Source organism: Pollachius pollachius (genome assembly GCF_949987615.1).
Source record: "Pollachius pollachius genome assembly, chromosome: 16".
In the NCBI taxonomy this organism is placed as follows: domain Eukaryota; kingdom Metazoa; phylum Chordata; class Actinopteri; order Gadiformes; family Gadidae; genus Pollachius; species Pollachius pollachius.
This window is the reverse complement of record NC_136949.1, coordinates 15,757,054-15,900,704: the sequence shown is the minus strand read 5'-3', so window position 1 is coordinate 15,900,704 and position 143,651 is coordinate 15,757,054. Positions and strand designations below refer to the sequence as shown.

The window sequence follows — 143,651 nt, the reverse complement described above, 5'->3', positions numbered from 1 at the left end:
AGATGCTGTGCAGGTGATCATGTGACACCCAGTGATGACTTAACTCGATGTAAAAAAAACTGCATAGCAGCAGAACATCTCAATCGATCTGCAACGGCTAAATGGTTGATTTCTTGCTCCAGATTTGGAATGCACTAACAAGAAAAAAGTAAAAATAAATCAGGGTGTGCCATTTTACCGTTAATGTTGGCCAACTGCTGAGAACTGTTTGTTTACACTGTCTGTCCAGTGTGCTGATGGAATCAATGGGATGACGTGACAGAACGCCCTCTATAGAGGACGGTTCCCCTCTATAGAGGACGGTTCCCCTCTATAGAGGACGGTTCCTGACTGCCGCAGCCAGGGGTAACTGGCCCCAGAACCTGTTTAGAACTCAGGGCTCAGAACAGCAGCACAACACACCGGGCCTGCCAAACCACCGCCATTCAGAACCTCTCCTTCCTGCCCTGGTCACACACACACAGACACACTAACAGACACACACACAGACACACAGACACAGACACACTAAGCCCCTCCCCAAGTCTCATTCACCCAAAGCCTCATTTGCATATGAAGCCCATTTATTAATGAAACACAAGACGCTGTTGTTGACCGGAGAAACTCTCACGGTCTCTTTTTCTCTCTCTCTCTCTCTCTCTCTCTCTCTCTCGCTCTCTCTCTCTCTCTCTCTCTCTGTCTCTTCCTCAGAGAGATGACCACTGTAATAGACAAATTAATACAACTGTTTGATTCCCTCATATTTTATTAATGTTACTGGTGTTAGTAATATTTATGTATATCGATCGACCTTCACATTGTTTTATGCCAATCAATGTTTGCTTTGGCAATAGAAAGAGTTGTAGTCATGCCAATAATTCAGCCAAATGAAGAGCATCCACTCTGCTACAGTAAGCTGATTGTTTGATGGCCAAACACCGTCATGTATTTAGCCCTGTGTTAGTTTGGTCCAGACTAATTGTGCAGATCTCTGTCTTCTGGGCCTGATGCTGTGATGAGACTAAACCCGGGAATGTCTTCTTGGTTGACATGCTCTTTTGGCTCTGCAGGCTGTCACATTGATATGTGAATTGGTCGCTGTTTTTTAGGTGGTTGCATAAAAACAAGAATCATATTTTTTTGATTTAATGATCAGTGGGTTTCTAATTTCACCCTGCAGGCATTGTCTGTGGCTCTCCTCAGGACTCGTAAGAGGATCTGCCAGAACGCTGCATGAAGGGATTCACTTGGATGCTTGTCCGATGGCCTGCAAGCGTTCTCTGTAAGTTCATTCACAGCAACATTTATATTTGCAGTGGAAGTAATCTACCTTTTGGCAAACTAGTTGTAATGGGTGGGGTTGGATGTGTCTATGTGTGTAGTAGCCTATTTGTGTTTAACTAATGTTTGCTTGATTCCCTGAGAATATTTTAGTCTTTTTAATGTTTCCTGCCATGGTCCAGGTCTTTCTAGATCTGCTTTCATAGGTCTGGTAGTACTGCTCCAGTAGGTCTAGTACTGCTTTAGAAGGTCTAGTAGTACTGCTCCTGTAGGTCTAGTAGTCAGCTAGTAGGTCTGGTTGTACTGCTCTAGTAGGTCTGGCGATAAGTCCCTAGTAGGTACGGGTCTTTATGTTGACCCGGTAGGATGGGGGACGGCAGAATCAGGTCATCTGCATAGAGTAGGTGTTTAATCTCTCGTGTACAGGGTAGGCCAGCAGCTGTTGGCTCTTCTTAGTGCGGTTGCCAGTTCATAAATATACATTCGAACAACCTTCCTCCCCTCCTCTCCTCTCCTTTCCTCTCATCTCTTCCTCTTTTCCTTTCCTCTTCTGCAGGATGGATTTGTCATTGCCGTGCTCTCTTGGTTTCCGTGGTAACCACAGCCCGCTGTGACTGCTGAGTGCTGCAGCCAGTTTGGACCGGTCGGTGGCTGTGGGGGGAAGGGGGAGGGGAGGGCGAGCGAGTGAGAGTCACCGTATAGTGGCTCTGAGAGGTGCTCAGGGCTCGCAAGCATTTTATTGTCTGATGTTATATAATATTACATAACCCGACGCCCGGAGCCAAGAAGACACTCATATAGGGGGAAGTGCCTCGGAGAATGGCACTGGGCCCCCGGGGGTGGGGCATGTCTTTAACGGAAGAATATTGTGGTGTCTGTGTTAGTGTGTGTATGTATCTTACAGTAGAAGACTGTATGTGTGTGTTGTGTGCATGTCTGTGTTTCCATAGAAGACTGTGGTGTCTGATCACAGACCTGATCCTAAAACCTATCCCGAAACCTAATCATAGATGCCCCAGCATGCACACAAAAACAAAGTTGCACTCATGTACGTGCACACGAGCACACACACACACACACACACACACACACACACACACACACACACACACACCGACACACACCGACACACACACACACACACGACACACACACACACACACACACACACACACACACACACACACACACACACACACACACACACATGCACCAGCCACATCGAGCGTCAAGCATTTATACCACCTCTGATTTATTCATCAAGCCCCTCCCCTCACACATTACCCCCCCCCCCCCGTCTCGCCCCTGCGCCAGCCTCCTCCTGCTCCCATTGGCCTAGAGATATCAACAGGGCTCAGCAGGTCTGCAGCCTCACTGAGCGCGCTCACATGGAGCCACACGCATCGCTAACCCTAGCTGCTAACCTAGCCGCTAGTAAGCAGTCAGGCGGACACTCAGTCATGCTGGGGGGGGGGGGGGGGGAGTGAGGCTAAACATGGAATGCTAAAAGCCAACCCTTGTTGTTTAACAAATACTACTGTGTGCTACAAAATTTAAAAAAATGCTTAAATTGCCACAGGGTAGGGAAATCTCAAAGACATCTCGAGGATCCCTTCATTATTTCCCCTACATGTGTAATCTCAGAAAGAGTTAAAGTAACTGAAGTACTGTTAATAGTTGAGTAATATTTGTTATGCCGGTAGTGTTAGTAGCTAGCAACTGCAGTAAGCTTTAGGGTATCAATGGGCCTTGGTCACCTAGCGTCTATCTTAGATTTTTGCATTTGATTCACCCAACAAGCTAGCATTTAGAGCCAAGATGGCCGCTAGGTGAATATAAAATCCCATGCTAACAATGCTAGCTAGCATAGAGATTAGTGGCACTGAGCCAGGGGACACTGATCGTCGATACCCTCTGCTGTCTGGGAGCGTCCGGGAAGGGCTCAACCAAACAGGAAGAGTGGGATTGGCCAGGTAGAAGGTGCAGAGCTTAAACAGTCGGGAATGGTGGACCTTAACACAGGAAGGGCTGAGCTTAAAGAGTCACGCACAGTGTTGTTGAGGTTGTTGTAAACGGGCGTGGCTAGCAGCAATAGGAAATAGGAGGGGCGTAATGCAATAGGTAGATTTGAAATAAATGCAACCTGAAACAACAAAAGTCTGAAAGAAATATTAATCATGTTATTTAACCGAGGAATAGTGGATAGGGGAATGTAAGGAGGAGAGGTCGGAAGGCAGAGAGGATACATAAGAGAGAGAGGGAGACAAGATGAAAGGAGAGGAGAGAGGCAGAGTAGGAGAGGTGAAGAAAGGAGGATAGAGGAGGTGAGGAGAGAGACTGTGTCAGCAAGAACTGTAAGAAGCTGACTTTTTGTGTGGGTGTGTGTGTGTGTGTCTATGTAAGTGATGAGCATGTGCGTGTGCATGTGTGTTTTTGTGCTCATGTGAGTATGTGTGTGTGTGATTGTTCTGAATGTCCTCAGCATCATTAGCATATTTGGAACAGAGCCATTCCCTGGTCTCCATGACGACAAGGTCATCACTTCTGCGGTGAAATGCATGTTGTAATGACCTTTAACCTACGGTCCTACCTAAGCACAGGATGCAGTGAACCTGTTTTCTCCAAGAGCCATTGTGACCTTGCAGCCAATCAAATGAAGGAGGCAGACCCAGTCACGGAGGTTACAGGGGTACCAAGATTACCCAAGGTACCATTCAGCATACTTATTTATTGTGTGTCTTTTGTTTGTGTGTGCCTGTGTGTGTGTTGGCTTGCGCGTGTGTGTGTGTGTGTGTGTGTGTGTGTGTGTGTGTCTGTGTGTGTGTGTGTGTGGTTGGCTGTGTCATGCACCTAATTACGTAACTGTTCACAGAAGAGAGAGAGAGAGAGGGGGGGGAGAAAGAGAGAAAGGGAGACAGAGAGAGAGATAGAGGGAGAAGGATTAACTATCATATCCTGACCATTTCCACTAGCAATTATTTTTTACTATACATTATATCTATATATAATATACATTCTATATTCAACAACTTATACATTTATTAATTTAAATTAATATTTTTTTCCTCTATATAGTGAACAATTTTCCACTTATTTATTTATTTACTTACTTATTTGAAATGCCGAAAACGCTCCTCTAAATTTGAATTGGAAATAAGAGAGAGAGGTGAGAGATATAGCGGAGGGTGGGAGGGGGTGGGGGGAGTGACAGGGAGAAGAGAGAGTGTGACATGCACACATGCACAAAAAACTGTTTAGCTGATGTGTTTACCAAGCATTCCACTGGTGCCGCCTATTGAGTTGCTATGGTGACAGAGGCATGAAGATGATTTGACCTGACAGTACATCTCCAGCTGGTCACCCCCTGGTGGTGGTGAGGAAGACGATGATGGTGGTGATGAATATGATCATGTTGAAGGTGGCGGTGCTGGCGATGATGCTGACGATGATGATAAAATTGATGAAGGTGATGATGATTATAATAACACTAGTGTGTGCTATTGCAAACAGGATGCTCTATGCTGTCCCCATCGTTTATGTTACATTGTTATATATATGCCCTCATATGCCAATAAATAGAGTTGGATTACATTGAGAGCCGGAGAAAAACAGAAACATAGACAGATGGAGAAAAAGAGCGAGAGACTGCCAGAAACAGATGGAGAGAGAGAGAGAGAGAGAGAGAGAGAGAGAGAGAGAGAGAGAGAAATAGAGGTTAGTGTCTCCTTGCTGTATAAATGGAGGCCTTCTGTCCTTGAACAGGATTTTTCTGCTCAGCCACGCCAATGCTGTGTGTGTGAGTGTGTGTGTGAGTGTGTGTGTGTGTGTGTGTGTGTGTGTGTGTGTGTGTGTGTGTGTGTGTGTGTGTGTGTGTGTGTGTGTGTGTCTGTGTGTGTGTATAATTGTATAGATCATATATTAATAACTGACGGGAAGGGTTCCAATTGGCTGTTTCCTATCCATCCCTGGTTGGCTGCAGTCTGTATAGGAGGCGGGGTATATGTTTGTTACGTAACTGTTTTATGTTTTAAAACAGCTCCGTAACGCTATGCTTTGTGGTTAACGCTAGGCTTTCAATTGAAAAAAGGGGGTGGGGGAGTGAGGGATGAGGGGTAAACTAGGACATAGAAAACCACGTGATGGTAACTATGACAACAGCCTTAGGCAGAGAGAAGAGGAGAAGTGGTGTGTGAGGTGTGTGTTAATGCCCCCCTCTCTCTCATCCCCAGACGCTGCCGCTTCAAGCTCTCCAGTACCTCTCGCTGCCACTAGAGGGAGACAAAGGCTTCCAGTCGAAATAGAACCTGAGACAATGGAGACGTTTGGAGGCTTTATGTTTTCTTTAGGACCAAACCTGAGTCTACGTCAGTGCTGCAGTCGGAGCTATTCATCATCTCTTCTGTGTTTATGTTGCCATGTTAAAACATCACATTAGGACCAATTACAGACAAGTAGACCCAGTACAAACCACCACAGAGCCAGTATAAACCAGTACAGACCCAGTACAAACCACTACAGAGCCAGTACAAATTGTTACAGACCCAGTATGAACCATTATAGACCCCCTAAACAGCCAGTCCAAGCAGTTTTACAAGCAGAGTGTTTTTATTAAGGAAGCCCTTGGCATCTTGTTGTGGGCAGAGGCACAAGACAGACCAGACAGAAGGCGAACAGAGAAGAGGAGGCGGCTGGCGCCCTGATCTCTGAAAATAGAAACCAGAGAATATGTTCTTAATCTCCACCTACAAATATAAACGGCAGAAGATCCCAGCTCAGTTCAGTGTGGATCTTAACGAAAGAGACATGACACAAAACACTAACAAGGTTGTTTTCCGAGGCCCTCCTGTCGAACCATACGATCACCGTACAACCTGATGACAACGGTCATGTGGTCACGGTGTCTGAGGCCACGCCCCCTTGGGTCTGATGCTATCAACAGCACCTGGACACCCCCTGCTCTTCCTGTGGTCTAGCCGTCGGCCATACTGTAGTTCTTCACTTAGCCAGGCCAAGGAGCACCGCACTGGGCTTTGATGCTCAAGGGCACTTGAGTTCAAGTCGGTTTCAACCAGAGACCTCATGATGTGAGGTAATGGTGTACATAAAGGTGTGTTTGAGACAGGAAGTCACATAGTGGGGACCTCCTGACTCACGGGCACCGTTTGCATTGTTGTAATGCTGCTGTTCGTTATGAGTGTGTGCACATGTGTGATCAGAGAGGGAGGTGCTGAGTCTGGTCCTTCCTCCTCACAGTGACCTCCGACGTCATGGGCTCCTCCTGGTTCTCCTGCGACCTGGGGACGTTGATGTTGGGGTCCTCGTCGTCGTCCACGTTGTAGCACTTGCCCAGGTTCTTGATGATGTTGAGGTTCCAGCGGGCTGTCTCAGCCAGGCTGTTCTCCAGGATCCAGCCGTCTGACTCTGAGTCCAGATCCCCAAGGAGGAGCAGGTTCTCCATCGCCGTCTGGAGGTACCGCACGCCCGTCAGGACCAGCAGCTGTACGGAACAGAACCCACTGTTGCACGAGGGATAGGGCCTCTATGCACTTTCCCGGCAAGGGATACATGGTGACACAATCCTCAGATACAACCCCCAGATATAGTCCTCAATGTCAGCAGTCTACCCTGAGGCATCCTTGTGCAAGATGCATCCTAACCCCTACCTGCTCCTCAATAGAGATAGGTCATAAATGAACAGGTAGGGTTAGGGCATCTTGCTCAAAGCATGCCTGAGCATGGACAGTGGCCATCGGGGTTCAAACACAGAACCATCTTTCCCCTATATAAATATAGCAATACATTAATACTAATACAGATACACATTACTTCATTGATCCCGGAGGGAATTGCATAAAAAGACGGATGGACAGGTGTATAGCTATAGAGAGACCAAGAGACAGTCGGGTACCTCAAACAGCCATATGAGGAGGACTATGAGGCCGGTGGACTGCAGGATGCCAGCGTAGTGCTCCAGCAGCACCTGTCTGCAGCCCCGCGTCCACAGGTTGAGGCGGTCCGTCTGGTGGCGGTAGCTGAAGTGGGCCGAGTTGTTGGTGAGCTGGTGCTGGATGCAGGGCCGCGGCGAAAAGGTGTTACAGCAGCTGAAAGGAACGCCGTCCATCAGGTACTTGCCCTCCACGTTGCTCCTCAAGCGACTGCAATGAACCCAAAACACAGCAACCACTGTGTATGTTATGTACTATTTGGTCATTAAGCAGACCCTTTAAAATCGAGTCGTGACCCTCTAACCCCACTGATACCCAGTTTAACCAAGTTATGTCGAATAAAACCTAATAGATTCTAGACTGACTAAAACCGTAATAGAACCCAGTAGAGTCTCGACCACTAGCAACCCAGTGGAACCAAAACACTTTGAAACACCACTGATCCCACTGGTACTAATAGAACCCAGTAAAGTCCAGTAGAACCTGGTAGACTCCAGACTACTGCTACCAAGTGGCACCAAGTACAGTCCATATCCGACCCGACACTTACTCCAGGACGCGGGGGCTGGTCATGTCCAGGTATCGATTACTGACCCACTGGACAGCGAACCAGTCTTTGTACCCGGCGTTCCCGCAGCACTCGAACTGGATCTGGAGCAGGTCCAGCGTGCGCTTCAGGTAGCACCGTCCAGGTGTGTCCGTGTCCTTGTAGTATCGCATTGCACTGCGCAGGCCCAGCTGCAGTGAGTCCTCCAGCTGGCTGCACATGCTGTAGCACAGGAGCGCCCCCACCAGCACGCAGAAGGTGAAGCAGAAGGTGCAGACGATGTAGGGCAGCATCACCAGCTTCCAGCGGGTGAACTTGGCCCCGTCCACGCAGTCGTAGCAGATCTTCCCGCCCAGGAAGTTAATGCAGCAGGCGACCAGGCCCGTGGCGATGAGCATGTGAGGCACGTACAGGATGTCCTGGTCTGACATCACTTCCCTTTGCTTCTGGATCTCCACCTTGATGAACAGGCCCAGGCTGAAGATGATGACGCCCGTCACCACGGAGATCCAGTTCAGCATCCATAGCACCTTGGCCAGCTTGTCCCTCTCTTCCCTCGTGAAGGTCACCTTGCCGACGGCCATGATGTTGTGTGGTTGCTATGGTGTTATGGTGTTGCTATGTTGTTCTGGGGTCAATCGGGTGTTGTTCTGTGGTTACTATGGTGTTATGGTGGTTTGCCTGATGTTTTATAGTTGCTATGTGGTTTTGCTGTAGCTATGGTGTTGTATGGTTACAATTTAGTTTATCGGTTGCTATGTTTCAGTGCAGTTGCTATGTCACAGTTTGGTTTCTTTGTAATAGTGTTGTTTTGTGGTTGTTTTGGGGTTGCTATGTTTTTTATCAGTTCCTGTTTTGTGGTTGATATGTTGATGTATGGTTGCTAAAGGATGGTGTGGTTGCTAGGTTACAGTGCAGCACCAATGTTACAGTGTGGTAGATGTGTAACGGTCTGGTTGCTATGTTACAGTTCGGTTGATGTGTTATGGTGTGGTTGCTATGTTACAGTGTGTTCGCTATGTTACAGTCTGGTTGCTAAGTTACAGACTGGTCGCTATTTCAATGTGTGGTTGCTATGTTACAGTCTGGTTGCTAAGTTACAGTCTGGTCGCTATTTCACTGTGAGATTGCTATGTTAGAGTCTGGTTGCTATGTTGCGGTGTGGTTGCTATGTTACAATGCGGTTGCTATGTTACAGTGTGTTTGCTATGCTGCGGTGTTGGAGTCCTCTCATTCGGGGCTGCTCCTCATGCTCCTCCAGGAGTTCATCCTGGGGCCAGAGGGAGCTATAGCGAGCTACAGTGGCGGCTAAAGATGTAGGGCCTCTTGCTTTCTCCTTAAGGAGCTTATACACCGAGGGTTATTCCTGGCTCCTCTCCTGCCTCCTTTCCTCCAGCAGAGAGGCTAACCTGTAGGCATCGGCAAACAACACACAACCAACAAAATCACTTCTTGGAAAACCAACAGACTCACTCATGAGCAAACATGATGAAGACGTGCTTGACCTTGTACTCATACGTGGAATGATTATTGTAGGTCGGACGTTGCATGGCAACATAAACACAATTGAAAATAGGAACTATTTGCAAGATATAGTATCCACTAGTAAGGGTGTTGGACTCCCAGCCCAAAAGGACCGGGTTTGAACCCCACGTCCGCAATCTGCCTGAAACTTCCTTGAATGAGATGCCCCTAACCTTAACTAATGTCTCAATAGTAGTCGTTTCTGTACCGATCAAAGAATCATTCTCTGCATGACCGGGTTAGGGATGAGGTTGTGTTGGGTTGGGGTATATCATAACCCTATAGGATGGGGGTAAGGGGAGTCATGAGGTCAGGGTTGAGCCTCAGGGTAAAGGGTTAGGTTAGGGTTAGCAGGATAAACTGCTCTATTCGACCTGTGCGGTGTGGTTCAGGTCAGGGTGGGGTCATGGGGAGCGGGTTGGGGTGTAGGGCAGGGGAATTGGGGCTAGGGGCTTTGGTAAAAGGCTATACCTGCGTGGCGCGTCTCCTCATGCTGCCATCTCCTCCTGGTGGTCCGTACTCCTCCGACGAGCGTGTCGTGTTAAAACTTAAGAGAGACATTTAGCTGCAGCTCTCCACCCCGGCTGTAATCTGTTTAGCTTAATGATAAACCCCAAACCACTAATCTGGAGTCTTCTGCTGCCACTGGCTGCCCAACTAGAACCTCTTACTTTCTCTCTTGAATTAAATTGTATTTTATCTTATTTTATTCAATTCTAAGGGCTGTATTGTCATGGGGTAATGTACATTTACATTGCCCAAGCACAGCAAAATGTAAAATAAGATACAGAAATAAAACACATACAATTTCTCTCTCTCTCAGTTGATACTATTCTTTTGTAGGCTTACTCACTTTAATTAACTCGTATTGAAGTTTGTCTTCACCTTTCGTCCTACGTTTTTATTTTTTGTTTCCATAAATTGAAGATAAGACTTCCAACTCATCATCAGCAGTGCATTTTGAGACTGAGGCACATGGAAGTGGCCTGTGTTTGGGTCATTAAATCAACAATTCCCAGGGGCCCTATAACACCTTCCTGGCCCTGCTGTTCCTGCACATCGGTGCTACCTCCTCATCCCACCGGTGGTACCTCCTCATCCCACTGGAGGAACCACGAACCACGCAGACCTCTGCCTTGCCTTCTTGTGGAAGCCCTCAGTGCGCAGCCGCAGTGCGACCCGCGCGTCTTTTAGTCAAGGTTTGGAGGGAGCCATGGCCCTGGATAATTTCCTTTTTGGCCAATGCATCCTGTATTTCCTTGCGTTTCTGTTCGGCTTCATCTCGGTTGTGCCGCTGTCGGAAAACAGCGACGACTTCCAGGGGAGATGTCTTCTTTTCACGGAGGGGAGGTGGCGCAAGGAGAACGCGACCGGTAGAGGAGGAGGAAAGGAGAGCTTTGTGGTGGAGGAGTGGGCTCCCGAGTCCTCCTGCCGCTTCGTCACTTTCGTGGGCATCGCATCCCTCATCGTGTCCGCGGTGCAGGCTTGGCGGACCTTCTACTATCTCTGCAAGGGACACGACGAGTGAGAGATATTCTGTCATGGATAACTTCACCGGCAGACATGCCTGTCTGTCAGTCAAGATGTACATCATCAGTTCAGTGACGAATTTATGACGTCTCGTGTGAGAAAAAATAAAAATAAAGATAAAAATAGAAGCATCAATATGAATTACATGAAGAAAGAGAGACATGTAGATAGACCGTTTTTTTGTATGTGGGTTATGGAAGGTTTATTTCAGTATTTAAGAAATTGTAACTTGTAGAATAAAAGAGACCAGGCAATAATAGATGGGATTTGTAGTTACTTTGGTGATACTTAACCGTTATTTCACTTTTCAATTCATGCTTGATTCAACAGTTGCCTGTAGTTCTTGCTGTATCCTAACAGTTTCCTGTAGTCCTTGCTGTATTAACAGTTGCCTGTAGTTCTTGCTGTATTAACAGTTGCCTGTAGTTCTTGCTGTATTAACAGTTGCCTGTAGTTCTTGCTGTATTCTAACGGTTTCCTGTGGTCCTTGCTGTATTAACAGTTGCCTGTAGTTCTTGCTGTATTCACACAGTATTCTGAAGTTCTCCCCTGTGTCCTGTCTCCTGTAGGAACCGTGTGCGTGTGCTGCTCAGCCTGCTGGTCAGCTCCGCCCTGCTCTGCCTGCTGTTTGTGGCCGGGACCCTCAGCACGCTGGGCTTCAGCAGCTGGTGCACGGCGCTGCGGGCCCACCGGCCCCACAGGTAACGGCCCCCCGCCCAGCCCCTCAGGAGCACCTCCTTAGGCATGGCCGTCAGTATTATCAGTGGAGAGCCTGCTGTGTACACCGGTACACCCCCCCCAATGTATGGTGGGTATCTCAGCCTACCAGCCTGCCCAGTAGACTGTACCGACTGGTGCGCTGGAAGGTTGGCTGGCTGGCTGTCACTACCGTCGATTACCTAACAGAATTGGCTATAAATGGCTAATGAACTGGTGGTCAAACGTTGGATATGTAAGGTTTTTATCTGTTTTCTGTTACTTACTTTCCTATATTGTTGTGTTTATGTGTGTGTGTGTGTGTGTGTGTGTGTTTGTGTGTGTGTGTGTGCGTGCATATTTCTGTTTCTGTGTGTGTGTGTGTGTGTGTGTGTGCGTGCGTGTTTGTTTGTGTCCCTGTGCGTGTGCATGTGTGTGTGCAGTTGTGAAGAGCTCCAGCAGACCGACCTAGAGCTGGGTCTGGATAACTCCTCTTTCTACGACCAGTTTGCCATCGCTCAGGTAAACATCAGCAACCATCCTTCATTTGAATTATGTCTCTATTGAATGGTAGACTTGTGTTTGGCTCCTGGTTAACTTGTAAAGCTCCACAAGCACACTAGGGCTGTATCGGGAATGGGTCTTCACCTTCATTTCCTCATATTGAGGGTTTTTGAGAATGTAATTATGGTTTAGAAACAGCTATTTACAGCTGGCATCACAAACGGCATTAGCCTGGTCCTACCAGACTCTCGTACTTCATTTCATTTGTACAGAGAGTCTGGACCTACTTAATTGACTAATGTTAACTCACTTGAAGGCGGGTGTCTGTTGAAGTTTAAAACTATTGGATCTGCCCAGTGCCACTCTGGATCTGCCACAACCAATCGCTATTGTTTGGCCGGGAATCACGTGGCGCGCAGGCTGTAAACAAACCAATCACTGTGCGTCAACGTGGGCTTTTGGGCTGGCTGATCTGTGAGACTAGGGGGTCCCTGACGTGTGCACCCCCTCCCAGGTGGGTCTGTGGTGCTCCTGGTTGTCCTGGCTGGTCCTGGTTCTCCTGGAGCTCCTCAGGGTCTCCTGGGGCCCCCACCGGGGGGAGAAGCTGGGGCTCCTCCTGGTGCAGGAGAAGGAGCCGCTCCTCAGCCTCTGAGGGCCCGAGGAAGAGGGCCTCCAACACACACATACACACATATATACATACATACTTTAATATACACACATGCATACACACACACACACACACACACGCACACATTAATACCTACAAACACAAACAATAATAAACACACAGACATGCTTCCAAAAATACACACACACACTCAAATACACGTGTGTATCCACACATACCTACACCTAGATACATAAATAGACACCCACTCACACATACACATGCAAACATACATACATACATACACACGCGTACATAAGTATGTACATACATATATGTACATTAATACACACACATACGCATGCATGCGCGTGCACACACACACACACAAACAGACACACACTGAAAAAATAGTGTGTGTCTGCACGCTACAAAATACACTTTAAGATGACATCACATCCTATCCTTACTGTACTGTTTAATAACGGCCAGGTCCTACCAAAATGGCTCTTTATATTCAGGGCTGTTTGACCACAACTCACTGATCAACTGTGCCAAACTATGTCTGTTATAGAAAGATTCCTGCTATAGTTGCTATTCAAACTATAGTATAATAATTGTTTCTATAGTTACTATTCCATTTTAGGAATGATATAGTTCTACTCTAAGTGATTGTATAACTATTGTATAGAATTGTTTACGACTTATATAACTGTTAGGCCTAATAGCTGTACCGCCCAACCCACGGTAGAGGATGTTTCAGTCCCACAGCACCACCTGCTGGTTGAGAATGCATGTGTTGCTCGGAGGTTAGCTGAGTTCTGTTTAGCATCATTTCAAAGAATGAGGCTAATTCCTCTATTATTTAGTATCTGTATTATTTAACGGTCTGTATCATTTTTCTTTTTAATAAAGGTAATGAAACTACAGAGGAGTGCCTCAGAATTTCTTCATGAGTATAAACAAGATGCAATGGAACACCTAAAATATACATTTTTATTTTGACGTTGTTCTTTGTGGCCCTCTGTTGTAATTACAGGGGCCTCATATCGGAGAATGAGATAAACAGGAAGAGAGGGAAGGAGAGAAAAAGAAAATAGTAAATAGTCTCCATGCAAGATTAGAACTTGAATCACAAGATAAAGGATCTCTAAAGTTTTAACTACATCAATATGACGGGATCAATCAGAAATATCTATATAAATAGTCTCCAGTTGACAGTTTGATCACAGTTCATTCATCTCCACAATGATGCTTTAATTTTAAACCACCAATGATGGTTTCAAATCAATAATTCATATTGACATGACCCACAACAAAGAATATACATCATTTCATAGCTTTCAGCCCACTCACCAGGTTGTGGAGCTACTGGTTCTTCTAAGGATGTCTGGATATGGTGACAGCATGAATCACGAGTTGCTGAAGGATCCACATCATTCTGTAATTGTTTTGAATTCTTCCCCGTTCCAGATGTCATGTCCTATTGGAGCTGGGTGGGGACACATGCCTCCCCAGGAAAATATCTCCATAGTAGTGCCTGCAGCAACCCCCAGTGAATCTTGCAGTTGATAAAATCATACTCACCGATTCGATTTGATTTGTCAATGTTTACTTTCTTTCTGCCTTCTGATAGTCTATCGTCCACAAGATTACATGCAAACCTCTCCTTCTGTTACAACAAGACTGTGATACAGTACTTACTCACTACTCGTTGTGACCGGAGATTACATTGGTCTGGGATACGCTTGCCATTACTGCACCCTTAGCGCCCTGAAAGGCAACACACTTAGGGTTCCACCTTGGTGTTCAACTCCATCCGTACCCCCTCACACTACGCACTTCTCCACCCTGAACGCTGTCTGACCAAACAGTCATTCATTCGTCTCAAAGCGCTTCTGTCACTGAATACCTGGCATTATTTGAAGAACAGAAAGAGATTGTGTCATGCGGCCTCGGGAACCGTGGTAGCATGCAGGGACGCAGGAAGTCAGTCCGAGTTGGGGGTGATGAGAAAAAGTCTATTTAATGCCGTTATAAAATGCTGCACAACATTAATTGTTTCTAGTCACACGGACACGCACACAAACACACATTTCCCGTGCCTGAAACATTTCCCGTGCCTGAAAGAAAGTTTTAACAGGTAGGTTTAAAAACAAATCTGCGCAAATCCCAGTGGCGTTTTCTCCCGGAGGCCAAGGGAAGCCAGGCTTCCCTGTTTTTTAGACATCCAATAAAAACATTTATATTAACAGTCTGGCAACACTGCTGAACGTCATCAGGCTCCAGCGTCATCGTAAATCAATAAGACCAACTGAAAACGAAGCCGGTATGAAACTAAAACTGTGATTCTGAACAAAGTTTAAATGATATCGAAATTCCGTTTGGATATTATTGAAGATACAAGTGTACAGACTGTTAAATGGTTTGAACGAAGATAAACGAAAATTGATTTAGTTACGTCCATAGGCGTCAATTATGCCGGGGACGCTGGGGACGCGTCCCCACCAGATTTAGTTAGGAATAATTTTGTACCCACCAAAAAGTCGAGTTGAATTATTATGGATTATTAGACGGGTCTTCTCAATGCCGTGGAACGCTTCATTCACTTGCATGGGCTCTTCACAACTTCCGGCGGTGAATTATATTTGATAATTCACCGTTGCTAAGTATAATTGACCGCTGTCAAGGAAAACAAAGGACTTTTTGCCTATAATGACGTCCTTGGTATCACTCCTCAAGTAGTCCGGTAACTTTTCAACCCCAGCGTCTTCGGTTGCTAAGCGACGTCAACGTCTTTGGCAGACTATTTCTCTGCTGATCAACACTACGAATGCTGGTAACAAATAAATTGTAAAAAGACACACCATGTGAAGTTATTTTTTCGTTTTGGCATGTAGCCATGTAATAAGCGGGATAATGTATAGAACGTCGCCGGTCATTATCGAAATTAAGCCCCTTCAGAGCGAAGCAAGACACCTTTGCTGCGCATCGGTGTCCTGTTTGCCCTGTCGGGGCTTATTTTCCCGATAATGACCGGCGTTCTATACATTATCCCTTACTTATTATACGGCTCTTCTCGATGCTGTAGACTGCTCCATTCACTTGCATGGGCCTTCCTAACATTCAGCAGGCAATTATTTTTGTTTATTACACGGCTCTTATCAATGCAGTGGAATGCGCACGTCCACCGTATTTGACCGCTGTCAAGGAAATTGTTTTTTTTTGCCTCTGATTCACGTCATCTGTATCACTCCGCAGTCCGGTAATTTATCACCCCAGCGTATTCGGTTGCTAAGCGACGTCAATGACTGGCGAATTATTTCTCTGCTGATCAACGCTACGAATGATAACAAATACATTGGAAAAAGACACACTGTGTGAAGTTATTTTTTCGATTTGGCAAGTAGCCATTACTAATAATACCAATAGTCTTTTGCTGGGATGATGAGGCATCAGACAATCAAGTAATTTTTGAACTTAAACACACAGTTAATTTCCTTTCCTAGCTCCTCTTGTTTATGTTGTTAGCTTAGCCATGTCATGTCACGTTGTCAACATTGGATACATGGAGCAGAACATAGTGGATCATATGTCCAATGCTTTTTGGAAACATTTTCTTCATAAAACGTGCCAGACAGATTTTCTATACATTTTATTCCTTAGTAATGAGCTACATGGGTATGCCGTCTTTCAGAACCTTTCATTACCGTCACTAAAGAGGGAAAAAAGAGTGCATCTTCATTGTACCCAGCACTTCTGAAAATGCACTTCCCAATGCGTCTCTGTCCCCAGCACATTTCAAACCAAACTGACGCTACGTCTTAAACAGTTGAAGTACCAGAGGGCGGTTCTGCCGTCCCCCCATTGACTCCCATGTTAAAAAAAGATAATATTTTAAAAGTAGAATATCTTAAAAAGTATAAAATATTTATGAAATCTGAAAAGAAGCGCGCAATTCCAAGCCATTCTGAATATTTTAAAATTTGAATGGAGTCTCCGAAGAATTGAGGAAGGAGATAGGTCCCAAAGTTTGTAGAGAATAATAAAGAAAGAAATAAAGAAAGAAGGAAAGAAAGAAAGAAAGAAAGAAAGAAAGAAAGAAAGAATAAAACTTATGAAGAACAATAGTTGAGCGCTGCATGCAGCACTCACCTAATTAAATCTGACGGCAGGCCAATGCCGAAGCTTCAGCTGCGTGTGGAGAGAAAGAAGGGTGGTTATCGCACTTTCAATGAGGAGAAATATGTCCGCACCGAGTGGCTAGCTGGTAGCTCTAAACTTCAGCTTCTATTTTGCTGGCCATGTTTTCTTTTTGACAAAGTTTCATGCTCCCTGAACAATCCCTGGGTCTCTTATAATGAAGGTATTATTGTAGTCTTTAGCATGCGTAAACTAAAGTCACAAATGTGTAACAGTAAATTTGAAGTCGTAAATATTTTTTCTACCAGTGTAAACACAAAATAGGGGCTACGAGTTCACAAGTCCTTTGTTACAGATGCACAAATCCTATTCTGTGCATCACAACTTCAAATAGTCATGCACTTATGGGGTCAGAACAATGTGAAATTTACTGTTACACATTTGTGACTTTAATGTACACATGCAAAATAAATATTTACGACTTCAAATTTACTGTTACCCATTTGTGACTTTAGTTTACTCATGCTAAAGTCTTTTGCTACAATAATACTTTCATATCTCATTGACCTCTTCGCCACCATGAAAGACAGGAGAATGGCCTTTCTCTACAAATATCTGAGTAAAATACACACCTCCCGGTGCAGCATTACTGTTCCCTGAGCTGTCCATTTATCATCTGAACAGATGCGGCTGTGGTTGTTTATAGCCGCTTGTTCTGGGTTGTCTTGTGTTGTCTTTTAAGTAGTGTTGTATAAGGAACATTGTTTAGGAGGACTGTGTGTGTGTGTGTGTGTGTGTGTGTGTGTGTGTGTGTGTGTGTGTGTGTGTGCGTGTGTGTGTGTGTGTGTGAGCGAGAGTGAGAGAGAGCGAGCGAGCGCGTGTGACGTGTCGGTCAGATTACAGGCGTGAGTAAATCCTGGTCAAATTACCAGGCGCTCAAATAGCTCTTGTAGTTACATTTAATACATACAGTGGGGCAAAAAAGTATTTAGTCAGCCACCAATTGTGCAAGTTCTCCCACTTAAAAAGACGAGAGAGGCCTGTAATTTTCATCATTGGTAAACCTCAGCTATGAAAGACAAAATGAAAAAAAAGATTGAGAAAATCACATTGTCTGATTTTTTATGTGAATGACCTCCACAGAGCTGGGACCAAAGTAACAAAGGCTACCATCACTAACACACTACGCTGCCAGGGACTCAAATCCTGCAGTGCCAGACGTGTCCCCATGCTAAATCCAGTGCATGTCCGGGCCCGTTTGAAGTTTGCTAGAGAGCATTTGGATGATCCAGAACAGGATTGGGAGAATGTCATATGGTCAGATGAAACCAAAATAGAACTTTTTGGTAAAAACTCAACTCGTCGTGTTTGGAGGAGAAAGAATGCTGAGTTGCATCCAAAGAACACCATACCTACAGTGAAGCATGGGGGTGGAAACATCATGCTTTGGGGCTGTTTTTCTGCCAAGGGACCAGGACGTCTGATCCGTGTGACGGAAAGAATGAATGGGGCCATGTATCGTGAGATTTTGAGTGAAAACCTCCTTCCATCAGCAAGGGCACTGAAGATGAAACGTGGCTGGGTCTTTCAGCATGACAATGACCCTAAACACACCGCCCGGGCAACGAAGGAGTGGCTTCGTAAGAAGCATTTCAAGGTCCTGGAGGGGCCTAGCCAGTCTCCAGATCTCAACCCCATAGAAAATCTTTGGAGGGAGTTGAAAGTCTGTGTTGCCCAGCAAAGGCCCAAAAACATCACTGCTCTAGAGGAGATCTGCATGGAGGAATGGGCCAAAATACCAGCAGCAGTGTGTGAAAACCTTGTAAAGACTTACAGAAAACGTTTGACCTCTGTCATTGCCAACAAAGGGCATGTAACAAAGTATTGAGATGACCTTTTGTTATTGACCAAATACTTATTTTCCACCATAATTTGCAAATAAATTCTTTAAAAATCAGACAATGTGATTTTCTAGATTTTTTATTTTTATTTTGTCTCATAGCTGAGGTTTACCTATGATGAAAATTACAGGCCTCTCTCATCTTTTTAAGTGGGAGAACTTGCACAATTGGTGGCTGACTAAATACTTTTTTGCCCCACTGTACAAGCTGACGTACTCTTTTCTGTCCCCCACCTTCAAAATAACATGTTGATTAAAGGGTTTGTCTCATTTGGCTTCCTGCAAAAATCCCCCACCCCACTTTTTTTCATAAAGAAACTGAAACAATTCTGAGAAGTGGTTTATGGGAACTCTATTGGAAATATATCTATGAGTGAAAGTACTTCGTGTCCATTACATATGTTGTTTCGATGCAGTAGACTAGCTAACTGCTGTCTCAACTTAATCTCACTTTTTTAATCACTTTGCGAAGAAAGGGATTTTAGCTTGACCTGAAACTGCGCAAAGCTCTTGATTTTTTTGGATTGACCTGAACAACAGATAAACGGCGATAGAAAAAATAAATATTGAGAAAGAAATACTCAATACGGAGTCAGGTAAGGTGGATCTATCTTCAGAAGCTCAGTAACTAATGAATCGTACATTGTTGCTGACATGAACAGGGCGTATTCACACCTGCCTTGTTTGGTTTGTACCAAACCAAAAAAAATCGCTTTTGGGCTGGTGTGAATACAAACCATCGAACTCTGGTGCGGACCAAACAGCCGGTCCGAGACCCAGCCGGAGAGGTGGTCTCGGTTCGATTCCTAACGAACCCTGGTGCGGTTCGCTTGAGATGTGAAAGCGACCGCGCTCGGTCAGACCCAGTTCTAAAAATAATATGCCTTTTTGGACGCAATTTTATTTATATTGTTTGATTAGCGCGGTGAATTCAAAGATCAACGTCACGTTAACAGACCGGCATCACGTTATCAGACCCGTTAAAAATGTGCCGTGGCTCAACAAGTTGCGAAGAGGAGACGAAATGTCTTTTGGATATTTGGGCGGACACCAACATATAAAGTATGTCGGAGAACACTTATAATAATTCGGATGCATTTAATACATTCAGTACAAGGATGGGGGAGAAGGCGATCGAGCGGTCAGCGGATAGCACCATCATAAAATCGATGTTGTGCCAAACGCCTCTGATGCGCCAAAAGTACTGCAAATGTTTGTAACTGTATGAAACCAATCAGTATAAGCACAACGAGGGCAGCACGCTGAATCTCCATAATCTCCATAGTTTGTCGACTTTGTTTTCTTTGTTTACTTTTTTTATGCGTTACCCCGCCCCCGACCGTGTTGTCCAATGATTGAACGATCTATGCACAAACGTGCGTTTGTGCATAGATCGGAACCGAACCAAACCAACCAAACCAAAATCTATAGGAACCGAACCAAACCAAAAAATAAACATTGCGTCCAAAAAAATCGAACTAAGGACTTTCCTGGTATGAATACGCCCGATAAGGTTCCGTAGGTTGGGGTCTATTTCCTTCCACCCACCCCCTCTCTCTCTCTCTCTCTCTCTCTCTCTCTCTCTCTCTCTCTCTCTCTCTCTCTCTCTCTCTCTCTCGCTCGCTCTCTCTCATAACCTTTATGCCTCTTTTCCTTGACCTTTGTGGAAAACGTGATCAGGTCCTCTACGTATTGTCAAATCTCCTAACCTTTATGCCTCCTTTCCTTAACCTTTGTAGAAAACGTCATTGGGTCAAGGAAAGGTGAAAATGTGCCTCCATTCATTCGTGCCTCCTTTTCGAACGGAAAAGACAGCACCGTTTAAAATGAATTCTATTCCGTTTTTCGTAACCGACGTCGTTGCGCGACGGCGAGTATTGTTAACTTCTAGCGTCTAGAGTGAAAATAAAATTTTCCGAAGATGAACTAAAAAAACGCTCTTTCGATCCATGCGCGGGCTTCCTTTCAAACATAGGAAAACACAGTCCTGTTTAAATTGAATTCGAACCACCTTTCCTCCAAGTAGGCTACTATAATATATATATATATATATATATATATATATATATATATATATATATATATATAGGTTGCCCAAATAAGGTTGTCTGGTCATGTAAACTACCTGCTACAGCTCCGACTGGATTACATTTCTGCTGGGCACATTCACTAAAATGTCAATATGAGAGGCAGGTACACATTTAAAAAGAAAAGGTCTGTGCTCACAATATAATGTAGTACAAATTAAGTAAATATTATTAAGTACTATTACAGTTAACTTAAAGTATCAGTATTTACAATAGTATATTTACAATAATAATAATAATAATAATAATAATAATATACTGTATTTGTCCAATATAGCCCATTTAATAAGTAGGCCTGCATTGAGTGCAAAAGTAGGCGTAATCCATAGATGCTGGAACTGAAAGAATGGGCATTGTTCAAGCAATATTGTATTGAGATTAATTGATAGGGATGTATTTACAGACACTGATTTGGTGGAATGACGGCAGTTCAGCCAGTTGGAGGGCTAAGAGATTCTCTCCCCATCTAACTTCAGACGTTAACTGTAAAGAAAGTTACAGACCGGAGAAGGCGTTTCGGTTGAGAGGAAAAACGATCAATTCAGGATCCTCTCCCACCATTGCCCATTGAGTCTCTATTTCGGGAGTCAGCACAACTGTGCAGGCGGGGTTTTCTCCGCTCGCCAAGAATTCAGAAAAAGTCTCTTCCCCTCTCAAAAAAATTTAAACTGATGGTCGCACTAACGCTTGGAATTGAAAGAGTTCCAATAACGGTCAGCCGCAAGGCGTCACCTTTAACGGTTAGTGAAGCCAACAACATTACCTTTTGCAGATCAGATCAAATGTACGGGCTGGCCATCCCCTCAAACTTTTGAGTGGGAAATGTGTTAATTTATTTAGATCTTTAGACAGATTACATCGACTCCCTGTGGTGGAGGAGAAGGAAGAGGAGGAGTGAGTCTGGCTGGCTCCTGGTACCAAACAGCCCGGAGCTGCCTCTTAAAACCACAGCAGCGATTTGCTCAACAGTCACATGAAACATGATCAATTTAAAACTGTGGGTAAAGGTTATCTTATATAATCTATTATAAAAAATGTTTTGATTTATGAATGTAAATTATTTTCCTATTCTCCTAAACCAGCTTCTCTGACCATTAACCGACCATAACGTTTACATGACATTTACATTGTTGCTATAGAAACGACCGCTTGTTACGCCGCCTCCTGCTACACGGTCCAACAACCCCATCTAGTGGTTGCTTGACGCCACTGGTCCTTAGTCTCCCGACACACCTGTCTTCAATCTGTAATCTCCACTCCCTACTTCAGCCGGCGATCTCCAATCAGCAGGCGCAAGTTCGTCGTTTACTACACCTCATTCAGTATCAGTCATACCAGCGTTAATCCAAGATCAGCCTGATTTTTCCCCGTTCCCCCAGTAACCCTCTTCCCTCTCCTTTAGTTCTCCGTCCATCACTCTGCCTACCTGTTGCCGAACCCCTGCCTGCCTGAATACCCGTCTGCCGCTGAATCCTCGCCTGCCTGACTGTTGCCGAGCCCTTGCCTGCCTGACTGCCTGCCTGTTACCGAACCCTCGCCTGCCTGACTACCGCTTGCCTAGCCCGACTTGTCGTTTACTCCTTGTCCCAATAAATCCCACTTCCTTCACTCCGTCTCTGCCTCCCTGTGTCAAGCGTTTGGGTCCCCTCGTCCTGTTCCTTAACACCGCTGGTATGAATTCTCTAACACTAATTAATGTGCGGTGAAAGAATATATCCTCCCTATTCTCCTCTTTCCACCCCCCTCTGCTCCTTTCCTCATTTCCTCTCACCTCCCTACTGACCTCATCTCTCCTATTTTCCTTTCTCTCCTCTTTCCACTTCTCTTCCGACTCTCCGCTCCCCTCTTCTCTCCTCATGTACTCTCCTCTTCTCCTGGCTCCTTTCCTCTCATCTCCCAAATCCCATCTGTTTTTGTCCATGCATGATGCATGTGTGTGTGTATGGTTCCAGGAAACAATGGCAGTCAATCTAAAGACTGTGTGTGTGTGTGTCTAACTCTGTCCGAGCAATATAAGCACTTCTTCTATGAAACATGTTCATATATACAGTCATGCAGTGTCCTTATTTGTGTCTTGTATCCATGGTAATATCAGTTATGCTTATCCGCTAGTGCAGGGGTTTTCAAAGTATGAGAGAGTGAGCCCCCCCTCAGAGAACAAATTTCAGCTGAGCTACCCCCCCAAATATTTTTTTTCCAAAACCCTGTGTTTTGAAAGATCTAATTATTGGTGGGGGGGGGGGGTGGACGAGCGAGCGATAGCGTACGTGTCAGTTTAGTGAAGTAGAACGAGTTCGGTTGTGTGTAAGAATAAAGTACCCAGCCTGTCAAGAATCGGTGGCCGCTTCATTCCAACCGTATTCCGACCTATAAGCAGACCCACCGTCGGTAAAAGTGAAGGGTGTTGCCCCCGAGAGAGCATCGGCCCTGGAGGGAACGTCTCCCCTGTGCTCCTCGGTCTGGGAGCCGACAGCAGGAAAGTGTAACTAACCATCTCGTAGTTGGAGGCGGAGCGCAAGAGAGTATACGTGATCCAACAATTTGAGATAAAAATAAAGCACATTAATTTGAATGATTTTAGCTTGTGTGTGATTTATCGCGGGCACGGGCACACACAAGCTAAAATCATTCAAATGAATGTGCTATATTTTTATCTCGCACTATTGGAGCGCGTATACTCTCTTGCCTCCAACTACGAGATGGTTAGTGTGACTTATAGGTCGGAATATGGTCGGAATGAGGCGGCCACCGATTCTTGACAGGCTGGGTAATTTATTCCATGGGCGTAAATTTGGTCTCAGCTTTGGTAGGGACACTTCACAGACGTAACCCCATATCACTAGACTGCATCATGCTGAACAATAAATACTCTATTAAAATAAAATCTAGATTAACATGTGCGCTTATTCAAATTTAAAGTACACACACACACACACACACACACACACACACACACACACACACACACACACACACACACACACACACACGCACTGCCAGTGATATGTACACGATACTTTCTTGTTTCTCCCAAAATCACTAGACTGCATCATGCTGAACAATCAATACTTTATTTAAATAAACAAGATTTACATTTGCACTTATTCACATTTAAAATACACACCCACCCACCCACCCACACACTGCCAGTGATATGCGTACGATACTTTCTCGTGCTCACGTGCTTAATTTTCTTTTTTTATCCCATGTCCCTTTACGGGTTCCGTATGTTCCGTACCCAGCCATGGTTCCAGAAAATGGACAACAAAATAAAGCGCGCAGGTCGCTTGTTATTTTTGTAATCGGCAGAGCACTGTCAATCACGCACAGCCCGGTCAACAACACATGTGATTGGAAGGTACGTCAGCAGAGAGCAACCAATAGGTTTAGAGCCAAATGGTCTCGCCCCCAGGAACGTTTTTTTTTTCCTTTCTGCAGATCAACGATTTCAGACCTTTGACTGTCGGAGTTTCAAAACGAATGCGCGACAGAACACTGCCAATAATCACGTGACTCAAAGCTTGCGCCTGTGCGGTCAAATCCCTGAAAAGTCAGTGCTGAAAAGTTAGTTCTGAAAAAATACATTGCAATGGTGTAAATTTACACCTTTACAAGTTTTTAAAAATAAATTTTCAACCTTTCAAAACTTATTTCTCAATATATGAACACCTGTTTGCATAATCCCATTTACAAGTTTTCAAAACCGGGAAGCAATGAAATACACTGTTAGAACAGTGCCAGATTTGAAACTCTGCAAATGCGCTGGTGACATTTTTTAAACTTTGAATATGTGTTGGTGAAAATGATGAAGAAGATAAAATAGAACACAAAATCATGTTTGCAGATGTTTTAATTCTTTTTTCAGGCTTTCAAAACCTTTTTTACAAGGTGTTGAGTTTTCAAACCCAGATTTACAAGCCTTTGAAACTTTTTTTTTCAGGTTTGAATTATGGCAGGATACTGGCTCCATAGTTTATGATATAGTTAACTATATAGGGAACGAACAAACGAGAATTCGGACACTACGCTAAATATTTCAAAACGTAATTTGCATCATTAAATTAAGTTTAGAAAACACGACCGCATTGCATTGTGGTATACGGGAGTTACATGTAGGGAACATCGTATGTTCACTCAAATTTGGGTTATTTTATTGTCCAATAGATAGTGAATGAAATTAACCACTGACAATTCGAACACTATTACAAAATGGCGAGCACCTTATATCGTGCACTATATCCGTGATAGGGAACGATTTCGAACAGAGTGTCTGCCTGTGTCTCAGACTCCAGTACCGGCAGGTACATGGCCGCCAGGGCTAAATGGGGGGCGTCGAAGGATCTGGTGACCAGCAGCGGTCCAGACGCCGACGCCCACCTGGACGCCAACCTGGAGGGTGCCGACCCAGAGCTCTGCATCCGACTGCTCCAGGTAACCTCCCCAACAACCCCCCTCCTTCCCCTTCTTTCATTTGAAACTATAGCGGAAAAATAGTGAATGCTTGATTTTCCATTCTGTCAAAAATACACCTGCTCCTCTTTCTGTTTCCATGAGAGTGGCGTGGGGTGTGCAATCAAATGTCCCAATGGGACTCAACTCTTTAACCAGACATTCAAGAGGCTAAATGAGTGCAGATCTTCACACACACCCCAACACCCACACATATACACATACTTCATATGTAAACCACTTTGGGTACCTAGAAAAGCACTATATAAATGCAATATAAATGCAATCAATTATTAATATAACGTTTTTTCGGCAAGTTACTTAATTTCAACCATATTGTCCCTGGGAAGGGGTGTATATGCTGAGGAAATATATATTGAGAGATCGCTATTTGTAAAGTACGTTTGTGTCTAGGATGCTTTCAAAAAGGCCCGGCCATGTCCTGTGAATCATTGTAAAACAGCTTCCCGGAGATCTATTTAATTTCGCCGACATAGTTCCAGTGAATCCATTTACATGCTGTCACCACATCCTGGCACAGACGCATGGCTGTCTTCTCCATTCACCTCTTGCCAGAGACTGTCCATCATGTTTCTCGCTGGGTCTTTAATGGCATCATGAAAACATTGGCGCATACCTCTTTATCTTGACTTCTGCACTGTGTTCAGCACACTCCAGCAGGAAGCCATAGAAGAAGGGCACTTCTTTCCTATCTATTCATTAGCCATAAGTATTGTTTTAACCCAGCAAGACTTTGAGACACAGCACTGCAGACGAGACAATGTCATGCATCCTACAATGCCTTCTATCACCAGCAGCTCAGCTTTCACAGAAATACCATCAATAACCCGTAAAATGTCAGGAATGAAGGTATGAAAGATTTGAAACTATCACAAGCCTTTTCTCCTGGGTGGAATAAAACGTCCTTTGGAGATATGCTGACTCTGTTGTGCCGTTTCCTCATCTATTTACAACAATAGCCAGATAGCTCTTTTGCCTTTGTTATTAGACATTTTGTGAAGTCCTCGATTACTGTTTTGTTGTCATGCTACAATGCACTTTATAATAACATGCTGCAATGAACTTTATGATTGAAGCACTTCACAAAGAACTTAGAATTATTATTTGTGTGTTGAAAATTGTCGTTGCATTGTTGATTATACAGTGTGTGCGTTGCTTATCTTTTTTGCCTGTGTCTTGTGTTTTTTAAGCTACTGTCATGTGCCCCCTTTAAATTGCCCCTCGGGGAGGAATAAAGTGATTTGAATTGAATTGAATTGAACAGTCTTTACTACTACCAAGCACATTTCCAAAAGACCAAAGTGCTATATTTCCCTTTTTTAAAAGATCCCATGTCAAGAAAATTTCACTTTCTGAGGTTTTCTAACATTAATATGAATTCCCCTAGCCTACCGATGCTCCCCCAGTAGCTAGAAATTTAGTTGGGTGTAAAACGAGCACTAGGCATTCTGCTCCGCCTTTGAAAAAACGAAGCTGAGACGCTTCGTTTTGGAATTTTCCCCGAATGTCGTCATAAGGGGAGATGCCACCTCCCCTTTCTCTGCCTTGCCAGCCAAGAGAATTTGGCCCGCCAATGAGATACGACTGTGCGAGCAACACGTGTGTGTGTGTGTGTGTGTGTGTGTGTGTGTGTGTGTGTGTGTTTGTGAGTGTATGTGTGTGTGTGTGTGTGTGTGTGTGTGTGTGTGATTACACACAATGTAACGCAAGTGTTGTACACTTTTTTGTTATTTGGATAACCGTTCTGCTGTTGGTGTTATGGCGCATAACACTTCGGACTCTCGTCTCTGGTATTTCCACAACAAGACTCGTAGTGGGGGTTATCTCAGCCATGGTTGAGAAGGTATTGGGGGAAAGGAACTTTGGCTTTGACTCCCTGAAGTACATGAACCACGAGATGGAGGAGAATGGGATTGTTGCCCGCGAATGTCTCCCGCTTGAGCCCCGCTTCCCGCTGCCGAGGGACCACCGCCTCGGCGCTGCAGGAGGAGGTGGTGCCTAAGCACTGACCGCTGCCGAGGCGGTGGTCCCTCGGCGGCCAGGCTCTGGCGGGAGACAACCGCGGTAAGCAATCCCTTTCTCCTCCATGTCGTGGTTCAGTCTACTTCAGATTGATCTGGACGTGGAAGAACCAGAGACGTCGGAGATCCCGACGCAGTCGTTTGAGATTCACAATATCGTCTGGAGGCTCACACAGCTTTTGGCCGTGATAATATATATTATATGATATAGATATCTATGTATAATATGATATTAGTTATATATAGAGCTCCAGGAATCACGCCGGAGCACCCGGAGTGTTCTAGAATATTTACAGAACACGGCAAAAGGCTGTGTCCGCCTCGATATTGCGATACATCCACTGTAAACAGAGCGCATGGTACCGTGGCTGCAAGCTGCTCAGTGCCACACCCCCACCCTCCTCCTTGACCCGCCTCTCTCCTCCTCATTTGCATTAAAGCTGCAGACACCGAAACGGCTAGTTTTGGGAAAGCTCAATGTGCAACTGGCTCGTAGTGGCTGTAATTCTGCACCACGGCTGAATTTTGGGAACGTCTTCAAATACTGTGTTTGGGGCCCACTAATATTTATATTAAAGCATCCATAAAGTAGCATGCCATGGGACCTTTAATTCACATGTCATCGCATTTCATTGGAACAAGGAAGTAATGTTGCCAAACTATATTGGCAACGGATGTTTTAGTGAAACCATTAGAGGCTGTTACAATGGTTCAATCAAAGTACCAGGAAAAATCCCTTTAAATCTGACCTCTTAAAACCAGAAGCAGAACCAGGCTCAGTGACCTTTCAACCTTTGACCTGAGGTCCTGACGGTGACCAACTACTCAGGACTACTGAGGCGCCTGCAGTCCAGCACCACGGCCTGGAAGGTGCAGTTCCTGGAGCTCCGGGGGCTGGACCTGCTGCTGGAGGCCTTGGAGCGCGTGTCCGGGCGGGGGTGCCTGCACATCACCGACGCCCTGCTCCAGCTGAAGTGCGTGGCTTGCGTGCGCGCCGTCATGAATTCCAAGACTGGCCTCGACTTCATGCTGGACAACCAGGGATACGTTCGGACGCTAGCCCAGGGTGAGGGGGTCACCGCCTGGGGTGGAAGATATCAAATATAGGATATATTTGTGTTGTATATTATCAGCCAATGATCTTTGTAGCAGGTACTTTGCTTGAAAGAAGCAGAATATGTTTTGTTCTTCTCCTGGTCTGTCTGTTGGTGTCTGTCTGCCTGTCTCTCCGTCTCCCTGACCTGTCTGTCTATCTTACCTGCTGCGTCAATGTGTCTCTCTGTCAGCTCTGGACACGTCTAACATGATGGTGAAGATGGAGGTGTTTAGGCTGCTGTCGTGCATCACCCTGTATAGACTCAGTGGACACCAGCAGACCATCGATGCCCTGGAGCACTACAAGGTGACTCACTGCCTTACTGTCTCAATGTGTCGTACTGCTCTTCACTTCTGGCAGATGTTCATTCCATTAAAACAATGTGAGGGGAAGCACATGCATAACATTAGACCCAGCTGGTTGTGGGGTCTAGACCCTGGTGGTTGTAGGCTCTAGACCTTTGTGGATGTGGGGTCGTGACCCTGGTGGTTGTTGGGTCTCTAGTCCCTGTGGTTGTCGGGTCTAGAACTTTGTGGATGTGGTGTCTAGACCTATGTGATTGTTGGATCTAGACCCTGATTGTTGTGGGGTCTAGACCCTGTGGTTGTAGGGGCTTGACCCAAGGTGGTTGTGGGGTAAAGACTTTGATGGTTGCCGGATCTAGACCCTAGTTTCAGTAAGGTCTTGACCCTGTTGTTGTGGGGTCTACACCCTGGTGGTTGTAGTGTATAAACCCTGGTGGTTTTAGGGTTGAAACCCTGGTGGTTGTGGGGTCTAGACCGTGGTGGTTGTGGGGTTCAGATCCTGGTTGTTGTGGGGTCTAGACCCTTGTGGTTGTGGGGTCTAGACCCTGGTGGTTGTGGGGTCTAGACCCTGGTGGTTGTGGGGTCCAGACCCTCGTGGCTTTGGGGTTTAGACCCTTTTGGTTGTAGGGTCTAGACCTTTGTGATTGTTGGGTCTAGATCCTGGTGGTTGTGGGGTCCAGACCCTGGTGGTTGTTGGGTCTCGACCCTGGTGATCATGGGGTTCAGACCCTCGTGGCTTTGGGGTTTACACCCTTTTGGTTGTAGGGTCCTAGACCTAGACCTTTGTGATTGTTGGGTCTAGATCCTGGTGGTTGTCGGGTCTAGATATCTGTGGCTGTGGGGTCTAGTCCCTGGTGGTGGTGGGGTCTAGACCCTTTGTGGTTTTTGGGTCTAGACCCTTGTGGTTGTGGGGTCTAGACCTTTGTGGTTGTGGGTTCTGGACCCTTGTGTTTGTGGGATCTAGACCAAGGTGGTTGCGGGGTTCAGACCATGGTGGTTTTGGGATCTAAACCCTGTGTTTGTGGGGGTTGGACCCAAGGTGGTTGTGGGGTTAAGACGTTGATGGTTGGCAGGTCTAGACCCTGGTTTCAGTCAGGTCTTGCCAACCCTGGTGGTTATGGTGTCTAGGCCCTGGTGGTTGTTGGGTCTAGACTCTGGTGGTTGTAGGGTTAAGATCCTGGTGGTTGTGGGTCTAGACCCTGGTGGTTGTTGGGTCTAGACCATTGTGGTTGTAGGGTTGAGATCCTGCTGGTTGTTGGTCTAGACCCTGGTAGTTGTTGGTTTTGACCCCAGCTTGTGTCTCCCTCCCAGAGCCTGAAGAAGCAGCAGTATCGGTTCAGCGTGATCATGAACGAGCTCCACGCCACGGAAAACATGGACTACTTGGTGACCCTCATGGGCATGGTGAATACGCTGCTTCACGGCCAGGACGACCTCCGCAAGAGAGACAAGCTGCGCAAGGAGTTCATAGGTCACTATCAATATTATTGATCACAATGGATGTAGCCCATACTCAGCAATGGTTGTGTATTATCTTTTACGTTGTTGTTACTTCTCTTCCAGGTCTGCAGCTGCTCGACCTACTGCCCAGACTAAGGTACAGAACACGCCCAACTGGACCAGAAAAATGAGACCCCTGCAGATAAGTTGTCTGTCTGTCACTGTTTAACCTCATTCTAACTGTGTATCTTTCTCTTTGTCTGCCTATCCCATTATCTGTCCGTTTTTGCTATTGTCTGTCTGTCTGTCTGTCTTTTTGTCCTATCCTCTGTCTGTCACTCTGCCTGCCTGTGTCCCCTGCAGGGATATGGATGACATGAATCTGAACCACCAGTGCAAAACATTTGAGAACTCGCTGGCAGAGGATGAGGATGACATGATGGAGATGTATGGTGGCATCGACCTGAGCAGCCACCAAGACGTCTTCACCAGCCTGTTTACCAGAGTATGCTCTTCCTCTTCCTCCTCATCCTCCCCCTATCACCTCTCCATCATTCTTTTTATTTTATTTTTTTTATTTATTTTTTATTTTTTATTTTCTTGAACATGTTGACATTAACAAAAAAAACATTTAATAATCCACATAAACATATATAAAAAAATTAGTTTTAACCATAACCAGTGCCCCCATCGTTCCAAGTTCATAGCGTTTTGATAGAATCGGCTAAAAACAGCCAACTGAAGAAAGCGTCTATATGCGGTTTTTGTGCTCCAAAACGAACGTTTCAACTCGTTATCGTACAAAACATATCCCAAATCCATTTTAAACTGGAATTACCCTTTAACCTTTCATAAATATAATTGCATATTGTATTTAAAAATAAGTATGATCAAAACTTATAATCCAACTGATATGATCCAACGTTGTCTATTATAATTACATCAACTGGCTGGTGATATAATAGATTACTAGGTTATACACATGTGTTCATGTATACATACATAAATGCATTACATAGTCCTTAATGAGTACAATATAAGATAATACATTACTTGTCATTTCCATCTATAGATTATCAGAAATCTCATATTTTCCTAGTGTGTATATTATAAGCTGCTTTTTAAATTGTGCAATGTGTTCAACTGTTTAAGACGTAACTATCAATTTTCAACCGTTTATCTTTGTTCTAACCATTTAACCAATCTACACACTTGTATCTTCAATGATATCCAAACAGAATTTCGGTATCAGTTGAAATCTCTTTAGAATCACAGTTTTAGTTTCATACCGGTGTGGGTACCAGATTGACTCGGCTGCCAGATCGACTCTGGGTCCTAGATGCGCAATAATGACGCACTTCCTGTAAACGCTGTCTTTTAAATGCGCATGTGTGTTTCATTCATTCCCATGTTATTCCCAAGTATTAACGATCTCCTTTTGTTATCTAATCTATGAATAATAATCTAATGTACAAAGATTGATCAGATAATATTTATGGCTTTAGATTGATGGCTAACGTGAGCTAGTAAATGTTAGAAGGGGGGGGGCTTTCATCTAGGGCTGCAACAACGAATCGATATAATCGATAAAAATCGATTACTAAAAGCGTTGGCACCGAATTTGGTCATTGATTCGTTGAGTCGCGCGATTAATACGTCACTTGTAGGCGCGGCACTGTTTACAGCCAGCCGCCGACAGGTTGGTTCATGGTTCATGCACGCCCACAGCGAGCTTTAGTGTGAGCATCCACAGCTTGTATTTTGGTCTTATCTTAACACTGGACTGTAGGCCTATATAAAAGTGTTGTACCTTCACTGTCTTTGGGTTAAGAAAACCTCCTTCAACTCAGTATCCGTCTAGTCCAACCGAAAACTCTGTCAGCTGCTGCTGCTGCAGACGGTGTGCAGATGGCCTCAGAGTCGGCACCGCGTGCATCAACTGTCATTCAAAGCAGCGGTAGTAATCACACAACCGGACGGTGTAGAAAGTCCCGTCAGTTAAAAATAGTAATCCAGTTTTTAAATCCATGTTAAAATCGGCAGGATATTGAGCTAGTTAGCTTAAAAAAAGTAGCAAACAGTGTCAAATGTGATGTGTTCAGGTCGGCTCAGTAATGATTGATGTGTTCAAATGCAACAAAAAAAGAAAAAGAAATCTGAGATTTTGGTGAAAACCTGTTTTCCCAGCAATATAAAATAGAAAGTAAAGATGGAATTATGACCTGTTTAACATCCTATCTTGAACTGTGATCATCTTATCAGCAATTAAAGCAATAATACAAGCTATATTTCAAGGAGTCTCGAAAATGGTATCAATATCAATAAAAATTAACGATCTCCTGCCATCTGAGAGAAATTAAGATGATTTAATTTATTTTTAACCGTTAGTATTTACCGGTTAAACATGGATTTCCCTTATATACTGTATATATAAATGTATATCATACATTGTATGTTTTTTTTGTGTTATCCCAGTTATGTTTTTTTATTTTTTTATCATTTAATATTACTTTTAATAGTTCCGGGACGTTGGAGCAATAACCTGTGTTTTTACACTTCAGTGTGCACTGTGAATTTGAAGTAATGTTCAGTTTTTGAATAAAGATGCAGCAATTACAAATGTTTCTTTTTTTTATCCGATTCATCGATTAATCGAAAAAATAATCGACCAATTAATCGATTATTAAAATAATTGTTAGTTGCAGCCCTACTTTCATCAATAAAGGATTAGTTTTGAAGGTGATAATTACTTTAACATATGTGAAAACGTGTTTCCAATGGCTTTGTTTGTGCGAAAGAACGGGCTGCGTTCAATGAAATTAAAACCAAAACGGATTGAGCCTTCTTTTTATGTCCATGATTGAGCCCCGTTTATAAACAACGCTTCCGGGTTTTGTCCTTTGGCTTGTGTCGATACGTCATCTGTAAGCGCAGGACCCCGAGTCATCGGGCAGCCGAGTCAATCTGGTACCCACACTGGCTTCGTTTTCATTGATTTACGTTGACGCTGGAGTGTGAGGATGTTCAGAAGTGTTGCCAGATTGAGCGTTTTTTCCCGCTCTTTTGGGCTACTTTTAATCACGCACCGGCTCGCTATTCTCTTAAAGACACACACACACACACACACACACACACACACACACACACACACACACACACACACACACACACACACACACACACATACCAGCAGTGTAGGGCAATACATTTGACCTTTCAGATTATTCAGTTCAATTCATTTTACATTTCTTCATTTTTAGCAATGCTTTGCGCTTTTCATTCAGCTGTCACTTTATTTGTTTCCAACCATTTACATTTTCTTAAATGGTGTGCATTTTTACATTGTTTACTCCATTTAGATTCTTGAACTTTTGTTTAAATCCCTTCACTTGATTTAAGCCATTTAACGTTTCTTTATGTCTTAATTTATGTGGCTTTATTAAAAAATATTTTCAATCTCACTTTGCGCTACAGCACTCACCGCATTTTTTGCAGGATATGCATTTTCTAGTTAACTATCCTTATTGCTTTTTTTTTAATTGTGCATATTGTCTGTAGGGTGCTTTTGTAGGTATAACCCCACGTTTCCACACAGTAACTCAAGTAAGGGGAAAACAGTGTACAGTACAGTGTATGTAGTGATTTTGTATTCATTATGTGTCTTACTTTGACTAGTATCCCTACACATCGTGCCAATTTTGAATGTACACAGTTGACCTGAGGTTTCCAGCTGAGCTTGTGGTCTATTAATACACCCAGAAAGGAGTTCTCAAACACCCTTTCTATTTTTATGTTATCAATCAGTTCAATGTGTGTGTTTGCTTGTGTGTTACGTTTACCAAAAAACATGAATTTGGTTTTCTTTACATTGATCGATAATTTATTTATATCAAACCACAATTTCGACTTGGTTAGCTCAGTAGAGACTACCTCCAACAACTGTTTGAGGTTCCCTCCTACACAGAATACATTTGTGTCATCAGCAAAAATCAAGTTTTTCAGGATCATAGAAGCATTACTTATATCATTTATATATATAATAAATAGTTTTGGTCCCAATATTGACCCTTGCGGCACACCGCAAGTAATATTCCTTTGGGTGAAACTGTTATCCCCCATCTGCACAAACTGTTTTCTTTGTTCTATGTAGCTTTTTAGCCAATTAAGTCCAACCCCTCTGATCCCATATCTTTCCAGTTTTTGTTGCAATATATCATGGTTTATTGTGTCAAATGCCTTCTTCAGATTTATGAAGACCCCTATTGCAAACTTTTTGTTATCGATTGTGCTTGTCAGTTCTTCTACTAAGTCCATGAGTGCCAATGATGTAGATCGGTTTGTCCTACAACCATATTGACTATCTATGAGTAATTCATGTTTGTCTATGAAACTATCCAAGCTGGAAGCAAATATTTTTTCCAAAATATTGGAAAACTGGGAGAGCAGGGAAATTGGTCTGTATTGAAGAGATTTTTTTCACCTTCTTTGAAGCTCGGAATTACCTTAGCAGTTTTCATTTTGATTGGAAAGGAGCCCAGTTTAAGTGAAAGGTTACAGATATGTGCTAAGGGGTCTGCTATATTAATAATAAATTGTTTTACTATTGTCATATCAATACCATTCCATTCTGTTGATGTTTTATTTTTAAACTTGTTAAAGACTTCGTCCGTCACTTACTGTTACTGGCTGTTCCCAAAACTAAACACAAATGCAGAGGAGATAGGGCATTTGCTGCTGTTGCCCCTAAACTATGGAACAGCTTGCCACTGCATATTGTCCCTCTCTGTAGCTACTTTTGAATCAAATCTTAAAACTCTACTCTATTGCCTTCAATTCAGTATAACGTTTCTTTTACCTCATCTTTATCTCATCTTTTAGTCTTTTGATCCTGATTGCGCATTGATTCATTGCATTGTGGCAACGTCTAGCCAACATTATCATTGTTATTACTGTCATTATTATTATTACTATTGTTACTGTTATTATCGTCGTCTCAAACGTATGATTGTTACTTTATTTTATAGTTGTTTGTTTTTTGTTTCATCTTTGTTTGTTGTTTTTTTCTTGTTTTTTAGCACTTTGGTCAAATGTTGTTGTTTTTTAAATGTGCTTTACAAATAAATTTACATTTACATTTACAATATCAATAATTTCATTTTTATCTGTATCCTTCAGAAATATAGTATCTGGTTTTCTCTCACCCAAATAATGTGAGACACTCTCCCCTTGTGGAGGGTTTAAATCCACCCCTTTCTCCAGTCTAATCCAGGTCTCTGAGATGGCGATTAGGCTGAACGGTGAGGTGAACTGGTCTAAATAGTCTTTGATCTTGTGAAAGTTAGCGAAAAGGCTTCTACTATTGAAGTGTATGGTCTTTACACTGTGTTCTGATCTAAACTTTTTGTTAAACTGGTTTTCCGTGTAGTAGCCACAATTTCTCACATTGTCGAAGAAGTTACTCTCTGGATCTATATCTGAATCTAAGTCAAACATATTGTCGGTTGTAGATTTGCGCACCCATTTATTGTAACCTCACATATGTTATATGAACACTCCCCCTCAGTCATACACGCTGTCATCCATCCTTTCACGTGCATCTATATTATCAGTTTTATGCTTGCGCACCGATTTCTTGTAACATCAAATATGTCATAGGAACTCTCACCCTTTCATGGCTAGACCCAAGCGGGGCCGGGCGGGCTAAAGAGGGCCACGTCAAGTGATCCTCTAGCACGTTACAAGTACACAGTTCACGACTGTTCCACGGTGACCCACCCAGGCCCTCTTCGCGTCCCTCCCATAGCAGGAGAGACTGCCAGACTGCTTCATTAGTTGAGTGCTGCATGCAGCGCTCAACTATTGTTCTTCTTAAAGGAATACTTCACCGGTGGAGATATGAAGGTTATATGGAGTAAATAATTCTATGTATTATAAATGTGCAAACATTTTTGAAATCGTTTCATCCTAGCCTGAGAAAAGGCAGAAAGTGGTCTCTCTGGCTCAAAAGTAAGAACTACCACAGTGCATTGCGCTCGCTGCATCGCCCGCCTGTTTCCGTTTGGAGGGGGAAGGACCCATTATACTAGTGTGCGTGGTAGCGGAAGCAAACTTTGTGTAAACATATCCCTGTGATACGTTGACTAGTTTAGACTTCTGCTCTCGTTTTTTCAAACGCATCATTTGTATATTACTGGACAGCATAAAAACATTTGCTAATTACAGTAGCTCAGCATATCAAGTATTTGTTCTCAACCTTTTCTCCCCAGTTGAAATAGATCTTTATTTTATACAATAGGCCTACTTTAGTATAACAGCACTTGGGTTAGTAAACAAACCACAACAACCAACATGAATTTGAAGTTTTATTCATGAAAAAATATGCACTATTTACAAAAATAAAACGTGTAGGGTGCGTTTGCTATAGTCAAAATAGTCACAGCTCATCTTGAGCATCTACTGTCTCCTGGTAGCCACGGTACTGCCCATTAGTGATGGGTCGTTCGCGAACAAATCAGTTTGAATGAACAAATCTTTAACATGAACGAACCAAACTGATTCCTCTCTCTCTTTCGCCTTGTTCGTCTCGTTCCTTCTCAGACTCGACTCCTCCCAGACCCACTAGTCGCTGACTCGCTGACAGTTCACTCACTGTGTGAGTGGTGAAGAGGGGCTGACTGAGAGACGTCACGACTCACGAGAGCCTTCCAATCGTGTGCCGTTCTAGGACTGAGTCTAGGACACTCTCGTCGAATTTAAGCCAATGAGAGACAGAAATCAACCGATTTTTTGGAAAAAATAAACAACTGGGCTTAGTGAGCGAGCGTACGGTAACACGATTAAATATCAGTGAAATGGTAAATGCATGTTGTCTTTGTATTTTCTGTGTCATGCCAGATTAATGAAATATTTGAATGTCTCGTCAATCTGTCTCGTTCTTTCACGGTTCGTTCTGCCGCAATCGACCCGGGACCCCCACCTTGGGGGAACTTGATGGATCCTTGAGTGGGGGTGGCCATCTTCACAATAGGGTTAAGTTACTGTTAACCCAAGAAAAATCAAATACGCCCAGAATAAATACAACAGTACATAAATTACTTTTAAACTCCATCATTGCTAAATCAAGTCTATTATCTTGCTGATATGTTAAACATATCAGCAAGATCCACTGCGTTTGGTTTGTCTAAGTCAAACTTCACCTTGAATTGGGGGAAGGGGGCATTTTGATCCTTAGCCTATTAATTTAAGGACATGTCATTATGCATAGATTAAATAAAGCTGTTGAATAACTCAAAGGCCATTAAATACAGGTGTTAACATATTTAACCAGACACAATGTTGTATTTGCTAGTTTCATTTATTAACACCAATCTACCCCCCACCCCCACCAGCTGGTTTCTGAGTTGAACTGTAACTTGATCTCTGAACTGTAACTTGCTCTCGAGTGGGTACAGGGCGCATCTTATTCTTGACCTTCACCTGCAATTAGATATAGAAAGATAGCAGATCAACTAACAATGACAGGACGAAAAAATGACTTTTTTTTTACAACAACTGAGGGTTCAATAGGTACCTGTAATATTTGCAAGTCAAATATTTAGTTTAAAGGAGGGTCCACTGCCAATTTGCATCGGCAAATCGGGGGGGGGGGTAAAAATAAGGGCTGTGTAAAAATATCGATTCATCAATGCACTGCAATTTATTTGTTCTCGATGCAATTTCGATTCAGAACTTTTTTTGAAATCGATTATTTCCATTAAAAAAAAAAAAAAAGAAGAAGCATACTCAGTCATTGTAATCTAGAAGCGAGTATTCCTAAATGTACATGCCCTTTTACATTTGTCCATGTTATGATTATTACTTTTATGCTGCAAGTTTAGCTCAGGAACAATACTATACAATGGTGTATTCCCTTTTTGCTAGTTAAAGCACAATGAAATGGTTAATTCATTTTGAAATGATTAATTCTAAATAATGTTTAGGTATTTTCGTCATCTGCACGCATTATTGAATCGATATCGAAGCAATTGGATCAATATCGAATCGAATCAAATCGATATCGAATCAAATTAAGACCTAAATAATCGAATTTAATTGAATTGTGAGGTACCTGGCAATACCCAGCCCTAAAAAATGCTGGCAGAAACAGTGGAAAAGGTCAAACATATAGTGGACCACTTCCATCAAAGCTCCTTATCGGCAGAGAAGCTAAGGGCCACCCCCCTACTAATGGGTCTGCCAGACCAGAAGGTTCTGCAGGATTGCCCCACCCGGTGAAACTCAACCTTCTACATGCTGAAGCGTTTTGTTAAGCTGAGGGATGCAATCATCACCACCCTAGCTTTGGTGAATCCAGCAGTGACCACCTTGACACATGAGGAGTGGGAGGCCATTGAAGAGACATGCAAGGTGCTGCAGCCATATGAAGAGGTGACAGTGGAGATCAGTGGAGAAGGGTATGTAATATATAATTAAATTCATTGGGGCATAATAAATGACACAACATATATGACTTGACAATACATGGTAAATAAATAGATAAATGCATTTCAATAAATAGATAAATACATGGTCAATAGATAAAACATAGTCAATAAATACATTAAAACGTGGTCAATAAATAGATAAAAACATGGTCAATAAATAGATAATAACATGGTCAATAAATAGATATACATAGAATTTAAATAAATAGATAAATACATGCTATATAAATTCATAAATATTTTATTTAAAAACACATTTTAAAAAGGTTCCACATAACATTACTTTTGAGCACAATCAACATTTTATTGTCAGAATCACATTTTATGTCAAAAAGTAAATCTCTGAAAAGCATTTTGCACACATAAAAATAAGAAAAGTTTATATATCTGTTCCTTTCAATGCAAACGTGTTACTAAGCTTACAAAAGGGTTTTATATACCACCATTTGGAAAATAAGTCCATTAGTATCAGCAACCTACATTTGGAAGTGAAGTCCATTAGTTTTGAGCACAATCAACATTTTAAGGTCAGAAACACAGTTGGTCAAAAAGTGATTATCTCGCTCTGAAAAGCATTTTGCACACATAAAAACTAGAAACGTTGATATTTCTGTTCCTTTCAATGCAAACGTGTAACCAGGCTTACAAAAGGGTTATGTAAGCATACACCACCATTTGGAAGTGAATTTTATTAGTGCATCCAAAAATACACACACACACACACACACACACGCACACACACACACACACACACACACACACACAAATACACGTGTATGTACACACATACCTCATCTAGATACATAAATAGACACTCACTCACACATACACATGCAAACCTACATGCATACATATGTACATAGATATATATACATAAACACACACAGACACACACTGAATACAAAATAAATTTATAAGATGACATCACATACTAACTGTACTGTTTAATAACGGCCAGGTCCTACTATAATGGCTCTTTATATTCAGGGCTGTTTGACCACAACTCACTGATCAACTGTGCCAAACTGTGTCTGTTATAGAAATCTTCCTGCTATAGTTACTATTCATATAGTTATTGTTTCTAAAGTAACTATTCCATTTTAGGAATTATATAGTTCTACTCTAAATGATTGTGTAGGAGCCATTTTAGCCACTTATTTATTTGTTTAACTTTGATTATAATGCATGCCTCTTCTGTATTTCTTTCTTGAGATTTTGTGCCCTCTGCAGGTCAAAAGGCCATAAATAGGAAAGACACCGGAAAGGAGGCGTGGCCGACTGAGAGCGCACAGCTTTTAGACCTTGTCTCGGCTTGCTTGTTTGTTGCGCATGCTGCTCTTTGTAAATTCTTTAGTTAATATATCCAGTCTGCCTTAGTATTTATTGAACAAGATAAAGGATCTGTAAAACCATATTTTTGGTAATTAAAACCCATCTATGTTTGGAACACTGGGTTTTTTGTGGATCTTCATTTTTTGGTTTATTGCAAGCAATACAATCGTCAAGGATTCCCTCAGTCGTCACCGAGTGACAAGGAAAAACACAGGACCAATCAGTCACTACACTAGTCAAAAAACTAGCTTTGGACCTTGGAAAACCTAATGGATCACTTGGATTGGAATCCCAAAGTCGCTCCAGGAACGGGCCGCAAAGGAACAAAGCAACGTTGAAACCAAACAAACTCCGACGCAGCTGGTAGGCCTCTTCTAATTTGAAATAATTAAGAAGGACTTCTATAGTGCTCTAGGAGCCGAAGTTTGGAGGATTTCGTTAGAAAACAGTTTAATTTGAATTATGGACTGACTTTGAATCAAGTTTTGCGGACTTTAAGTTGTTAGAAGACATTTTGAAGACGCAGTAGCCTGATGCACGCAGTTATGCCCAGCGCGAGTAATTCAAGTAGGGAGAAATACTATTTGTTGGAAAGATTTGATTTTTTAAGAAGATTGTAGTTCATGGAATTGATATGGCTGATGGCGCAGAAAATGCCGAAGATCCCGTTGTGCAAACCAATACTGAAGATATGGAAAATGTTCCTGAAAACGCGGGTGCTTTACGCAATGCCAGAAAGACTGAGCTTGGCTGGGTTACGCGCCGAATGAACTTTATTGAGGACTTGATGAGTGATAAATCAAACGTTAAAAAGTTATTGACAATTGTAATAAGTTTGGGGTATTGTTGAAGGAGTTAGAAGCTATTCATAAGGAATATCAAAATACATTGAGGGAAGAGGATCGCGAATTTGATAATAACTCGTGGTTTAAACCCAAGAGAGTTAGCCACAGGATATTTATGGAGGGCGTGGATGATTGGCTACATGCATGCGAGAAGAATGGCGAGGAAGGTGAAATAGGCCCAGAGGACAGCATTTCAGTAACTCATTCTAAAAACGCGTCAGACGCAGGATCAAAGGCCTCACTAACCTCCTCTGCTGTAGGCCGTGCGGCAGCGGAGAGGGCTGTGCTAGAAGTCAAATTGGAGGCTCTTAAAGAAAAGCATGCTATAGAGGCCGAAGAAGCAGAACTGTCTAAGGGACAAGAACATTTGAGGAAACAAAAGGAAATGTTAATCCTCAGATATGAATTGGATGCTGCTAATGCCAAACTCAATATATTGAGTAAAAGTAAAAGACATGTCTCAATAGGAGATGGAATGAACGAGTATTTAAAGAAAACACTCAAAACAAAGGAACTTGGAAAGGAATATGAACCAAAATTGGAAAATGTTCATACTAAAGGAATCCAAGATGCAAGTGTCAGACTTAAAGCTACCAGTGCAGCTTCACGCCCCATTTTCTCGGTACAGTGCGGTCACCCATCTGGCCAGATCAGTCAAAGTATATGTCCTATGACCAACCTATGCATTCTCATCCACAACCCCTTAACAGGACTTATTATGAGCCTTTACAACCCTGCGTCCCCTCCAGCCAAACAAGGCCCTCACAAACCACTGAACAAACCCAGGGGCCTCCATCACGGCCTCACTCAGGACGACGCCACACAAGTGATGCACCAATGGCTCCTCCTGAACCTCCTATTGGAAACCCACAGGATACTGCTCACCTCTACGGCATTCTACAGAGGCAAAGTTATATCACAGCTTCACTGATAAGGCAACAGGACAAATCATTTTTGCCACGAAAAGAGATTAAGGTATTTAATAATGATCCAATTGAATACATCTCGTTTGTCACTTCATTTGAGCATATCATTGAGAGAAAAATTGAATATGCAAAGGATAAATTGTATTATTTAGAGAAATATACATCCAGTCAGTCTAGAGAGCTGGTTAAATCGTTTCTTTTCTTAGACCCATACAAAGGCTTTGCAAAGGCCAAAGAATTGATCCACGAGCACTTTGGAAATGACTACCAAATATCCAGTGCATACATCAAGAAAGTATTGTCGTGGTCCCCCATTAGAGCTGAAGATTCCCAGACACTAAAGTCCTTTGGTCTGTATCTCTGTGGTTGTTTAAATGCCATTAATGAAATAGCCTACATGGACGAATTGAATCTGGCTTCTAATTTGAAATTATTGGTCGGCAAATTGCCTTACAAATTAAGAGAAAGATGGAGAGCTGAAGTGTATCGTTTTCAAGAATCAACCAATCGCAGAGCAACATTGAAGATCTTAGTAGTTTTTGAAAGACAGAGTTCATTGAAAGACAAGTCAAAATTTTGATGGATCCTGTCTTTGGTGATATACAAGACCCCTCACCAAGAGCTGTAAGGCCCACACACTCAAGCCAAACTGTAAGGCCGACACACTAAAGTGTTGTGAAATCCAAATTCACAGACAAAAGCTTCACAGCCAATGCAGCAACCATTGATGTCAATCCCAATACTCCCCAACAGAGGAGCAATGCTGCAACAGTCCAACAGAGGCCATTCTGTCTGTTCTGCTCAGGAGAACATCCGCTCAGAAGCTGTTCATGGTTTAAAAAGAAACACACTGACAAGATTTCATTTTTGAAAGAAAGAGGGATTTGCTTTGCACGTCTTCTTACAGGTCATAAGAGCAAAGACTGCACACAGAGTCTCACCTGCATCATTTGCAATAGGTCGCATCCTACAGCACTGTACATAGGAAAAGTGGAGCAGAACAAAGGAGTGGGAAAGCAGAAAACACCTAAGGAAACAAACAAGGATGAACCTAAAAAGGTGAACACAGGACAGATCTCTCTCAAAGCATGCAACCATACTGGGGCCGGTGAAGATCAGTGTCTGATGTAAATTGTACCTGTGAAGGTAAAATCTAACAAAGGCAGAGCAGTGATACAAACATATGCATTTCTTGACCCTGGCAGTTCTGCCACATTTTGTACGGATAAATTAATGCAGCAGTTAAATGTACAAGGGAAAAGAACAAACATTCTGCTATGTACAATGGGCCAGGAGAGAACTGTGGCTACCAATGTCATCACTGGCTTGGAAGTTAGTGGACTTCAGGACAATGCGATTATAGCTTTGCCAGAGACATACACACAATAAAGGATTCCCATTCCCGAGCTTTGTCAAAGTGGCCTTACCTTAGAAATGTCCAAATTTCCACAATTAATGCAGGCATTTACTTGCTGATTGGCACAAATGCACCCAAAGCAATAGAGCCCTGGCAAATTATAAACAGTGAAGGAGACGGCCCATATGCTATAAAAACATTGCGTTGATGGTTAGTGAATGGTCCATTAGGGGCAGGAACGAGCAATGTCATGCCCTCTCACACAGTCAATAGGATATCAGTGCATAATCTTCATGAAATGCTGATTGCTCAGTACAACGCTGATTTCAGTGAAAAGTTGTGTGAGGAAGTAAAGGAAATGTCCGTTGAGGACAGGCGCTTTCTGAAAATTGCAGATGATTTGGCCGAAATTCTGGATGGACATTATAGTCTTAAATTACATTTCAGAAAGGATGACACAACATTGCCTAGCAATCGATACCTTGTTGAGCAACGTCTACAAAGCCTGAAACGGAAATTGAACAAGAACCCATCATTTAAAGGAAAATACCTCACATTCATAACCGACATGATCAGTAAAGGATATGCTGAAAAGGTGCAAGAGGGGCAGCTAGCAATACCAAAGGGAAGAGGTGTGGTATCTGCCACACCATGGGGTATACCACCCACAGAAAAGAAAGTTACAAGTATTTTTAGATTGTGGAGCATCCTTTGGTGGAAAGGCACTGAATGCAGAATTGCTGAAAGGGCCCGACTTAACCAACAGTCTCATAGATGTGCTCAACAGGTTCCGCCAGGAACCACTAGGACTGATGGCAGATATCACTGCCATGTTCCACCAAGTGAAGGTCTCCAATAGCCATGCTGACTTCCTGAGGTTCCTCTGGTGGCCAAAGGGAGACGTGGACCATAGAATGACCGTTCAACTCTTTGGGGCAACATCGTCCCCAAACTGCACAAGCTATGCTCTTAGGAGATCAGCCAAGGACAACAAAAAGCACTTTAGGCCAGAGGTAACTGATACAATACTACACAACTTCTACGTAGACGACCTGCTCAAATCGATACCCACTGTACAGGAGGCAGTACAGCTCATGGCTGACGTCCCAGCCGTCTGCCAAAAAGGAGGATTTCATCTTTTAAAATGGGCCACAAACAGCAGGGAAGTGTTGACTCTCATTCCTGTTGAAGAAAGAGCCAAAGAGATGATGGATCTCGATCTTGACAAAGACCAACTCCCCACAGAAAGGGCCTTAGGTTTACAATGGTGTACAGAGAGTGACAACTTCACCTTTAATGTACAGCCAAAATCACAGCCACTTACCAGAAGAGAAATGTTGTCAATGGTCTGTTCAATCTACGACCCCCTCGGCTTCTTAACTCCCTTCACACTGACAGCAAAGTTCTTGCTGCAGGAGCTCTGTAAGAGGAACCTAGGCTGGGATGAGGAAGTACCCCTCAGCATCCGTGAGCAATGGACGAAGTGGACAGCTGGCTTGAGTCAAATCTCTGAATTCAAAGTGCAACGCTGCTTCAAGGATAAAGGATTTGGACAAATGATGCATGCACAGTTACATAATCTTGCTGAGGCAAGTGACCACAGCTATGGAACAGTAAATTACATGAGACTTGTGAATACCAACAACAATGTCCATGTCACCTTTGTCATGGGAAAAGAGCGGGTAACGCCTATCAAAGGAATGACCATCCCAAGGCTAGAACTTGCTGCTGCAGTTTTAGCTGTAAAAGTGAACAAGCTGCTGAGATCCAGCTTACAGCTGCACCTAGATCAATCAATGTTCTGGACAGACAGCCAATCCGTACTAATGTACATAGCCAATGAGCACTCAAGATATAAAACATTTGTGGCAAATAGAGTTGCAACAATAAGAGACGCCACCAAGTTATCCTTGTGGAACTACATTCATTCAAGATCCAACCCTGCGGATGATGCAACAAGAGATCAAAATGCAAACAAATTCATAAACAACAGGCGATGGCTCAGTGGTCCGGACATTCTATGGAAAGGGAAAGAAGAACAACAAAAATGCCTTGTCAACTTTAAAGAAACCATTCCAATCTCACAGGATGACCCTGAGGTAAAAAGAACACATACAGTGAATACGATCTGCACAAAGGAAGAAAACGCAACACAGAAACGGATGACACATTTTTCTGAATGGACAAAACTCCAAATTGCAGTTGCATGGTACCTGAAACTCAAGGAAAGTTTAAAAACAGTGGTGCTTAAAAGGAAACTGAGTGAAAATAAAATGATCACAAGAAGTAAAATAAAGGACTTACCTGACGTTACACTGGGTGGACAGCAAATAAGACTTTAAGACCTAAAGAGAGCTGAAATGGCCATTGTTCATTACACTCAACTTCAGTTCTTTCCGAGTGAAATGGAAATGCTCACCACAAAGACTCCTGAGGTGAAGAAAAAAAGTGTCCTGTACAAGCTTGACCCACAGGTGAAGGATGGCCTACTCAGAGTAGGAGGCAGGAGACAGAGGCAGAGTAAAACGACCATAGGAGAAGAAAGAAAATTTCCAGCCATAATCCCCAAACACTCACACCTATCTACACTAATCCTGCAGCATGTTCACAAGACCACAGGTCATGGTGGGAGGAATCCTATGCTTTCTGAACTCCGCAAAAAATATTGGATAGTAAATGCAAATTCAGCAGCCAGAAAGATTCTCACCAAATGTGTTGTGTGCAGGTGACACAGAGCCAGAGTTGAAGAGCAAAAGATGTCCGACTTACCACAGGAAAGACTACTGCCTGACTTACCCCCATTCACCAACACCAGTGTGGACTACTTTGGTCCTCTTGAAATTAAGCGAGGAAGAGCAGTAGTGAAAAGATGGGGCGTAATATTCACATGCATGACCAGCAGAGCTGTTGATATTGAAGTCGCCAACAGTTGAAGTAGCCAACTCCTTGGACACAAGTTCCTGTATCAATGCTCTCAGACACTTCATCTCTAGGAGAGGACAAGTGAAGCGCCTGCGTTCAGACAACGGCACCAACTTTGTTGGTGCGAAGAGAGAACTGCAAAAGGCATTCTCTGCAGTAAAACAGGACCAGATACAAAAGAACACTCCGAGAACAGGGCATAGAGTGGACGTTTAACCCACCAGGCGCATCACACCACGGAGGCATATGGGAAAGGATGATCAGATCAATAAGACAAGTCCTCTGTTCTGTCTTGAAAGAGCAAACCGTAGATGACGAGGGGCTTCAGACAATCCTATGTGAAGTAGAGGCAATTTTAAACAGTCACCCTTTAACAACTGTCACTTCTGACCCTCAAGACTTACGTCCACTCACACCGAATGATCTCCTGTTACTCAAAGCAGAGCCAACTCTCCCACCAGGCCTATTTGAGAAAAGCGACTAGTACACCAGACGCCGCTGGAGGCAGATTCAATACTTGGCCAAACTTTTTTGGAGACGCTGGATGCTTGAATACTTTCCACTGCTCCAAGAGCGCCAAAAGTGGAACAACAAAAGGAGAAACTTTCAGTGTGGCGATGTTGTGTTGGTGGTGTATCTAACTGCACCAAGAGGCTCCTGGAATCTGGGCAGGATAATTGAAGTTTTTCCCGATCTAAAAGGACTTGTGCGTTCTGTGAAAATCAAGACCCAGAACAACATCCTAGCAAGGCCAAACACGATGTCTGATGTTAGAATGTGATGAAGATACCTAGAAAATGAAGATGACAATGGTCTGGTATTATTTAGTCTTTATATTTATACCTGATATGAAAGTAATGAGTTTCAAAGCTCCTATTCTGATTTGATTAGTAATTGTTTTGATTTCCAAATACAATTAGGGGCCGGTTATGTAGGAGCCATTTTAGCCACTTATTTATTTGTTTAACTTTGATTATAATGCATGCCTCTCCTGTATTTCTTTCTTGAGATTTTGTGCCCTCTGCAGGTCAAAAGGCCATAAATAGGAAAGACACCGGGAAGGTGTGGAACACTGGGTTTTTTGTGGATCTTAATTTTTTGGTTTATTGCAAGCAATACAAGCGTCAAGGATTCCCTCAGTCGTCACCGAGTGACAGGAAAAACTCAGGACCAATCAGTCACTACAGATTGTATAACTATTGTATGGTTTACGATTTATAAACTGTTAGGCCTAATAGCTGTACTGTCCAACCCACCGTAGAGGATGTTTCAGTCCAACAGCACCACCTGCTGGTTGAGAATGCATGTGTTGCTCGGAGGTTAACCGAGTTCCGTTTAGCATCATTTCAAAGAATGAGGCTAATTCCTCCTATTATTTAGTAGGCCTATCTGTATTATTTAACGGTCTGTAAAAAAAATTCCTGAATAAAGGTAATGAAACTACAGAGGAGGGTCTCACAATTTCTTAATGAGTATAAACAAGATTCCTAAATCTCAGGTTGTGACATTGTGACTCATAAAATGAATGAATATCATATTTTAACTCAAACAAAACTACATCTAGAAGACAAACTAAACAAAATAAAACATCAACGGAACACCTAAAATATACTTTTTTATTTTTACGTTCTTTGTGGCCCTCTTATGTAATTACCTCATCTGAGAATGAGATAAACAGGAAGAGGGGGAAGGAGAGAAAAAGAAAATAGTAAATAGCCTCTTAAGTTTTAACGACATCAATATGACCTAAGATCAGAAATATCTATTTAGTCTCCAGTGGACAGTTTGATCACAGTTCATTCATCTCCGCAATGATGGTTTAATAATCAAGAGATTTAATCAAGTAATTCATATTGACAAGACACACAACAAAGAAAAGCCATCATTCCACAGCTTTTCAGCCCACTCACCAGGTTGTTGAGCTACGGGTTCTTCTAAAGATGTCTAGATATGGTGACGGCATGTCTGAATCACGAGGTTGTTTTGAATTCTTCCCCGTTCCAGATTTCATGTCCTATTGGAGCTGGGTGGGGACACATGCCTCCCCAGGAAAATATCTCCATACTAGTACCTGCAGCAACCCCCAGTGAATCTTGCAGTTGATAAAATCATACTCACTGATTCGATTTGATTTGTAAATGTTTACTCGGTATCTGCCTTCTGATAGTCTATCGTCCACAAGATTAAATGCCAACCCCTCCTTCTGTTCCAACAAGACTGTGATACAGTACTTACTCACTAATCGTTCTGACCGGAGATAACATTGCTCTGGGATATGCTTGCTATTACTGCACCCTTAGCGCCCTGAAAGGCAACACACTTAGGGTTCCACCTTGGTGCTCAACTCCAACCGTACCCCCTCACACTACGCACTTCTCCACCCTGAACACTGTCTGACTAAACAGTCATTCATTTGTCTCAAAGCGCTTATGTCACTGAATACCCGGCATTATTTGAGGAACAGAAAGAGATTGTGTCATGCGCCCTCGGGAACCTTGGTAGCACTGAAGGAATGCTGAAGGGTCATGCCAGAAATTGCAGGGTGAGGCCCAAATAAAGTTGTCTGGTCATGTAAACTACCTGCTACAGCTCCTACTGGAATACATTTCTGCTGGGCAAATTCATTAAAATATCAATATGAGAGGCAGGTACTAATTTAAAAAGAAATAGTCTCACAATATAATGAAGTACAATTTATTAAGAACAATTACAATTAACGTAAAGTATCAGTATTAACAATAATATATGTATAATAATAATAATAATAATAATAATAATAATAATAATAATAATATACTGTATTAGACCAATATAGCCTATTTAATAAATAGGCCTGCAGTGAAAAGTGCAAAAGTAGCCTTAATCCATAGACGCTGGATCTGAAAGAATGGGCATTGTTCAAGCATTATTGTATTGAGATTAATTGATAGGGATGTATGTACAGTATGTTTGATGATTTAGTGGAATGAAGGCCGTTCAGCCAGTTGGAGGGCTTAGATAAGAGTTTCTCTCCCCATCTAACTTCAGACGTTAACTGTAAGAAAGTTACAGACCGGAAAAGGCGTTTCGGTTGACAGGAATACCGGTAAATTCAGGATCCTCTCCCACCATTGCCCAGTGAGTCTCTATTTGGGGAGTGAGTGACCCTCCCTGTTTGACTCAGCACAACTGTGCAGGCGGGGTTTTCTCCGTTTGCCAAGAATTCAGAAAAAGTCTCTTACCCTCTCAAAAAGTTTTAAACTGATGGTCGCACTAACGCTTGGAATTGAAAGAGTTCCAATAACGTGTCAGCCGCAACGCGTCACCTTTAACGGTAAGTGAAGCAAACAAAATAACCTTTCTAGATCAGATCAGCTGTTCGGGCTGGCCTTCCCCTCAAACTTTTGAGTGGGAAATGTGTTCATTTATTTAGATCTTTAGACAGATTACATCGACTCCCTGTGGTGGAGGAGAAGGAAGAGGAGGAGTGAGTCTGGCTGGCTCCTGGTACCAAACAGCCCGGAGCTGCCTCTTAAAACCACAGCAGCGATTTGCTTAGCAGTCACATAAAACACGATCAATTTAAAAGTGTGGGTAAAGGTTATCTTATATAATCTATTAATTCTTAAGAAAAATGATTTGATTTATGAATGTAAATTATTTTCCTATTCTCCTAAACCAGCTTCTCTGACCATTAACCGACCATAACTTTTACATGACATTTACATTGTTGCTATAGAAACGACCGCTGGTATGAATTCACTGACGCTAATTAATTTGCGTTGAAAGAATATATCCTCCCTCTTCTCCTCTTTCCTCCCCCCTCTGCTCCTCTCCTCATTTCCTCTCACCTCCCTACTGACCTAATCTCTCCTATTTTCCTTTCTCTCCTCTTTCCACTTCGCTCCCTGCTCTCCGCTCCCCCCTTCTCTCCTCATGTACTCTCCTCTTCTCCTGACTCCTTTCCTCTCCTCATCTCCCAAATCCCATCTGTTTTTGTCCGTGCATGATGTGTGTGTGCACGTGTGAGTGCCGTTAGTGGGACTTCAGGCGGTCTTTGAACATCTCATATACCTTTTGATCTCCCTCCTTCCCCGACCTGGTCCACCTACCTCTGTTCTGTCCCCAGCGCGCTCTCTCTCTCTCTCTCTCTGTCTCTGTCTCTGTCTCTGTCTCTCTGTCTGTGTCTCAGACTCCAGTACCGATGGCCGCCAGGGCTAAATGGGGGGCGGCGAAGGATCTGGTGGCCAGCAGCGGTCCAGACGCCGACACCCAGCTGGACGCCAACCTGGAGGATGCCGACCCAGAGCTCTGCATCCGACTGCTCCAGGTAACCTCCCCACCAACCCCCCTCCTTCCCCTTCTTTCATTTGAAACTATAGCGGAAAAAGAGTGAATGCTTGATTTTCCATTCTGTCAAAAATACACCTGCTCCTCTTTCTGTTTCCATGAGAGTGGCGTGGGGTGTGCAATCAAATGTCCCAATGGGACTCAACTCTTTAACCAGACATTCAAGAGGCTAAATGAGTGCAGATCTTCACACACACCCCAACACCCACACACATACACATACTTCATATGTAAACCGCTTTGGGTACCTAGAAAAGCACTATATAAATGCAATATAAATGCAATAAATTATTAATATAACGCTTTTTCCACAAGTTACTTAATTTCAACCCTATTATTCCTGGGCAGTGGTGTATATGCTGAGGAAATATATATTGAGAGATCACTATTTGTAAAGTACGTTTGTGTCTAGGATGCTCTCAAAAAGGCCCGGCCATGTCCTGTGAATCATTGTAAAACAGCTTCCCGGAGATCTATTTAATTTCGCTGGCATAGTTCCAGTGAATCCATTTACATGCTGTCACCACATCCTGGCACAGACAAATGGCTGTCTTCTCCATTCACCTCTTGCCAGAGACTGTCCTTCATGTTTCTCGCTTGGTCTTTAATGGCATCATGAAAACATTGGCGCATACCTCTTTATCTTGAGATGACTTCTGCACTGTGTTCAGCACACTCCAGCAGGAAGCCATAGAAGAAGGGCGCTTATTTCCTATCTATTCATTATTCTATGGGCCATAAGTATTGTTTTAACCCAGCAAGACTTGGAGACACAACACTGCAGACGAGACAATGTCATGTATCCTACAATGCCTTCTATCACCAGCAGCTCAGCTTTCTCAGAAATACCATCAATAACTCGTGAAATGTCAGGTATGAAGGTATGAATGATTTTAAACGATCACAGGCTTTCTCTCCTGGCTGGAATAAAACTTCCTTTGAAGATATATTGACTTTGTTATGCCGATTCCTCTTCCTTTGTTATTAGACATTTTGTGAACTATTCGATTACTGTTTTGTTGTCAACAAAGTCTTTACTAATGACCACGCGCATTTCCAAAAGACCAAAGTGCTATATTTCCCTTATTTTAATTCACATGTCATCGCATTTCATTGGAACAAGGAAGTAATGTTGCCAAATTATATTGGCAACGGATGTTTTAGTGGCGGTGGCATTAGAGGCGGTTACAATGGTTCAATCAAAGTGCCAGGAAAAATCCCTTTAAATCTGACCTCTTAAAACCAGAAGCAGAACCAGGCTCAGTGACCTTTCAACCTTTGACCTGTGCAGGTCCCGACGGTGACCAACTACTCAGGACTACTGAGGCGCCTGCAGTCCAGCACCACGGCCTGGAAGGTGCAGTTCCTGGAGCTCCGGGGGCTGGACCTGCTGCTGGAGGCCTTGGAGCGCGTGTCCGGGCGGGGGTGCCTGCACATCACCGACGCCCTGCTCCAGCTGAAGTGCGTGGCTTGCGTGCGCGCCGTCATGAATTCCAAGACTGGCCTCGACTTCATGCTGGACAACCAGGGATACGTTCGGACGCTAGCCCAGGGTGAGGGGGTCACCGCCTGGGGTGGAAGATATCAAATATAGGATATATTTGTGTTGTGTATTATCAGCCAATGATCTTTGTAGCAGGTACTTTGCTTGAAAGAAGCAGAATATGTTTTGTTCTTCTCCTGGTCTGTCTGTTGGTGTCTGTCTGCCTGTCTCTCCGTCTCCCTGACCTGTCTGTCTATCTCACCTGCTGTGTCAATGTGTCTCTCTGTCAGCTCTGGACACGTCTAACATGATGGTGAAGATGGAGGTGTTTAGGCTGCTGTCGTGCATCACCCTGTATAGACTCAGTGGACACCAGCAGACCATCGATGCCCTGGAGCACTACAAGGTGACTCACTGCCTTACTGTCTCAATGTGTCGTACTGCTCTTCACTTCTGGCAGATGTTCATTCCATTAAAACAATGTGAGGGGAAGCACATGCATAACATTAGACCCAGCTGGTTGTGGGGTCTGGACCCTGGTGGTGGTTGGGTCTCTAGTCCCTGTGGTTGTCGGGTCTAGAACTTTGTGGATGTGGTGTCTAGACCTATGTGATTGTTGGATCTAGACCCTGATAGTTGTGGGGTCTAGACCCACAGGTTTAACAACAACAACAACTACCTCATGAAACTTGTAGTGACATGTTTCAGAAACTCAATGAACTAAATCTGCAGATGCAAGGCAGCAGCACACACCTTCCACAACAGGCAGATAAAATCACATATTTCACAAGAAAACTAGAGATGTGGGAGCAGCGGATGAAAGAGGGGAATATAGACTCATTTGAGAACCTGAAATCATTCATCGAAGTCAACAAGCTCCAGAACACATTGATCCCATGTATGAAAACTCATATGTCTGCCCTACAAAAGCATTTCCAGAGGTATTTCACAGTGCAGGATCCTGCAAAATATGATGCAGGATCCTGAAAAAATATGGCGCACGCAGGGATCAGAGACCCCTTCAGTGCATCACCAACTGCTGACTTTAGCACTACAGAAAAGAAACAGTTCATGGATATTACATCTGATTCAGCAATGAGGCTGCAGTTTAAGTCCAAGACATTGGCTGCATTTTGGATTGGAGAAGAAAAGGACTACCCACTGCTAGGCAGGAGAGCTCTGGCCACACTCCTTCCTTTTGCCACAACTTACTTGTGTGAGATAGGTTTTTCTGCAGTTGCCTCGATTAAGACAAAATACAGATCAAACTGGACATTGAAAATTAGATTAGAGTGGCATTCTCACAGCTGCAGCCCCGATTTGAGAAGATCTGCAGAAAAAAGCAAGCCCACACCAGTCACTGAAAAGAAAATACACTGAAAACGAGTGTAATGCTTGCAAAGAAAATGTTCATGTTTTTGTTCATTTTCAGGGAGTTGGTAAACTTATCAGTTTTGTGCAGAGGCAATTTTGAGAAAAGCTGTTGAATGTTGAATTTAGTAGGGCTGGCCCCTGAAAGTCGATGATTCGAATCATCAGCAGGGAAACCCCACCTGCGGTGTTTCCCGCAGTTTTCCTTTATTTATTTATTTCTTTTTTAATTTATTTTTCGTCAGTGAGTGGTGTGCATTAATAAAACTAAAAATAGATGCACAGGAATAATATTTATATGGATAATAATTATATATTTTAGAAGGACTGATGAGGCACGACGTGTGCTGAAATGGATACAAATTGAAACCAGAACGGTTGGTGTACGGACGGTGGTGGTTTTACTATAGCAAATATTATCATAGCCTATAACCATGTCTCAGAAGACGTCAAAAGTGTGGTGACATTTATAAATAGGCCTACATATAAACAAACAATACAATAAATATGAATTTCACTCTGAAGAGACAGCTGGTGCCGGTTAGGAGCGTTACTTTGTGTATTTTCAAAGAGTTTTTATTTGATCTCAGTAAAAGACCCAACCTATAGTGCAGACGTGTCAGACCATATGCATGAATCGACACACTTATTGTGACTTTTTATTATTCTTCTGCAGCGGCAGTTGGTGTTGAAAATAAATTGCAAACTGTGCGTACTGATGCCACCGTAGGCTTAATATTCACCATTTGCATCATAGCTCTAATGATAATAAAGATAAGCTTTATTTAGACACTGTCCATGTCACTGTGGCGATTGATTCATTGTAACTTTGTTTGCTAGACAGAATCTCGCAGACGGAAGCGGCTGTCTCCCCTTACATTATTGCTACATTTTCTCTAGGAACGCAGTCAGTGTGGCGACACAGCGCTGTGTATTCTTTCGGGCTTCTTTCTAGGCTCCTGCCCATAATGCAATCAGATCGTGAACATGGGGCTCATAGAGTGGATTATCCACTAGCCTATACATGAGCCCCGTGTTCATTATCTGACCGCATTATGGGCAGCAGCCTAATTAAAACCCAACAGGAATAAGTTGGCTACAATTCCGACAAGTTTGATTGACAGAAAACTGTTCAGGTGAGAACGTAATGAGCGCAACGCGCAATCATATATAAAAGGCCTATAGCCTACCAAAACAGAGTGTTAATAGAAAGAATACTCATTTTCTTAAACCTCCAAAAGACCTGCCCCGCACGGCCTCCGAATAGTCGAATCTCTGGACCGAAAAGGCAGATCTGATTAGACTCAGATGCATACTGCAGTGGGACTTTTAATGCTTCACTCTAAAGGTGACTTGTTCCTATTTCAATTCTTCATTTAGATGTCACACACTGAAGTTGTAGTTCTGTCGTAATTACAGACATATAGGATATATATATATATATATATATATATATATATATATATATATATATATATATATATATATAGGATTATATAGGAGTGTGCAAGCAAAGGATGTGTCTGAGAGTGTGTTTATGGGTTCGACATATTTTTAATCTGCTAAAGGGGGGCCCTGCAGAAAAAGTTTGGGAACCACTGGTCTAGACCATTGACCATTGGTTGTAGGGTTGAGATCCTGGTGGTTGTGGGTCTAGACCATTGACCATTGGTTGTAGGGTTGAGATCCTGGTGGTTGTTGGGTCTAGACCCTGGTGATTGTTGGGTCTAGACCATTGACCATTGGTTGTAGGGTTGAGATCCTGGTGGTTGTTGGTCTAGACCCTGGTGGTTGTTGGGTCTAGACCATTGTGGTTGTAGGGTTGAGATCCTGCTGGTTGTGGGCCTAGACCCTGGTAGTTGTTGGTTTTGACCCCAGCTTGTGTCTCCCTCCCAGAGCCTGAAGAAGCAGCAGTATCGGTTCAGCGTGATCATGAACGAGCTCCACGCCACGGACAACGTGGACTACTTGGTGACCCTCATGGGCATGGTGAATACGCTGCTTCACGGCCAGGACGACCTCCGCAAGAGAGACAAGCTGCGCAAGGAGTTCATAGGTCACTATCAATATTATTGATCACAATGGATGTAGCCCATACTCAGCAATGGTTGATAGGGGATGGACGGATAGATAGAGATAGTATATGGATCGATAGATGGATGGAAGAAAGAAAGGAAGAATACTTTATGAATCCCAAAGGAAATTCAAGTTTTTCCAATAGCATACCAATTCACAGTGAAGAGAAAAACTCCAGTAAATAGAATAAGATTAAAAAAAACAAGGTTAAAAGTTAGCAGGAGTACAAACTGTCAACCGTTGCATTGTGCAATTGTTGTTATAGTCTACAGTCTACGAGTTTAGTATTATCTACAATGTACTATCTTTTACGTTGTTGTTACTTCTCTTCCAGGTCTGCAGCTGCTTGACCTACTGCCCAGACTAAGGTACAGAACACGCCCAACTGGACCAGAAAAATGAGACCCCTGCAGATAAGTTGTCTGTCTGTCACTGTTTAACCTCATTCTAACTGTGTATCTTTCTCTTTGTCTGCCTATCCCATTATCTGTCCGTCTTTGCTATTGTCTGTCTGTCTGTCTGTCTGTCTGTCTGTCTGTCTGTCACTCTGCCTGCCTGTGTCCCCTGCAGGGATATGGATGACATGAATCTGAACCACCAGTGCGAAACATTTGAGAACTCGCTGGCAGAGGATGAGGATGACATGATGGAGATGTATGGTGGCATCGACATGAGCAGCCACCAAGACGTCTTCACCAGCCTGTTTACCAGAGTATGCTCTTCCTCTTCCTCCTCATCCTCCCCCTATCACCTCTCCATCACTCTGTCACCTCTAAATCATCTCTCATCATTCTGTCTCCTCTATCATTTCACCGTCATTCTGTCTCCTTTTCCATCATCTCTTGATCATTCTGTCTCTCCTCTATCTTCTTTCCATCATTTTGTCTCTCCTCGATCATCTCTCCCTTAATCTGTCTCACCTTCATCATCTCTCCATGCGTTGTGTTTGTCTCCCTCTGCTGGTGGCAGGTGAGCAGCACCCCGGCATCGCTCCACCTGCTGTTGGTCCTTCAGGCTCTGCTGCTGGTGTCTCCAGACAGGACAGACGTGTGGGGGGTCCTGGAGACCCTGGTGGACCGAGCCATGCTGCTGTCCCAGGATGGTAGCGTGCTCTGACTTTCATAGAGACGTTTTTAAGGGGGGGTTCACTTTCTGCCGAACGGTTGTGAGATCGATCCCCTTTGTCCCCATACTCTGCCATGCTTAAGCAAGGTTCCCCTTAACCTCTCCCTGCTCCTTATCGACCGGCATCTGCAGATATGTTCAATGACTGACATGGTAGTTAAATGAGGTGTGTGTGTATGTGTGTGTCTGTGTGTGTGTGTGTGTGTGTGTGTGTGTGTGTGTTTCTGTGTTTCAGATCAGATCCCAGAGGAATCCGCTGAGCAGCTCTTATCTAGGTTCCTTCCCTCCAAGGCCCTGCCTCCCCCTGTCTCCACCAATCAGAGGGTCCCGACCACTGACATGGCGGTCCAGACTTTATTGATGGACAGCCTTTCTGACCAATCCCAACTTTTATCCAAAGCCACTAATGTATCACCTCCTCCACCTCCTCCTCCCCCACCACTTCCTCCGTGTTTAGGAGGTCCTCCTCCTCCTCCTCCTCCCCCACCATTACCTCCGTGTTTAGGAGGTCCTCCTCCTCCTCCTCCTCCTCCTCCCCCACCACTACCTCCGTGTTTAGGAGGTCCTCCTCCTCCTCCTCCTCCTCCTCCCCCACCACTTCCTCCGTGTTTAGGAGGTCCTCCTCCACCTCCTCCACTTCCCCCTGGCATTGGAGGAGGTCCACCTCCTCCTCCACCTCCTCCTCTTCCCTTTGGAGCTCCTCCGCCTCCTCCCCCGCCTCCTGGTGGAATGATTGAAGCCAATGTTTCTCGAGGGCTTGGCAGAGCTTACATTAAGTCCGCCCCCCCTGGACGCTGCCCCACCCAGCGCATGAAGAAACTCAACTGGCAGAAAATGACCATCTTAGGTCAGTGTTTGTGTGTGTGTGTGTGTGTGTGGCATATCTTCCACCAAATGACCCCTGAGTGATCCATCGAGTGATCGTCAATTCGGAATTGTTCCGGGGTTGTGAATGTAAACAATAAGAAAGCCTGGAATTCCCAATAATCATTTAATCGGTTTATCAAACGATTAACCGAATCAAACGATTATTGGGAATGGAAACATTAAAAACCCTGTAACTCCCAAGAAACGATTGATGGGATAGAGTCAGTAATGGTGAACATGTGGTGGTCGGAGGTGCTAACCTTCTCCCTCTCCTCTCTGCGTGACCCCAGAGGGTCACTCCATGTGGACCTCTGCTCCATCCGGACCCCTGGAGCCCAACTACACCAGCATCGAGGAGCTGTTCGCTCTGCCGAAGAGCGACGGCCTGGCTAAAGCCACCGGGCCCCCGGCCAAGCCCAAGGAGGTGCCTTTAACTGGACATGTACCGATACCATTTTTTTTTTTTTTCTGTAAGCCGCATTATATACACTGTGCCGTGGTGAATGTGGGCAGTGCCCGCGTTGATTGGTGCATAGTTGAAATTTCAGTGCATGCGAGAACGCGTACTGGACAAGCCCATACGGCGAAGTCTGTAGATTACATGAAATAGAACACGGCGTATCTCCGCCCCTTTTAGTGGTTGGTTAGCGGCACACGCTCTGTGGCGTCTCCCCCAGAGGTTCTGCTCTAACATAGTAGGACTTCTGGATCACGCATTAGTTGTATGGTACAGTTCTTTTTTGAGACAGGCACAGTCAGTTATACAGAGAAACGCACAAACTATGTACACGCGTTGAGGGAGGGTTCCTCTAAGTTCTTTTAAAGTTTCAAGTTCCGGCCACCTTCTTACGCGACTTGCAATGGAAGTTGAGCATTAGCAATTAGCTTAGCATTTTTTCCAAAAATTCCAATTGGCGCTGTGACCTAATTTCTTAGCTTTCGACACACACATTTTATACAAGTGTTCAGGTGGGTGGCCTCTATGTGCATGGCAAGTTTCTGCTTCCTTCTAAAGCTGACAGAAATTCTCACTGTAAAGCAAAATCTACCTTGACAGACTTTATGGGGCGGCCGTGCCAACGTTTTTGTCTCTGACCGGACATTATAGCGACCCCGAAATAAATTTTGGCACCAAAACTTTTTCGAGACCTGCTTAGAGTGGATATGTGTATATCCCCTAAATTGAAATCTTTTGACCATAGACCGCAGCGATATATAGGCATTACCAATCAGAAATAATAGTATCAGACAAACGCTAAAATAACAATAGGTATCCATAGATACTCTGTGAATACCTTAGTACGGGAGCAGTCGGGACCTTCGTCTAGCTCATCTCAGCCAGAACCAGAAGTGGCTTTGTTGGTTCATTTTATATAGGTAGAGTTGTTTTGTTATTTACATAATGGGTTAATGAAGAATGTTTATTGAAAGAAATGTTATTTTTCGTCTCTTCACAGATTTCTTTCATCGACGGTAAAAAAAATCTGAACCTCAACATCTTTCTGAAGCAATTCCGATGGTAAACAAACGCACTCAAACAAACATTGGGGACGTTTTTTGTAATTTTGTAATTGTAATATCATATGTTTCCCTGAAGATGTTAGCAAAGTGTTTCCATCCATGCTCTGTGGAATCACTTACTAACGTCATTCTGCTTGGTGTTTCGCTGTTGGACTACAGTTCCCATGAGGAGTTTGTGGCAATGATCCAGAGAGGAGACGGCTCCAAGTTTAACGTTGAAACGCTGAAACAGCTGCTAAAACTGCTCCCAGAGAGACACGAGGTGAGTGGGTGGGACTCTAAATACGTAGACTGGGTCTATAGAGTCTACTGTACAGTTGAAGCTGTTGCATGAAAACCTCTCTTTCAGGTGGAGAACCTGCGCTCCTATGAAGGAGAACCAGACAAGCTGGCTGACGTCGACCGCTTTTACCTCCGCCTGCTGGCTGTCCCATGGTACTGCACCCATATACCTTAACTAAATGTGTCCTATTGATTACCTTTACATATCCCAATGCTGGGGACAGACTGCATGATTTAGAAAATAGTATACCATTTTTAAATGAAGGTAGATGATAAACAACTCCACAACAGAAACTCTCGCTATACTCTCTTGACCAAGCGGGAGTTGTTGGTAAACCATGGATGTTAACATAAATGATAATGACATTAATGGTTATAATCTAGTTTTCTTCATGATTTTCTATAGAGAGTTGGAAATGAGTAGTCTCAAGTAGATCTTTATAACCATACAGCACAATACATGATTTTTTTAAAGTGTTGTCATAGTTGACAATAGTAGACAAATATCACAGCTTTAGCCTTTATGATTGACATTAGTAACATGGGTTTTAGGTCATTTGGAGACTCTCAGGTCACTTTCAAGACTTTTTTGGATTGGCTAATGCAATCCGCGCTCAGCAAGTTTGATACCCCGTTGTCCTGAGGGGCAAAATCTAGTCCAAATCGCCTTGATTGTACTGTAACTGCCATTACCGTGTGTGTGTGTGCGTGCGTGCGTGCGTGTGTGTGTGTGTGTGTGTGTACATGTGTGTGTGCAGCTTCACGCTGCGTATAGATTGCATGCTGCTCAGTGAGGAGACCAGCGTTGTGTTGGAGAGTTTGATGCCCAAAGCCCAGCTGGTGGAGCAGGCCTGCAAGAGTCAGTCCCTCTCTGCATGCTAGCGACGTGCTGTTCACATGCTTAGGACACAATGCAAGTTTTTAATTAGCCTTTAATATTTGTAACCCACTGAAGAAGATTCACAATGCATATACCGCCATTCACAAATATTTGTTAATTGTGCTGCGTAAAATGATGATCCACACGACTAATTAATAAATTCTTGTAGATTTTTGTCCAATGTTTGCCGCATCTAATCTGTATAATGCGGCTGCATACTAATGATATGTGATTCACAAACGATTCGTTCAAAAATAACAAATCTTTTGTGCGATCCGGTACGTACAATTCATATATGCAAGTGGTTTCTTCATTTCGTTCAAGGTTTTGTGCATAAAATGTGCATTTTAGTCTAATTAGCCGTGTGTATATCATTTTATGATGCACAATTACCACATTTTGTGATCGGGGTACAGGCATTGTGAATCTTCTGATGTGGGTTACAAATAATAAAGTCCAATAAAAATGTCCATACTACACAACAAGAAATAAAATGAGGTTAAAATGACGTAACAAAACAGAATCACATATACATTTGAGTGTTGGATTAAAATTTCATGAGATTACGCACTACTTTTTTGTGTACACATTTTACTATTAATTTGCTTAATACAACATCTTATGTGTCCTATTGTGTATTATTGTGCGTTGATGTATTCACTGTGTAATGTTCTGTTTTTTTTGTCTCAAGGCCTTAAGAACAGCCCTCGCCTGCCCAGTTTCTGTAAACTTACCCTCGACATCGGTAACTTCCTCAACTATGTAAGCTTCTTCACAACAAACAACAGACCAGATAAGCCTCATTCTGAATGAATGAATGAATGAATGAATTAATCGATCTCTTCCCCCTCCCTCCCCCTCAGGGCAGCCATACAGGGAACGCAGAAGGGTTTAAGATCAGCACTCTGCTCAAGCTGACGGAGACCAAATCCACCGGCTCACGGATCACCCTGCTCCACCACATGATAGAGGTACCCTACTGGACCTACCGAGAATAGGGCGCAGTACAGGAGGCTACTGAGACCCAACCGGTCTCAGTAGCCTCCCTCCTTGTCCACTAGTTTAGACTGAACCCTGTTGGTCTGGTTTGATCCGGTTTTCTTTTTGACCTACAGGAGGCTGAGAACAACCATCCGGACCTGCTGAAGTTACCAGAGGACCTGGATATTTGTGACAAGGCCGCTGGGTAGGAGACTGAATCGGCCTCTCGGAAAAATTCAACTTTGAAATGGGCAATCAAAGAATTTGGAATTCAAATTCAGATGTAACTTTAACATTTGTCATTTCAAATTCTAAAAGCTTTATTGGTAGAAGGTGCCCGCTGATGGTTTGAGCTGTGTGTGTGTTCCAGGGTGCACCTGGAGTCTATCCAGTCGGAGGCCGCCACCCTCATCAGGTTCCTGGAGAACACGCAGAAGAAGGTTGAGGCTTCCTCTGCTGAGGACCTGAAGGAGAACTACCTCTCGGCCATCAAGGTACCGACGGCAGCGCTCTCTTTCTCTGTGGTTATGTTAAGGGTCTGTATTAAGGGTGTGGTTATGTTGAGGGTCTGTATTAAGGGTGTGGTTATGGTGAGGGTCTGTATTAAGGGTGTGGTTATGTTGAGGGTCTGTATTAAGGGTGTGGTTATGTTGAGGGTCTGTATTAAGGGTGTTATGTTGAGGGTCTGTATTAAGGGTGTGGTTATGTTGAGGGTCTGTATTAAGGGTGTGGTTATGTTGAGGGTCTGTATTAAGGGTGTTATGTTGAGGGTCTGTATTAAGCGTGTGGTTATGGTGGGTCTGTATTAAGGGTGTGGTTATAGAGGGTCTGTATTAAGGGTGTGGTTATGGAGGGTCTGTATTAAGGGTGTGGTTATAGAGGGTCTGTATTAAGCGTGTGGTTATGTTGAGGGTCTGTATTAAGGGTGTGGTTATGGAGGGTCTGTATTAAGGGTGTGGTTATGTTGAGGGTCTGTATTAAGGGTGTGGTTACAGAGGGTCTGTATTAAGCGTGTGGTTATGGTGGGTCTGTATTAAGGGTGTGGTTATGGAGGGTCTGTATTAAGGGTGTGGTTATGTTGAGGGTCTGTATTAAGGGTGTGGTTATAGAGGGTCTGTATTAAGCGTGTGGTTATGGAGGGTCTGTATTAAGGGTGTTATGTTGAGGGTCTGTATTAAGGGTGTGGTTATGGTGGGTCTGTATTAAGGGTGTGGTTATGTTAAGGGTCTGTATTAAGGGTGTTATGTTGAGGGTCTGTATTAAGGGTGTGGTTATAGAGGGTCTGTATTAAGCGTGTGGTTATGGTGGGTCTGTATTAAGGGTGTGGTTATGTTGGGCCTCACTAGTCCTCTGTGGTTTCAGGACAACCTGGCCGGCTGCAAGAAGCTACAGGAGATGTTCACGTCCATCGAGGAAGAGAAGAGGACGCTGGCAGTGTATCTCTGTGAAGACCCCTCCAGGCTGGACCTGCAGGACGTCTTCCACACCCTCAAAGCCTTCAGAGCACTCTTCATCAAAGCCTACAAGGTGACTTAGTCTACAGACCATCAGAGAGCTAATTAAAAACTCTACAGCCAATGAGAGTTAATGAAATATTCTATAGCCAATCAGAAAGGTAACTCAACTCTCTCAAGCCAATCTGAAAGATGAATTCTATGTTTATTTTTGAATTTCTATATATGCCATATATGTTTATAGACGTGTGCCTGTATATATATATATATATATATATATACATTATTCTATACATTTTTTAAATATATCAATGTTTTCTATCCCCTCAGGAGAACCAGAGCCGCAGGGAGCAGGCTGTGAAGGTGGAGCGGCGGCGCAAGCAGCAGGAGGAGGAGGAGAGCAAACGACCCAAAGGGGAGAACGGAAAGCGCTGTGAGTGTTAACAATGGTCATGGTCCTTATTACAGTGCACTACTATTTATTAGTATGCATCCATCCATTCATTTATTCATCCACCTCTCCCTCATCCATGCGCTGTATGGTATGGATGTAGTATGTACTGATGGTGCAGTGTTGCCATAGTACCAATGCAGTAGAGGCCTGTGTTCCCCGTTCTGCAGTGAGGAAGACTGTGGCGGTACAGGACGAAGGCTGCATCATAGACAACCTGCTGGCGGACATCAGGAAAGGCTTCTGTCTCAAGAAGACCAGGTCCCGCCCCGACGCAGACGCACTCCCCCCTGACTCAAACACGCTGGCCCCTGACTCAGACACACTGGCCCCTGACTCAAACACGCTGGCCCCTGACTCAGACACACTGGCCCCTGACTCAAACACGCTGGCCCCTGACTCAAACACGCTGACCTCTGACGCAGACACACTGCCCCCTGCTGGCCCCACCGAGGACAGCGGGCAGCCTGGTAAGACCTGCTGCTGGTGATAATAAATAATAATAATAATAATTGATCCGTTTTTTATAGCGCTTTTCTAAATACACAAAGAAGCTTTACAAATAAGAAAGGAATGCATAATACACAATAAAGTATAAATAAATAAAGTGTGTAGTATTATTAGTGGTGGTCGTTGTCACACTGGTATTATTAGTGGTGGTCGTAGTCACACTGGTATTATTAGTGGTGGTCGTAGTCACACTAGTATTATTAGTGGTGGCATTAGTGTCTATGGTCCTAACATCTGCAAGAGGAGTCATCTGGTGCCCAAACAGAACCTCATACCTCCACGTCCTCCACAACTTGTAGAACCGCCACATCTTCCAGGAGCTCCAGAACCGGGAGGACTCCCAGAACCACAACAATCTGCTCCCAACACAAACGAGGACCGGCTCTACGGATCCACGGTGGTCCTCAGTTTCTCTGACCTCCCTGTTCTCGATTGTTCTTCCCCGTCTCCGCCCGCCACCCCCACCCTCACAGCGGACCCCAGACCCCTGATCACATCCTCTCCTGACTGGCGGGTCAGGGAGGGAGGCGCGGAGCGTCCAAACATCACCAACACCACGCTGGAGGGGGCGGAAGAGGAGGGGGAGGGGTCCGGTCTGGAGACCCCAGTACCCAGCGGAGGGGGGTCAGAGAGCGGCCCCGAGCCAAGCAGAGAAACGGGTGAGATCCGGGGCCTGTTTAAGTATAGAGGGCCGGGTGTCCGAGTGGGAACGGTTGTTATCTTTAATGTGGTCCGGTGGTTTGGTGTACTGCTGCATCTCTGACTGGATCGGTGTGCTTCTCTGAAACCACAGTTTCGACTTCTGCGGTGCCAGAGGGTAGGTCCACACACGGCAAAGCCAAAAGCATCTGCACTCAACAGTGAGGTGGGTCCCCGTCTGACTCCTGTCTCTTGTAGTCCCTGACTCTTCTGTCTTGCTGTGTGTCCGCTATCATTCTGTTGGGATGTGAAGTGACCAACAACCCGTCCGCTTATGTTTTGACTTTTTCTCTCCTTTCTCTCACCAGTTGATCTTAAAAAAAAAAGACCCACTGTCCCCAAAAGACCCCACCCTCCCATACTACACCCACTGTCCCCACAAGACCCCACCCTCCTTATACTACACCCACTGTCCCCACAAGACCCCACCCTCCCATACTACACCCACTGTCCCCACAAGACCCCACCCTCCTTATACTACACCCACTGTCCCCACAAGACCCCACCCTCCTTATACTACACCCACTGTCCCCACAAGATCCCACCCTCCCATACTACACCCACTGTCCCCACAAGACCCCACCCTCCTTATACTACACCCACTGTCCCCACAAGATCCCACCCTCCCATACTACACCCACTGTCCCCACAAGACCCCACCCTCCCCTACTACACCCACTGTCCCCAAAAGACCCCACCCTCCCCATACTACACCCACTGTCCCCAAGACCAAACACTCCTGTCACAAGATCCTACAAACCCAAAGACCCCACTCACCCCCCCTGTATTTTGGACCCACACAAGAACCTGATTGTTATTGGTGATCAATGTCATGATTTTAAACTCCAATATGAAATTGGAAATAAAGTGTCAATAGAGAACTGACAGCACAAGAGAGAAACTATTTTTTTCAAATTGTCAAAATTATTTTACTATATTTATGAACATATATATATATATATAGCCTATATATCATTTTATGTTAATTTCTGATTTATTTTTGGCGGGCTGTGATGTAGAACCTTCCATGTGATTAATGTTTTTTAAAAGTGTATAATAAACGTATAAATGAACCCTGGTGTATGATAGTCATCTTTATCAGTATAATCCTATCAAAGAAATGTATGGATATGGATAGTCATATAACATAGTCATATGTGCACTGCAATATGCAGTAAATATAGTCACAGGTCATTAAGGGTCTTCAGGGATGAGTATAGTTTGTATTTGAATAACTAATGCATTTCTGCCTACCCTGCACTCTTTTCAGTTGTATTTTTAGAAACTAGTTCAATCAGTTGCTAAAATAAATTGATTCACCGATGATATTTCAAATTCACTAGTATTTCAAGTTAATGGTTGAGAGGAAGGGAAACATTTTCCAGGCTGCAGCGCTTATGTCATCAGCCTGAAGCGTTCTCTAACTGGAAATCACAGCCTTGGTTCCTTCTGATGGTCACAAACACAGCATTAACCTGCACTGAACACCCTCCATGATGTCCACAAACACGACATTAACCTCTCCAGAAGGCCTTTGTGACGTCACCGATGCACCATTAACCTGCAGAGAAAACCTTTCTTATGGTCACAAACACAACATTAACCCCCAGGGAGAAGTTACTTCTGATGGTCACAAACAGCATTAACCTCCGGAGAAGGCCTACGTGAAGTCACCAAGACCGCGTTAACCCCCAGAGCAGACCGGCCGTGAGCCTGAGGGGATGGAAGCCATCTTGGTGCTGTTGTTGACACAGATGCCATCGTCTGGGGTAATGGGATGAAAGGAGAGGTGCGGAGGAGAGAGAAGAGGGGGAGAGGAGAGGTATGGAGGGAGGGAGGTTTGACCAGAGAAGAGAGAAGCAAGGAAGAAAGTCGAGGAGGAAAGAGGACATAAATGAAAGGAGAGAGGAGGGGGGAGAGAAGGGGTAGGAAAGGAGAAGAGAAAATAAGAGAAGAGGATTGGAGAGCTGGTAATGGTTTTATTAAACTTGGACTACTCTATGACATTTCTATGACCCACAAGTCAAGGGCCCTTCCCGGAGACAGGTCTGAGCTAGGACCTTGCAGACACCATGGTGCAGGGCGGGGGCAAGAGAGGGGAGGACTGACCCTAACCACCTGCTGTGAGTAGTTGAAGAAGTGTTTCTCTGGCTCGCCTTGAGGTGGATATTTTACTGTCCTACTGCCGGGAGCTGACCTCTGACCTCACTCTTCTATACACAGGTAAACTAATTTCTCTCACCTGTTGACATCATATTCAGGGGCAGTACCGAGTGAAAGGCCGGTGATCTTGTAGTGATGATGTCTCTCCTCCTTCATCCCTCCATTCTGTCTCTCCACCATTCTGTCTTTATTATCTCTTTCCATCATTCTTTCTCTCCTCTATCATCTCTCCATCATTTTATCATCTCCTATATCATCTCTCCATCATTCTGTCCCTCCTCTATAATCTCAATCAACCTGTCTCTCCTCTATCATCCCTCCATCATTCTGTCTCTCCTCTTTAATCTCCCTCATTCTGTCTCTTTATAATCTCCATCATTCTGTCTCCTCTATCATCCCTCCATCTGTTATTGTTCCTTTATCTTGTTACTGACCTGCTTTAGTTAAAGGGATATTTAATTTTCTTCCTGTTTAACAAGTAATTGTTAATTGTTAAGATTTGCTTAATTAATCATCAATTATTCCACATAATGAAAGCTATGTTTCATTTCAACACATATCTTTTTCACCATTCAGGAAATTACCTGTTGGATTTTGATGAATTCACTGTGAAATAAATAGCAAAAAAATTATATAGTTATTATATAGCACAGTCCCTTTGCCCCAAACAGGTTTGGAACCAGTGATGTATATAACATTGAGATTAATGCATATTTATAATAGTAGCTTTCATTATTATGACTGATTTGCCCATAATTACAGACTTTAATACTCTGTTCATGCTGTCTGGAGTGACACAGGAAGTTTGATGGTTGCTTGGTTACGGGCAGAATAAAAGCTGTTATTTTGAGCGTCCGGAAATAGAAGTTTGTGATTGAATGGATGATTGAATGTGTTTGCTGTCCCTTGGGCAGTTACATGATGTAACAGTTGTCTCTGAATCCCTCACAGACGCCAGGAATAGCCAACATTGATCTACCAACAACTGAGTTCGATCAATTGATAAATAATAAAATAACACAGTAACACTTGTTGAAAACGAGGGAATTGTTGATGGAATTTCTAAATGTGGCTAAGATAAGTAACAAGTTAGAAGTTATCAGATATTAATAACTGATTTTTTTGACCTCTACACCAATCAATCAGAGTGGAGATAGAGCCTGCAGGTCGTGATGTCTGAGGGGACGATAGTGAAGGAAGGATGGCTTCATAAACGAGGTTAACAACTCTTTGTGTGTATGTGCCTGTGTTTGTTTGTGTCTGATGGTCTGGGCTACTGTGTACATGTCTATCCCTGTAATAAACTCATTACTACAGAAATTGTCCAGCGTTCTTTCTCCCTCCTTCTCTCTCTCTTAATTCAATTACATTTCAAGGAGCTTTACTGGCATAGGGATACCTGCATTTACATTGTGAAATTCACATTAGAACAATACAAGATAATGCAAAAATAAATATGTACAACAGTTGTAAGTACTCAAATGAGCATGTCCCTGTCTCTCTCTCTCTCTCTCTCTCTCTCTCTCTCTCTCCCTCTCTCTCCGTCTCATCGGTCTGCTTGTCTTTCTCCCTCTCCCAGGAGAGTACATAAAAACATGGCGCCCAAGGTTCTTCCTCCTAAAAAGCGATGGTACCTTCATCGGTTACAAGGAGCGACCGCAGGGTGTAGACCAGTTAGTGACCCCCCTAAACAACTTCTCTGTTGCCCGTAAGAGCGATATTCTCGAGTCTAGGTCAATACTCTAGTTCTCTTAAAGGAGGCACATTTCATGTCCATTGTCTTTAGATCTATACTGTTGGTCTCTGAAAGATTCTATCTACATATAATATGTTAGTTCTCTCATGCTCTTCATCTACTCACGCTGCCCTCCTCCTCCTCCCAACCTCTAGAATGTCAGGTAATGAAGACAGAGCGACCGAAGGCCAACTCCTTCATGATTCGCTGTCTCCAGTGGACCACGGTCATAGAAAGGACCTTCTACGTGGACACACCTGAGGACAGGTAAAATTAATCCACTGAGGACACTTAAGGTCCTTGCATACCTCAGGACAGGTAAAATCAATCCACTGAAGACACTTAAGGTCCTTACACACCTGAGTACAGGTCAAATTTATCGACTGAGGACTGGTACAATTAATCCACTGAGGACAGGTAAAGTTAATCTAATGAGAGCAGTTAAATTAATCTAATGAGAACAGGTAAAGTTAATCCACTGAGAACTGCTAAAATAAATCTACTGAGGACAAGTATACTAAAGTCAATCCACTCCTGGGGACAGGTAAAGTTAATCTACTAAGAACATATAAGGTCCTTACCCACCTGAGTACAGATTTGGTTAATCCACTAAGGACAGGTAAGGTTAATACACTGAGGACAGGTAAAGTTAATCTACTGAGGACAGGTAAAGTTAATCCATTGAGGACAGGTAAAGTTAATCTATTGAGGACAGGTAAAGTTAATCTATTGAGGACAGGTAAAGTTGATCTATTGAGGACAGGTAAAGTTGATCTATTGAGGACAGGTAAAGTTAATCCATTGAGGACAGGTAAAGTTAATCTATTGAGGACAGGTAAAGTTGATCTATTGAGGACAGGTAAAGTTAATCCATTGAGGACTTCTCAGGACAGGACAGCTCTTCTCTCGACAGCTGAGCCCAGAGCCTTGTCTGTGTGTGGTCAGGGAGGACTGGCTGGGCTCCATCCAGGGAGTGGCGGCCAAACTGCAGAGGTCAGAGGAGCAGGAGGAGGCAGAGGAGGACCGGAGCGAGCCTCACCACAACCAGCCCAGAGACAAAGTGGTACGATCCGTTCTGGTTCTATGGAAGAAATTAATGATTATATTCTAAGGTAAACCATGATTATTATTAGGCCTATATATCTAATGGTAGAAAGCATCTAAAAACGTCTCTGGACTCTTATCTAGGACTTGGCACAGCGCCAGGGAGTCTGGGGTCAGAGCTGAGTTAAGAAGCCAACACAACACCGGAGGCTAAGGGGTCAATGTGTGTTGACCTCAGCCTGGGGTTAAGATTAGTGTTGCCGGCCACTCGTTGAAAGGAACGTGTGATTGATCGGCCATGGGTGGCCGTTGGCGGACACCTCACAAGAAACAGCTTTGTACGTGAGGATAAAAAAGAGGCCGGGATCTGTTGACCGGCAGTGCTTTGCAAACTACTCGGCTTTGTTGTTGTCTTTTTAACGATAAAGTCCTTTTGTCATACTTGCTCCGGACCCCTCGATTTCTTTTGCTCTCTTAGTTAGTTGAAGTGATAGAACTCGGTTATTTTCTACCACAGTTCTAGCGCTCTAAAACCTACAGAATACAACATTATTATTAACCATAGACATTTTCTTCTACTACTTAAAAAGCATCTGTGCGCACGCACGTGTGTTTGCATAAATATCTACATGGATGCATTGTTGTGTGTGTGTGTGTGTTTGTGTGCGTGTGTGTATGTGTGTGTTGACCAGTCCATGCTGGACTTTGAGTACCTGCGTCTACTAGGGAGGGGGTCGTTCGGGAAGGTGATCCTGGTGAAGGAGACGTCCACGGGGAGGTACTACGCCATGAAGATCCTCCGCAAGGAGGTCATCGTCACCAAGGTAACCTGGCCCCCTGACTGTGTGAGTGTGTGTGTGTGTGTGCAAGTGCGTGTGGGTTTGTGTGTGGGTGTATGTGGGTGTGTGCGTGTATTGGGGGGGTGTTGTCTTACTTATACTGACTAATATTTATTGACTTGAGGACACATTTTGTGACAACAAAACCAGTGAATGTGTTGTTGATTGTTGTTTGTTTACGTTGTTGTCAGGATGAAGTGGCTCACACACTGACGGAGAACAGAGTGCTGCAGACGTCCCGACACCCCTTCCTCACCGTGAGGATCGATTATATAGATATATTTATTTAAAAAAGAATTATATATATATATATATTTTGTGTTAAATATATATACACATAACTACACAACAGACAGTGATATGGAGTAGATGAAATGTGTTTCTGGATGTTAGGTGTTGAGGTACTCCTTCCAGACCCACGACAGGCTGTGTTTCGTCATGGAGTACGCCAGCGGAGGAGAGGTTAGCACTGCTGCATTCCTTAACCATGAGTTCATAGCTGTGCTTGTCCTTAGAATGCTTTCAGCTGTAAGCAGTAGCTTCTTTCCCCCAACTGATCTGCTTGCTTTGGCCCGTCTCCATGGCAACTCATCCCGAGGCAGAAAAGGCTACAACTTTCTTTTGTATTTTGGAAAAGAAGTAGCCTACATTTTTATAAAAATAGTCTGTCTGTCTCCTTTCGCTTTCGCCTTTTCTGTATCTCTGTCTGTCTCCCCCCCTCCCCCCCTCATTCCTCACTCCCTCCCAGCTTTTTTTCCATCTCTCGAGGGAGCGTGTGTTCTCGGAGGACAGAGCTCGTTTCTACGGAGCAGAGATCGTCTCCGCTCTCGACTACCTGCACTCTGTCAAAAATGTTGTCTACAGAGACCTAAAGGTCTGTCTGTCTATCTGTCTGTCTGACTGAACTCAAGGTCTGGCATTCCGGTCTACCTGTCTGTCTCTCCCTCTCTGGCTCTCATTTTCCCTCTTGATCTGTCTGCCTGTGTGTGTGTGTGTCTTCATGCTCCAGTCAGAGCAGTGAATTGTGTATATCTTGCAGCTGGAGAACCTGATGCTGGATAGAGAAGGCCATGTTAAGATCACTGACTTCGGCCTCTGTAAGGAGGGCGTCACAGACGACGTCCCCATGACTACCTTCTGCGGAACCCCCGAATACCTAGCGCCAGAGGTAAGACCACACCCCCTAGAGTAAGACTCCGCCCCCTAGAGTAAGACCATGCCCCCTAAAGTAAGCCCACCAACCCTAGAGTAAGACCATACCCCTTAGAGTAAGACCACACCCACTAGACCCCCCTAAGACCATGCGGAGGCCTGTTTCTTTAGACTACACCCCAGGTACTGCCCCACCCACCCGAGGTGGGGCCACGCCCCTAAAGTAAGATGTGTGTGTGTGTGTGTGTGTGTGTGTGTGTGTGTGTGTGTGTGTGTGTGTGTGTGTGTGTGTGTGTGTATGTGTGTGTCTCCAGGTGTTGGAGGACAGTGACTACGGCCGGGCGGTGGACTGGTGGGGTCTGGGCGTGGTGATGTATGAGATGATGTGCGGCCGGCTGCCGTTCTACAGCCACGACCACGAGGCGCTGTTCTCCCTCATCCTGACCGAGGAGATCCGCCTCCCCTCCTCGCTGAGCCAGGCCGCCCGCCGCCTCCTGGCCGGCCTGCTGAGGAAGGACCCCAAGGCCCGGTAGGAGGGCCAGGTCCTAGCCAAATATGCAAAATATTGTTTATTGATTTTGCCTTCAATTACAAGCTTACATTGTTTGATTTGAGGCCCACAGGAAAAAATACAACCCTTCTACAGTTGTGCTCTGTGAAAGCAGTCCGGTTGCAGTTTTTGTGTGCGCTGCGCTACAAAAGAAGACGTGGGGAAATTTGTGCTCCGTGGGCTTCGGGCTTGAAGCCGTCAACACCGTGTTGAGCTTTGTCGATGTTTTAGGGCTGCAACGTTGATAAGTTAATCAATTATCACAGCTCCTTGTCAGATAGAGCAAGCAAATGTAATCACTGTGGACTAAGGGATGGGTAATGGTTGGGATTGACGTTAACTAGTATTTTGGACATTTTTGGACCTAAATGATTGGTCAAATAAATGATCATTAGTAAGAATTGGAAATTGCGATAACAATAATTGGTTGCTTGATGGTGAAACTTGACCTAACTTTGGACCTGTTCTGAGCCCAGGCTGGGCGGTGGTCCCGGGGACGCCAAGGAGGTCATGAAGCACCAGTTCTTCACGGGGGTCCGGTGGGAGGAGGTTCTTCTCAAGAAGGTATGGAGAGAGCATCCATCACAGCTCATCAGGAATGTCAGGGGAGGAAAAGGTGTTGTTCGCTAGCACATCACAGCTCATTTGCATAACCCCTCCCTCTTCCACCAGCTGACTCCGCCCTTCAAGCCCCAGGTGACCTCAGAGATGGACACACGCTATTTTGACATGGAGTTTACCGGTCAGGCCATAACCATCACCCCACCCGGACACGGTACATAAACACCCTCCCCTACTCTCCCTCTCTCCTTCTCTTCCTCTCTCCTTCTCTGTCTCTCTTCCTCCATCTCTCTTGACGTTCTCGCTCTCTCTCTTTTGAAAAGTTGAACATCTTGAGTCCACGTCGTCGTGGGGACACACCACATCCGCCCACTTCCTCTCTCTTAAGGGCCTGATAACCCCATTGTGCTGATTACCTACAGCTCCCCCAATTGGTTGGTGCATAACACCAGTGCTGTTATATACACTGTCTATCTCCAGGAAGGGTTGAGTGTGGTTTTCCGTTGTCCTTTCTTCCCATTGCGGGGCGGCATGTGGCTCAGGAAGTAGAGGGGGTTGGCCGATAACAGGAAAGGTGCTAGTTCGTGCCGAGGCGTCCCTGAGCGTGACACCCCACCCTAACTGCTCCCGATGAGCTTGCTGTCGCCTTGCATGGCTGACACCGCCGTCGGTCTGAGAATGTATGCATGAATGAGTGAATGTTGGCAATGTTGGCAAGGGCAATATTGTAAAGCGCTTTGAGTAGCCACTGGTTAGGAAAGCGCTATATAAATGCAGTCCATTTACCATTTACCTGTAGCTAACTGACACAGATGGTCAACGGTGTCACTATGAAGTACTGAGTGTTGTCCTGTTGTGGTTCTCTGCTGCCGTCCACCAGACCGAGTGCTGGAGACGTTGGATGGCGATGACGGGCCCAGCTTCCCCCACTTCTCCTACACGGCCAGTGGGACGTCCTAGCGCTACAGGCTCCCGTTACGTATGTGATGACATCACGTGCCTGCGAGGTGATGACATCACATATCTGTGCCAAGGCTTGATGTTGTTGTCATCGTAGTGTGGTCCTACTGTACGTGTGGCGCGGCCGACTTAAGTTTAGGCAGTCCAGTTTGATATTGGTAATAAAATGTTTTTCATACTCAAATCAAGGTGGTTTCATGATTAAACAACGTTTTGAATCATCAGGTTAAAAATTGGTGTTCCTATTTGAAGCCCTTCGCACACATGGACTGCTATTAATGATTTTATCCTGACTGAATTCAGGAACTCAGGTACAGGTTAATCGTATATGTATAAATATAAAGTTGTCGTAGGGTTCCGTAGTCAGGCAGTCAAGGTTGAGCAGGCCATGAAGTTGCAATTTATGGTTTATTTTAAAAGCTTTAGCATATCTCCCATACATTGTACATGAAGACCAACATAATAGCAATACAAACATGACTTTGATACAAGCCTGTAACACTGGGCATAGCTACCCAAAACACTGTCCTCTAGCCTTATCCTACCTCTTTGACCAACCCTGACATAAGCCAGGCTTGAATAGTCCATCCATTACCCACCCATACGCCACAACAAAACACATTACAGTCATCACAATCACATACTTTAAAATGCAGCTGTTCTAAATAACACATCATTTAAAGATAATATAACTCGCTACATATCAAAGTCTGCAATGACCTACATATCACAGCCATAATTCAGGGAGGAAATACCACTTTGACTTCATGGCCTAAGGCTGTGATCCTGTGATATAAATACTGTACCTCTAATGCAGACTTGCCCTTTAAAGCGGGGGGGACTGTGGTGAGTGTAAAATAATGTTGACAGTTGTGACGTTACTGATTACTGCTAGTGTTTGGGTATGAATAACGAAATCCAGATGAACCGAAATGATCATGGCTGCCAATACTATAGTCACGGTGTTCCCACTTGAACTGTATATTGTGCTCCAAATACTAATGAAAAATGTTAGTCTAACAATCTTTGACGTGTGATTTTTGCAGTGAAGGACAGTTAGAACATGCTAGCTGACCAGGGAGTAAATAGTGAACACCGAATACAGCTACATGCACAACGTGCAATGTTTAAAATGCCGTAGCACTTCCTCAAAAGGGCTGTCAGCCCACCTAAGTGAGTGATGATCGTGTAGCGCATTCACACACTTCCTATTTATTAGTGGTCAACCCCAACAGAGGAAAGAAACACTTACACAAACACTTAAAGATACACAGTGTAGAAGTTGTTTAAGTGCAGAATGTTAGGGTTTGCTTTGTTGGTTGTCATGGTTAGATCCTGTTGATCCACTTTACAGGCACTCTGGAGAAGAATAAGATGTGATTGGTTGAGGGGTTCTGGGGACGGATGTCCTGCATGCTCTTTTTGATAATGCGGGCGTCGGCAGCCAGAAGGTTGAACTTGAGTGACATCAGAGCAGCAACGTGACTGCTGCTGCAGAGAGAAGAATGTAACGATAGATCTTTAGACATACTAGCTATTACATTTAAGAAGTTAAATAGTAATAATTACAGCGATAAAACCGGGGTGGATTAACATCCGCTGCATGGCAGCTGCATGTATTTCCTCATATTCTTGCCTCGGAATAATGTGCCGAAACTTGAGCTAAGAGACACACCTTGTATCTCTCGCTCTCTTTCTCTCACGCTCTCTCGCGTTCTCTTTCTCTCTCTCTCGCTCTCTATTCATCTGTTTTTGTCTCTCTATCACACCTCACTCCCCTTTTCAACTCACCTTGTTACCATAACAACAAGAGTCAATTTGGTCATGCAAGTCCCCCAAAGAATGTGGGAAACGGAAACGTCTCAGTTGCCAACCACCTACTAATGAGTTATGTATGCATCTGCTCTATTTCTAAAGAGCAGTCGAGCATGTCAAAGCATGTACCAGACACAGTTAGTAGGCTGAAGTTCACATAGAGGGCCCTATCTTGCATCCAGCGCAATTTATGTCGTTATCCGGCGCATGTGTCGTTGCTAGTTTGCAACTGGCGCAGAGCGTCCTTTTCCCTCCTGCGCCACGCGTCGGTAAACTAGGGAATGATCTTGCGCCCCAAGGGGCGGTTCGGCGAAAGGAGGAGGCGTGTTCTGGCGCAAACGTTCCCTGGTGCTATTTTGCAGTTTCAGAAACCACTTGCGCCACAAACCAGGAAATAGTTTTTAAGTCATTGGGCGTTGTTCCGATGCTATTTTAAGGGCGCATGCATAATGTTGCTTGTGCACCTCGCGCATACACTTTGCTTCTCTCATCTACCTAGCAGCACATTCTTGGTAAATTATTTGAGAAAGAACAGCTGATACAGCGGTAATAAGTTGTACTTTTAAATCAATGCATCTGCAAACACCGTACAGCAAACACATATTTTCTTGACACAGACATCGTGTACATGGCCATAACTTTTAGGATTGATGAGGATTTGATCGTGAGAAAACGAAAAAGATTGTTTTACCGCGAGTGAGTGTTAAAAAGAATGAATGAATGCGGGCGCGCGTGTGTGTATGTGTAAAAGAATTAATGAATGCGGGCGCGCGTGTGTGCGTCCACCTGTTTAAACACACGCAAACTAAACACTTAACGCATAATACAGTCCATGGCAATGTATATTAACGGGAGGACACATGCATATTAGGAACACAAGTCGATAACGATAATGCATACAATACTGATAAGAAACAATGTTTATAATGTATTGCGTATATCATTAAATAGAACCACAGTTACCGCATATCATATGTGTGAAAAAAGTTTTCTTTTAAGTTTTCTTTGCCGAAATTTATTTGAGGACTCAGTAATTCTGAAGTTGTGGAAGAAAACCTTATCCCATGTGTGAATTAGGCCAAATTATTTGGCCATAAACTGAGCCATTTGAAGTTTGAAATTCATGGCTCTTAAAGGGGATGGGAGCTGGCACTCTCATTGGTTTATTGCACGTTACGCCCAAACCACACCTACAGGTAATTAGGCTACTTCAGACCAACCCTTTTTAGATTTGCGCCGGGTGCAAGAGGCATTTTTGCGCCGGTAAAATAGCGACATCGCCATAGAACCGCACACAAAGCTACTTGCTCTTGGTGCTTCTCACTTGCGTTTCAGACCATTAAAATAGGGGCCATCGTTTTTACCATAGAGGCATTAGGTGTGAGGGTTGGGGATTGGTGTCAGTGTATAGGTCAGGCGTTACTTGAGGTCAGAGGTTATCTGAGCTAAGGGCAGAGAGTTCCCAGGTTCAGAGGTTAGAGGTTACCTGAGGTCAGGGTAATGCATCGCCATGGTAGCCACCTCCAGCTGCAGACTCTCTCTTTCCTGGAGGCGGACCACCTCTGCAATTCTGGAGAGGAGTGGGAGGAGCTCCGCCCTGGGGGAGCCCTAAGACACACAGCACTACTGTAGCATTCATGTAGCACTATACTGGTGTTGTTCCACTATACTATACTGGCCCAACTCGGCACTGTTCAACCCGGCGTGGCAGCCCAGCGCGGCTGGGATTTGCATTTCCATTACCACAAGCTTCCTGCTTGAAGGTGTGTCTTGAGTTGATGAAACAATACTCACGCTTTATGTTTGGGTTGTTTCAGACGGACGGAGACACACATCCGCCATCAGCCATGTTGAATTCAGTTTTACGTTCAATTCACCTTTTTGCTTCATAGTCTCAAAGGCTCAGAGAGCCAATTGATTTGAGATTATTACTGTTTACACATTCAACAACGATGTTCACACGTATTTCCGCGACAATGTCCTTCATATTAGCAAAATAACGCATTGAATATCGATGTGATTAGTGCTCTTCGATATTGAAATATTGTCCAATGTCCAAAAAACTCAAATGGGTGAGGTATGGTTTGGCCCGGCCAAAAGTGCTTAGAAAAAACGCCATACTGCAGTCCTAGTCGTAGTATTACTATGACTACGAGTGCAGGAGTAAGCCGATCATAAGTACTTATGGCTGTGTGTGCATGCCTGTGTGTGTGTGTGGGCGTGCGTGTCTCACCTCCTCGGTGAAGAAGTCATGTATCTTGTCGCCATGGTCACAGAGCAACTTCGCCGCCTCCTCCTGCTCCTCCCTGCTCCTCATCATCACCTTCCCCTTCATCAGCCTCTTCACGTACTCCACCAGCACCTCCTCGTGGAGCTTTCCGAGGAAGACCTACAAACGAGGAGACGCACCCAAACACACCTTAGACATAGATTATTCCCAGACAGGGAGCCAGGTAAACAGGAAGTCAAACCCTCTGAGAGAAAGACAGACAGACAAGAGAGACGGGCGGATGCCTGTCTTACCACCAGGCAGGCCGGCTTCATGTCAGTGTGGAGGCGCAGCTGTCTGTCCAGAGCTTCCAGCAGTCCGTCCAGAACACAACCCGCACTGGCCAGCCAGGAACCGGACCATAGGAGTCTGTACTGGGGCTGAGAGACAGAGAGTCAGACAGAATCTTAGTCAGACGGACGGTTGGTCAGACAGAAGGTTAGTCGGTTGGACAGGAAGTCAGACCGCTGAATAGATAGATAGACGAGTAACCTGGGCCAGGTGAAGAGAGAGAGAGGAAGGTGGGTGGGTAATTCTTATCTCTAGGTGTATTGGTCATGTGAAGGTTAAGAGAGGTAGATAGGTGTGTACTCCTTATCTCTAGGTGTAGGGGCCAGGTGAAGGGAAAGAGAGCTGGATAGGTGTGTAACCTTTGTCTCCAGGTGTATGGGGCCGGTGAGGACGCTGTACCCCCAGTCCTCCAGGGCCCTCACGCTGCTCTGCAGCCCTGCCCCCTGGTCACCTGACAGAGCGTTGTCCTCCTTCTCCAGGAAGCTCCTATCAAGTGACAAACATCGCGTCACAACTTCCTTCCAGCCTGGTAGAGGAGGATTAAGAGGAGCAGGGGGGGGGGGGGGGGGGGGGGGGGAGGGGGGAGGAGTAACGAGGAGTAAAGATGTAAAGATGAGAAAGAGTAAGGGATGGAGCAGGTGAAGATGTGACAATGAGGAGAGGAAGATAGTTAAGAAGAGGAGTTAAGAAGAGGTAGGATGAGGAGGGGGGAGAATTTGGGAGTGTGGGGATAAAGAGGAGGAGGAGAGAGCAGTTGTACCTTGTACATACTCCTTCAGGTCAGTTGTACATGACCTGAAGGAGTATGGAGGAGGAGGAGGAGGAGGGAGAAGGAGGTGGAAGAGCAGGGAGGAGACAGGAGGAAGTGTAGGTAAAAGAAGTAGGTGGAGCAGCTAGGAGTTGTACCTGAACTTGAGGAGTAAGGATGAGGTATAGGGAGGAGGAGTAATGGGGAGGAGGAGCAGGGAGGAGGGAGGAGGAGCAGGGAGTAATGAGGAGTTGTAACTGAGCTGAAGGTAAGAATGAGGAGCTGGGAGTAGGGAGTTCTTGGACCTGAACTGTTGGATACAGCCCAGGTTGGCCTTCACAACTGCAGGGCCGTTGTCATGGTTACGCCTGGTGAAGTCCTCTAAAGCCTTCCTGTAGCTGAATACAAAGTAGAAGAGTTAGATCCGACCATGCATTGTGATTGGTCGAGTTCGTAGCAAAACGATTTACAAACATGTAATTAAGCTGTGTGCGTGTCACTCCGCTATGTGTACATTGTGGCGCGTACCGGCAGCTGGTATAGTGTAGTATATAGTATAGGTATAGTATAGTCAAGTATACGGTGGATATAGTGTAGTACATCATGTAGCACAGGTACGATACCTGGTGAAGAAGGGCTGCAGCTGGGCTGTGATTCGCTGGGCTTTACCCGGGTCACTGAGAACCAACCGAGCCTCACACACAACACTCTCCACTATCTAGAGAGAGAAAGATAGAGAGAGAGAGAGAGAGAGAGAGAGAGAGAGAGAGAGAGAGAGAGAGAGAGAGAGAGAGAGAGAGAGAGAGAGACATTCAACACATGCTACTAGAGAAAGATGGACAGATAAAGAGGGGGAAAGAGGGATTGCTTCTGCATCCTACATTTTTTCCATGCCATTCCATGCTCAAGCTGTTTTGAATTTTTGAACACACACACACACACACACACACACACACACACACACACACACACACACACACACACACACAGCTCCCTAGTATTCGGTGGTACCTGTAGCGTGTCCACAGCTAGAGGGCTGAACCAGTAGAGGTCCATCTTCTCAGGTCCTCTCTGCCAGCTCTTCTGCTCACTGGCCAGGGCAGAACCAAGCCATGCCCCCACCTGAACCTGGGAGCCACACACTTACTGTTAGCTTAGCATGCTAGCAGGCTGCAGAGGGGGACGCCTGGAAATGTGGGAGTGCCATTGCAGCAACAACATTTGCTTAGCATGTAAGTAGGCTAAGCTAATGTTGACTCTAATCAATGTGAGTCGTGTAGCTAGCTCTGCTGCTCAGTCAGGTTATTAAGCAGATGGATTCATCCACACTAAACACAACCCAACTTACAGTTGATTCGGATAAAGGTAATTAAGGAGCAGGTAAGGCTTCTTGCTCAAGGATGCCTACAGGTAGACACTGGGAATTGAACCCAGTACCCAGCACCTACTGTAATTACTATTTTGTGGGAAAGTAAATTAATTAAACAAGAAAATACTGTTATTATTATTTTTAAAAAAAAGGTGTTTATAAAGCCTGTGGCAGTCACATGGCATTGTGCAAGTTTCCAAAGGGAACTTCTCATATTGATCGTTAAAAACCACCCACGCTAAAGAGAACTTCCCAAATTGACCGTTACAATACCCTTGCTTCTATACTAGAGTGTTCACCTTTTTATGGGTGAGGTACTGTTCCTCCAACTGGTTCAGCTCCTTCTGAGGGACCAGAGCTCCCAGTTCAGCGTGGGTGAAGGCAGACTGCAGCTCCTCGTGCTTCAAGATCGCCCTGGACCAAGTAGAAGGAGCACGACGGGGTTCACACGCACACTAGCACAACCATCTTGTGGTTATGGCAATCATTCCATTCATCAGCTGTCAGTTAAGTGATCTGTTGTATTCCCAGAGTGTAATGCAGTAATGACACTGAGAAAATGTATCAATATACTTTGTTGTCATGACAACACCTTAAACATAAAAACATCAGTGTATTCATTCTGCACATGAACCAAAAGATAAGAGATTCCCTTCATATCCATTTTAAACATGAAACAGCTGGTTGACCAAATGCATAACAAAAGGCATGTCCGGTGTTCACACACTGCTCTCCCAGACGGCTAACTGTTCAACGCACTTCAGGACGGACAACGAGGAATAAAGTTGACTTATTCAGTTTGTGTTTGTGTCAGACAGTAAACTTTGATCCAACCAGCATTGATCAAAGTACAAATTGACAGTCTAGATAGCAGCAAACAAACAAAAACTGAGGATCTCAACCCTGTTATAGACAGCAGTATTAGATCAGCAAAATAAAGGAACTAGAGCTGGAGTGGGGGAACAGACAGTAATATCAACAAACAGAGGGGTCGAGAGCTGGGGAGAGGCTATAAGAGATCAGCAATGTAAGGAATGTTGTACTGCAAGCCAATGTAGAGGCCAACCAATGAGAAATTTGCTTTCTGTTTGAAGGGCCCTTCACCGCAGTGCAGCTGACTAAACTGCAGGCCAGAAAGGGAAAATTGTATGTTTCCGGTAAACAAGGCGCAGCAGCCATCAAGATGGCAGAGCACAAAAGCATAAACAACTTCCTCATGAGAATAGAAAGAGAGGAATGGCTTGATTTTTTAAGATAGTTCTAAACTGGACCTTACGTTTCATCACCTCACTCAGAGACAATTTATTGAGTCGTAAGGAAACTAACGTGTGCATATCAATGAACTAACATGGGGCGTTTTAGAGGTCTCCACAGGTCTGCACATGTCACCTTTCTGCTGCATAAGTAAAAAGTGACTAAACTAGAAAGTTTGTCAAGAATAAAATGCGCCTAAACACACCCATTCTCTATGCATCATTCCGTTCTGGCTCACTATAACTCCCCTCCCCCACTGTGGGGAAACGTTAGGACCATCTATCGGCATAGCTCAAGTTACTATTCACACAGCACAGCACAGCTCAAGCATAGCGGGGACTTTAGGGCCGGGACTGGACCCCAGCCCGCGGGACTCACTTGGGGTAGTGGTCATTGACCCAGAAGAGCAGGTAGCTGCAGTCGTCCAGCCCCAACGGGGCGCGGGCCAGCGCGGTCAGCCGGCTGGCGAAGCCGCGGTGGTACAGGCTGGCGTAGAGCTCGGGGATGCCCAGCTCCTCCGGGTAGCAGAGGGACCCTTTCCGGACAACCACCAGCAGGTCCTCCTGCAGCCTCTTCCCCAGGCTACACAGCTCCTTCTTGGCCACGCTGGAAAGGGTGGTGGCCTCGACGCCGTCCGGCGGCGCAGCGCTGTTCAGCCTAGACTCCACCATGGCGGCCAGCAGCTCCCTGTGAGTTTTAAGGCACTCCACCGGGCGCCAGACAGGAAGATTCACCCCACCTCCTCCTCCTCCTCCTCCACCGCCGCCTACTCCCACATTGCTACCGCCGCCACGCTCCTCTTTCTTCTGTTTCACCTCCCAGCATTTGTCTTGTGCCTCCTGTTGGAGGATGACGCTCACTGCACTCTGCAGGAGGCGCAGGTCATCCTGGGAGGAGGAGGAGGAGGAGGAGGAGGAGGAGGAGGAGGAGATGGAGGAGGAGGAGTTGGAGCTAGGGGGGGTGAAGGTGCTGTGGACGACCATCCACACACGAAACATCAGAGCCTCAAGGTCCTGCTGTAGAACATCTTCATCGTCTTCCCCGTTCTCTTCCTCCCCACCACCACCACCATCAGCCCCTCCATGAGAGCCTGGGGCCTGCTGCAGGGACCCGGGGTCTGGTTCTTCCGACACCCGACTGAGGAGCTGGTCCTCGCGGTTGATCAGCAATCGGCTCGCCTCCGCAAGGGAATTCTGATCCAACAGCTCCCCGAAGCTCAAAGGCGTCTCTGAAGCGCTTACTAACAGGTCAGCGCCTTCAGCACCAAGAAAGATCCACACACATACAGAACCACCGTTAGGTGTGATGATTTAGAGTTTGGATTAACCGACATTTAATGCAGAGCTATTTATTTGTAGCATTATTTTGGTTTATATTAATATGATTATTATTATTATTATTTGTATTGTTGATAATTGTACCATTGATAAAATGTTTAGTTAGAGATAATGAAAAAATAATTGATCCTAACTGAGACTATCAGCCTCAGGAAATTGTATCTCGTGTCACTGAAATGAGAATTGCCTTTCTAAAATTGGCGCTGAGGGTGGTTATGGTTGGGTTGTAGCCTATCATGGGATAAGTAGCAAACTTAAAGGGGCATGATTGTTTGGAGTCATAGGCCTTTGAAAATGATGAAAGTGATCATTTATTAGTTTATCTTACCTGGTAGAGAGTCGCCCTGCTCTGTGCTGCGTTTTGGTTTGAATTTCGGACGCGCCAACTGCGCTAACTGCGGGAGCTTCAGTTTGATGCGGTATTTCTTGTGGGGGGCTTTAGGCTTGTCCATCCTCACCGCAGATGTCTAGTGAAAACCAGTGAAGAAAGTAGAACTATTTAACTACTTTTACTCAGTCATTTTCCACTTCTTCATTTGGGTATCTTCTTACGAGCGGATGGTTATAATTGATGACCAAAGCAAGTATAGCAGACAGCTCTTCAGGCCGATACAAAAGCCTGAATTTACAAAGCAAATATTTAACTGCTGATGTCGCAGTTATATCACCCTTTAAATAATGTCTAATAGTGCTATTCATTTATCTTAATTGCTCATTTATATAAGATACACACTTGAGTTGATTCGTTTTTATTTTGATCATGCTGACATAGGGAAACATGAGATCCCCACTGGATTATTAATCCTTTAGCCAGACCATTAGGCTAGTTAGTTTAGGCCTAAGGATATAATCTGTCCATACAAAATATCAGGTCATAAAAGATAAGTGCGCTTACTGTTTACCCTACATATAGGCCTATCCAGTCATTTGTAGCTTATTTGTATTTTATACAAAATGGGCTAAATTCAAGCTTCTGTTTTATTTTTGCATAGGTTTTCAACGAATTTGACTCAGGTGCGTATTTAATTTGAATTAAGGGTGGGGACCACACGATCCATCCTATGGGCCTATGGGACCATGATCTATCCCATTACATAACATGTATAAGGCACACGCTTTTGTCAAAAGGGTGTGAAGGTATATGAAACTAAACGATGAAGATGTACCCCAAAAATGACTCATTTAAGTGAACCACCAATTCATAAAACAAGCAAGCAAGCACCTACCTGTAAGTCCTCCGATATATAAACAGGAGATCGAGACACCAATATCTCTATCTTTTTGATGTTTTCATTGAATGCGTACCTGAAGACAACCCATGCCTATAATGAAGCGCACAGTTGACCAATCTAAAGGCGACATCCTACAAGGTTCTCTCTTTTACTTACTTTCGCATTCGGTCTGCCGGTTATTTCCAGGTCTTGGGGTGACGAGCTGCCGTCCCCGTGTAACGTTACAGGGAGGAGCGCCACAACCAGCCTGCCTGCTCATCAACCGCGGCACGTGCTCCCTGGCAATCGACCAAGTAGTGTTCCCCCTTCACCCTTCACTCAAGTATTTTTTTTGCATTTGTATGCTATATGATAGAGTGAGATTGACAGATAGCCTACATTAACGTAACGCTACATCTCCTAAACAATGAGCACCAGCTGTAAGCGGAGCTCCGGTCGTCCCGGTCTGACGTCACACCGGTCTGTGAGGGAACACAGTATTTGATCGGATTACATCTGTAGAAATAACAAAGTGCTATTCAACCCATTCACATAGTAACATAACACAAGCGCGTAGGAGGGTTCGAATGGGGGGGGGGTGGGGTGGGGTGGGGGGGGGGGGGGGGGGTCTGAACCCCTCCAATGGGATTTGGACCCTCCCCCAAAAGGGACTAAATCGACAGTTTGGGGGGGGGGGGGGGGGGGGGGGAGCCGTCTTGAATCTTCTCGCCAAGTCGGCTTTCCACGAATTCCTTTATTGTAAGCTTATTTAATTTCGGTAGGCCTACTGTAGGCTATGCTATTTATGTAGCCCATAAACAAACGAAATAGATTGAGTTTAAGTCACATGATGTTTGTCATTTCGCGTGCCCATGTTTCGATGGCTTTCATATGAGAAAAGGTAGACTCACAAGTATAGGTTGAGCCAAACATTGTCAGAATAAGTGATGCCAATTTCCTGATTGCGGGGTACTGATACTGGCTAGCATCACTGGCTACACACCCAAACCTGATTTGCAGGCAAATCATCATTAACCCTCCTATAATGTTAGGGGTTAATTTGACCCGAATTAATGTTAACAGCCTCTAAAACATGGTTAACATACGTTTTTCAGCTAGATTTTTAATGATTTTTACTATGGGGTAAACATGGCAAACATGAAATTAACAAAAAGTCCTGTACACATTTTGTACATTGTTATTATCAAAATCGCTGAATTTGCCTTTTTCCTGAGGGGAAATACGCGAGCTGAGTCCGGCTGAGGCAGCGAGCAGTGCTGCCACACCGAGAATTGCGCGATCCCTCACAAACTGGGTAGAGCTCATGTGCCCCGGCGACCCGACCCCAGATTAGCGGAAGGATGAGGATGAGGATGAGGATAAGGATTAATTAATAATGTTCACACAGAGATGAGCATCCTTGAATATTTTAAGAGGATCGGACATCTGACCAGCAGGTCATAGGCAGAGAAAGGAGAAAGGAGGAAAAGGTTGTATTTGTATTCAAGTCCCCTTGCCAAAGTTCTAGAACAGTCTTTAGTAACAGCAGGATTCTGGTACTGGTAGAAGGCGATCGCTAAATTTCAAATTACGTAAAATGTGTCAAGCATACAAAGTGGCCGTAACAACGCACACACGTCAGGCAAAGTGTATTAAAACACAATTTTATGTATTTTATTATATATTATAGCCCGTCTCTCTATCTGTACACCCCTCTTTATAATATTCCCTCCCCAGTCTGAGTATCTTCCATCTTCTATCACTGCACAGACCCTCTCAGAACCCCACTAATTAGTACATATAGTTCCCAAAAGTCCCAAAAATAAGCATTAAAGTGATTTATTTAAAATAAATCAATACATAAATTGTGACCCGGCCCGGGCCAAATAAGGAGATGCAGAGCACCTGAGGAACAGGGGGAGAAGCAGGGCTTAAATAGCCTGCTTCTCCACTCCTTCAGGGCTCTCTTAGCCATGGGGCTCCTGTACGGAGAGACCGGTCCTCGTGGGTGACGGGATTCCACCCACGGGGGATAGGACCGTCGATTCCTCCCAGGTTTTTCGTTCTTTTGTGTTTTCAGAGACTTTGTGTTATGTTGGGAGTAAAACATGCCTTTTTGGCTTTTCCCCACAAAATTGTGTCCTGTTTGGGAGGAGGTGGTTCGCTCACCGTGCCGGGTTACCACAAAATATAAATAAAAAATTCAGGAGAGCATGCCCCCAAACCCCCCTAGATTTGATGTGTCACCCCCAGATTCAAAATCACTCCTATGCTGCCGCAGTAACATATAACGGTGGTGCCAAGGAGTCAACGTGTGTACGTGGTCAGTTCTGGGCTCATCAGGGCCTACCATATGAAACACATTTGACAGTGATATGACACGTATTATTAGTCCACACACACTCACAAAACGCACACAGGCATCCACGGACAAACAGGCACACACACAAGTATTATTTGTTCTAAATGGTACGTTTATTAGAAATAAGTGCAATGTAATGTTAGCACTGAGTTACTGATGCTCCAACAATAAGGGTTGTCACAATCCCATGGTCCTGCCTACATATAGGCTGAACTCGACTTTACTGTTACAAATAAACAAATGGTGAGCGATAATGCATGATAATGCATAATAATTAATGCACGATCAATATGCAATAGGATTGTTATTACGTTCCGCATGCAGCTGCAGATATCAGGGAACATTCAGCATTGTGTTTAAGGTTTGGGCTGCATGGGCCGACCCCGTTCAGAACAATAAGTGTAGACAGAGGGTCTGTTTAACATTCTCAGAGGAAGGGCACCAGCCTGAGAACCAGAAGCAAAGAGTATTGTGTGGTTCAGACGTCCCTGGGAAGCAGAACACGTCCAGTAAGCCAATAAAGTCATCGGTTCAGGTCATAGGCGTTGACAGTTCTCTACTGGCATGACTCCCTCATGACCTCTGACATCTGAGATATGAGATATGTAATATTTAAAATATGTGTTGAAATAGAGCTATTAGTTGCCTTCTGTGGAATAATGAATCAATAATAAATCAAATCATATATATGGTAGCAAGTACTACCTAGTCTTACCTTCACTTGGAATCTAACGGAAACCCGCTATTCTGCCCCAACAGCAGTACAAGGAAAATATAACTTTATGAAGAAACGTTATCTCCATTTGAGGCCACAATACAACTCAATCTTAACTCACCAATGAGACATAAAGGATAGATAAAGCTACTTTATCCTATGTTTTGTGCCTCAAATGGACATAACGTTCCTTAAGTTGGATTTCCTTTTACTGCTTGAAAGGATAAAATAACTTTATCCTTGGACACTAAATGACCAAGGATAAAGTTAGTGTCCAAGGTAATTTAGTGTCCTTGGATACTAAATGACCGAGGATAAAGTAAAGATAAAGAATACATTTAAAGAAATCTACATGAAGGTTGTTTCGGAACAGGGAAAGCACAACCACCGGAAGGTCTTTGCCATGTCTAAAATATTTTATGTTTTAAATAAAAAAATATTTGTTTATCTAGAAATATCAGTAAGGGAGGTAGTGGTGTTGTAGAAGCATGGCAGCTGCAGTCTTGAATCATGTACGACACACTGAACCACCTCTACAGTCAGAGAGGATTGTTCACTCACCCTGAGCTGAACACCCACTCTGGAACTATGGAGTTGGTTTTTGGATTTGAGGATGGTACCTATATTCCCTGCAGTGTTCACATATTCCCTGTAGTGTTGTGCATGTTGTCGTGGTAATTTCCATATGTGATCTTTTGTCGAGGACAGATGAGACTTCTACAAAAACATACACTTTCCATACAAAGGTGTACCCTAGCCAGAGAACTAATTCCCTAACACACTTTGGATATCCCAGGAAGTCATTCAAGGTCATTCATGCCCTTGTTGTTTTCTATATGGATATTAGGGTATAGGTTAGCTGAGTGAACATATGTGAAGCATTCTGAGTCTCTAATCATACACACAGCTCCGGTCGAGGCCAGGACCATATTGAACTTTGCCTTGTGTGCCTCATGACCTTACAGACAAAGTCTTTCAGGATAGGTGACTATCTTTAATGTGTTTAACTTCCTCATTGCAATGGCGCCCCCAGACATTTTTCATAGCGGTGGTAAGTAAGTAAAACTATGGTAAGGAATCACCTATTGATATACTTTGATTTACTATACTTATACTTTGATTTGATGATTTACTTTTACAGTTGATGTGAGTTATTACCTGATGTGCATAGACTCATTTAAATCCATTTAAATGATTGATTGTAGGGAACGTTACATTTTCTTTGGCTGGCTGGCTATGAATGAGTTAATTTTGTCCAACAAGGAATCCACACCCTAGGAAAAGATTAACATTATTGTTAATAAATGGGTTCCGACCCGCTACATCCGGGGGAAGGACACGATAAGGCCATCAGTTAGCTTGTTTCCCCGCCTTTCCAAGTCTGAGTAGAGGTTGATTGATCGCCTGGCGGGCTGGGCGTTGTGATACGATGGAGGTGGTGGAGCATTCGCACACGGTCTGGTGCAGTCCGTATCTGCATCTATATCTTGGATGACTCTGAGATTAAACATGTGAGAGCCCTCTCTCACATTTAATCTCTCTACCACAAATGTGGGAGAGAGGCAAATTTCGTTTTCTTTTCGTATAGAACAACCTTTACTCCTACTCATTTAACTTTATCAAACAATTACCTCCCATTTCTGGAAACCAGTTTTAAGCTTTAATGACTAAAATAAACAATATATGAATTTTTAATCGCAATTTTTATGGATCAAGCCTCCTTTTGAATTTGAATATATATTTTTTTGATATTTAGGTTGTTTAGAAGCTATAATATAATGAACCTTGTGTGCCTCATGACCTTACAGACAAAGTCTTTCAGGATAGGTGACTATCTTTAATGTGTTTAACTTCCTCATTGCAGTGGCGCCCCCAGACATTTTTCGTAGCGGTGGTAAGTAAGTAAAACTATGGTAAGGAATCACCTATTGATATACTTTGATTTACTATACTTATACTTTGATTTGATGATTTACCTTTACAGTTGATGTGAGTTATTACCTGATGTGCATAGACTCATTTAAATTCATTTAAATGATTGATTGTAGGGAACGTTACATTTTCTTTGGCTGGCTGGCTATGAATGAGTTAATTTTGTCCAACAAGGAATCCACACCCTAGGAAAGGATTAACATTATTGATTTAAATGAATAATATATAATGTTAAATATAAGATAGAAGAAAATTAAGCCTCAGCAGCAGAGGTGAGGGAGGCGTCCAGCCATTGTATGAGGGTGGCCGCCACTGCTGCATTGGTCTGATATTGAGTATGGTTGATGGAATCAACAAAACTATAGGAAATCCGCAACCAAAGGCTTGAATCTTTCCTCTAGTTGTATAATAACTAATAATTTCAAATGTAATATTTCATATTTATAAATAGTAAAAGATCTAAGTGAAAATTTATAAAGGACAATACTTTTAAACTTACAAAAAATCACACATTAACCATTCATCATGTAGATTCCTTGCCAGTTTGGGGTTACGGAATACATTCATGATTCAGAAAAGCACCAAAGGAAGAAAAACATTTTATTAAATGGTTAAACGTCATGTCATTTCTTTCGCCACTAGGTGGCGGCAATGTTTCGTCTGTGGTTTTGAGCCAAACTGTAAGACAACTGTCTGTTTTTTTTTAGTATGGCAGCTCTCTCTCTCTCTCTCTCTCTCTCTCTCTCTCTCTCTCTCTCCTCATACCTCATCCTAAATATAATACAGTTAACACTATAGACATCAACATATATTTAATACAGGCGAACACAATGTACCTCACCCTATCTATTTACTCAGATTTCCTGGCTGGGATTAATACAATACATCCCTTATACTGCAGACCACACCCTAATATATATATTACCGTATCACCCAACATCAACACATACCCACACACTCTTTGCAATCCGGACATAGTGTGGGCATGTCAATGCAGATCATGTGTACACAAACCCACCTCCCCCTCCTCCTCCTCGTCCTCCACCACCTCCTCTACCTCCCTACCTCCACCTTTTTGTGGGAGGAGCCAATGTCAAAATAGGCAGCATATTACAAACACACACACACACACACACACACACACACACACACACACACACACACACACACACACCTCTTGTTATGTCTGACTTTTGTGAACATGTTCTTCATATTTCTGCTGCACCACATCAAACCAACCACTCCCAAACCAAACCCTGCTTGCTTCACCCACAGGCTCCACCCTCCTCAGGAACTACTCCGAGAGGGAGAAATTGTGACAACAATTATAAAAAATATATTCTAATAATTGCAGTCCTTTTTATTTGTTGGATTACAAATCGAAGTTCACACATCATTAAAATGCCAAATTAAATCATTAAATAAAATTTGATTTGATGATTTCAATAACATTAATGGTTTTAAATAAATTGAGGGGAGGGTGTTACATGACGGTGCGTTGTTGTGTGTCTCGTTATACCGCAATGGAGACGGATGACAAAAGATTTCTTCACGGATCCGCTGATTATACTGGTGGTGAGGTCAACACCACCCTGTTCCTAGTGCCTGTCAATCACGCCGTGACGTCCTATATCCCTGGCGTTTCCGGTGTGGGAGGCGGGAGCTACTCACAGGCCAACCCTCTCATTCCAGAGCCAGGGAGAGACAGGCGTGTCAGGTTAGTTGGAGCTAGTGCTAATTACTATTCCTTCAGTGATTGGTATTTCAAAGTAAAAGTTCAGTTCAGGTTTTCTCCCTTATCTTTTTTGTAGAAGCAGTGGAAGCAGATTTGTTTCAACAATGAAACATTTGTAGATATAACCATTATTTAATATTCATTCTAATCTAGTTTGGAGGGCTACTCAAGGTTGTTGTTTTTGGTCTCAAACTGAATCTTTGAAAAAAGTGTAGATATCATTGTTGTCTAATATTATGGATGCTGCTTTTTATAACATATCAAGCTGGGACGTTTATCCAAAGTGAATTTCAATAAGCGCATTCAACTATGAAGGTACAACCCAGAAATGCAAGAATCCTGGGAGTTAATAACGAAGTTATATATTAATTTTTCCTGGGCCAAGATGGAAGATTGCATGTCCCAACAGATGGGTTTTCGGTATATGACGTAAAATGTGTGTGAGGTTTCTGTTTTCCTGATGTCAGTGGGGATCCCGTCCCACCATCGTGGAGCAAGGATAGCAAACAATCGAGAGGCTTTAACCTAATGAATATCGCTTCGGTGATAAAGTAATGAAATAATATCTCCCCAAACGTTTCAAACGTTTAATAAAATCACATAGGTTGGATAACATTTTACTGATCTGGTTTATGTATCAGTTATATATTATAAATCAAAACAAAAAGTATATAATGTGAATCTTGTTATAAGTGCTGTACACCCCATATATGACAAGGAGTATCATGTATCTTCAGAGCTAAAAAATTATATATATATATGAGCATTAACTTTTTAAAATGTAGATAGATGGCAAGATTTTAGATAGCAAACTAACATTATTTTATATTGCTTCCCTGACAACTAGGTAAATACTTTGGACTTTTACTTTTGGAAATGAGACCGGAAGTCATCCTTTACTGCAGACGCTTGCGGTATTGGGAGCTCGCTTGGGAGAACCTCAGCCATATTCCGCTGCTTGCCGAGCAACACCGGCAACCGATGTGGAAGCCATCAAAAAGGGCCACATTTCCAGGAATACATGACCGTTCAGATTTAGTGTGGATGTACTCCTCCGATTCCACGAGGTGACGACACGTTGTGGAAATGCTCCCGAGCTGATCAGAGGAGGAACGGACGGTCGCCGAGCAGCCCAGTAGAGACTCGACGGCGGACTCGCCTGACATCCCGTATTCCCTAAACGGAAAGTACAGATTTACCGGGATTAAAGCAAATGTTAGATTCCTAAAGCCTCGAGGCTGGATAACTCCGAACGGCGGCTACACAGGGACCCGACTACTAGGCGGATTCAGAGGCGCTGGGATTATGATTTAAGGTGAACACCAGCTAGCCGTGCTGCTAGCCATTATAGCAAGTTGGGAGTCGGATCCCGAGCCGACCTCCACAACTAGTTGAGGCAGCGTTCAGGGAAAAAAGGGGCTGGGTTCTTGACATTCTCCGGTCCCTGAGTCGGGAAGGGGTTTCGCTGCGAGAAGAAGGGAGTGGTTGTCAGCCGAGACAAGTGAAAAATTGCCCGAAAATGTCAGCCAAGGTGCGCCTGAAGAAGCTGGAGCAGCTGCTCCTGGACGGACCTCGGCACAACGGGACGTGTCTGAGCGTGGAGACCCTCCTGGATGTCCTCGTCTGCCTCTACAACGAGTGCTGCAACTCGCCCCTCAAGAGGGAGAAACACGTGACGGACTTTCTGGACTGGGGTAAGTTGTTGGCCTTAAATGGCTGATAAGCAGCCATGGCGTTAATACTCCCAAACCCCGGGATGGTGGAGTTATCCTGTGCCCAAAGCCTTGTGTCTACAGCCAGATACATAAGATGCTTGTGCGCACGGAAGCCGCAGCAAACACACAGATTAACCCCATGTCCACTAGTCTAGAGATTATACCTCTTGTAATACATATCTGCTATTCGGATCAGGCCGCTGTGGGCCATAAAAGTCGATGCCATCTTAATTGTGTCACGGCGTCCTACTTCCGGTTCCCGGATGACTACACTGCCCTGACCAACACAGCTCGGGAGGGAGGATGTGCTGTGGGAGTGTTGGCAGCTCATGTTTACTGGCTGATGGTCGATGTAGAATACTATGGTGGTCTAGAGAACATAATCTCTCTTTCTGGCAACCCAAATGGACATAGAAAAGAGAGGGACTGCACGCTTATTTACCTTTTGACCCAGCCCAGCTGGTCATTTTAAACTGGCTGGGTGATTCTGCAGTTAGACAGGTGAAACCACCAGGTTGGTTACAACAGTCAAACAGGTAGGGGCAGGTAGCTCTACTGTAGGACAGGTACGAGCACTGGGTATCTACAGCAGGTACGAGCACCAGGTGACCTCGGTAGGCCAGGCGAGACCACCAGGTCTGTGACTAGAGTTGTACAGGTGAGGTAAGGTTACTCTAATGTAGGACAGTTATGAGCACCAGTTAATTAGAAGGACAGGTAAGGGCACCAGTAAGCTACGAAAGGACAAGAATGAGCACCAGTTAACTACAGAAGGACACGTATGAGCACCAGTTAACTGCAGAAGGACATGTATGAGCACCATTTAACAACAGAAGGACAAGAATGAGCACCAGTTAACCTGAGTGGGACAGGTGGAACTACAGTAGGACAGGTGAGACACAGGTGACTCTACTCTAGCACAGGTAGAGTAACCTTGTTCACCTGGCCCATTACTGCTTGCTGGGTTGGCGAGGGACTGGTTAAACCCTCTTCTGACTAATTGTGTTGCATCCATATTCCAACTATAAACCATAAGATACATGTTTCCCCTGGATGGTGTGTGTCACGGCACCACTATCCTAATTCCTGGGGTGGGGGTAGGAGATGCTGGTTCAAAAATCCCGTCCATTTACTCAGTCCATTTATAGACGGAGTTATCAAGCTCAGCTCTGAAACCATCTGGGTGGCTCCACCACAGATTATGTAGGCTATGGTCAGATGAATATAGGCTTGCCTTAGTAGCCTAGCACAAAGAGATTATTAATCCACAGTGTATGACACAGCGTTGGCTTTGCTGGATCTAGGGGCTGAGAGCTACATGGCTAGGAGTGCCCTTTAGAATCTCGTTTTCTGCATTATGTTAATGCTACATAGTCACTCTGGATGTGTAGTCAAAATATTGAATGTTAATGTTACCATTGTCCCCTATGTGTTGTGTACTGTAAACCTAATGGTAACTTCCACTCACCCCCTTCGGAGCTGCCATTAAGGCTTTTGTTAAATCATTAAGCATGAATTTACAGCCAAAGTAACTTGCAGTGTTATTTTTTAGCTGCATTCCATTAATGAGCAGGTAGGGTTGAGCCATATTGCTCAAAGCATGCCTGCAGGTCGACTGAGGAGTACTGTTAATTAGCTTTATGGCATACCTCCATTATTGCACTAAAAATAAGAAATCTAGTCACGTCGAGTTTGACCGCAGGCCTAGTGTTTGGTAACAGTTGTACAATTAAAGCTTTGCAGCTGAGCACGATAGAAAACCCATGTGAAATAGTTAGTTTACATTTGGTGTTGTCTGTCAGATTGATTCATCATTGTTGCCATACGAAATCAAATTAGATATGGGAAGCGTTGCTACTTATAGACCCTGATAAACTACTGTTTCTCTATTTAAAACACTTATTAAAAGTTATTCTTCCTGGTTTGAGGATTACACACACAACAACCTTCAGATGTGGGAGTTCATTCAACCCAACCAAAGAGAGTTGTTGTCCTGCTCGCTCGACTAGAACATGGCGTTAACACTGGCCCGGTTGGGGGTTGGGTTCCCACTAGGACCGCCCAGAATGACAACACATGCACTCACATTATGTCACACACTTTGGAGGAAACACCCACCAATTGTGGCTTTTTTATTATTATGATGTAGCTTTTAAATATAATCTTTCATGAGAAGATTTTGTCCGAAGCGATTAACTAAGCACAATCAAAGCTTCGAATAACAATTGGGAGTAACTCCACAAATTCTAAGCGCTCCGCCGCTATGTTTCTAAAAAAACAACTTGATTGAGTGCAGCCAGGGTAGTGATAGACTGCTGGTAAATATATCAGACCTCAGGTCTCTAATAGACCGTGAACAAAACGCGAAGGGAGGAGCACTCATTAATGACCCCATTACAGGAACACTGTAGTGGGAGGTTGGATACTGTCTGAAATTGAGTTTCGAAAACACAAACCATCTAATTAATCCATTGCCCTTATGAGAAACGTCCACTTAAAATGTATTTTGAAACATACCAATTCAAATTATGCAAGCGTATTAAGGCTAAGCAGATGTGTTTTTGCAGAAATGTCTAAAGTATTTCTGACTTGTATGCTGAAACCACAACACCAGTAAATTCTGCCCCAGGTAGGACCTGGATGGCAACCAATGATTCTTTGACTCATCACTCAGATATCCAATCAAGTTGGGGCATGTCAAAAATGTGCAACACCCACCAAAAACAGCTTGTTGGACTTGATGTAAGACGTGGTCTGGTGTGTATGTGTGTACATAATATGTAGAGACTTGAAAAAAAAATAAATATATATATATATTAATCATTAACACAAATAATACACAGACTATCATAAGGTGATGCTGGTTAATCAAACCAGCAGCAATTCTGTCATGTTGTTGAAAGATGACTATATTCTAACTCTTGCTTCTGGATTCGAGGTTGGTAGATCATTGACAGTGGGTGGGGTGGCCCTCACCTCTTTATATATTTTATTTATTTAACCAAGCCTTATTTGGCTTTCATGTTCTCCTTCATGGGTAGGGCAGACACAGCTCTATGTCTACCCAAGCCACCGGCTGGGACATGACTGCAGGCATTCACCAGTGCATGCAAAGCTGTGGCGGAGCTGACGCCTGGATGAGATGTGTTGGGGTGGGGGGGGGACACAGCCGGAAGTACATGATGTACTGTATACACTGATCACATGACACGCCAGGCGGGCACAGAGCCTGTATTAGTGTGTCCCTCGAGGCCACGCCCTCTTGTAGACACGGCAGGAGTCGAGGTCTGAGTGGAGCTAAAGTTAGCAATTTAGCATTAGCAGCTTAAAAAGGGATATATGAGTCCCAACGTGACGTAATCATCGGGGCTCTAGTGTAGGACTCTTGTGTCTACAGCAGAGCCTTTATTCTCCCCAGCACACACTTGTACGGATCACAAAATCTCCAAATTAGGGCTGTGCTATGATGTACTCTGTTTCTCACTGTCACATCCCCCGATCAAACACGGCTGACATCGTACATCGGAGCATTCCTACCCCTGCACTTCTGAAGTCGAGAAACGCATGCAGACACTGGGTTGGACAATAAATAGGGTTCACCTCGCCCTGATAAACCAGTCACACATAGGACTGTCTGATGTTAGGGCACAGCACACTGAAAACATGCGTTATTTACCCCCTTTCATGCTATGTATACATTGATACGGCAGATACATAGTCAAGTGGTTCCCATTAGGTTTTGTACGACGGACCGGTCCACTAGTTTTATAAAATGTCCACGGACCGGTTAGGCGAGAAAGAGAAAGGCAGGCACAATGTGTTGGCAGCCTCATGCCATTATTAAAGATGGTTGTGTTATAATTATAATAATTTTTTCAAGTATAATCTTTATTTGAGTTTTTAATATCAACAATCTTACATTTCTTCTAACATTTGCTTGGCTCAGTCAAAAATGGTTGTCATACTATTTACTTGTCGTACATTTTTCAAAGCTTTGACAAAAGTCCCATTACTTGGACCATTAAATAACCTATAATGACTGTAAACCAAAGCCACATAATCAAGTAAACTCATTGAAATGGCCTACGATTTCCAAGAACCTTTTTTTCCTATATTCTATCCAACATTAAGCTATAATCATTTTGAACTGATGCCGGCTTGCATTAAATTTATTACTAAATAACATTGCGTACTTGTAACTTGTCGGCACAGAAATCTTAATGCAGATAAATCTGTATTCTATTCTTCCGATTATTTTTTATTCTGAATTTTATGGAACCCTTTTGTAAGATCAATTGAAACACAACATCCAAGTCAGTCGCTGTATAATTCAGTGTCTTGCTCTGTAAATAGCTCAGTGTCAACTTTATAATGCAAGCTTCATCAATGGTTTCACACAGTGACCAGAACGGCCCACAGTAGTGAAGAGTGTTGTGTTTGTGTTTGAATTCATTCTCCGTGTCGTCCACAGTGAAACCCTTCACCACCACCGTGAAGGAGATGCGGCTCCACCGTGACGACTTTGAGATGCTCAAGGTGATTGGTCGAGGAGCTTTCGGAGAGGTAAGAACCAGTAACGTGCCGAGCAATGTGATTGGTTGAATGTCACTGTTGGCACAGGCAATAGCCTCCCTGAGCTGGAGCTTATCAATGTTGTTGCCAAGAAGCTAGTCTATTTTCTATCTCTGGCATAGTACTTGTCGATGTTACCACACATTATTTACTAGTTGCTAGTACAACGTGTAGAATTGACTAGCTGACGGTAACTACATGGTATTGGACATTTTGGTTTAGTTAGAACGGTTAGGGTATGTAAAACACATTTTTGTTTACTATTAAAGGTATTCTTAACCTCCGTTTCTCCCTCTCCTCTTCCGTCTCTATTCTTCCTGTCTACTATTCAGGAAGTGCAGCCAGATAACGCTTGGCCTGCATTTCCTGTTTACAATGGACAAGGCTTCCCAGCCTTGTCCATTGTAATTAAGCTGTGTCTGTTCTGAGAAACTAGTTCGGTCATGATTGGTTGTTGAGCTGGCTGTTGGTTCCTCCTGGTTATGAGGAATTAATAATTGAGAGGAAATATGATGTAAATTACACCATTAAATACATAACCCAATCATATTCGGCTGTTAATTAAAGTAAGCCTATTGAAGCTAGCACCGAGTTGTGTTGGTAGGGGTTCTGACATACACTTAAAATAATCCCACCTCCTGCTTTATAATAGAAGACTGGGTTGTACTGTAAACTAGGCAGCTCGAAGCTCTTAATTTGGCACAGGTCTAGCTAGCTTGGCAGTAGGCTAAGGTTAACCTTATGGGCTAGCTTTGTCAGTTTTACATTAGGCTATGGACTAGTATTCTTAGCTCTACCTTAGGGTGAATGCTAGCTAACACATAGCTCTACTAACGTCTTTGGGATAACTTCCTCAGGCCTTTGAATCAGGCAAGTAGACTTAAGATAGGTTAGGTTGGGAGACGGTAATGTAAGGGTTTGGATAGTGTAGAGTGTTGAGGATTCACCAGGATGAAACCACCTGTCAATAATTAAACCATGGTGCTCTTTGATCTCACCTGTAAATCGTTTACCTACACCCCTCATACTCGGTTTAACCCCAACTCTGTTGTCTGACTTTAGCTAACTAACATGTTTATCCAGTCTTTAGCTAACTAACAATATACACCCAATTCTTGGCCGTCCTTTTAGCACGATTCCACTTGACCTCTCCCTGCTCCGCGTGCGTGCGTGCGTGTGTGCGTGTGTGTGTGTGTGTGTCAGACAAGCAGGTCAGGCTCAATGACTGTTCCTCTGTCCATAAAAGGAGAGAGAGACCAGAGAGGGGGAGAGAGACCTGCCATATATAATGGCAAACAATGCTGCAAGTTAGCAGTGATGGTTTAAACAGAAACAGTGAGGAACCAAAGTGATATAAAGAGAGAGAGAGCTGCCTCTTATATGTTCTAACACGCATGGAGAATAGTGATAAAGTGTTCTAGTGATGAAGAGTGTTGTGGTGAGGATGAATTGTGGGGTGAAGAATGTAGTGCTCTGTTGATGAAGACTACATTATGTTGACGAAGAGTGCATTATGGCGATGCAGAGTGTACTAGTGAAGAAGAGTTTTGTAGTAATGAAGGGTGTGTGTGTGTGTGTGTGTGTGTGTGCAGTGGGATGGAGAAGATTGTGTGTTTTGACCAAGTGTTTTTTGTGGGGACTGAGTTTTTCTTCATGATGTATGTGTGTTCCAGGTTGCCGTGGTGAAGATGAAGGACACTGAGAGGGTCTACGCCATGAAGATCCTCAACAAGTGGGAGATGCTGAAGAGAGCCGAGGTAACGCACAGGTGCACAAGCTAGCTGGTGCTGGCGCCCACACATCATGTTTGTAGTCCTCTCGGCCAGGTACCAACTGTACCCATAGCACAAACCATCGCTTTGTCACAATGGTTACATTTCTTTGTTGAACAGACCTAAGTTTAAATTCCCTTACATATCAGGGTACAACACTATAACACGCCCATGCTGAGTCAAGTGTCCTGGAATTGTAGCTATTAAACGTGGACCTGCTGTCAATGTTGTGTTGGCAAATAAAAATGTGTTTGAAATGGTTTGCTTTTTTCATTTTGGATGTTTATCGGTGGTGGTTGGAGTGGTGGTGGTGACGCAGCTGGTGGTGATGGAGGCCTTTGTGTTGTCTTTTCAGACGGCTTGCTTCAGAGAGGAGCGTAACGTTCTGGTCAACGGAGACAGCCAATGGATCACGGCGCTTCACTACGCATTCCAGGACGACAACTTCCTGGTCGGTGCACAGATACTACTATTAGTACTACTGTAAATACAACCACTGGAATACTAGGATATTCTTGAATTTCCTTAAACCTGCGACAATTACAGTAGTACAGGAATATAAAGATGTTGCTCGTAAACATAAACCAAACATCACTTGATCTCAGGTATTTAGAAAAATGAGCGTCTAAGGAGTGACTAAGGGACGTAGCAATCGTACTCAAACTCTTTAGCCTAAGGAAGTGTGTTTCTGTTTCTGTAGTATCTGGTGATGGACTACTATGTGGGCGGCGACCTTTTGACCCTGCTGAGTAAGTTTGAGGACCGTCTGCCGGAGGATATGGCTCGGTTCTACGTAGCCGAGATGGTCCTGGCCGTCCACTCCATCCACCAGCACAACTACGTTCACAGGTTCGAGTCCCACCTTGCTCACTGTATGCTCCACCTCACTACAAAGACAAACCGAAGTATCTGCGTCAACAGTGGAACTGAGAATAAAAGCTTTAAAGTGGTTTGACTGTCCAGTACGGCTGGGCGATATACCGGTAGCAAAACTTATACCGTTATATTTTTGAAAGAGATATGTAGTTGAGACAATATCGCCATACCGCTATATTATATATTATTTTGATGTTGCCTTGCGAACGCTATTTTATAAGGCAGACCGCTGCTCTCTGAGCCTACAAGCCATGTTCAGCTGCTCAATCCCGCCCCTTACATGTACGTAGTGTTCTCCCACCCACGTTACGCATCACAACAAACTTTGAACAAAAACATAGCAGACACGGTGGTAGAGAGTATGGAACCCGTAAAGGGACATGGGGTAAAAAAAAATGTTTTTAACGTTTCTCGTGAGCACGAGGAAGTATCTGGTGCTCAGGTGAAAGTATCTGAGGCTCACGAGAAAGTATCTGGTGCGCACGAGAAAGTATCTGGTGTGCACGAGAAAGTATCTGGTGCGCACGAAAAAAGTTTTGTGTGCTCACAAGAAAGTATCTTGTTCGCACGAGAAAGTATCATACTTATATCACTGGCCGTGTGTGTGTGTGTGTGTGTGTGTGTGTGTGTGTGTGTGTGTGTGTGTGTGTGTGTTTGTCGTCAGCGAGTGAGTGGACGAGCGAGGAGTGCGTGTGTGTCAGTTTAGTGAAGTAATGAACAAGTCCGGTTGTGTGTAAGAATAAAGTACCCAGCCTGTCAAGAATCGGTGGCCGCTTCATTCCGACCATATTCCGACCTATAAGCAGACCCACTGCCGGTCAAAGTGAAGGGTGTTGCCCCCGAGAGATCATCGGCCCTGGAGGGAACGTCTCCCCTGTGCTCCTCGGTCTGGGAGCCGACAGCAGGAACGGTGTAACACTAACCATCTCGTAGTCGGAGGCGGAGCGCAGGAGAGTAAACGTGCTCCAATATTGCGAGATAAAAATAAAGCACATTCATTTGAATGATTTTAGCTTGTGTGTCCAGCCAATTGTGTGTGTCAATGGGGAATTTGATCCCTACAAAATAATCCCCAACATTTTTTACCGTTGGCCCTTAAAACGCAGATTGCCTTTTACTAACTATGAATGGCTGTAAAGGCAAAACAGCTGTACAACATCAAAGTGCAGTACCTAGTGTTTCAATTTAGATATCTTGTTTTTTTTCAAAAATTAGCCATATATATATCCTCTCAATTATAGCCATAGTGCTGGTTTAGATTGATTTGAATTAAGGATACTAAATAAATGGAATCCAGAAATCAAAATTGAACACTTAAAATTTGCTGATACATTTGGCAAGTAGGCTGACTGAATGTTTTTTTTCTGACCTTAAAATTACAGACATCTTTTAAATATTTCACTAAAGAACAGCTTCCATTTATGGAAATTATGTTGCCATAGTAAGCAAGATTGCACATTGTAATTCTGAATATTTAAAGTATCAATAATACCCCCTCTAAAATGGTACATTCCCCCGGAAACACCCCTATAAATGTGCAATGGTAGGGCCAGCCCTCTCTCGCGTTGAGGAATAATGACAAAGAAACGGTAAATTCGCCAGCAGTTTCTGTCATTCCTTCATTTTAACACGTCTTATTTAATAGACTAATTAATAAATGATCCAACACAGAAATTAATCTGAACACTGCACATCCTGAGTGTACTAATTAGCGAATGTACAACAGAAGGACTTCAACATTAATAATGTTTTAAAAAATTGTACCAGATGGGAAACCATTTCCGCTAGCACAAACGCTCCAAATTATGTATTTTTAGGTTGCACAGATTCAATTTCAGGAGAATATGCGTCCAAAACGATTGGACGCGTATGATTTCGATCCCTGTAATTTGCAACATGGTTTTGCATTGTAGTAAGGGGTTGCAGGACTGAACAGAAACTGGAGGTCTATTTGGGTGTGTCTCTTTCAACTTCCTGTTACAGCTTCCATACAGGAAGAGGCCTCTTCCTGGAGGGAATGTCCTCTGGGAAATGTAGTTTTGTTCTGGGCAGTTTTCCAGCTTCCTTCAACGATACCTCTCCTTAATATAATTACAGCAGTTTAATACTATACTTAATGTTACAAGAAAGCATTAAGCTTTCTTTATATACCTAGATATAACTAGAAGCTATTAACCCCCCTTAATTTAACTCCAACAGATAAACCGTCATCCTTATATAACAACATCAATATAATTTATACTCTATGATGTATAGATCTATATATTGTATTTACTGTTTTCCAGGGACATCAAACCAGACAATGTCCTGTTGGATGTCAACGGCCACATCCGCCTTGCAGACTTTGGCTCCTGTCTCAAGATGATGAAGGACGGCACGGTAACACACACACCCACAAACACACACACATGAACATACATACACAAGCGTCAACATCACAGTCCAAACAAAGTGATCCTGTTCTTATCTGTCTCTCTCAACCATCAACATAGAACTACAACTGTAATGGCTGCTCTTTGCTTCCAGGTCCAGTCTTCAGTAGCCGTGGGGACTCCAGACTACATTTCCCCTGAGATCTTGCAAGCTATGGAGGACGGCATGGGGCGCTATGGTCCGGAGTGTGACTGGTGGTCCCTTGGGGTCTGCATGTACGAGATGCTGTACGGAGAGACCCCCTTCTACGCAGAGTCCCTGGTGGAGACCTACGGAAAGATCATGAACCATGAGGTGAGCCCCCTTGCTGATCGTGGTGCCTCGCTAACATACTGTGATTATCTGTTTACCAAGTCATATGCATATGAACACACATTACCCACAAGACTTCTTACCGTCCCCACTAACACTCCATAACACACCTTACTGTCTCACTAATACACCTTACTGTCTCACTAATACACCATAACACACCTTACTGTCTCCGGTCATACACAATAACACACCTTACTGTCTCACTAATACACCTTACTGTCTCCACTCATACACAATAACACACCTTACTGTCTCACTAATACACCTTACTGTCTCCAGTCATACACCATAACACACCTTACTGTCTCACTCATACACCATAATACACCTTACTGTCTCACTCATACACCATAACACACCTTACTGTCTCACTCATACACCTTACAGTCTCATTAATACACCATAACACACCTTACTGTCTCACTCATACACCATAACACACCTTACTGTCTCACTCATACACCTTACTGTCTCACTCATACACCTTACTGTCTCACTAATACACCATAACACACCTTACTGTCTCAGTCATACACCATAACACACCTTACTGTCTCACTCATACACCATAACACACCTTACTGTCTCACTCATACACTTTACTGTCTCACTAATACACCATAACACACCTTACTGTCTCACTCGTACACCTTACTGTCTCACTCATACACCTTACTGTCTCACTAATACACCATAACACACCTTACTGTCTCACTCATACACCATAACACACCTTACTGTCTCACTCATACACCATAACACACCTTACTGTCTCACTCATACACCATAACACACCTTACTGTCTCACTCATACACCATAACACACCTTACTGTCTCACTAATACACCATAACACACCTTACGGTCTCCAGTCATACACCATAACACACCTTACTGTCTCACTAATACACCATAACACACCTTACTGTCTCCAGTCATACACCATAACACACCTTACTGTCTCACTAATACACCATAACACACCTTACTGTCAGACTCATACACCATAACACACCTTACTGTCTCACTCATACACCATAACACACCTTACTCAAGCTAGCTCTCGTAGAGTGTAGGTTTCGAGGACAGTCTGCCTCTCCACGGAGCGCGTCCTAGTTGAGCTGCTATTTAAAAACTCTTTCAATCTATGAAAAAAGCTCCCCTGGTGGTACAAGGCCCATTTCTTCTTTTTTCCTGTCGCGTCATCTTTATTTATATAGCATTTGCATGCTACTTGCTACATATAGCGTTCTACATAGAGCCTGCTGCATATAGCATAGCATAGCATGCTGTATGGTCAAACTACATGGCCAAGCTACAAATACCATGCTACATTGGCAGGCTACATAATATAGTTTTCTAGAAAATTATGATGAACAATTTTTTACATATTCAAAATAGCCATATTTAGAGTACCACGTTACCTACCTACCTTGTGCATGCCTTATTTCTCTACCATATTTGTACATATCGTGTTTAAATGATATTGTGTGTGTGAGTATTAAGTGTGATATCACTTAATACTCATGCTTACTTTCTGTATTGTTCACCATTCACACACTACACAGCTTTTTGCACTTATATACATCTGGACTGGGCTGCACCAGATAGGTGTTAGTTTCTAGCTAAAGTCCTTACTAAGTCCGTAGTGAACATTAATTCATTTCAGACTGCCAGTATACTTAATTCGGTTGCCGCCCGAAACACGCAAATATTGTTCTCACCAGTAACACCTTAGTAATGCGTAAGGTGCTTCAGAGCTTAGACGTGACGACCACCATGTTGTTACCAATCAACAAGTTACGATGTAAACCAGGAGCTGCATGAGAAGACCAGAAAAGAGTTTACTGTATGTTTGGTTGTAAAAAAAAAAAAAATTTCATTTAGAATTGCTTTTTGCTTAAACAAAAATAATGAGTTAAAAAGGTAAACCAGCAGAGCATCCTTACAGGCTGTTACCACATGAATCTGCTCAGTGTGCATTTAGTGTTAGGGTCCTAGTGTGTTTGGTGGTTGTTGTGTGAGGGAGAGATCCACTGTCCATAGTGTGCGTCATGGCCATGCGGTACATACGGCAGGCAACATGAGCCTCCCACATACAGCCGGCTACACCGACGTGAAGGTTATGAGGGAGAGAGGATGTTCTGTCCATGCAGCGTGCCTCATCGGTATGCCAAATAGTATGAGGTAGAGGACCGGCTGTGTACACATATCAGCTACTACATGGGCATGATGGTTGCAGTATAAGGGTTAGGAGGCAGTCCGCCTTGGAGGGTCCTCATCCGATCTCTGCTCTGACTGCCCCAATTTCCCCTCACTGTCTTCTACTTAACCTTAGCCTGCATACATATCTGTCAGTATACGTGTTCCTGTCTGTGTGTGTGCGTGTGTGTGTGTGTGTGTGTATGTGTTTTTGTGTCTGCACATGTTTGCATCTGCAGACACAGAATCTTAACGTTTCCTCAGAATCCTAACGTCTCGGTCTGTGTTTTCAGGAGCGTTTCCAGTTCCCCTCCAGTGTGTCCGACGTCTCGGAAGACGCCAAGGACCTCATCCAGAAGCTCCTCTGCTCCCGGGACCGCCGCCTGGGCCTCAACGGCATCTCCGACTTCAAGAACCACCCGTTCTTCAAGGGCATCGACTGGGAGCACATCCGCTCCATGGAGGCTCCCTACATCCCCGACGTCTCCTCCCCCTCCGACACGTCCAACTTCGACGTTGACGATGACGTGCTCAAGAACCCTGTAGGTCCACGTCCAGGGAGACAGTAGACCAGGGAGAGACTAGACCAGGGAGAGACTAGACCAGGGAGAGACTAGACCAGGGAGAGACTAGACCAGGGAGAGACTAGACCAGGGAGAGAATAGACCAGGGAGACAGTAGACCAGGGAGACAGTAGACCAGGGAGACAGTAGACCAGGGAGAGACTAGACCAGGGAGAGACTAGACCAGGGAGAGACTAGACCAGGGAGAGACTAGACCAGGGAGAGACTAGACAGGGAGACAGTAGACCAGGGAGACAGTAGACCAGGGAGACAGTAGACCAGGGAGAGACTAGACCAGGGAGAGACTAGACCAGGGAGAGACTAGACCAGGGAGAGACTAGACCAGGGAGAGACTAGACCAGGGAGAGACTAGACCAGGGAGAGACTAGAGCAGGGAGAGACTAGAGCAGGGAGAGACTAGACCAGGGAGAGACTAGACCAGGGAGAGACTAGACCAGGGAGAGACTAGACCAGGGAGAGACTAGACCAGGGGAGAGACTAGACCAGGGGAGAGACTAGACCAGGGGAGAGACTAGACCAGGGGAGAGACTAGACCAGGGGAGAGACTAGACCAGGGGAGAGACTAGACCAGGGGAGAGACTAGACCAGGGGAGAGACTAGACCAGGGGAGAGACCAGACAAGGGCGAGACTAGACCAGGGAGAGACTAGGCAGGGGAGAGACCAGACCAGGGCGAGACTAGGCAGGGGAGGGAGTAGGCAGGGGAGAGACTAGACCAGGGAGAGACTAGACCAGGGAGAGACTAGACCAGGGAGAGACTAGACCAGGGAGAGACTAGACCAGGGAGAGACTAGGCAGGGGAGAGACCAGACCAGGGCGAGACTAGGCAGGGGAGGGAGTAGGCAGGGGAAACACACTGGACCAAGTAGATGCTAGTCACGCTGGGACAATAGGTTAAGTTATTCTTACTTGCTTGTATTTACTGTTTGTGTGTGTGTGTGTGTGTGTGTGTGTGTGTTGTGTTTCCAGGAAATCGCCCCCCCTACGTCTCACACGGGCTTCACCGGTCAGCACTTGCCCTTCGTAGGCTTCACCTACACCACAGAGAGCTGCTTCTCCGACGGGGGCAGCGCCGGCCTCGGAGGGAGGGAGGCCGGAGGGCTGACCGTAGGGGAGGCAGGGGGGGAGGCAGGGCAGGACGTGGAGGTCTTTGAGAAGAGGATCCGTCGACTGGAGCAGGAGAAACTGGAGCTGAACCGCAAACTACAAGGTGAGCCACGAAAGACACGCACTCATAGAGGGGAAACGAGCTCAGCCACAATGGTGCACGAACACACAGACGCTCAAAGACACATTGGCAAACCCACAGCTGCACAGACATACATGTGAAAACACACATATATGCAAAAACACACATACGCAAAAGCACACAAACACGCATGCACCGATACACAAACACTGAGAAACCTACAGACTGACATGCACGCACACGCATATTCATGTGCATTCCAGTAAGCACATTGTGTGTACTATGGTAGATGTAATATCCACCCATATTATATCTACTAAACGGTGTGTGTGTGTGTGTGTGTGTGTGTGTGTGTGCAGAGTCCACACTGGCCCTGCAGGCCCCTGGTGGGGGCAGCGGGGGGACTCTGAGCCGAGACAAGGAGATGAAGAAGCTCAATGAGGAGATTGAAAGGCTGAAGAAGAAGCTGACGGGTGCGTAGAACATACCTAACTGTCATACTGAGGGTCAGGACACTGACTCATGCAAAAAAATATAGCGGGCTTATACCAGCTTCAATTTCTCTGAGGTTTCTTATATTTTGAGAATTGTAATATATAATACATTAATATTATTTTTCCCATCGTTAGAAATAGGGCTGCAAAACGAATCGATAAAATCGATTACTAAAAGCGTTACGAATTTGGTCATCGATTCGTTGAGTCGCGCGATTAATCCGTCACTCGTAGGCGCGGCACTGTTTACAGCCAGCCGCCGACAGGTTGGTTCATGGTTCATGCACGCCCACAGCGAGCTTTAGTGTGAGCGACCACAGCTTGTATTTTGGTCATATCTTAACACTGGACTGTAGGCCTATATAAAAGTGTTGTACCTTCACTGCCTTTGGGTTAAAAAAAACTCCTTCAACTCAGTATCCGTCTAGTCCAACCAAAAAACTCTTGTCAGCTGCTGCTGCAGACGCTGTGCAGACGGGCTCGGAATCGGCACCGCGTGCATCAACAGTCATTCAAAGCAGCGGTAGTAATCACACAACCGGAAGGTGTAGAAAGTCCCGTCAGTTAAAAATAGTAATCCAGTTTTTAAATCCATGTTAAAATCGGCAGGATATAGAGCTAGTTAGCTTAAAAAAAAGTAGCAAACAGTGTCAAATGTGATGTGTTCAGGTCGGCTCAGTAATATGATGTGTTTAAAATGCAACACAAAAAAAAGAAATTTGAGTTAAGTAAAAAATTTGTATTAAGTATCATTGAGGAGTCTCGAAAATGGTATAAATATCAATAACAATTAACGATCTCCTGTCATCTGAGAGAAATTAAGATGATTTAATTTATTTTTAACCGTTAGTATTTACCAGTAAAAGATCTTATCGGTTAACCATGGACATCCCTTATATACTATATATATATATATATATATATATATAAATGTATATCATACATTGTATGTTTTTTTTGTGTTATCACAGTTATGTATTTTTATTTTTTTATCATTTAATATTACTTTTTATAGTTCCGGGACGTTGGAGCAATAACCTGGTGTTTTTACACTTCAGTCTGCACTGTGAATTTGAAGTAATGTTCAGTTTGTGAATAAAGATGCGGCAATTAAAAGTATTTCTTTTTTTTATCCGATTCAACGATAAATCAAAAAAGTAATCGACCGATTAATCGATTAAAATAATTGTTAGTTGCAGCCCTAGTTAGAAATGTAGGATTCTCAGACTGCGTATCACAATATGTCGATATCTTAATTTCATGACGGTAAGATACCATTCGAGGACATTAAACAATAATGGAGAATGTTTGCCCATTCACGGGGGTCTCTCCATCACGCCTCTGAACACATCTGAAGTCTGTCAATGGGGCGTGTCACTTCCTCCCACGTCCTCCGGTAACCTTTTGAACAATCAGTGTTTCCGGGGGCAGATGCTGTAATAACCTCTCACTCTGTAAGAGTTCTGGCTCGTAACCATGGAAACGCCTCCTTCAGTCACGATCCCATCCATTTATATCGGCGGGGAGATTAAAAATGGGTATTTTGTGAACACAAAGGCCAAACAATCAAATCTGTCTCAGAGAAGTCAAGTTTGATTTCTAATAGAGAAAATCATGTGTTATGAATGCCAAAAACTTGTTTAGAAAGCGTATGTACCCTGAATGTCATAATAGTTAAGATCCTGATAATTATACAGGATGATGATGATCTATACATGATGGTCGATGATTGTAACCCGCTTCCTGCTCTCGCTGTATTCTAGACTCTGATAGGCTGGAGCAGCAGCTGGAGGACGCCGTGACTCTGCGTCAGGACTACGAAAGCTCCGCCTCCAAACTCAAAGCCCTGGAGAAGCAGGTCAAAGCCCTGAGACAGGAGAAAGATGAGATCCATAAGGTACCTGGTCAGTGGTTCGATCCCTGTCACACAAACTATCGGGGTCATGTCCAACGGTTAGGGGTTCAAGTCCTGCATGTCACTCCTGCTTTCCTTCTCATCACTTTGTCTCTCTCCCTGTCAAACTCTTGTTTTCTTTCCTCCTCCTCCATCTCTCCTCTCTCTTGCTCCTCCCTCTTCTTCTTCCTTCTCTCTCTTCCTCCTACTCTTCCCCGTTCCTCCTCCTTCTCCCTCTTCTCTCCTCATTCTTGTGAACCTTCTCTCCTCCTGTTCCTCCCTGAGCAGCAGCTGCTGGACGCCCTGGAGCGCCTGCGGTCCCAGACCAAGGAGCTGAAGGAGGCCCACTCCCAGAGGAAGCTGGCCCTGCAGCAGTTCTCTGAGCTGTCGGAGCGCATGGCCGAGCTGCGCTCGTCCAAACAGAAGCTCTCGCGCCAGCTCCGCGACAAGGAGGAGGAGATGGAGGCCGTCAGCCAGAAGATGGACGCCATGCGACAGGAGATCCGCAAGACGGAGAAGGCCCGCAAGGAGGTGTGTGTGGAGAGAGGGTGTTCCTGACGTGGTTTACTATGAACTGGTTTACAGGCTCCTAGTGGATCGGAGTTGGTTCATAATGTCAAAGGGTATCTGAACTGGTTAAGTCTAAAGCTGAGCTGGTTTAAAATGTCATAGTTTATCAGAACTTGTTAAAATCTTACGGTGTTTGGGCTTGTTAAGAATGTAGAATCCAACCTTCTGTGTTTCAATATATTTCAGTATGTTAGGCTCTAGGTTCCAGTGTATAGCGGTGTTAACTCTCTGTGGTCCCCAGCTGGAGTCCCAGTTGGAGGAGGCGAGGGCGGAGGCGTCCAAAGAGAAGAAGCTGAGGGAGCACAGCGAGGGGTACTCCAAGCAGCTGGAGGCTGAGCTGGAGATGCTCAAGGTGGGCGGCGTCTGCCTTCTGAAGGCCAAATAGCTGCTTCTTCAAGATGAAATCACACGTCAGGGTGATGGAGGGACAGCTTCTTCTTTGTCTGCCATTCACATAAATGTTCATTTGTCCCTTCCTCTTCACGTGATGAAGAACTCCAGATGTTGCTAATGTCCATATATGACATTCGGCCACTTCTACGAGACTATCCTCAGTATGCGTGACAATAAACGCAACGGCGTAGACCCAGGGCGCGCCAACGACGACAATACAATAAAGTACAATGCCTGTGTCTTTTAATGTCCGCATGGGGAGATTCCACCCAGGAGTCCAATGTAGCCTTTAGGGAACGACACGGGTCGGTGGCTAACACCTCTGGGGTTCCCCCCTCAGATGAAGCAGGGCCGTAGCACAGGGCGGAGCGCCGCCGGCAGCCCCGAGTCCCAGCAGGAGCTGACCCGGGTCAAGTCTGAGCTGGACAAGAAGGCCCTGTTCTACGAGGAGGAGCAGCTGAGGCGGGAGGCGTCCCACACCTCCGAGCTGAAGGGCCTCCGCAAGGAGCTGCAGGACTCGGAGGGCCAGCAGCTGACCATGCACAAGGAGCTGATGGTCCTCAAGGACAAGCTGGAGAAGACCAAGAGGGACAGGTACGGCTGGCTACGGTCTGGGGAGGCTAGGCTAGGTCTGGCTGAGCTGGTCTGGCTAGTCTAGGCTACTTGCGAGGCTAAGTTAGGTTCTGTATGGCTAGATCTGGAGATGCTAGGCTAGGCATGGCTACGGTAGGCTAGGTCTGGCTTAGCTGGTCTTCCTAGTCTACGGTACTTGCTAGGCTGAGCTAGGTTAGATATGGGTAGATCTGGATATGCTAGGCTAGGTATGGCTGAGCTGGTCTTCCTAGTCTAGGGTACTTGCGAGGCTAAGCTAGATTAGTTATGGGTAGATCTGGATATGCTAGGCTAGGTATAGCTAGGTCTGGCTGAGCTGGTCTGGCTAGTCTAGGGTACTTGCTAGGCTAAGCTAGGTTAGATTTGGCTAGATATAGATATGCTAGGCTAGGTATGGCTAGGGTAGGCTAGGCCTGGCTAAGCTGGTCTGGCTAGTCTAGGGTACTTGCAAGGCTAGGTTTGGTATGGCTAGATCTGGATGTCCTAGGCTAGGCTAGGATAGGTGAGGCTAAGCTATGATGGGTTAAAAATGACAATATGTACTGTGTTTCTGTTTGTGTGTGCATAGACAAGTGGAGAGTGAGGAGGCGCTGGGGGCGGTGAAGGAGAAGTATGAGAGGGAGCGCAGCATTCTGACGGAGGAGAACCTCAAGCTGACCTCAGAGGCCGACAAGGTACGACAAGAAGGACCTGTCAATCACGTTGAAGCTGATGCTGGCAATGTTATCACCACAGTAAATACAGCAGAAGTATTATACCATCTCCCTTCCTATCTCTCTTTCTCGCTCTCTTCCATATTTCCCCTCTCTGCCTCCCTCTCTCTGTCTTTCGATCTCTGTCTCTCGGTCTCTCTCTCCCAGCTGGCGAGCTTCGTGGATAAGCTGACAGATCAGAACCGCCAGTTGGAGGATGAGCTCCAGGAGGTGGCGTCTAAGAAAGACAGTGTGGCTCACTGGGAGGCCCAGATAGCAGAGATTATCCAATGGTGAGACCAGTTGACCAGAGCAGTACACCACACCAGTTAACCTTATCAGTTTACCAAACCAGTTTAAATACAAACCAGTTCACCACACCAGTTTACCAAACAAGTTGACCAAACCAGTTAAAATATACACCTGTTTACCACACTAGCTTACTAAACCAGGCTACCAGAGCATTACCAAACAATGCCTTTATATTCATTATATCATTCTGTGTTCAGTATATAGCTTTAGATTTAGGTTAATGTGTGCTGGGTTAGTGTTAATTATTCATGTAAACCTGTGTACTCAGGGCGAGGGATGAGACTACTATATTCAGTATGTGTTAACACATGTTACTGTATGCTGGGTTAGTGTTAATATACATGTTAACTTGTGTTCAGGGCGAGACAACATATAGTCAGTGTGTGTTTACACATGTTGCTGTGTGCTGGGTTAGAGTTATTGTACATGTTGCTGTGTGCTGGGTTAGTGTTATTAAACGTGTTAACCTGTGTTCAGGGTGAGCGATGAGAAGGACGCCCGGGGCTACCTCCAGGCACTGGCCTCCAAGATGACGGAGGAGCTGGAGTCTCTACGGAGCTCCAACCTGGGGTCCAGGACCCTGGTAACACACACACACACACACACACACACACACACACACACACACACACACACACACACACACACACACACACACACACACACACACACACACACACACACACACACACACACACACACCACCCAATACAAACGCACACCAATACAAACGCACACCAATACACACACGTGTACACACACACACTATACTAATATGTGGCTACCTTTTCGGTTCGACGGGTAGTATTTCAGGTAGCGTGTTGACACGTGTTGCATGCTTTGTGAAATTGAAATGCCTCCTCAGCAACTATCTGGAGTGGCCACGCCCCCTAAGAGGCCCTTGCCTCCTATTGGTGGGGACAAAAGGGTGAGTGAGCCAGGCATGGGTCTCCAAGCAATCCATATAGGTTACCGCTCTGAACTGGATTCTGCTTGCATGCCCATAGGCTGAGCTGTCTGTCATTCACAAAGTGGTTCTGAGGTGGATATCATTCTGATCAGATAACCGGCTATTGTGTCATATCCCAGTGTGATACTGAGCTACTTAAAGTTAGGTTAGGTTATGATATGTTGGCCAGCGATTGCTGGCCAACATATCTGGCCAACCGGTATAGCAACAACATAGCTGGCCAACTGGTTTAGTCAATGTAGGGTTTGGACAGTTAAGGTTTAGGTTTAGGTTATTTCATTTCTCGTTTTGATAGTTACGTTGCAAGTTATATTAGTGTTAGTTTAGCTTATTCTTTGGTAAGATAGATTAAGATGGAATCAGTAAAATTAAAAGTTTTTCATCTCCTCAGTCTGCAGACGCTTTTATCCAAAGTGAATGTGAAGGCAGACTCGTTAAGGAGAAGGTTGGGTCATGGGGCATCTTGCTCTAGGGTGCCTACAGGTAGACCCCAACGTTTGGGAGTCAAACTCCCTAACCCCTATACTATTCTACCCCGCTTTAATACATACTGAGCATCAGTCAGTCTTCAATACGTACAGAGCATCAGTCTTTAATACGTGCTGAGCATCAGTCAGTCCTCAATACAAACATAGCATCAGTCAGTCTTTAATACATACCGAGCGTCAGTCAGTCTTTAATACGTACTGAGCATCAGTCAGTCTTCAGTACGTACAGAGCATCAGTCAGTCTTTAATACATACTGAGTATCAGTCGGCAGCAAGGGCCACTAAGGAGGACAACGAATTAAAGGGACCATTGTGCCTCGCTTCATCTTATTAACGATCACAGGGTATGCTGGTGGCTGTTCTGATTGGCTGAAAGATCCTTGGCTGTTCCAATTGCCTGACCTAAGCAATAAAATAGGAAGCAGAGGTATTTCTGCTTCCTGTTTCCTGTATCTCCGGCCTCCTCCTCCTGTGGTCAGAGTGTTCTAACATCACCATGGCTACCATCCATCACTCTGGCTTCTGTACCACCTGCCGTGTGTGAGACACCGTATTGAAGAGGTTCTGACCTTTTCTGGCCTGTGGCTCCGTTTTGAGATCTTAATGTCTTGCATTGTTGTACCCCTGATTCCACACGCATCGTTCTAACACTATCAACAGCCGCATGCGATATCAATGTCCTTGTGAACGTTTGCAAGTGGGGTCCTCTGCCACAGTTCGGGAAAACTCTTGTGTGTTAACCTGTTTCTTACCGGTTCTAACTGGTTATGGCTGGTTCTTACTCCTGGTCTGCTTCTACCCAATCCTGACTGGTTCCTACTGGTCCTGGCTGGTTCTAACTGCTTCCGGTCTGGTTTTGTATAGGACCCGCTGTGGAAGGTGCGTCGCAGCCAGAAGCTGGACATGTCGGCCCGGCTGGAGTTGCAGTCGGCTCTGGAGGCTGAGATCCGGGCAAAGCAGCTGGTCCAGGACGAGCTCCGCAAAGTCAAGGCCTCCAATATCTCCTATGAAAGGTCAGTCTGGGGTCAATACCAGCGACCATGAAGACGAGTCTGTGCAGCGTTCAGTGCAAGGTCAACAGGTTGGGCACTCGAGCTGCACGGTGACCCTGTTTCCTGTGGCTGAAAATACGCAACACAAGCTTGCATCTGCTGCCCCACACATCGATTTAACCCCAGCGGCATCTTCCTATGATATCAGTGTGCGCATTTGCACATTGTGCCACACTTTGTTTTGCTTGTGGGTCAATTCATTAAGGACAAGGAGATCTATGGGTCTCACCTTCTGTCTCTGGGTCTCACCGTCTGTCTCTGTCCGTCTGTTTGTCCAGTAAACTGAGGGAAAGGGAGGAGAGGATCAGGGAAATGGTGGAGCAGCTGGACAACATGAAGATGGAGCTGGAGGAGAGCCGCTCACGCTCCGATAAAGGTACACATTCTCTTCCTTCTCCTCCTTTTCCTTCAGCTCCTCTAAGAGCCAATCCAATGTAGCTACTGGCCCAAGCCCAGTCACCAATACCAAACTGTTGTCATAGCAGTATAAGAATATGTATTTCATTGTTACGCTAGTCCTACCATTATAGTCAGAAAATAAGGATTCTGCAACGATTACTTTTTTTTCTCGCTCTCACCCTCCTACTTGTTGTCTCTCTCTCTCTCTCTCTCTCTCTCTCTCTCTCTCTCTCTCTCTCTCTCTCTCTCTCTCTCTCTCTCTCTCTCTCTCTCTCTCTCTCTCTCTCTCTCTCTCTCTCTCTCTCTCTCTCTCTCTCTCTTCCCCCCCCCCCCCCCCCCGTGCTGTCTCTCTCCCTCGTGCTGTCTCTCTCTAGGTATGAAGCTTCCAGACTTCCACGACTCTATATTTGAGTACTTCAACACGTCCCCGCTCGCCCACGACCTCACCTTCAGGGTGAGTGAATCTCTCTCCATCTCCTTCACACTTTCTGACTGATTATTCAGCCTCATTTGAACTACGGTGTGCATGTGAACCTAGGATAGGACTTGTTGATGTGGGATTCTGGTGCTACAGTAGCAAGTACAGCACAGTAGTAGAAAAGAAAACACTTCCAGAAAAAATATCTATATTCATAATATCAGTGGCAGTAGTATTGTAGACGTAAAATAAATGTGAACTTTGTCATAATGAAGGTGCTCCTTGGAACCAGTAAACCAGAAAGACTTTACAATGTTGCGTGACTCCGTCAGTGTGGTTGTTTTGTGTGGCTGCCATCTAGCGGCGAGCTCCTGTCACTGTGTCCTTCTGACATGATGTTGTTTTTTCTATGTATACCAGACCAGCTCAGAGATAGACTCCACCCCCCTGAGACCAGAGAGCGGCCCTACGACCCCCTCCCCCACCACCGAGCACCAGGTGAGTCACCAACGCTCTCACACCCTCTCTCACTCTCTCTCTTTCTCTCACTGACTCACACACACAGAAAGGGTTTCAGTGAGAGAATATCACAGCTTTCTTTCTCGAAAGATAATGCTTTATTAATCCCAGATTGGAAAATTTGGGTTTCGTAGCAGGAAAAGTACTGTTTCCTGTTTCCTGTACGTCCTCCCAAACGTACAGGAAAGTTAAACCAATTAAAATACATAATAGGAATCCGTAATGATAGGCAACCACATGCAAAACAATACAGAAATTCTAAAATAAACAAATATTGTAGTTGAACTGAAATGCAGACTGTGATTGTTCCAAATAGCAGCGGTATATATGCTACATGTCTGACACTCCCTGTCTGTCGGCCGTTGTAGGAGCTAGTCACGCCCACCACCCCCTCACCCGTCTACCAACCCTCCCTGATCACCACGCCAAAGGTACACACACTCCCTCACACACCCACCAACACATATACACAGGCACTTGAAATCTGATTGTGTTGACTTAACCGCGTTATGATACAGGGAAGAAAATCAGATCGCTTATTCAAACTACAGTGTTTATATTGTGGTTATTAATTTGAATGATAACTAGGTTAAGTTGAGTTCATTATTTGCATGCATGTAATCTAGAGATACACATATAAACTCTGTGTGTGTGTGTGTGTGTGCAGCCTAAAGCCCACCAGCTGAGTATCAAGACGTTCTCCAGCCCTACCCAATGCACCCACTGCACCTCTCTGATGGTGGGCTTCATTCGACAGGGATACGCCTGCGAAGGTAACACACACTCTATACAATACACACACATTACACATGGAGTCACACTATACTCCACCACCCTCTATACCACACACACACTCTGTAAGAAACTATATAAAGCACACACACTATACGGTATACACTCTATTCAATACACACACTCTGTGAGTGACTCTATAGTACACACAATCTATACAATACACACTCTGTGTACACGCTACTGCACAATTCACACACTCTGTACTCTGTTTTTTTTTTTTGTTTTTTTTTAATAGAATGTGCAGAACAGCTGGACACATATCTGCACATCATTTTAGATTTGAACATTTTTCAAAACACAGTGTTTTTGGGGAGAGACATGCTGAATAAATACAACATGTTTTCAAACTGAAAAGTAATCGTTTGAATAATCTCGTTTTCAATATTGACCAAAATAATTGTGATTATGATTTTTCCCATAATCGAGCAGCCCTAATCTGGACCAGTGGTCACATACACCTCCCCTCTGCATATGACTTACACTCCCTTTTCTCTATCTTGCTCTCCTTACTCCCCTCCCCCCTTCGCAGTGTGCTCCTTTATCTGTCATGTGAGCTGTAAAGATCACGCCCCCCTGGTGTGTCCAATCCCGGCGGAGCAGGCCAAGAGGCCTTTGGGTATTGATGTCCAGAGAGGCATCGGCACCGCCTACAAAGGCTACGTCAGGGTGAGCAGCCACGCTGGTTTAGTCCCACTCTTTCTCACACGGACGTCGGTTAACAGACCTGTCAGTCAAGATGCCCCATTAACCCGACCTTGCTCCTTTATGTCATATATCTGAATTTACGAAGTTGCCTTAGATGCAAAAAATGTAATAGCATAACGTGTGTCTGGTTGTGTGTCTGTGTGCATGCGCGCAGATCCCTAAGCCTACAGGTGTGAGGAGGGGTTGGCAGAAGGTGTTTGCGGTGGTGTGTGACTGCAAGCTGTTCCTCTACGAAATCCCTGAGGGCAAGACTACCCAGCCGGGGGTTGCTGCCGCTCTGGTGCTGGACCTCAGGTACCTGACTGATTGTCTAGCTGACTCACTCGCTGCCTGGCTGACTGGCTGCCTTCCTGTCTGTCATCAGGTCTATTCAATCGGTGTCTCAGTGCCGACAGACAAAGTGTGTCCATCTGTTTGGCTGTCAGGATTGTTTGTATTTGCTTACTAACTCTGTGTTTGTGTGTGTTTATTAGAGATGAGGAGTTCTCTGTGAATTCTGTGCTGGCGTCAGACGTGATCCACGCCACAAGGAAGGACGTGCCCTGCATCTTCATGGTATGATCATTAATATGATCATTTATATCAAATTGTTAATGTTACTTTCTTACCCCCTTTTTTTCCTCAGTATGCTCCATGATATCATGTTGTTATTGCTATTGTATGTTTCATCATAGTACTGCAGTATTGTCCCTGTGTGTCCAGGTGTGCTGGTTGTAGTATGACTGTTGTAGTACTGCAGTACTAGTATTGACCCTGTTTCCAGGTGTGCTGGTTGAAGCATCTTTGTAATAGTAGTATCTCCCTGTGTCTCCAGGTGTGCTGGTTGAAGCATCATTGTAATAGTAGTATCTCCCTGTGTCTCCAGATGTGCTGGTTGAAGCATCATTGTAATAGTAGTATCTCCCTGTGTCTCCAGGTGTGCTGGTTGAAGCATCATTGTAATAGTAGTATCTCCCTGTGTCTCCAGGTGTGCTGGTTGTAGCATCATTGTAATAGTAGTATCTCTGTGTGTCTCCAGGTGTTCTTGTTGAAGCATCATTGTAATAGTAGTATCTCCCTGTGTCTCCAGGTGTGCTGGTTGAAGCATCATTGTAATAGTAGTATCTCCCTGTGTCTCCAGGTGTGCTGGTTGTAGCATCATTGTAATAGTAGTATCTCTGTGTGTCTCCAGGTGTGCTGGTTGTAGCATCATTGTAATAGTAGTATCTCCCTGTGTCTCCAGGTGTGCTGGTTGTAGCATCATTGTAATAGTAGTATCTCCCTGTGTCTCCAGGTGTGCTGGTTGTAGCATCATTGTAATAGTAGTATCTCCCTGTGTCTCCAGGTGTGCTGGTTGTAGCATCATTGTAATAGTAGTATCTCCCTGTGTCTCCAGGTGTGCTGGTTGTAGCATCATTGTAATAGTAGTATCTCCCTGTGTCTCCAGGTGTGCTGGTTGTAGCATCATTGTAATAGTAGTATCTCCCTGTGTCTCCAGGTGTGCTGGTTGTAGCATCATTGTAATAGTAGTATCTCCCTGTGTCTCCAGGTGTGCTGGTTGTAGCATCATTGTAATAGTAGTATCTCCCTGTGTCTCCAGGTGTGCTGGTCCCAGCAGAGTGGGGCAGGCCGGTCGGGGTCCCTGCTGGTGCTGGCCGACAGCGAGATGGAGAAGAAGAGGTGGGTGGGGGTTCTGGAGAGTCTGCAGAACATCCTGTCCAAGAACCGTCTGAAGAACCGCCAGGTCCACTTCCTGCAGGAGGCCTACGACTCCTCGCTGCCCGCCATCAAGACCACGCTGTCAGCCGCCATCATAGGTAACCCTTAACTTAATGTAGAGCCCTTAACTTAATACAGACCACGCTGTCAGCCGCCATCATAGGTAACCCTTAACTTAATGTAGAGCCCTTAACTTAATACAGACCACGCTGTCAGCCGCCATCATAGGTAACCCTTAACTTAATGTAGAGCCCTTAACTTAATACAGACCACGCTGTCAGCCGCCATCATAGGTTACCCTTAACTTAATGTAGAGCCCTTAACTTAATACAGACCACGCTGTCAGCAGCCATCATAGGTAACCCTTAATATAGCCCTAACCCTTAATATATCATGTTAATATAGAGGCCTAACTTAAGGTAAAGGCTTTTGCTTAATATAGACCACACTGTCTGCTGACATATGACTCAGATTCAAGTCTACTATGATTTGCCAGATTTGTAGCTACATTTATTTGATAAAATATACAATTCCAATTTTACACTCCACTATGGTAACTAGGTTACTGAAGGAGGATGTTTGACAGGCACACTAAATCCAGCCATAACATTAGAAAAGAACAGAGCTAAATTGAAAGACATTGAAAACGCAACCGATTCCTTAGCTTGGATGAACAGTATTCATTATTACATCTATGAATTGATTTCTTGCCTTCTGCTCTCTCACTGTGTCTCTTTGTCCCTCTCTCATCTTTGTCTCTCTCGCTCTCTTTTACAGACCGGGAGCGTATCGCCTTGGGAACGGAGGATGGGCTGTATGTGGTGGAGATCACCAGAGATGGTGAGACCAATACACAGACAGACTGAAGATACTCACCGTGAATGTCCTTTCAAAAAGTTTGAAGAAAATCAGTACACTACACCCTTTAATTAAACCATTATTAGCTTAATTGGCTGATATTTATATTGGATCAATATGATTGGCTGATATTTATAAAGGATCTGTATGATTGGTTGATATTTATAATGGAATGATATCATTGGTTGATATTTATAATGGTTTTATATGATTGGCTGATATTTAGAATGGACCGATATGATTGGTTGATACTATACCAAACAGATGTTTATGATTGGTTGATATTTTAACTGACCGATATGATTGGTTGATACTATACCATATAGATGTATATGATTGGTTGACATTTTAACGGGCCGATATGATTGGTTGATACTATACCATATAGATGTATATGATTGGTTGACATTTTAACGGGCCGATATGATTGGTTGATACTATACCATATAGATGTATATGATTGGTTGACATTTTAACGGGCCGATATGATTGGTTGATACTATACCATATAGATGTATATGATTGGTTGACATTTTAACGGGCCGATATGATTGGTTGATACTATACCATATAGATGTTTATGATTGGTTGACATTTTAACGGGCTGATATGATTGGTTGATACTATACCATATAGATGTATATGATTGGTTGACATTTTAACGGGCCGATGTGATTGGTTGATACTATACCATATAGATGTATATGATTGGTTGACATTTTAACGGGCCGATGTGATTGGTTGATACTATACCATATAGATGTACATGATTGGTTGACATTTTAACGGGCCGATGTGATTGGTTGATACTACACCATATAGATGTATAGGATTGTCTGACCCTCCACCGTGCGCCTCCAGTGATCGTGCGCGCCTCGGACTCCAAGAAGGTGTACCAGATCGACCTGATCCCCAGGGAGAAGATGGTGGCCCTGCTGTGCGGGCGGACCCGCCAGGTGCACCTTCAACCCTGGGCCGTGCTGGACGGCGTGGAGGGCTCCTTCGACATCAAGCTGGCCGAGACCAAGGGCTGCCAGGCCCTCTGCACGGGCCTGCTGCGGCCGGGTGGGCCGGCCTGCCTTCTGGCCGCCGTCAAACGCCAGGTCAGCCTCCCCCCCCCCCCCCCTGAAAAAACCCTTTATGTTGGCCGGGTATGTGGTCGATGCCTTCACAGAAGGTTGTGTGTTTCATAGCCCCTTTAGACAGCAGTTTGTGGGCTGGATACCTCCTTGAGACAGGCTTTGTGTTTGATACGTTGTAACAGAAGAATGTGTGTGATATCCTACTGTTTGACGCACACAACCTGAAGGTTGTGTGCTTGGTGGCTCCTTTAGATGACACCTTGCGTGGTTGATGCCACTTTCGTACCGACGGTTTTTCTGTTCACCACTTTTATGCAGCAGGTTATGTGGGGATTCAATAGGCTCTAGTAGTTAGGCCAAATACGTCGTGTGCACCATACCCACCTTTTACGACCGCAGACGGTGTGCTCAGGGCACCACAGCCATTGGTCAGGCTGTTAGACCCCCAGGGGCTCCGGTGCGCTTCCCCAATGTCCCAGGCTGACCTGCCCCAAGCAGCAGGGTGTCCAACAGAGTGCTGTGTGTTCCGTCCCAGGTGATTTGCTATGAGGTCACGCGTGCCAAGCCCCACTTCCGCAAGCTGTGGGAGGTGCAGGCGCCGGGCCTGGCCCAGTGGCTGGGCATTGTGCGGGAGCGGCTGTGCATGGGCTACCCCTCGGGCTTCGCCCTGCTGGCCCTGCAGGGGGAGTCGTCCCCGGTCAGCCTGGTCAGCCCCTCGGACCCCTCGCTGGCCTTCCTGGCCCACCAGGCGCTGGACGCGCTGCACGCCCTGATGGTGGGCTCCAGCGAGCTGCTGCTGTGCTTCAGCCAGCTGGGCATCTACGTGGACCCCCAGGGACGGCGCTCCCGCAGCCTGGAGCTCATGTGGCCCGCCACTCCGCTGGCCTGTAGTAAGGCTATATACTATATACTACTGCTGCTATATACTGCTGCTATATACTATATACTACTGCTGCTATATACTACTGCTATATACTATATACTACTGCTGCTATATACTACTGATATATACTATATACTACTGCTATATAATACTACTGCTATATACTATATACTACTGCTGCTATATACTACTGATATATACTATATACTACTGCTATATAATACTACTGCTATATACTATATACTACTGCTGCTATATACTACTGCTATATACTATATACTACTGCTATATAATACTACTGCTATATACTATATACTACTGCTGCTATATACTACTGCTATATACTATATACTACTGCTATATAATACTACTGCTATATACTATATACTACTGCTGCTATATACTACTGCTATATACTATATACTACTGCTATATAATACTACTGCTATATACTATATACTACTGCTGCTATATACTACTGCTATATACTATATACTACTGCTATATAATACTACTGCTATATACTATATACTACTGCTGCTATATACTACTGCTATATACTATATACTACTGCTGTATAATACTACTGCTATATACTATATACTACTGCTGCTATATCCTACTGCTGCTATATACTACTGCTATATAATACTACTGCTTTATACTACTGCTATATAATACTACTGCTATATACTACTACTATTACCACTATTATCTATATACTACTACTGCTATATAGTAATAGAATTACTTCTACTATTATGTTGCCCGCCAGTCCCTTGGCTTGCAGTACGGCTTTATACTACTACTACAATTATATACTAGTACTATATACTACTATATATATATATACATACATACACACGCACACACGCGCTCCTATATACATGCATTTACAATGCATGTATATAGTGACAGGGGTCGCAAAGTAGCCTTGGCTAGAAATCCAATATGCAACATATCTGTTTCACGTATTGTAACCTGCTACAATGTGTTTTGCATTGTCCCTGACAAATATACAAATAAATACAAATATCCTACTACTACTTCTATATACTACTACTACTACTATTACGTACTACTGCTATTATGTATTAATCCTGTCTCTCCCTCTCTCTGCAGGCTCTAACTCGCTCTACCTGAGTGTGTACAGTGAGTACGGCGTGGACGTGTTCGATATCCACACTGCTGAATGGGTGCAGACCATCTCCCTCAGAAAGGTACAGCCCACCCATGAGGCTGAACATGGACGTGCATGTCAAATTATGCGTGTTGTTCATTAGCCAAGTCTCTCTCTCGCTCTCCCTCTAGATCCGGCCACTGAACATCGAGGGGACATTGAACCTGCTGGGTTCTGAACAGCCACGTCTCATCTACTTTAACAACAGTAGCTCAGGTATCTGTCAATACCGCCTTAACCAGGCCACCTTAACCAGACCACCTTAACCAGACCGCCTTAACTAGACCGCCTTAAGTAGACCGTCTTAACTAGACCGCCTCAGCTAGACATCACTTGAGAAGCAAGCCATAAAAAGGAAGAAAAGAAAGCATAACTGGCCATTGAATGTAAAAAACAATTATTATTGACATGTGAATGAATGTCCCACTCCTGCAGAAGGAGAGCTGGCCATCCCAGAGACGTCGGACAACAGTAAGAAGCTGATGGTTCGAACCCGCAGCAAACGCAAGTTCCTCTTCAAGGTCCCAGAGGAGGAGCGACTTCAGCAGAGGAGGTAATGAGGCTGGACGGCCCGTGGTCTAAAGGCCTTTTTATGGTCCCACGTTCCCGCAACGCAATGACCACGCAGACGCTTCGACGTAGTCGTGAACCTGTATTGGTTCTGCGGTGGGTTTTACCTAGTGGACCAATCCCAGCCCTTGCTGCTGCGTCGCCTCGACGGATGGTTACAATCTTTGGGAGGCGCACGTCCGGCCCTTGCGCTGGACGCAAGGAGGGTCCGCAAGGACGTAAGGGTTCCATAACCCCCTTGCGTTGCGTGAACGTGGAACCATAAAGAGCCCTTAAGAAGCACTAGCCCAACCTGCCTGTCATCAACACGGTGCCGTCCTCTGTTCCAGGGAGATGCTGCGGGACCCAGAGCTGCGGTCCAGGATGATCTCAAACCCCACGAACTTCAACCACGTGGCCCACATGGGGCCAGGAGACGGAATGCAGGTCCTCATGGACCTCCCCCTGGTAACTCCTTACCCCTCCTCCTTTCCACTAGTAACTCCTCCACTCCCGATGGTAACCCCTTACCCCCCTCCTTCTCTCCCCCTTTTAACTCCTCCTCTATCTTCCCTCCATCTGGTTACTCTTTACATCCTCTCCCCCTAGTTACTTCTCCTACCTACTCCTCCTTCTGTTGTGATAATAAGTCACCAGGGTATTTATTCTGGGTTTTCCCTTTTTTTTTTTTTGGGGTCCGATCAAAACAAACGCTGACAGAACTCTTCACCTTCTGTTTTTCCTCTCTCCCCCTCCTCACCTGTGTCCTGTGACATCAGAGCAGTGATGTCATCAGCCCCTCCCCCTCCCCCTCTCGCCACACCCTCATCTCCCCACCCACCAACTTTGAGCACGTTTACCACCTGAGCTCTCCGTCCAGTGCCCTCCTCAACCCAGACTTCTGCTCCTCCTCTCTCTCCTCCTCCTCCTCTTCTCTAGGATGGGTAGGCCACACCCCCTTTCCTGTCTTTAAGCATGTTTCTTCCTGTCTCCTCCCAACCCCTTCCTGTCTCCTCCCTACCACTTCCTGTCCCCTCCCTACCCTTTCCTGTCTCCTCCCTACCACTTCCTGTCTCGAGCTTATCCCTTCCCCTCCTGTCTCTGAACTTGCCCTATCTAAGTCGAGCCAGTCACTACCTGTCTCGACCCTGCCCCTTCCTATTTCCTCCTCCAATACCTGTCTCGACCCTGCCCCTTCCTATTTCCTCCTCCAATACCTGTCTCGACCCTGCCCCTTCCTGTCTCCTCCTCCAATACCTTTCTTGACTCCAACCCTTCCTGTCCGTGTCACACTGTAACTGGCGTCCACCATCTTAGCAACAATAAGATGCTCTTGTTTCCATAGTTACAATGCAAAAAATCTCAATAGCCCTTCATAAATTTGTGTGTGACTATGTGTGTGTGACTGTGTGTGTGTGTGTGTGTGTGTGTGTGTAGGGCATTCCCTCTCAGGATGAGGTTGTTAAGGAGAAGCCTCGCCCCCTCTCCAGTATCTCCCGGCAACAGAGGAGCAAATCACACATCAGCCGCACCGCTTCAGGTAAACGCACACAAACAGCTACTCTTACTCTTCAACACATCAACGGCAGATCTCTCCCTGATCGCCTTGAGGGCTGGTTTATGTACACAGACATTGGTAGTGATTGGTCAACCTGAAACGCAAAGACCAATCGTGCAGTTGACCCGTTGAATATCATTCAATGCTTGAACTGCATGAACCGATCCTCAGAGATGAGACACTAACTACAGTGGGACGAGGGCAGCGCGTGGGATGGGATTCATCTGAATAACTGGGGTGGGTTCAGGTGAGAAACTATTCGTGAATACGTTGTTTGTTACTGTGCTCTCAGGGGCAGAGTTTGGAGGCTCTGGGTCCAGAAGCCTTGGAGAGCCAGACCAAGACCTTGACCGAGAGGTAAACACCTGGATCTATATTATAAACCTCTGGCCCTACATTCATTCAGATTGGAATGTGTGTGTGTGTGTGTGTGTGTGTGTGTGTGTGTGTGTGTGTGTGTGTGTGTGTGTGTGTGTGTGTGTGTGTGTGTGTGTGTGTGTGTATGTATATATATAAATAAATATATATATGTGCTGTCAAGCGATATATAATTAATCGCGATTAATCATATAATGTCAGTTAACTCGCGATTAATCACATTTTTTTATATTCTAAATATCCCTTGATTTCGTGCTGCTAGCCTTTTAGTGAGATCAGAGAGTGTCGAGAAGGACAGTAATAAAATATATTTGGTAAGATGGATATAAGAAGAGAGACCCGCAGTAAATTCAACCCGGTCCACTTGACATCGGGTAGGTGCATGACAGGGGTAGGCCTACCGTAAAACTTCAATAGCCCTGGCTTTTATTTGTTTCAATCACTGAACTTTGGAACAAAACACTTGCTCAGCAAAGATGGGGAATACTAACACTTATTATTTAAACCAGTATGAATATTCCTACCGTACGTAGGCCTATACACATTACCAGGCTATCGAATAACGCCCACACACACACGCACACGCACACACGCGCGGTGGCGGAGTGGTAAACTGGAGAGTCGGGAGAATTCCCGGTGGACCGTTAACGTTTCGGGGCTGTCAAGCTGATAACTGCGGGATACCAATATTGTGTTCATAAAAGTTCCTTGCAGCACCGTCTGGCAACCTGAGCTGTGCCCCCGCAACCTCTCACTCAACAGACACAACAAACTGTCAACGTTGCAACCAAGTCGATTTTGTCTAGAGAGGAGTAACTGAGCGGCCCCTCCCGAAGTGGTACAGCCCAGGTGGGCCTTGAACTGCGATTGGTCAGAAAGACGTAACAGCTAATGACAACATTGAACTCTCGTGCAGGCTCGAACAGAGTGACACACAAACACAAACACACACTTTTAAGGAGTTTTTCACCCGCTCCGTATCCTTGCTTGCTCCAACAAGTTTGTGCGGCGTGCTTGTTTTGTTTCCGGTGTAGCTAGATCCGGTTAGTGTTGTAGTTTTTCTGACGTGACTAGTTGTTGCTAGACAGCAGGTGAAAAAACTACAACATTTGCCAAGACAAAAGAGCGCTATAAAAAAATTAACGCCGTTAAAATTGATTTGCGTTAACGCCGTTAATAACACGTTAAACTGTTAGCACTAATATATATGTGTGTTTATATATGTGTGTGTGTGTGTGTGTGTGTATGTGTGTGTGTGTGTGTGTGTGTGTGTGTAGGCATGCGTGCATATGGATTAACATGTACTTTAACATCTAAATTCCTCTACACATGAAATGTGACTGAAATTAATCTAATCCAAACATTTGTCCGATATTCTTTAACCTTAACTCAATCTCTCTCACTCTCTCTCTCCTGTCTCTCGCCCAGCCGGACTCCGACTCCACCAAACACTCCACTCCGTCTAACAGCTCCAACCCCAGCAGCCCCTCCAGCCCTAACTCCTCCCACCGCAGTCAGCTGACCCTGGATGGCCTTGAGTCCGCCCTCGACCCCGCCCTCGACGCCTGACCGCATCCCCCTCCCTAAACTTACGGCCAAAACCATGCCCCTCAACCCCGACCACTGCCCGTATTCCTTCACCTGCCATGCCCCGTATTTGCCCCTTCCTGCATCACTGACCACGCCCCTCTCTTCTTTGGTGACCACACCCCTTTCCTCATCACTGACCATGCCTCTTCCAGATCTACAGAGAGGAGTCTCCTGCAGAAAGGGGGTGGGGTTTACTAGTTTTTTAATTTAGCTGTTTTTAAGGCTCCGTTTCCATAGGAACGGTGGTGTACCTAACCTCTGCCAGGTGAAGCTTTCTGATCAACACTACAGCCGCGTTCCCCTGCGGCGCAGCCAGCCATGGAAACCCCATACGCCAGGAGCCGCTAGGCGCTAACCCCGCTGCTAGCTTTTCCTAACTAGAGCTGCTTTTATAAACTCTGTATTCCACAATAAGAGTCTGCGCTTTAACTTTGAAAAAAAATTGTGTGGATGAGGTGGTTCAAGTCGTTATCGTTCTGTACCAGAAGGGGGCGCTCCTCCCACTGTATTCTACTCTTGTATTTGCACACTGTTGTAGCCCCTCCCCCAGCCTGAATAGACTTGTCTGAAACACTACAAAATCAGTTTAAATCTTTGTAATTATTGAATAAGCAACACATCAAGTATGACCGGAAAATAAAATATCTGTGCTTCTGTCCATGACTACATAAATAAAGCAAAGCTGGGTTTTATGTTCAAGTTTAACTTTATTAAACGAGTTTGACTGTTGTGAGTGGGCGGGGCCTAATGTCCCTTGTTTTGATTGGTTACGTCCTCTGAAATGAATACGTTGCATTAATATTACTTTGTTGGACCTCAAGTAAACGTCTTTAACAGTTATAGAAGTAAGAATTACAACCAATAAACTAAAGTAAAGAATGTGTTCCGTTTATTAAGGCCTTTTTTATGTAGCCCAACTCTCACCGAATTTAAACTCGTTATTTGAACTTTAAATGTATTTCAAGTCTTTGTGATTTAACCACAAGGGGGCGCCCGGTTACAAGCCGGAGTTTATGTTAAAGGCCTACGTGCAGGTTAACCGGAAGTTTTGATTAATGGGTACATGAAGCACTCAAAATGTGTATCATTTATAAAATGTCTCAAATAGTGTTAAAGTCCAGTTTTTGGCAGGAACGGGTGTTTTCAAACGCCATTCGGCGATGACGTCATGTCACGTCACGTCACGAGACGTGTTGGAAGGTAGCCTCAGCCTAGTACTAAAACTATGGCGTGAGGTGGCAAGAACCACAAAAAACATGTATGATGGCCCACAGCAGCATAATTTTGAACCTGTCAGACGTGAGAGGGCGAATGAGGAATTGCCGAGAACTGATGGCGGTCAAAGCCAATTAAATGCATGGTCATAGGAGAATGAGTGGAGAGTTGCTATCATTGAGCAACGCAGCAACGAGCGCTGGAGCTAGTCAATGAACAGCAGTGCATACAATAACGACACTTTTATTTATTTTTACTGTCAATGAATAGCATCGAGTGAAAGTCAACGTTTTCTTTATATCTAGTCACAGCGATTATGTCGTAAGTACCGGTAAACTTAGTCAGAAGATCTAGAAATAGAAGGCATAATGCTAGCTATGGGCTAATGTTGGGAAAAACGGTCTGTCTAGTTACTGGACCAGATGAAATGAGACGGAGAGGTAATAAAGTCTATCGGCACGAGGACCTTGGATTTATTAAGTAAAGTGGCAACGGTTATACAGAGTCATAAGCGTGAGAAATCGAATATGTCTAAGTCCCTAATCAGCGCTGATGGTTCGTCCGGAGCTTCGCCTCCGTGGAAGGTCTGCTTCGGAAGAAGGTGAAGAGTCTCAGAGTGATACAGTCTTATGCTGTATCTCCTCGTGATGAGGTGTGTGCGTTTGAGATGTGTGTGGTTCTGTGTGTTTTTACTTGACCTTGGTTCCCAGGCACTAGTGTATGCATGTATATCTTCTTGTGTTCCTCCTTACGGGGGAGAGCTTCAGAGCATCACCCGTTGTGGTCCTCCCGTCCTTGAGGATGACTGGTGCATTGTCTGAGTGTCTACCATCTGCCGGGAGGAGAAATGGGGCCCTGGCTCCGGCCCTGACCTGACTATATTCTCATGTATGTGTTATGTGTTAAAAGTTGACTATATTATAAGGTGACTGCCATGTGATGTGCTCATTAAGCTAGGGTAGGAGTTAGCTATATTTATAATGTACATGTGATGTGCTCAGCAGGTTATTTTGCCCCAACATATCCCCCTCAAGTCGTCGCAAGACGACTTTTACTCATTAGGGGTACGAGGGATAGGACTCCAGCGCGGGACTACCATCATAACATTATTAAACAATAACAATATAAATGCAACAATCACACAAATACACTAACGATCACAGGAAAGAAATGTAACCACGAAACGTGTCCCTAAATAATAGCGAAGATATGAGGCAGATAGCGAATGGCAATCCCCCTCAACCCATCCCCAGAGGACCACACACTAAGGATGTGAGGAGGAGTTGACTGGTCGTGTTACAACAAGCAATCACACGCATGGGGCATCCAGGGTAGGCCCGGGGCACGGGAACAACTGAAACCATGGAATAGTCCTGAGCGTCATCATGGGCAGGTGGTCGCAACGCGCCACCTGAGCATTAGACCCTTTTATTCAACTGCGCTCAGGACCTCGTCTGATAAACGGGCAATCAAGGCCCCTGGAATCTCGCCCGTGTGAATCCCCGAGCTCCATCTAGTGGGACAGCGATATAAACAACAACATTTACGTTCCCGGCGTCGGTTGCGTAGACGCGGGCATAGATATGGGAGCGGCTAAAAACAGTGAAGCGTACAGAAGCGAATACAGCCAGGGGTGCCCTCAAGCCGTAAGGGAGCGGGCCGCAGCCCCTGGTACCGGAACGCAGATCCCTGGTCCGGGCGTCGTGGGTGCTTCAGGTGGGAGGGGGGTGATGCCGTTGGCGGGGACGGGAATGGGGCAGCCCACCTGGAGAGGTTACTAGCACGTCACAGGCGGGGGGGGGGGAAGAAGAGGGAAGGGGTGTTGCGGTGGGGTGTCAGCCGACGGTGATGGAAACAGGACGCCGGGGCCGTGCATCTGGAGAGGCCACTCGCACTCACGGGTAGATGTCCGGCTCGGCGGGGACACAGTCGTCGGCGGGGGCTGGGAGTGTCTCTTCGGAGGCGTAGGTTGGGAGTGTGTAGGGGAGCTCGTCCTGAGTGCATCCTCGTGCGATCCAGCAGCTCTTCTCATAAGGACCGGCGTGTTCTTGCATTTCGCCAAGGTATATCAGGAAGTCGCTCATGCTCCTCGGGTATGGCTCCCCGTCCAGGGGGTCCATCAGGGAAAGGACCAGTGGCGGTGCGTAGCCCCCCGCCTTCTTGGCGGCGGCATCGGCGGCGTTGTTACCGCGGGTGATCAGGGAGTCTCCTTTTGTGTGGCCCTGGCACTTGAGGATGGCCACAGACTCTGGTAGCTGGATGGCGAGGAGTAGGCGGACGACGAGGTCCCTGTGCTTCAGGTGCGCCCCTGTAGAGGTCAGCATACCCCGCCTTTCTGCTTGGCTAGCGTTCAGGTGGCAGAGCTCGTACACGTAGTTGCTGTCGGTGTAAAGGTCGAGGCGTAGGCCCTTCGCGGCTTCGAGGGCTACGACTATGGCTGTGAGTTCAGCCCTCTGGGCCGAGGGATACTCCGGGAGTATTCCCGAGTGTCTGGTGTGGGGGTGGTCGGGGTCGTGGACGCCTTTGCACTGGAGGCCGGGTGCGGGGAGGTTTGTCTTTTTATCTTTATTATTCACCGGGATAATTCTTCTAGCAGGGGGTGATCGAGAGTCGGGGTTGGATTGGTATTGATGTTGTCCAGTGGGGGGCGCTGTAGTTTGGGAAGGGTAGAGTTGGAGTTGTCCAGTGGGGGGCGCTGTGGCTTGGGAAGGGTAAGGTTGGAGTGGTCCAGTAGGGGGCGCGGTAGTTGGGGAAGGGTAGAGTTGGAGTTGTCCAGTGGGGGGCACGGTGGTTGGGGAAGGGTAAGGTTGGAGTGGTCCGGTAGGGGGCGCTGTAGTTGGGGAAGGGTAAGGTTGGAGTGGTCCAGTAGGGGGCGCGGTAGTTGGGGAAGGGTAAGGTTGGAGTTGTCCAGTGGGGGGCACGGTGGTTGGGGAAGGGTAAGGTTGTAGTGGTCCAGCAGGGGGCAGTCTAGTTGGGGAAGGGCAAGGTTGGAGTGGTCCGGTGGGGGGCGCTGTGGCTTGGGAAGGGTAAGGTTGGAGTTGTCCAGTGGGGGGCACGGTGGTTGGGGAAGGGTAAAGTTGGAGTGGTCCAGCAGGGGGCAGTCTAGTTGGGGAAGGGCAAGGTTGGAGTGGTCCGGTGGGGGGCGCTGTGGCTTGGGAAGGGTAAGGTTGGAGTTGTCCAGTGGGGGGCACGGTGGTTGGGGAAGGGTAAAGTTGGAGTGGTCCAGCAGGGGGCAGTCTAGTTGGGGAAGGGCAAGGTTGGAGTCGTCCAGTGGGGGGCACGGTGGTTGGGGAAGGGTAAAGTTGTAGTGGTCCAGCAGGGGGCAGTCTAGTTGGGGAAGGGCAAGGTTGGAGTTGTCCAGTGGGGGGCGCTGTGGTTGGGGAAGGGTAAGGTTGGAGTGGTCCAATAGGGGGCAGTCTAGTTGGGGAAGGGCAAGGTTGGAGTGGTAGGGGGCGCTATGGCTGGGGAAGGGTAAGGTTGGAGTGGTCCAATAGGGGGCAGTCTAGTTGGGGAAGGGCAAGGTTGGAGTGGTAGGGGGCGCTATGGCTGGGGAAGGGTAAGGTTGGAGTAGTCCAGTAGGGGGCAGTCTAGTTGGGGAAGGGTAAGGTTGGAGTGGCTAAACTTTTGGCGGAGGGGGAGGTGTGGCTTCGGACTGAGCGAGAGAACTCAAAAAATGGCGGCCCTGATGCTATAACTCTGTGTGGCCTGTCTAACACACAAGAGCGGATGAGAGACTAGGGGGTAACTTTTGTCACTCTTGGAGGAGGAGAACGAGAAAAAGGAGGAAAAAACAGGGGGGAGGGAAGCAAAAAACAACAACAGGGCCTATAGACGTTATTCAATACATCCAGATATTCTTTATAGCCAATAATCGTTATCTATCTTTATTGATTAATCTGCGTCAATCAGACTAAACCGTCAACCAACGCGGCAAAGAGATGTTGTTTAGTATTGTGGTTTATCTATGCGACAGGTCCGGCAGTAATTCAAAGAAACACAGTAAAAGAGATATCATTTATCCTTGTCAACTTGTCTAGGTCTAGTTTTAACGGTTCAAACAGTAAATTGAAGCGACACAGTAAAAAAGGTTATTTATCATTGTCAATTTATCTATTTCCGCTGGTTACGCCATAGAGCAACGCAATACGTCAGAGAGACATTTATTCATTATTATCAATCTATCTATTCCTACATTTACCCGTTTTAACGGACAAAGATAGAGCGGATCACGCATACACACCCACTGATTCACTCACAGATTATCACGCATACACACCCACTGATTCACTCACAGATTCCCTCTTTCTCGCAGACGCACCCAGAAACATATCGACAGACTTCTCATTCTGTGTCCCGCACCCACAATCATCAGACACAGCAGAATAGCGTTAAGCATAGCAAAGCAAGCAAGCGTTGCACACATATTTCCATATTTTAGCCGGCCCAAAAATACGCTCGCTCTCTTTCTTTCTCTCTCTCTGGGCCTCTTACACACACACACACACACACACACAGCCACTCCGTCTCTCTCTCTCTTATTCTCGCGCATACACACACTGCCTCTCGTTCACTCGCGCATACACACGCTGTTTCCTTTGCAAAGGGACTTTAACCCTGATAAAGGACTCTAAACTTCTCACCACATAGAATTATTTAATACACAGATTATTCCATCTGGGTTCCGAACCCGGCCCAGGCATCCCTCTGAGTCCACTCAATGGCTCAGGCATATATTCCATCTGGGTTCCGAACCCGGCCCAGGCATCCCTCTGAGTCCACTCAATGGCTCAGGCATATATTCCATCTGGGTTCCGAACCCGGCCCAGGCATCCCTCTGAGTCCACTCAATGGCTCAGGCATATATTCCATCTGGGTTCCGAACCCGGCCCAGGCATCCCTCTGAGTCCACTCAATGGCTCAGGCATATATATTCTGGCCATCGGTAGTCTTGTATCACTGACCGATTCTTATAGGCCCTATGGTCTCGAGGGTATTCTTTCACCATGCAACGAGCCGATATTCGATGTGTCACGCATTCGGGGTCAATCGGGTTTTACGGGGAAATGCTGGGGTGCAGTCCTATTAGTCCCCACGAGATATCCCGTAGCGAACCGTTCTCACAGTCTCATCTCCTAATGTGGTTCCTATATAACTATGCAGAGTTTGGATTTTATCAACAGGTTCTGCCTACCTTTTGTTGGGCGATCGCGAGGTGAGACTGCAGGAATCGGTCCGGTTCTCCGGGATCCCGAGGCCGTGCCGCTCTCCGTCTCTCGTTTCCCAGTTGCGGTCCAATTCAGAAAAAATCACGTCGGGGTCACCAATTTGTTGGGAAAAACGGTCTGTCTAGTTACTGGACCAGATGAAATGAGACGGAGAGGTAATAAAGTCTATCGGCACGAGGACCTTGGATTTATTAAGTAAAGTGGCAACGGTTATACAGAGTCATAAGCGTGAGAAATCGAATATGTCTAAGTCCCTAATCAGCGCTGATGGTTCGTCCGGAGCTTCGCCTCCGTGGAAGGTCTGCTTCGGAAGAAGGTGAAGAGTCTCAGAGTGATACAGTCTTATGCTGTATCTCCTCGTGATGAGGTGTGTGCGTTTGAGATGTGTGTGGTTCTGTGTGTTTTTACTTGACCTTGGTTCCCAGGCACTAGTGTATGCATGTATATCTTCTTGTGTTCCTCCTTACGGGGGAGAGCTTCAGAGCATCACCCGTTGTGGTCCTCCCGTCCTTGAGGATGACTGGTGCATTGTCTGAGTGTCTACCATCTGCCGGGAGGAGAAATGGGGCCCTGGCTCCGGCCCTGACCTGACTATATTCTCATGTATGTGTTATGTGTTAAAAGTTGACTATATTATAAGGTGACTGCCATGTGATGTGCTCATTAAGCTAGGGTAGGAGTTAGCTATATTTATAATGTACATGTGATGTGCTCAGCAGGTTATTTTGCCCCAACACTAACTTAGCCTATCGGACACGCAAATCAGTGCACTTGCAAATGAGTGCCTGCAAGTATAACTGATCGTGGTGTGACATTATCTAACCATCAATCTACCGCAAATACGAGCAGACAGATGTACATTGAACACATACACAAAGCACATCGTCCAACCCGGCGGATGCTGACAGACAGAAACATCACTCCAAGGCTAGGCTGCTTCAGTAAGACCACAACAGTTTCCGTTGTCCGGTAATTACCGGTTATTGACCGGCAAAAAATGAGGAGGACCGAAAATTCTAAATGTCTCCGGTCAGAATGACCAATGGAAATAATTATCTGCACAATTTGAATTGTGTTTAAATATGATACAGTGGTCATTTGTTTAGCCAATTCATGAGGGTTTTGATTGACCAGACCCGGCCTGCCGATATTTCCCAGCACTATCCTTGAGCCGGGTCGGGCCACGTTTGTGTTTTTTTTTTTTTATCATTGCTTTATTGGCCTAATCTGAGGAGAAATCTATGCCATTAACAGAAATATCATAGGCCTTTATTACAAGGGTCTTCTCAATGCCGTGGAACGCTCCGTTCACTTACATGGGTAGTAGTCCGGTAACTTGTCAACCCCAGCGTCTTCCGTTGCTATGCGACGTCAACGTCTTTGGCGGACTATTTCACTGCCGATCAACACTACGAATGCTGGTGACGAATAAATTGTAAAAAGACACTCCATGTGAAGTCATTTTTTCGTTTTGGCATGTAGCCGTGTAATAAGCGGGATAATGTATAGAACGTCGCCGCTCATTATTGAAAATAAGCCCCTTCAGGGCGAAGCAAGACACCTCCGCGTAGGTGTCCTGTTCGCCCTGTCGGGGCTTATTTTCCCGATAATGACCGTCGTTCTATACATTATTCCTTACATACAGTGGGGCAAAAAAGTATTTAGTCAGCCACCAATTGTGCAAGTTCTCCCACTTAAAAAGACGAGAGAGGCCTGTAATTTTCATCATAGGTAAACCTCAGCTATGAGAGACAAAATGAAAAAAAAAAATCCAGAACATCACATTGTCTGATTTTTTAAGAATTTATTTGCAAATTATGGTGGAAAATAAGTATTTGGTCACCTACAAACCAGCAAGATTTCTGGCTGTCACAGACCTGTAACTTCTTTAAGAGGCTCCTCTGTCCTCCACTCGTTACCTGTATTAATGGCACCTGTTTGAACTCCTTATCAGTATAAAAGACACCTGTCCACAACCTCAAACAGTCACACTCCAAACTCCACTATGGCCAAGACCAAAGAGCTGTCAAAGGACACCAGAAACACAATTGTAGACCTGCACCAGGCTGGGAAGTCTGAATCTGCAATAGGTAAGCAGCTTGGTGTGAAGAAATCAACTGTGGGAGCAATTATTAGGAAATGGAATACATACAAGACCACTGATAATCTCCCTCGATCTGGGGCTCCACGCAAGATCTCACCCTGTGGGGTCAAAATGATCACAAGAACGGTGACAAATAAAACAGAACCACACGGGGGGACCTAGTGAATGACCTCCAGAGAGCTAAAGATATAATAATAATAGAGAAAAAGGCAAACGCAAGGTAGGAGTGAATAGGCGCCCAGGCGTATTCACCTTACCTGCCTTGTTTTGTTTGCCAAATCAAAAAATTCGCTGAAGCGGACCTTTTGGGCCGGTGTGAATACAAACCATCGAACTCTGGTGCGGACCAAACAGTCGGTCCGAGACCCAGCCGGAGAGGTGGTCTGGTGCTGTTCGCTTGATGTGAAAGCGAACGCACCGCGCCGACGGTCCGATCTAGTTCTTAAAATAATAGGCCTCTTTGGACGTAACAGGTACCCGCTCGCATTATTGTTATTATTGTTTGATAGCGGTAACTAAGTTTAGCAGCACAATTGTCGGAACGTCTATTGGATATTTGCGTCCGATATACAATTTCCTTCCTTTGCTCCATGTCGAGCCACGACTCATTTTCACCCGACTGTCGGATAAAAGCACGTAAAAAGTATGCTGGAAAACACATATACAAATGCAGATGCATAGTATAACATTCAGCACCAGGATGAGAGAGGAGTTCGACCGGTCCCCAGATCAATGTTTATCACGCTGGATATCCATGATTGTTTACTTTCTCACCCCCCCCCCCCCCCTTTTTTTTTTTTTTAATATTTAATCCTTTGCATGTAATGCATGTATGTTGGTTCTATTAACCTACATAGGCTATCAATCTGAATGATTTTTTAGGTAGTCACATCTACTACATTCAACATTTTCTGGGGGAGTTCCTCAAGACCCTCCGTCCATGACCACGTCCCACCCACAAATAATCACCAGCCGCCACTGATACAGACAGATATCCAACAAATATTTAGTTGTTATTTGGAATTATTTTGTAGCTTCTCTCATATCCGATTAGTTGAAGTGAACCATAAACCCGTATTTAATCGCAATCTGTATGTGATCATGAACAGTTTACGGTAGCCTATAAAATAGAAAGATTGACCGCAAAAGCGTACGTAGGCCACAGAAACATATCGCCCTATTTCCTTATCAACAAATTCATACCAAACGATATAATTATAGGCTATTTGTTTCACAGTTAGCCTAATAAAGACATTCCCAACGGGCATATGGTTTCGTGTTAAGTCGTGTTGATGACTGATTTATGACTTGTGTTGATGGTAAAAATATTTCCACGTCCAGAAATGCATACAAATTTAGGTTTACAACGTTTTTTAGCTAAACGGTGTGTGTACTTAAGGCCTCTTGTCCAGCAGACTATATACCGCAGCAGGATGAGACATGATGAGGTGGGAAAGCAAAAAAATACACTAACCTTCTGCAAATCAAAGCTTATTTTATTCAAAAAAGTGAGGAATTGTTGATTACAAGGCAACGCACCATGTAGGCTATTCTCAATAGCGGTGAGTATTTCACTGCTTCTTCCAGAAGGTTATCTCTCCTCTCCCACAGTCTCCTCATGACAACAAACTGAGAGGCTGCAAGTGGAGATTATCCTGGTCAACAGAAAGCCGCTAGTGTTCGTTCCCTACATATAGCACCTGTAAAAGCCCCTCACGTCGGCAGCCGGTAGCGTCCGGCTCTAGGAGGCCACGCAGGTTTACTTAACAGGCGGATAACGACATAATACAGGAAATCCCATCTACCACATTAAAAAAATAGAAAGACTGACAGCAAAATCGTATGTAAAGCTAAATTACCCAATGGGCTTTTTCACGGGGGGAGGGGGGCGTCCGGCTCTAGGAGGCCTCCAGGAATACTTTCGATGTTTCAGAGAAGTAGCGTCGCATATAGGCCTACTGAATGTTCTCCCCCCTCGTTCCTGAGCCGACCTCGCTCTGAGTCATCGAACCACTATATAGTATCGGACGTGTAGTCACCTCTCCTTTACACCCCCCTGTCCCCATTGTGACCTCGCTCTGACCCCGCAGCGCCAGCGCCAGCTCCTCGCGCGCGTCCCCGCTGGACAGCACGTAGAGGAGGGGGTTGCAGGCGCTGTTGAGAGTGGAGAAGCCCAGAGACACGTTGTACGGCGCGTAGATCCCAATGGAGGAAGTGTAATTCGGAGGGAAATGGGAGACGGCGGCGCGCACCAGCAGGACCAGGTGGTACGGCGCGAAGCACACCAGGAACAGCGTCACCACGGCGATCGCCAGCCAGTGCACGCGCCTCTTCTGGCCGAGCTGCAGCGAGTAGCTGGCGCGCACCGCGCGCAGGACGCCGTAGTTTGAGGCGGTCAGCACCGCCAGCGGCACCATGAAGCCCAGGAAGAAGCGCGCGTAGTTGAAGGCCGTGACCGCTCGGCTGGGGGTGTGATCCGGCTCGAAGCACCTCATATCCTGCTTGGTATCCGTGTCGCCCTCGCGCATCACGAAGACGGGCACGTGCGCCGCCATCACCATCGCCACGATGGCCGCCGTGATGCCCGCGGCCACGCGCTGGCGCCGCAGGCCGCGCGACTCCAGGGCGTAGCGCAAGGCCACGTAGCGGTCGCACGATACGCAGCATAGCAGCAGGATGCTGATGTACATGTTGGTGTAGAAGACGAAGCCGGTGACCTTGCAGGTGCGGGAGCCCCAGGTCCACTTGTGGCAGCCGTCGATGTAGAGCGCCCACAGGGGCAGCGTCGACAGGTAGATCAGGTCGCACACAGACAGGCTGCACAGGTAGACCCCCAGCACGTTCTTCCGCCGCACCTGCCTCAAGGTGAACCACACGGTGAGGAGGTTGGCGGGGAAGCCCACGAGGAAGACGACGCTGTAGAGGACTACCATGGGGACACGGGCCTGGTCGTACGGAGAAGCGCAGGCCGTCGCGTTCCCGGCGGTGGTCTCCCCCACCGTCATGTCTGCATGGACACACAAGGAGGCGAGGACCGCGGTGAAGATCCAACACCCTTTCAGTGCGTCCGGGGGAGCCGACCTACTGCGCGCTGCCAAGCCTCGATTGTTTGTCCCAGCCCCGTTGTTTAAGAGACACTGGTCTGAGTCAGAGTTCCACACCGTTGACCGTGGTATTAACACACTAGCTCTTCAGAGAAACGATGAGGAAACCAAATAGCACAGGAGGCAACAATAAGAGAAGCTAAACGATGTGACATCACTTCCTGGGGAAACCAAACCCAATGTTCAAGAGTCATTATTTTATGATCTCAACCGATCGGTTCTCAATAAGGTACTAACGACTTGCAGTTAAAAGTGCTAAAGTTCAAAATGCTTTAAAGCCTATTTTCAATGGTAGCTTTCTTTCCTTCATTGTAATGACGTCTAATCCCAGAGTGTGGTAAAAAGCATTGCACGTGTGTGCGTGTGTGTGTCTGTATGTGTGTGTGAGTGAGTGTGTGAGTGAGTGCGTGCGTATGCTTTTGGCAGTGGATGCCCTCGTAGTTCCCGTTTGTTAAAGTGCTTCACAAGAAAATTGGTGAAGTTGGAAGTTGAAGCCCTGAATACAACCAACAGTATTATGCATTTTATGCACGGGCGTAGGGGTGCAAGGAAGCGTTATGCAATTATTTTTCTGAATTAATTACATAATTATCTCAGAATTCAATATCCACATCTCTAGATATTTGAAGGATGCTGACTGTTTTATGGGTTTGTCATGAATTATGATTGGAGCGGGTGTGTGTTGAACTGTGCCAAAAATGACCTCTTAACCTAAATGATGAGGTGGGAGAGCAAAAAAAATACGCTAACCATAAGCTTTGATGCAAATAAAAGCTTGTTTTATTATTTTTTTAAGTGAGGAATTGTTGATTACAAGGCAACGCACCATGTATTCTCAATAGCGATGAGTATTTCACTCCTTCCTCCAGAAGGTTCTCTCTCCTCTCCCGCAGTCTCCTCATGACAACACACAGAGAGCCTACAAGTGGAGATTATTCTGGTCAACAGAGAGCCGCTAGCGTTCGTTCCCTAGGGATTCACTACAACATGTGGTTGCACACTAGCTGCCAAACATATAGTACCTGTAAAAGCCCCTCACGTCGGTAGGCGGTAGCGTCCGGCTCTAGGAGGCCTCCAGGAATACTTTGGATGTTTCAGAGAAGTCGCGTCCCATATAGGCCTACTGAACGTTCTCCCCCCTCGTTCCTGAGCCGACCTCGCTCTGAGTCATCGAACCACTATATAGTATCGGACGTGTAGTCACCTCTCCTTTACACCCCCCTGTCCCCATTGTGACCTCGCTCTGACCCCGCAGCGCCAGCGCCAGCTCCTCGCGCGCGTCCCCGCTGGACAGCACGTAGAGGAGGGGGTTGCAGGCGCTGTTGAGAGTGGAGAAGCCCAGAGACACGTTGTACGGCGCGTAGATCCAAATGGAGAAAGTGCACTCCCCGTCCCGAGGGAAGTGGGAGAAGGCGGCACGCACCAGCAGGACCAGGTGGTACGGCGTGAAGCACACCAGGAACAGCGTCACCACGGCGACCGCCAGCCAGCGCACACGCCTCTTCTGGCCGAGCTGCAGCGAGTGGCTGGCGCGCACCGCGCGCAGGAGGCCGTAGTTTGAGGCGGTCAGCACCGCCAGCGGCACCACGAAGCCCACAATTAAGCGCATGTAGTTGAAGGCCGTGACCGCTCGGCTGGGGGTGTGATCCGGCTCGAAGCACCTCATATCCTGCTTGGTATCCGTGTCGCCCTCGCGCATCACGAAGACGGGCACGTGCGCCGCCATCACCATCGCCACGATGGCCGCCGTGATGCCCGCGGCCACGCGCTGGCGCCGCAGGCCGCGCGACTCCAGGGCGTAGCACACGGCCACGTAGCGGTCGCACGATACGCAGCATAGCAGCAGGATGCTGATGTACATGTTGGTGTAGAAGACGAAGCCGGTGACCTTGCAGGTGCGGGAGCCCCAGGTCCACTTGTGCAAGCCGTCGATGTAGAGCGCCCACAGGGGCAGCGTCGACAGGTAGATCAGGTCGCACACAGACAGGCTGCACAGGTAGACCCCCAGCACGTTCTTCCGCCGCACCTGCCTCCAGGTGAACCACACGGTGAGGAGGTTGGCGGGGAAGCCCACGAGGAAGACGACGCTGTAGAGGACTACCATGGGGACACGGGCCTGGTCGTACGGAGAAGCGCAGGCCGTCGCGTTCCCGGCGGTGGTCTCCCCCGCCGTCATGTCTGCATGGACACACAAGGAGGCGAGGACCGCGGTGAAGATCCAACACCCTTTCAGTGCGTCCGGGGGAGCCGACCTACTGCGCGCTGCCAAGCCTCGATATTTTGCCCCAGCCCCGTTGTTTAAGAGACACTGGTCTGAGTCAGAGATCCACACCGTCGACCGTGGTATTAGTACACTAGCTCTTCTGAGAAACGATGAGGAAACCAAATAGCACAGGGTGTTAAAACAATTAGAGAAGCTCAAAGATTTCCCCACTTCCTGGGGAAATCAACCAAATGTTCACAGTCAGTCTTTTCTGATCTCAACCGATCTGTTCTAAATAAGGGACTAGAGACTTGCAGTTAAAAGTGCTACAAGTTGAAGATGCTTTAAAGCCTATTTTAATTGTAGTTTTCTTTCCTTCATTGTAATGACATCTAATCCCAGAGTGTGTTAGCATTGCACGTGTGTGTGTGTGTGTGTGTGTGTCTGTGTGTGTGTGTGTGAGTGAGTGAGTGCATGCGTATGCATGCGTATGCTCACTAATGGTCACGATCACACAACAGTGGAACTACACATAATTAACACACAGCCAATAAAGACCCCAAACCCGTTAACCCCACTTATCCAAACAACTACCAAAAGGACGACAAAGCCCCTTTGGTCAACATGCAACCTGGATACCCAGAATCCCCTGTACGATCCCGTAGGAGTCGCCACAATATGCAGCGGCGTAGGGGTGTATGGAAGCGTTAAACATCATTTGGAGAACAAAACAAAAAAGGATACACTGTTCTTCTGAATTAATGTGATCCCTCAAAAGCGTCTGAGAAACTCACCTGCATGGATACTGCTGATTATCAGCCTAACCCTGCAAAGGGGATTAATTCTCTTACGTAACATAAGAGAATCTAAATGCATACGCCCTTTTTCTTCGACCCCTTTTTTCTGTGTGTACGTGCGCACGCACGTACACACACACGCACACACACGCACACACACACACACACACACACACACACACACACACACACACAGAAACGCAGGTTTACTTAACAGGCGGATAACGACATAATACAGGAAATCCCATGTGCCACATCAAAAAAATTGAAAGACTGACAGCAAAATCGTATGTAAAGCTAAATTACCCAATGGGCTTTTTCACAGGCACGTGCCGTTTTTACAGGCACTGACATGCCCCAGTAAAAAGGTGCTGACTAGTGGGGGGGGGGGGGGGGGGCGTCCGGTTCTAGGAGGCTTCAGGACGTCTTGGATGTTACAGTTTGAGAGTAGTAGAGTCACATATCCTGGCCGTTCTTCCCCCCTCGTTCCTGAGCAGACCTCGCTCTGAGTCCTCGAACCCCTATATAGTGGCAGTCATGTAGTCCCCTCTCCTATAACCCCCCTGTCCCTAGTATCCCCCCCCCCGTGACCACGCTCTGACCCCGCAGCGCCAGCTCCTCGCGCGTGTCCCCGCTGGACAGCACGTAGAGGCGGGGGGTTGCAGGCGCTGTTAAGGGGGGAGATGCCCAGAGACACGTTGTACGGCGCGTAGATCCACGACGAGAAAGCGCACTCCCCGTCCCGAGGGAAGTGGGAGAAGGCGGCGCGCACCAGCAGGGCCAGGTGGTACGGCGCGAATCACACCAGAAACAGCGCCACCACGGCAACCGCCAGCAAGCGCACGCGCCTCTTCTGGAAGCGCTGTGTGGTTGAGTGACTCGCGCGCACAGCGCGCAGGACGCCGCAGTTGGAGCCGGTCAGTAGCGCCAACGGCAACACGAAGGCCGTGACCGCGCGGCTGGGAGTATGGTCGGGCTTGAATATGAACCTTGTTGGGAAAAACGGTCTGTCTAGTTACTGGACCAGATAAAATGAGACGGAGAGGTAATAAAGTCTATCGGCACGAGGACCTTGGATTTATTAAGTAAAGTGGCAACGGTTATACAGAGTCATAAGCGTGAGAAATCGAATATGTCTAAGTCCCTAATCAGCGCTGATGGTTCGTCCGGAGCTTCGCCTCCGTGGAAGGTCTGCTTCGGAAGAAGGTGAAGAGTCTCAGAGTGATACAGTCTTATGCTGTATCTCCTCGTGATGAGGTGTGTGCGTTTGAGATGTGTGTGGTTCTGTGTGTTTTTACTTGACCTTGGTTCCCAGGCACTAGTGTATGCATGTATATCTTCTTGTGTTCCTCCTTACGGGGGAGAGCTTCAGAGCATCACCTGTTGTGGTCCTCCCGTCCTTGAGGATGACTGGTGCATTGTCTGAGTGTCTACCATCTGCCGGGAGGAGATATGGGGCCCTGGCTCCGGCCCTGACCTGACTATATTCTCATGTATGTGTTATGTGTTAAAAGTTGACTATATTATAAGGTGACTGCCATGTGATGTGCTCATTAAGCTAGGGTAGGAGTTAGCTATATTTATAATGTACATGTGATGTGCTCAGCAGGTGATTTTGCCCCAACAACCTATTAAAGAAAGGGCAGCGGATAAAAAATGGCGCCCATTCATTCCTATGAAACTGCTCAATGGCGCAGGGCAACATCAAGGAGAGAATTGCTTCTTCATCATGGGAGCCAGCCGCGCCCTAGTGCATGCAGTGACGACTGGTCATTAGGGTCAAGTGGGGCTCGGCCCCACCTACTCTCACAATAAAATTTAAAAAAATAAATAATAATTATATATATATATATATATATATATATATATATATATATATATATATATATATATATATATATATTTTTTTTTTAAATCTCCCCAGAAAGTTCTGTAAAATAATAAGTTCGGCGCTTTTAGTTCATTTTTAGTCGACCCTGGCTTGCTTCTTCAGACTGAGTTCGTCTGGAGGGGCAAGAGGGCCTGGAGCCCCACCAGCCCAATGTAATGTGTATTGGACTTGAAAAATTGAAATGCGCATGCTCAGAGTGTTTCTCTGTCGGAGTGGACGGAGATTATTTTACTTCTGGTGGGGCTAGCCCGGACCGGGACCGCCATGGACATAAATGGTTCGTTCCACTATAGCGTAATTTCATTTTTCACCGTTCATTGGCTGTAGTGTGTGTTGTGATGAGTCATGAATCGAGTGACCTCACAACTCACCTCACGTGCCGCGTGCGAAAAGTCCGGTAGCGAAGAAGAGAAGGAGAAGGATAACTTTGGGAACAAACATGTCGGAGGCGCGCAAACGAAAACGAGTCGACAACAAGAATGAGGTGGATCTATAGGAGCACAGATTTGAGACCCTTAGTCTGGACGAAAAATTAGAGGTAAAACGCCTTATGTCTTGTGCTTTTCAGCCTGTTTATGTTTTTCCCGTCTTATATGTTCCCACTCCTGGCCTGCACCTTGTCGTGGTGAGTGGGCCCAAGACAGGCCATTCTGAATCGTTTCTTTCACAGCTATTATCTTTGATTTATCCTCCAGGACACTGCCTAGGCCTATAGGAGGCGTTTATTCTGAGGTTTACGGAAGCTTAGTTTAAAGTCGAAAAACTTTTAAAAACTATACTTTCATTATTGCAATGTTTTGATGTAAGAAATAAAAGATTAAAAGCTGCACTAATGCACTTTAAATATATATAATATTAATATACAGTGGGGCAAAAAAGTATTTAGTCAGCCACCAATTGTGCAAGTTCTCCCACTTAAAAAGATGAGAGAGGCCTGTAATTTTCATCATAGGTATACCTCAGCTATGAGACAAAATGAAAAAAAAAAATCTAGAAAATCACATTGTCTGATTTTTAAAGAATTTATTTGCAAATTATGGTGGAAAATAAGTATTTGGTCAATAACAAAATGTCATCTCAATACTTTGTTACATGCCCTTTGTTGGCAATGACAGACGTCAAACGTTTTCTGTAAGTCTTTACAAGGTTTTCACACACTGCTGCTGGTATTTTGGCCCATTCCTCCATGCAGATTTCCTCTAGAGCAGTGATGTTTTTGGGCCTTCGCTGGGCAACACGGACTTTCAACTCCCTCCAAAGATTTTCTATGGGGTTGAGATCTGGAGACTGGCTAGGCCACTCCAGGACCTTGAAATGCTTCTTACAAAGCCACTCCTTCGTTGCCCGGGCGGT

At 45.1% G+C, this 143,651-nt stretch overlaps 9 protein-coding genes across 17 annotated transcripts; 5 read left to right on the top strand and 4 right to left on the bottom strand.

Moving 5' to 3' along the window:
* Positions 1-6,472: 6,472 nt before the first annotated feature.
* Positions 6,473-8,336, bottom strand: LOC307088025 (photoreceptor outer segment membrane glycoprotein 2-like; the record flags this gene model as incomplete). Its single annotated transcript, XM_079753773.1, has 3 exons — positions 6,473-6,757; positions 7,169-7,415; positions 7,756-8,336. 3 exons carry the CDS (start codon positions 8,334-8,336, stop codon positions 6,473-6,475), a joined length of 1,113 nt encoding a protein of 370 aa, XP_079609899.1.
* A 2,153-nt stretch (positions 8,337-10,489) lies between these two features.
* Positions 10,490-12,658, top strand: LOC307088234 (transmembrane protein 179-like; the record flags this gene model as incomplete). Its single annotated transcript, XM_079754062.1, has 4 exons — positions 10,490-10,800; positions 11,376-11,507; positions 11,946-12,024; positions 12,521-12,658. 4 exons carry the CDS (start codon positions 10,490-10,492, stop codon positions 12,656-12,658), a joined length of 660 nt encoding a protein of 219 aa, XP_079610188.1.
* Positions 12,659-19,105: 6,447 nt separating this feature from the next.
* inf2 (inverted formin 2) lies at positions 19,106-31,236 on the top strand (the record flags this gene model as incomplete). The annotated part of the gene is made up of 8 exons (XM_079753198.1): positions 19,106-19,255; positions 25,032-25,177; positions 28,042-28,303; positions 28,524-28,639; positions 29,950-30,109; positions 30,202-30,235; positions 30,442-30,583; positions 31,231-31,236. The coding sequence occupies exons 2-8, from the start codon at positions 25,052-25,054 to the stop codon at positions 31,234-31,236; spliced, it is 846 nt and encodes a 281-aa protein (XP_079609324.1). The 5' UTR covers positions 19,106-19,255; positions 25,032-25,051.
* A 17,705-nt stretch (positions 31,237-48,941) lies between these two features.
* On the top strand, positions 48,942-65,028 carry LOC307088216 (inverted formin-2-like). Of its 6 annotated transcripts, none has more exons than XM_079754038.1 (24): positions 48,942-49,256; positions 50,115-50,252; positions 51,564-51,825; positions 52,046-52,161; positions 55,023-55,182; positions 55,537-55,570; positions 55,773-55,914; positions 56,172-56,304; positions 56,563-57,174; positions 57,485-57,618; positions 58,652-58,713; positions 58,875-58,977; positions 59,065-59,150; positions 59,756-59,856; positions 60,569-60,639; positions 60,741-60,848; positions 60,993-61,063; positions 61,229-61,352; positions 62,221-62,385; positions 62,643-62,745; positions 62,934-63,233; positions 63,573-63,932; positions 64,067-64,138; positions 64,281-65,028. In XM_079754038.1, exons 2-23 carry the CDS (start codon positions 50,127-50,129, stop codon positions 64,135-64,137), a joined length of 3,444 nt encoding a protein of 1,147 aa, XP_079610164.1. In that variant the 5' UTR covers positions 48,942-49,256; positions 50,115-50,126; the 3' UTR covers position 64,138; positions 64,281-65,028. The 6 variants fall into 6 exon arrangements, with proteins under 6 accessions (XP_079610164.1, XP_079610162.1, XP_079610163.1 ...); XM_079754036.1 differs by having other exon boundaries at positions 50,052-50,252; XM_079754037.1 differs by having other exon boundaries at positions 49,962-50,252.
* Positions 65,029-68,036: 3,008 nt separating this feature from the next.
* On the top strand, positions 68,037-73,057 carry LOC307087582 (RAC-alpha serine/threonine-protein kinase-like; the record flags this gene model as incomplete). The annotated part of the gene is made up of 11 exons (XM_079753197.1): positions 68,037-68,137; positions 68,816-68,933; positions 69,607-69,738; positions 69,945-70,010; positions 70,147-70,215; positions 70,502-70,627; positions 70,793-70,921; positions 71,220-71,434; positions 71,932-72,019; positions 72,128-72,230; positions 72,897-73,057. The coding sequence occupies 11 exons, from the start codon at positions 68,037-68,039 to the stop codon at positions 72,974-72,976; spliced, it is 1,227 nt and encodes a 408-aa protein (XP_079609323.1). The 3' UTR covers positions 72,977-73,057.
* Positions 73,058-73,388: 331 nt separating this feature from the next.
* On the bottom strand, positions 73,389-83,676 carry tnfaip2a (tumor necrosis factor, alpha-induced protein 2a). 3 transcript variants are annotated; one of them, XM_079753810.1, is made up of 12 exons: positions 83,448-83,676; positions 82,388-82,526; positions 81,101-81,977; positions 79,768-79,882; positions 79,111-79,227; positions 78,723-78,817; positions 78,405-78,497; positions 77,711-77,837; positions 77,315-77,440; positions 77,025-77,180; positions 76,278-76,399; positions 73,389-74,467 (listed from the first exon to the last, which is right to left on the bottom strand). In XM_079753810.1, the coding sequence occupies exons 2-12, from the start codon at positions 82,509-82,511 to the stop codon at positions 74,305-74,307; spliced, it is 2,115 nt and encodes a 704-aa protein (XP_079609936.1). In that variant the 5' UTR covers positions 82,512-82,526; positions 83,448-83,676; the 3' UTR covers positions 73,389-74,304. The 3 variants fall into 3 exon arrangements, with proteins under 3 accessions (XP_079609936.1, XP_079609935.1, XP_079609934.1); XM_079753809.1 differs by lacking the exon at positions 83,448-83,676 and adding an exon at positions 83,286-83,429; XM_079753808.1 differs by lacking the exon at positions 83,448-83,676 and adding an exon at positions 83,365-83,427.
* A 7,266-nt stretch (positions 83,677-90,942) lies between these two features.
* cdc42bpb (CDC42 binding protein kinase beta (DMPK-like)) lies at positions 90,943-126,642 on the top strand. 2 transcript variants are annotated; one of them, XM_079753817.1, is made up of 38 exons: positions 90,943-91,708; positions 96,201-96,292; positions 97,975-98,058; positions 98,429-98,524; positions 98,774-98,922; positions 101,235-101,328; positions 101,476-101,676; positions 104,192-104,440; positions 105,451-105,691; positions 106,030-106,143; positions 107,928-108,061; positions 108,347-108,589; positions 108,870-108,980; positions 109,362-109,615; positions 110,202-110,307; positions 110,494-110,618; positions 111,115-111,220; positions 111,503-111,565; positions 112,960-113,108; positions 113,426-113,523; positions 113,921-114,000; positions 114,385-114,462; positions 114,852-114,914; positions 115,151-115,256; positions 115,808-115,944; positions 116,138-116,277; positions 116,457-116,538; positions 117,563-117,779; positions 118,459-118,521; positions 119,401-119,642; positions 120,157-120,511; positions 121,627-121,724; positions 121,816-121,900; positions 122,120-122,237; positions 122,584-122,701; positions 123,671-123,773; positions 124,084-124,148; positions 125,598-126,642. In XM_079753817.1, exons 1-38 carry the CDS (start codon positions 91,534-91,536, stop codon positions 125,736-125,738), a joined length of 5,175 nt encoding a protein of 1,724 aa, XP_079609943.1. In that variant the 5' UTR covers positions 90,943-91,533; the 3' UTR covers positions 125,739-126,642. The 2 variants fall into 2 exon arrangements, with proteins under 2 accessions (XP_079609943.1, XP_079609944.1); XM_079753818.1 differs by lacking the exon at positions 111,503-111,565.
* Positions 126,643-135,827: 9,185 nt separating this feature from the next.
* On the bottom strand, positions 135,828-137,583 carry LOC307087665 (putative G-protein coupled receptor 132). Its single transcript, XM_079753292.1, has one exon. It carries the CDS (start codon positions 137,306-137,308, stop codon positions 136,259-136,261), a length of 1,050 nt encoding a protein of 349 aa, XP_079609418.1. The 5' UTR covers positions 137,309-137,583; the 3' UTR covers positions 135,828-136,258.
* A 361-nt stretch (positions 137,584-137,944) lies between these two features.
* LOC307087710 (putative G-protein coupled receptor 132) lies at positions 137,945-139,683 on the bottom strand. The gene has a single exon (XM_079753343.1). It carries the CDS (start codon positions 139,581-139,583, stop codon positions 138,528-138,530), a length of 1,056 nt encoding a protein of 351 aa, XP_079609469.1. The 5' UTR covers positions 139,584-139,683; the 3' UTR covers positions 137,945-138,527.
* Between the last annotated feature and the right edge of the window lie 3,968 nt (positions 139,684-143,651).

Bases quoted from the DNA above. Each gene is read 5' to 3' on its own strand.
- cdc42bpb (XM_079753817.1), top strand. From the start codon at position 91,534: ATGTCAGCCAAGGTGCGCCTGAAGAAGCTGGAGCAGCTGCTCCTGGAC. The intron at 113,524-113,920 runs GTACACATTCTC...GTCTCTCTCTAG, and splicing joins CCGCTCACGCTCCGATAAAG to GTATGAAGCTTCCAGACTTC. The intron at 120,512-121,626 runs GTAAGGCTATAT...CTCTCTCTGCAG, and splicing joins CGCCACTCCGCTGGCCTGTA to GCTCTAACTCGCTCTACCTG.
- LOC307087665 (XM_079753292.1), bottom strand. From the start codon at position 137,308: ATGACGGTGGGGGAGACCACCGCCGGGAACGCGACGGCCTGCGCTTCT.
- LOC307088216 (XM_079754038.1), top strand. From the start codon at position 50,127: ATGGCCGCCAGGGCTAAATGGGGGGCGGCGAAGGATCTGGTGGCCAGC. The intron at 57,175-57,484 runs GTCAGTGTTTGT...GCGTGACCCCAG, and splicing joins GCAGAAAATGACCATCTTAG to AGGGTCACTCCATGTGGACC. The intron at 59,151-59,755 runs GTACTGCACCCA...GTGTGTGTGCAG, and splicing joins CGCCTGCTGGCTGTCCCATG to CTTCACGCTGCGTATAGATT.
- LOC307087710 (XM_079753343.1), bottom strand. From the start codon at position 139,583: ATGACGGCGGGGGAGACCACCGCCGGGAACGCGACGGCCTGCGCTTCT.
- tnfaip2a (XM_079753808.1), bottom strand. From the start codon at position 83,421: ATGTCGCCTTTAGATTGGTCAACTGTGCGCTTCATTATAGGCATGGGT. The intron at 77,181-77,314 runs GTAAGACAGGCA...CCTCGTTTGTAG, and splicing joins TGAAGCCGGCCTGCCTGGTG to GTCTTCCTCGGAAAGCTCCA. The intron at 74,468-76,277 runs GTAACCTCTAAC...TTCTCTCTGCAG, and splicing joins ATGCATTACCCTGACCTCAG to CAGCAGTCACGTTGCTGCTC.